The sequence below is a fragment of the Oryx dammah genome, unplaced genomic scaffold, assembly GCF_014754425.2.
Source record: "Oryx dammah isolate SB20612 unplaced genomic scaffold, SCBI_Odam_1.1 HiC_scaffold_6, whole genome shotgun sequence".
NCBI classification, from domain to species: Eukaryota; Metazoa; Chordata; class Mammalia; order Artiodactyla; family Bovidae; genus Oryx; species Oryx dammah.
In genome coordinates this window covers 32,342,926-32,485,139 of record NW_024070190.1, presented here as the reverse complement: position 1 = coordinate 32,485,139, position 142,214 = coordinate 32,342,926, and the positions used below count along the sequence as shown (strand labels likewise).

Genomic DNA, 142,214 nt, shown 5'->3' with positions numbered 1-142,214 from the left:
GGGGAGCCTGGTGGGCTGCCGTCTATGGGGTCACACAGAGTCAGACACGACTGAAGCGACTTAGCAGTAGCAGCAGCAGTATTCCAGTGTGTGTGTGTGTGTGTGTGTGTGTGTGTGTGTGTCTGTGTGTGTCTGTGTGTGTGTGTGTGTGTGTGTCTGTGTAGCACATCTTCTTTATCCATTCATCTGTTGATGGACACCTGGGTTGCTTCCGTATCTTGGCAATTATAAACAATGCTGTTATGAACACTGGGTGTGTATATCTTTTTGAATTTGTTTTTCCTTCCCCACCCCCGGCCCCCTCACTTTGGATATGTAACTGGGAGTGGGATTGCTGGTACGGTAGTTCTGTTTTCAGTTTTTTGAAGTACCTCCATACTATTTTCCGTAATGGCTGCACCAATTTACATTCCCACAACAGTGTAGGAGGGATCCCTTTTTTCCACATCCTTGCCAACATTCATTATTTGTATTCTTTTCAATGATAGCCATTTTGATAGGTGAGAGGTGGTATCTCATTGCAGTGTTTAAAAAAGAGAAGTTTAAATAACCAGAGTCCTTCAAAGTGGTTCAACTCCCAGGCCCCTCTTGGCTTCAGGCCCTGAGATTCAGCCAGCAGGGCCCCTCCCCAGACAGGCAGGCAGCCCCAGGGCAGCCCAGCTGCCCTTCCTGCCTGACCTGCCTAATGCTAGCTCCCAGCCTGGGTGAGTCCTTTGAGCCCTACCTCCAGGGACTGGCTTTCCCCTGATAAATGTCCCTGTGACGGTACAGCCAGGGAGCAAGCCAGCAGCCTTAACCAGAAGTCCCCTCCCCTGCAAGGCCTCCATCTCCTCCAACCCTCCCCAACCCCACCATTTCCCCGCTGTCAATTCTACTGCAGAAGATCTGTGAGCCACAGCCTCGCCTCATCTTTCTTTTTCATCTCTTTTCCTTTTCTTCTTTAAAATGGTGTTTTTAAACCACTACCTCCCATCAAACAACCTAGTAGCAAGCAATGCAGGTCACCTTATTTTAACGATCACCATGTTCCTCTCTCCAACCAAGATACCAAGGAAATGAGTGGAAATTAAGAAGTTTCTCTCCTCTTCATGTTTTCTTTTATACACAAATGCCTACTGAATACCTAATATGAGCCAGGCACTTCCACACATGCCATCAGCCTGAATTCTCACAAGTCCTGCCGAGCAAGAGCAGAAGGGACCCCGGCCCTGGGCGTCACCAAGCTCACAGAGCCAGGATCCCAGGACTGTGCTCTTCGCTGCAGTCTCAGAGTTCTGCCACTTTAGGACTAAGCACCACCACTGGCCTCAACATTCCCCTCCAGACAATGGGTGTGGTACGCTCTGCCCTGCCCCCATCAGGATGGTCATGAGGAGCTCAGGAGGCAGTGGTCCTAAGAGCCTCACCAGGCCTCTCTATGGCTTCATCCTGGCTCTGCACGTGGCAGGCTGTTCTCCATGGCTCTCACTTACCTCTACTCATAGAGGCAAGTTCCACTCCACGGAGTGGAACATGGACAGCCACATGCCAAAAACCTCAAACTTATTTGGGGGCAGAAGAATGTGGTAAGAGATTGAGATTTGGAACTGGACACACGGAGGTTTGAATTAGCGTTCTCACACTCACTGTCTTTCACTGTGTGACCTCAGGTGAATTGCTTACCTTCTCTGAACCTTAGTGGGCTTTTTGCTTATTTTTCCCTCCCTTGTAAATGGGGACCCTGCTTTTGCCTCACAGGATTGTTGCAAGCCTTCGATGTGATAGTGAAACAAGTCCAACAGGGAGAGGACCTGCCTTTGCTGTCATTGTCAGCAGCAGCAACTCACCGGACAATTCAGCTGTAGAGAGGTTGGCTTCCATCCAACCTGGAGGGCCTACTTACCAGAGACCAAGGAGTCCCCATACCCACATGCTCTCATTTGAGAATCACTGTGTCCAAAGAGTGACTCACGGGAGGGCTGTGGCCTACAGACCCTGGTGAAGCCCGAGGGGTATGTGGTGCCAGCTCCTCCTCTAGTCAGGGGAAGAGCCCAAGCTCCTAGCCCATCCTCAAAGTGTCTGGTCCAGGTGCTTGCCTCCACGGCAATAATGACCACCTGAGGCGTTCATCCCATCAGTCTTGGCTTGGAAAGTGCTCTCCTGCCTTTCTAAGGCAATACCATGCTGCTGCTGCTAAGTCGCTTCAGTCGTGTCCGACTCTGTGCGACCCCATAGACGGCAGCCCACCAGGCTCCCCCGTCCCTGGGATTCTCCAGGCAAGAACACTGGAGTGGGTTGCCATTTCCTTCTCCAATGCGTGAAAGTGAAAAGTCAAAGTGAAGTCGCTCAGTCGTGTCCGACTCAGCGACCCCATGGACTGCAGCCCACCAGGCTCCTCCATCCATGGGATTTTCCAGGCAAGAGTACTGGAGTGATACCTGCCTCCTAAAGCACTATGAAGTGTGATGGGGAGAAGCAGGGAGAGGGTATTAGCAGCCTCATTATTACAGGTGAGAAAACTGATTAGCAAGGGAGCTTGTGGGGTTAGATCTAAGTGAGCTGGTCACTGCCCACAGGGGTGGGCTGTGGGACACTCCCTGTCTATTTGCATATTAGAACCTAGAGGCCGGTCCTCCCTGGGAGAGACAGGGGAGCAGCCCTGAGGCCTGGCCTAACCACAGAGCTCAGAAGGGGCAACTCTGGGAGGTGGACAGAACTGACCTCCTAACCTGACACCCCCGCTCCTCTCCTTCTCGGCCAGCCCAGCTCTTCTCATGAACCACAGGGGGCTGTGGTGGGAGGAATGGTGAGCAGGCTCAGGGCCAGGACCGAGGCCTGCATACATTAGAAGAAACACAATTGTGCAGAGAGCTGTAGAACATTATTGCCTGTGCATTATTGATAGTTATCGTAGTCTGTGAGCCATAAATTATTGACAGGACCAAGAGTATGGAGAGGCAGGGGGCTGCAGCCTGGGCCAAGGGGAGGGGGCTGGGACCAGGTTGTACAGGATGCCTGCCAGGGAGGCGTGCAGTTGGTTTGGGCAGGAGGACCTGAGTTGAGAAGGGTACACCTGTGCCCATCCCTAGGCAAGAGAGTGATACCAGTGTTCCTCTCTTTCTCTCACTCCTCCTCAATCTTTCCTTGAGATCCCCCTTCCCAGAGCCAACATTTCTTCCCTCCTGCCCCTTCCTCCTCCTCCTCCTCCTCTGCTTCCTCCTCCTATTCTCTGACCTGGAAGAGGACCTCTGGTGGACTGGTTGGCATCCAAAAGAGCAATCAAGAACAACTCAAGTGCCGAACATCTAAGTGGTAGGGACACTGTGTCCCAAGACAGGGCAAGCTAGGGGACAGACATCTGGGTGGGGTGGACCCAGCCGTGCTGGTAGGCTTGAGAAAGCCATCAGGCATCTAGGTGGAGGTGGGGAGGATGTTTGTTATCACAACCATGGCTAACACTTGGTGGGCACTCTCTGTGTGCCAAGAGCTTCAGGCATATTCACACTGTCCTCACAGCAATGCTATGGGAGAAGTACAGAGAGGTTAAAGCACTCATCCAACATCACATAGCTAGTTTTCATGGCAGAATCAGGATTCAGGCCTAGGTAGTTAGGCCCCAAGCCTGGACTCTTTCTTACCCATCACACTGGGTATGAGAGTGACTGTCAATCTGTCTGAAGGGGGAGATTAGGAGGGGTCTTATTTGCTTTTTGCACTTATCTCTCTTTTCCAAATTTTCTACAATGAATATGCATTGCTTTTGTAATCAGGAAAAACACACACCACAAATGACTATTTTAATAGCATTTCCCCTCCCCCCCCCCGGTCCCTCGATGCCTCTAACCTGTCCCCTCCTGACCACTCAGCAGCCCAGCTCCCTCCTCCCAGCCCGAGGGAGCAGGAGGGAGCAAGCAGCAGACCCCACATGTCCTCCCTCCTGCAGGTATGTCCCCACCATCTACCCTGCCCATGTCCAGAGCTGTGACCACAGGCACTGGGGTACGGGGCTCCCTCCAGCCTCTTTGCTCAGCCGGCAGCTTCTCCTTTGGCTTCTCAGGGACTGAGGGTCAGCACCAACCACCCCCCCAGCAGCTCTATCTGCCCACAGCAGCCAGGCTGGCAGCTGGGCCCAGGGCCAGGTCAGCACTGCGGAAGGGAACCTTGAAGCCATTCCCAGCCCTGCCCCTGCCTCCTGGAACACTGTCTCCACCTCTTGATACCAAGTTCCCCTGGATTAATTAGTGTTCTCAGACTGGACCTGCAGGGACACTGCTTTACATTCATCCTCACGGCTTCAGGTAAGAGCTTCTCCTATGCCTCACCACTCCTGGCTCTCCAGGAGGGAGTCAGAACCCAGGATATGGGCAGAGGAAGGCTGGGGCTGCTGCCATTCTGCACACCCTGCCTGCCCACCTCACCACCTCCTACTCAGGCCCCCAGCACCCTTGAGACTTACAAAATCCATTCACAAGGCTGGTGGCAGGGACACCTAGCGCAGCTAAGAGATGACCACTCCTGTCTTGCCAGGTCAACTAGCCCACATGGTCTTGAAGTATTGCTTTTTTAAAAAATGTATTTTATTGAAGTATAGTTGATTTACAGTGCTGTGTTAATTTCTATGTATAGCAAAATGATTCAGTTATACATATATATACATTCTTTTTCATAGCCTTTCCATTATGGTTTATTACAGGATATTGAATATAGTTCCCTATGCTATACAGTAGGACTCTGTTGTTTACCCATTCTGTATGTAATACTTTGCGTCTGCTAATCACAGTCTCCCAATCCTTCCCTCCCACCTCCCCTTCTCCTTGGCAACCGCAAGTCTGGTCTCCATGTCTGTGAGTTTGTTTCTTCTTCATACATAAGTTCATGTGTGTTGTATTTTAGATTCCACATATAATTAATATCATATGGCATTTGTCTTTCTCTTTCTGACTGACTTCACTTAGTATGTTAATCTCTAGGTCTATCCATGTCACTGCAAATGGCATTATTTCATTCTTTTTACGGCTGAGTAGTATTCTATTGTGTATAAGGAATGACATCTTCTTTGTCCCTTCCTCTGCCAGTTGACATGTAGCTTGTTTCCGTGTCTTGGCTATTATAAATAGTTCTGCTATGAACATAGGGGTGTGTGTATCTTTTCAAGTTATAGTTTTCTCTGGATATATGCCCAGGAGTGGAATCGCTAAGTCATATGGCAACTCTATTTTTAGTTTTTCGAAGAACTTCCATACTGTTCTCCATAGTCGTCGTTGTTCAATCTCTCTGTTGTGTCTGACTCTTTGTGACCCCATGGACTACAGCACGCCAAGCTTCCCTGTCCTTCTCTGTCTCCTGCAGTTTGCTCAAATTCATGTTCACTGAGTTAGTGATGTCATCCAACCATCTGCCGCCCCACCCCCTTAGTGTTGGAGAGTTCCCTTTTCTCCACATCCTCTCCAGCATTTACTATTTATAGACTTCTTGATGATGGCCATTCTGACTGGTGTGAGGTGAGACCTTGCTGTGGTTTTTATTTGCATTTCTCTAATAATTAGCAATGTTGAGCATCTTTTCTTGTGCTTTTTGGTCATCTATATGTCTTATTGGAGAAGCATTGCTTATGTTCCCACACATACACACATACACACTGCTGAAAACAACTCAAGTGTCCACTGATGGATGGAAAACTGGCTGACCAAATCATGATGTATTCATTCTACAAAACACCATATAAGCATTGAAAAGAGTGATGGAGATCTTTGTCTGTTGACCTCCAATAACATCACCATAATTATGTTAAGGGGAAAGCAAGTTGCATCTCAGTGTAAAGCATATACCCATTTTTCTTTCTACAATATATTTTAACCATGTTCATATAAACTGAAACTTCTATATAATCTTAGGACTTAATTGAGGCATTCACCAGGAGACTGTTAATAGAGGTCAGGAGGTTGTTTGTCTGCAGTGACTAAGGGCAGCCAGGAGGAAATGAACACATCCTGTATACTAGTCCAAAAGGAGAAGTGATAACCTACCATAATAGATACCACTTTAAAAAAGAACTAAACGTGGTGGGCACATTCATGCCTCCAGGCTCTAACAACAACTAGCAGTCCTGTGGCTGGGGAACGTGTGCCCCAGGGTTTATGCCTCGGAGCAGGGCTCCCCTCCAGGGAGTGTCAGGCATACCTTTCTCAACTGCAGGCCACTGGCCACCATAGGTGGCTCTGGATGGCTCTGGGCTTCTTCGCAGAACTGACCTTGGCTCTGGGAAGATCCATTCACTGATTCAGTAGTCATGTCGGGCACTTCCTACGTGCCCAGCTCCCTCCCTGGATCCTTTTACCACATTTCCACCGTGTGCCCTAAAGGAGCCAGCTGATGACAGAGAGCACTGACCCACTCACAGGGGACTAAGTCTATGTATTCTTTCAACTCATCAAGCCCCTGAGAAGGGCCAGACCTCATGCTGGGTGCCTCCATTTCCCTGTCTTGACATGGCTGTGTAACTACTCCCTGGGAGAAAGAATGGGACAGAGAGAAGAACAGCCAGGGATGAGGTAAACCTGTCCAGTTTGGAAATGCATATGTAACAAAACTATTGTTTTTGTAAACCGACTACAGAAAGTTAGGTTCGAAGAGACCTTGGCTGACAGGTGTCATATGAGACAGAGAGAGTGTAAGTGCTTCCTTGAAAGGGTTGGAGACGTGCCCCATACCATGCTGGGAGCTCACAGTACACCATCCAAGTTTATGAGCCAGAATGGGGCAAACGGTCCCCCAAGGGGAAGAAATTGAGGGGTAGAGAGAGCTGGTCCATTTTTGGATGGGTGACAGACAAAGGAAGAGCTGGTGGTGATATGGGGGCCCATGTGACCTAAGGTACATGAGTTTGAGCGGACTCTTGGAGATAGTGAAGACAGGGAAGCCTGGCATGCTGCAATTTATAATGAATCAGACACGACATAGCAACTGAACAACAACAACAGTGATCTCAGGGGACCTCAGATCCCCTTTGGATTGAACGTGGCATCTATAGGAATAGGTTTGGGGCATGGCTGAGTGACGCTGAGGTGTTAACAGGGGGCAGCTGCAGGCGTGTGCTGGATCTGGTGAGCTCTGTCCCCTCAAAAGTCACTGTCTTCAAAGAATAAGCAGATCCCACTGGGCAGAGGCAAAAACTGACGCTCAGAGAGGTAGGGGGCCCAGAGTTAGAATCAAGACAGGGGCTGTCCTGAGGTAACTACGCCCTCTCTGGGTGAGCCTCAGTGCCTGCTATGGCCCCCATCCCCAACCCAAACTACCCCTCTTCCCTACTCCTGAGTTCAGCCTTCTGAAGAAGGGGAGCAGGCCTCTGTGGGTCCTCCCCCTCCCACAGGCAAAAGGGCACATCCGGGCTGTGGGACCAGGGTACAGGGCAGATCTGGGTATCAGTTCTGCTGCCGGCTTTCCACGTTGTGACAGATGGCCTTCACGGGCTATGGGGACAGGAAAGGACAGACCACGATGAGAGCCAGGGACTGTCAGGGCGAGGGGGCTCATCCCTGACACCCTCGGCTGGGGAAGGTGAACCCAGCGGTGTCTGGGGAAGGGGCGGTGTTTAGAGGTGTGGACAAGAGAAGAGGACACCTGTGTGAAGAGACAGAAGGGCAGTAACCAGGTGTGTTCAGAAGAGGTTGGAGGTAAAGGGAGCATGAGCGTGAAGCTGGAGGATAATTCAAAAGGTAGCCTATGTCTGTGTTGTCCAAAGTCGCAGCCACTGGCAGCGAGCGCCTACTGAGCACTTGATGTGTGGCTGGAGTGAGTAAGGAAATGAGATTTCAGTTTTCATTTTTAAATTGTAATTCATTTTAAAAGTTTTAATTTAATTCATTTCAATATAAAGTTAAAATTTTTAATTTTAAAACTGATACTTGATTCACTTACTGGAAACCTTTAGTATGTTTAGAACAACATGGATACTTTTCTGCCATGAATTTTATGAAACGTAAATACTGATCAAGTGTTTCTGATGAAAGTGTAGCATCCAAATTAGAGAAGCTTTAAGTATCAAATACATACCAGATTTTGAAGACTTAGTATTAAAAAAAAAGAATGTAGTGGATCATGGAAAAAGCAAGAGAGTTCCAGAAAAACATCGATTTCTGCTCTGTTGACTATGCCAAAGCCTTTGACTGTGTGGATCACAATAAACTGTGGAAAATTCTTCAAGAGATGGGAATACCAGACCACCTGACTGGCCTCTTGAGAAACCTACATGTTTCTCAAGGTCAGGAAGCAACAGTTAGAAATGGACATAGGACAACAGACTGCTTCCAAATAGGAAACAGAGTACATCAAGGCTGTACATTGTCACCCTGCTTATTTAACTTCTAGGCAGAGTACATCATGAGAAACGCTGGGCTGGAAGAAGCACAAGCTGGAATCAGGATTGCCAGGAGAAATATCAATAACCTCAGATATGCAGATGACACCACCCTTATGGCAGAAAGTGAAGAAGAACTAAAAAGCCTCTTGATGAAAGTGAAAGTGGAGAGCGAAAAAGTTGGCTTAAAGCTCAACATTCAGAAAACGAAGATCATGGCATCCGGTCCCATCACTTCATGGAAAATAGATGGGGAAACAGTGGAAAGAGTGTCAGACTTTACTTTGGGGGGGCTCCAAAATCACTGCAGATGGTGACTGCAGCCATGAAATTAAAAGACGCTTACTCCTTGGAAGGAAAGTTATGACCAACCTCGATAGCATATTGAAAAGCAGAGACATTACTTTGCCAACAAAGGTCCGTCTAGTCAAGGCTATGGTTTTTCCAGTGGTCATGTATGGATGTGAGAGTTGGACTGTGAAGAAGGCTGAGCACCGAAGAATTGATGCTTTTGAACTGTGGTGTTGGAGAAGACTCTTGAGAATCCCTTGGACTGCAAGGAGATCCAGCCAGTTCATTCTAAAGGAGATCAGTCCTGGGTGTTCATTGGAAGGAACGATGCTAAAGCTGAAACTCCAGTACTTTGGCCACCTCATGTGAAGAGTTGACTCATTGGAAAAGACTCTGATGCTGGGAGGGATTGCGGGCAGGAGGAGAAGGGGACGACAGAGGATGAGATGGCTGGATGGCATCACTGACTCGATGGACGTGTCTGAGTGAACTCCGGAAATTGGTGATGGACAGGGAGGCCTGGCGTGCTGCAATTCATGGGGTCACAAAGAGTCAGACATGACTGAGTGACTGAACTGAACTGACTGATTATTAATAAATTTTATATTGATTACAGGGTTATGTATTGAAATATCTGAGGCATATTCAGTTAAATATATCCAAATTAATTCAATTTAAAAATTTTAATGTAGCCACTAGAAAATTTTAAATTACATACGTGACTTGAGTTATATTTCAACTAGACAGAGCTGAAGGTCTTCATCACTGGCCTAAATTTAGCTTTAGAATATGCACTATCCATTAGGTGGCTCAGATGTGAGTGGCCCTGGGAAGTCTTCCTTGCTGCCCAAGAATGAGTAGGGCCCCTTCTGTGGGCTTCCAAAGCCCTCACATCCGTTTCAACATAAAGAAAGCACTATGACTCTAAGGCTTTATTAGTGTATTTTATTTAAGTCCAGAGTCTGTGACTGGGGTGAGTGAGTTGGGGTTCTGCTTCTAGGCTCTGCTGCCCCCCCAGCCCACCCAAGCTGTCAGCAGGGACAAGCCCAGTGTCCTAAATCCAGCCAGGCATGAAAAGCAGGCCTCTCCTACCCCGCCCGCCTCCCTGCCTGTAGCCTAACAGCAGCACAGACAGGCCCAGGACAGGCGCTGTCAGCCCAGGCCTCTGCAGGCTCCTGTGGCCGGCTGCTGGCAGGGGGCTCCCACAGGGAGCACACCGTGACACGTCAGACCTGTCAGCTCTGATGCTGTAGAAGGGATACACAGGCCAGTGAAATATGACCCCGGTTGCTGCCTTGCATTCTCTGGGCCTAGGCCACCAGCTCGCAAGGTGCTCCCAGGCTCCCAGGCCTGTCAGAAACTCCCTAGCCAGAGGGGACAGGGGGTTGGGGCCACATCCTCTCCAGGCAAAGGGAGGAACCAGATCAGCTGGCCTGGCCTGTTAGTTTGCTCTCTCTCCTTAGTTTCCCTGAAACTTTTTTTATAGGGCAGGTTTTCACCCAGTCCTTGAAATCAACTTTGACTTGGTCTTTGTCATAGGGAGAGAATCAGAGTCCAAAATTCTGGCCAAGGCAGTTTCTAGGGGCCTCCATACTAGACTGGAATTGCTATGCTGCTTGCAGAGGGTCACTTTGCTTCTCTGTGCTTGTTTGCCCGAGTGGGAAGACTATCCTAGAATCCCATATGATATCCCATACCTGACATCAACCAAACCTTTACAGAAGGAAAAAAAGCTAGGATGAGTTGTATATGTGTAGGCATGTAGAGATAGGCGATCCAGTCACAGAACCAATACCCAAGAAGAAGTGGCTGCCTTTACAGAAAGCTGGCTTTGCAAGTCAGTTCGTTAAGTGAAGGCTGCAAACATTGTGCTTCCCCATTTCTCTTTAAAGACTTTTCTCTCTCTGAGGACTTAGGACGTCTGCCTCCCTGTACAGAAATAGGCCCATCTTATTCATTTCTTCACTCAACAAACATCAATATAATATTGGCATTATGAACAATGCTAAAAGTCCACTAAAATATATTATTATTATCATCATCATCTTCTTCTTTTATGCCAAGGACTGAGCACACTCTTCCCCATAGACTATGTTCTTCCTGGGGGAACTATCACCTACTGAATAGTCCCTCCCTGGACCAAACTGTCCCAGGGACGATGCAGATGATGGCTCTACAGCCTTGCTGCTGCTGCTAAGTCACATCAGTCGTGTCAGACTCTGTGCAACCACACAGACGGCAGCCCACCAGGCTCCCCCGTCCCTGGGATTCTCCAGGCAAGAACACTGGAGTGGGTTGCCATTTCCTTCTCCAATGCAGGAAAGTGAAAAGTGAAAGTGAAGTTGCTCAGTCGTGTCCGACCCTTAGCGACCCCATTGACTGCAGCCTTCCAGGCTCTTCCGTCCATGGGATTTTCCAGGCAAGAGCACTGGAGTGGGGTGCCATTGCCTTCTTAGGAAGGGGCTATCCACTGCCTCTTCTATCTCTCCAAAGTCTCTGCACACTCATGCCTGTTACCCAGGATCACTGAGGTTTCCAAACGTTTTTCTTTTAGTAATTAAACCTTTTCTTTGAATAGACCCCAATGTGTAAATCAGCTACACTGAAGGAGGGGGGAGGGTTGTGGAATCCTCCTACCCAACATCCATTCTTCCCAACTCGATGCTGTGGCAGCCTCTTGAATACCTGTGCAGAACCCCAGGACTCCCTAGAACACAGACTGAAAATCACCAACGTGGAGAAAAGATTAGGAGTTAGAAGAATTGGGCTACACAGCACAAGTCATTGTCTTGCTGTGTGGCTTCAGGCAAGTTACTACCCTCTTTGGGCTTCAGGTCCATTTTAGTCAGATGAGAAGGGTGAGATGGGTGAATCTGAAAAGATGGGCAGAACCCTACATGGGGAAAAGAGGGAAGGTTACCATGAGCATAAGTGAGACAGTGTCTCACCCATCCTGACACAGGCAACCTGAGAGCAGCCACGTCTCTTCAGATGGCAGTCCACGCTCTGGATTGAGTCACTGCATATGAGAAAGTTTTGAGGTCCTGCAAAGACACTGCCACTGCTGCTAAGTCACTTCAGTCGTGTCCGACTCTGTGCAACCCCATGGATGGCAGCCTACCAGGCTCCTCTGTCCCTGGGATTCTCCAGGCAAGAATACTAGAGTGGGTGCCATTTCCTTCTCCAATGCATGCCTGCATGCTAAGTCACTTCAGTCATGTCTGACTCTGTGCGACCCTATGGACAGCAGCCCACCAGGCTCCTCTGTCCACGGGACTCTCCAGGCAAGAATATTGGAGTGGGTTGCCATTTCCTTCTCCAGCAAAGACACTGCTGCTGCTGCTGCTGCTGCTAAGTCGCTTCAGTTGTGTCCGACTCTGTGCGACCCCATAGATGGCAGCCCACCAGGCTCCCCCATCCCTGGGATTCTCCAAGCAAGAACACTGGAGTGGGTTGCCATTTCCTTCTCCAATGCATGAAAGGGAAAAGTGAAAGCAAAGACACTAACTGCCCCAAAATATGTCTCCTCAAATCTTTCACAATGTCTAAAATTCCACCGTTAGGAAATTGCATCTCTTTGGATCCCTAGGGTTTTATGTTTCATTCAGATCTATGCTTCATTCTCTCATAGAAGCTATATATGAGAGATGATTTCCCCAGGGGCTCAGTAGTAAAGAATCTGTCTAACAATGCAGGACACACAAGAGACGGGGGTTTGATCCCTGGGTCAGAATGATCCCCTGGAGAAGGAAATGGCAACCCACTCCAGTATTCTTGCCTGAGAAATCCCATGGACAGAGGAGCCTGGCAGGCTACAGTCCATGTTGTGGCAAAGAGTTGGATATGACTTAGTGACTAAAAAAACAACAATGTATATAAGAGACAGAAACAGCTCATCAGCTAAGACCTTGGAGAAGATGAACTGGCATCTGGCAGAGGTGGGCTTGGAATGACAGTCAAGGAGGTCAGCCCAAAATCAAAGACCAGCTTCACCACCACCATCATTTTCACCAACAGACATTCCAATAGACAAACTTGAGATTTTAACCAACCTCAGGGTCAACCCAGGGCAGCCAAGCCTCCCTACAAACTCACCTCCCACCCAGGCCCCATGCTGTGCTGAATTAACTCCACCAGCAGCCACTCTGAGGACCTGCCGTGCACCACACACTGTTCTCTGTGCCTGGGGTTCATCCTTGAGAGGACAGATCAGGTCCCTGCCCTCAGACGAAGGCACACAATAAACAAACCAGTCCCTAGCAGATTCTGCAAGTGGTATGATCTGGTTTATGCTTTAAAGGGTCACTGGCCACTGGATGCAAAAGGGATTTTTAGGAAGACAAGAATGGATACATTTGCCCAGGAAGCTGGAAATGGGCCTAATAGCCATCTTGTCTAACTGGGGACATCTTATCCAAAGGGGGAAGTGGCAGCAGCCTGGTGTAGTGAAGACAATCTAGGCTGACTGGTCTCATCCTAAACCCCAACCTTGACATCATTCTCTGGGTGGCCTCATTGGAGTTCCTCAGCCTCTCTGAGCCTCACCTCCCACATCTGGTAGTACAGTCCCCATTCTGCCTCAGAGGGGCCTATGAGTGTGGATGAGGTGATTTGTGCAAAAAGCCCAGAGCAGAGTTGTTGTTGTTTAGTCGCTAAGTCGTGTCCAACTCTTTTTGCCACCCCATAGACTGTAGCCTGCCAAGCTCCCCTGTCCAGGGGATTCTCCAGACAAGAATACTGGAGTGGGTTGCCATTTCCTACTTCAGGGGATCTTCCCAAACCAGGGATCGAACCTGACTATCTTGCATCTCCTGCATTGCAAATGGGTTCTTTTTTTTTTAATTTTTATTTTTACTTTATTTTGCTTTACAATACTGTATTGGTTTTGCCATACATTGACATGAATCAGCCACGGGTGTACATGAGTTCCCAATCCTGAACCCCCCCTCCCAACTCCCACTCCATATCATCTCTTTGGATCATCCCCGTGCACCAAAAATTTTTTATTATTCTCTTGGCCATACCACACAGCATGTGGGATCTTTGTTCCCTGACAAGAGATTGAACCCATTGCCCTTGAATTGGAAGCACAGAGTCTTAATTACTGGACCACCAGGGAATCCCAAATTTATAGTCTTTACAATTCTCTCTAGTGGTCTTATCACAAAAATGAAACAAACTGGCCTATTTTGACTTAAACTGTTAAACCTGTTGTTCCCTGGGTAATAGAATAGGAGTTTCATTATTTTTAGACCATGGATTGAAACTCTTTTTGTGAAGAGCCAGATGGTAAATCTTTTTGGCTTTGTGTATTATATGGTTTCTACTCAACTCTACTCTTGAACCAAAAGCAGACGTAAGACAAAATGTGGCAGGTGAGTTCTTTTTAAAATTTTGTTTTAAACTGGAGGCTAATTATGATGTAGTGATGGTTTCTTCCATACATCAACATGAATCAATCTCAAGCATACACATGTCCCCTGTCTCTTAAACCTCTGTCCCACCCCTCTAGGTTGTCACAGAGCACTGGCTTTGGGTTCTGCAGGCAGATTCTTTACCACTGGGCCACCGGAGAAGCCCTCAATATAGTAAATGCTTAGTAAACAGAGTCATCTGGGTGAGCTGACCCAGGTCACACAGGAAGGAAGCAGAGAAGCCAGGACTGGACTCCAAGCCTCCAGTGCCCTGACCGCACCCACTAAGATCCCGTCAGCTAGCAATGGAGTCTCCAGAATAGACACTGGAGACTGGACAAAAAATTAATAGCATGTTATGCAACTGACTAACATCAGGATAGTGATTTAAAAAATAAAAAGGAAAGAGCCTAAGAGGACGCACTGTCTTCACAAGCTGCTACTGCTTCCCAGCATGTTTTTGCCCTGAAGTGAGCTCAGTGGGAGACACAATAAATTACTGTTGAACAGGAAAGGCCACCCCTGCCTGGGGAAGCCCTCTGGCCCAACTAGAACCATGAGGAAGGGAGCTTGCTTGTCTAGCAAGAATCCCCCAAGACTGTAGGAGAGTCCTTCGGACTGCCCAGGCTGGGAGAGCCCCAGGGAGAACAGAGGCCCAGCTGGGGGCCAACGCACTGGCCACTGCCTCCGGCAGTGCAAAGAGGAAGGCTTTGGAGAGACCGCTGAGCCTGATTCCTGACATTCCCCTCTTGAGTCCACTTTTCCCCAGTGACTGTGAGCCTCACTGTCTTTATAAAACACAGGGCTGGCAGCATCTTTCTTGTGGGAGTAGGGCAGCAAGAATCCCAAGGGACCAAGTATCACAGAGCCCAGGAGAGCCTCAAGACTTGTTTGCCCCTCTGAGGGTCCAGGTCCCCACTTTGGAGCATGAGAGCAGAGGTGATTCCTGGAAGGTGAGGGCAGGATGGGACTGGGACAGTGGGAGCAAAAGGAGGAGGGTTGGGGGAACCACTAGTTTCTTCTCTGGGTGGGGCAGAGGCAGTAGAGCCTCAGTTAGGAGGGACTTCGAGGAAGAAATTCAGATATTAAGGGAGTGCAGAGAGGGGTGTAGCAGACATGCTTGTTGTACATTAGGGTCATTATAGTAACTCTTTATAAAGGGGCTTGTTTCATTTCCTAGGGCTGCAACAACAAAATGTCACAAACTAGGTGGCTTAAAACAGTAGACATTTAATTGTCTCACAGTCTGGAGGCTAGAAGTCTAAAATGAGGTGTTGGCAGGGCTGTGCTCCCTCTGACGCTGGGCAGAATCCCTCCTCGCCTTTTCTTAGCTTCTTGGTTGGCAGTCCTTGGAGCTTCTTGACTCACAGCTGCATCAGTCCAATCCTGTGTCTTCACGTGGCCTTCTCCCTGTGTATCTTCATGTCATCTGCTGTCTGTGTGTGTCTCTGTCCGAATGTCCCTTTCTTGTAACCACACCAGTCTTATTGGATTAGGGCCCACCCGTATCAAGCAATATTATTTTAAGTGATGGCGTGGAGGAAAGACAGAATAGCACCATGAAGGGACTAAAGCTCCTACCAGGCTCCTTTTGTTGTTGCCACTGGTAAGAGAGAGGTCTAAGTTAGCCCTTCCAGGAGAGGTGAGTACTGTGACCTCTGCCTGGAATAATAGTGCTGAAGGGGAAGGACTGGGTGTCAGGCACTGTACTAGTCAAGTCACATATCTCATCTCACTTCCTCCTCCCAGTTGCCCCATGAGAACTCTTTCCCAGGTAGGAATCATGCCTATTTCCCTGTTAGGAAACTGAGATTGAGACAAGTAAGGGGTCGTGTTCAAATGCACACAACTGTCAAGGACAGGAGCTTAGATACCAATCCAAGCAGTCTGACTCCATCACCTCTGGGTTTCACCACTAAGTTATGTTTGCTCTGAGAGAGAGAATCACGTGGTGCTTCTGCCTTCCTCAAGCCCTTGAATTCCAAGGTCCTGCCAGAACTGGATCCAAAGGTAAGCCAAAAGACCGCCTGAAGCTGCAGCCAAACCCATTCGCAGCTCAGTAACGAGACGGCAGACCTGCTCGTGGCACTTGAGGTTGCCAATAGAGCTAATTACAGGTGACTCGATCTAATTAAAGCTGAAGCCCAACACCAATCAACTCAACCCAGGAAGAATCTGATTGATCTGCTGCTTGCCACAGACAGGAAAGAGTTTATACTCTGTGTGAAAAACATAAGCAAAGAAAGCAAAATTACGTTTCAGTCCCACATTTATGTTTTTCTAGATAGTAGTCATTAGAACAATTGTACATATGAAGAAATAAAATCTGCAGTGGTGTGCTGGAGCTAGCTCTGCTCTTGAGAGCCTATTGTGCACTTTTTTTTAAATAACTCTGTGTTCAGTTATGATATGTTGGTAACTTGAACTCAGGTCTAATGGGAGTATTCACACAGTGAAAACTGGCAAACCCCACAAATAACAACTGCTGCTGCTGTGTCTTTTTTTCCACGTCCCCACCCTCCACTTCCTTCTCCTTCTTCAGAGAGCTGGTTGTTTAACATTTATACCACTGCAAATATGATCCATAATCAAGAAGAAAACAGTCACTACAAGCAGATCTACAGATGAACTAGTTATTGGAATAAGAGGAATAGGATGTTAACAGAATTGTTATAAATTCACTTTAGAGACTATGTATAGGAAAAGATGGGCATAACAGATGAATAGATGGAATATTTCAGGAAAGAAATAGTAACTCTAAAACAGAAATAATAGAAAAAAATGTATATGAAATAATTCACTTATAGACTTAAACACTGCAAAAGAAGAGATAAGTGAAACTTGAAGTTAGGTGACAATTATCCAAATAAGAACAGAGAAATAAAACTGATATAAAAATAATGAATGGAGCCTCAATAACCTGTGAGACAATATTAAGTTGTCTGATATGTGTTTGGAGTCCAAAAGGAAAAGACAGATAATGGGACAAAAAACATTTTGTTTGAAAAAATAATGATTAAATGATGAGAAATATTAACTCAGAGATCTAAGGTGCTCAATGCATCCTAATTGGAATAAGCAAATAAACAAGGAGAAAAGAACAACCAAACAAAAAGACTCACACAGCCTAGGTATATCATAGTCAAATTGATGAAAGTTAAAAATGAAAAGTATGGTAGTTTTATAACATGTCTACAAATCTTTGATGCCCTTCCCTGCAGGAAAGTGAAAGTGAAGTCACTCAGTCGTGTCCGACTCTTTGCAACTGTAGGGCTCCTCCATCCATGGGATTTTCCAGGCAAGAATACTGGAGTGGATTGCCATTTCCTTCTCCAGGAGATCTTCCCAACCCAGGGATTGAACCCAGGTCTCCTGCGTTGTAGGCCGATGCTTTACCATCTGAGCCACCAGGGAAGTCCTTCCCTGCAGGAGGTTATGCCTAATTTCTCGCCCCTTGAATGTTGACAATGAGAAAATACATGAAATATGGTTTTCAAGACACCAGACATCAAAAAAAAATGAAGAACTGGGGTTCCCTGGTGTTTCAGTGGCTAAGACTCCACACTCCTGATACAGGGGGTCCAGGTTCAATCTCTGGTCAGGGAGCTAGTTCCCACATGCCTAACTAGGAGTTTGCATGCCACAACTAAAGATTCCATGCACTGTAACTAAAAGATCCCACATGTTGCAATTAAAAACCAATACAATATTGTAAAGTAAAATAATAATAATAATAAATAATAAAAGAAAAAAATAATAAAAAAATAATTAAAAGAAGATGGACAGTGATTCTTGAGATATGGGACATAAATGAGGTATATCTGATGATTTCCTGAGCTTGCTGCTGCTAAGTCACGTCAGTCGTGTCCAACTCTGTGTGACCCCATAGACGGCAGCCCACCAGGCTACCCCGTCCCTGGGATTCTCCAGGCAAGAACACTGGAGTGGGTTGCCATTTCCTTCTCCAGGGCAGGAAAGTGAAAAGTGAAAGTGAAGCTTACTGTCTTGAAAATACTTCTAGGCTACAGTGCAAGGAGGGGTATTTCGGGTAAAGCCTGGAAGATATCCTAAGTTGAGGACACAGAGCTGTGAGTCCAGAGAGATTAAGTCATCTCGAATTCACAGGACAGAGCACTAGCACTAGAGAGAAGAAGATGGTACAGAAAAAGAACTCAAGAGATCTGAGATGTTGCCCTTTGAGTATTCAGCAGAGTACTGATCAGCAAATTCATCTGAGGAAAGTACCCGAGGCCAGGGTAGGAACCAACCAACATGATTTGAAGGAACAGTGTCTAAATGTCACATAGGACTGAGATCAGGAACAAGACGAGGGTGCCCACTCTCACCACTCTCATTCAGCATGGTAGTAAGACCCTAGCCAGAGCAATCAGGCGAAAAAAAAAAAAGAAAGAAAGACTGACTGGCTTAGTGCCCCCCTTCTAATAAATAATATGGCAGAAGGGAGAGTGTGTCTGTCATGACTAGGTCATGAGAGGTGATGCTCACTATTGGATCACTCACTCGGGGGGAAGTCAGATGCCACTCTCTGAGGAGACCTCAGCAGGCCCATGGAGAGGTCCGCATGGTGAGAAGCTGGGGCCTTCTGCCAAATAGCAGTATAGTCGCTCCTGCTTATGACATGTGGGTGAACCATCTTGGAAGTGTGTCCTCTGATCTGTCAAACCTTTAGATAAACTGTAGTTCCAGGCAACATCCTGACAGCAATCTCATGAAAAATATGAAGCAAAAAACATGAATGAAGTTGCTCCCAAATTCCTGGCCCACAGAAATTATGAAAAAAATTAATGTTCAATGTTGTAAAACAATAAGTTTGGAGGTAATTTGTTGCATAGCAATAAATAATGAATGCAAAAAGAAAGTCTTAGAGCAGATAGAGAAAAATGACACATTATATTCAAAGGAACAATAGGAACGCTGACTTCTAAAAAGAAACAATGAAAGCCAGAGGATAATGGAACAAGATTTTTACAGTGGTTGGGGGAAAAGAATCCTGTCAACCTACAAGTCACTATTCAGCAAAAGCAGTCTTCAAAAATTACAACAAAATAAAGCATTTTTCATAGTCATTTTATGCACATTAAGAGAAATAATAAGAAGATACTCTTCAGGCTAACAGGAATGATGGTAAAAAGAAAGATGATTGTATGAGAAATGCATCTGTAAAGGAAATAGAGTTGTGAGTAATAAATAAATGGTGTTAGGAAAACTAGGTAACTGGATGCAGAAGAATGAAATTGAACCCTTATTTTATACCACTCACAAAAATTAACTCAAAATGCATTAAGACTTGAACATAAGAACCCAAACTGTGAAACTCCTAGAAGGAAACACAGGGGAAGAGCTCCTCGACACAGGCCAGGCAGTGATTTTTATGGTGTGAGACCAAAAGCACAAGCAACAAAAGCAAAATAAGTGTGACTACATTAAGTACATCAAACTAAAAAGCTTCTGCACAGCAAAAGAAAAAAATCAACAGAATGAAAAGACAACTTATGAAATGTGAGAAAATATTTGAAAATCATATATCTGAGAAGAGGCTAATGGCTAAATACAAAAAGAACTCATATAACTCAATAGCAAAACACACACACACACACACACACACAGTTTAAAAATGGGCAGAGAAACTGAACAGACAGTTTTTTAAGAAGACTTGGTGGTGGGGGTGGTGATGGGTTTAGTTGTTAAATTGTGTCTGACTCTTGAGACCCCATGGACTGTAGCCCACCAAGCTCCTCTGCCCATGGTATTTCCCTAGCAAGAATATTGGAGTGGGTTGTCATGTCTTTCTCTAGGGGACCTTCCCGACCCACGAATCGAACCTGGATCTCCTGCACTACAGGCAGTCTCCAGCATTGCAGGCAGATTCTTTATGATTGATCCACCAGGGGAGCCCCTAAAGAAAGCTATAGATGGTCAATCAGTACCTAAAAAGGTGTTCAACATTACTGATTAGGAAAGAAATGTGAATCAAAATCACAGTGAGCTATCACCCCACACCTGTTAGAATGGCTATTGCCGAAAAGACAAGATAACAAGCACTGACAATGATGTGGAGAAAAGGGAGCCTTTGTACGTATATATGATGGAATGTTATTCTGTCACGAGAAAAAGGAAATCCTGCCATTTGTGACATGTGCATGCATCTTAAGGGTATTAGGCTAAGTGAAATGTCAGTCAGACAGATGTTTTATGACCTCACTTGTATGTGGAAACTAATTAAGCCAAACTCATAGAAACAAAGTAGCGTGGTGGTTGCCAGGGGATGTGGGGTGGAGAGAATGGAGAGATGTTGGTCAAAGGGTGCAATCTTCCAGTTACGAGATAAATAAGTTCTGGGGATCTAATGTCTAACATGGTAATTATAGTTCCTAATACAGTATTATATATTTAAAAATTTCTCAATAGCTCTTAAATGTTCTCACTACAAAAAGAAATGGTAACTATGTGACATGATGGAGGTGGTAATCAATACATAAAGGTATCAATCAATATGTTATACACCTTAAACGTACACAATGTTTTATATCAATGATATCTCAATAAAGCTTGGTGGAGAAAAATATTATACAGGTTCTTTCCAGTGAAATCAGGCAAGAAGAAACAAAAGGCAACCAAATCAGCAAGAAATAAATAAAACTGTTTATTTGCAAATAAGCTGATGGTCTATGTAAAAAATCTGATGGAATCTACAAAAAGTTAGAAGATTTAATGAGTTTAGCAAGGTCGCAGGAAATAGGATTTATATTTAAAAATATATTTAAAAATCAGTTATGCAGTACTTCTATATACTGACAAGAAACAATTGTAAATTGAAATTAAAAAAATATAAATTGCAATAGTGTAAAAATATAGAATACTCAGGGATAAATATGATGAAATGTGTAAATACCTGAACATCAAAAACTGTAAAACATTGCCAAGAGAAATTAAAGAAAAGCTAATATTGTTAAGATATAAATTCTCCCAAAATTGGCATGTAGATTCAATACAATTCTAATCAAAATCCCAGCAGGTTTTTAGTTGAAATTCACAAGCTGATTCTAAAATTTATACAAAAATTCCAAGGAGTTAGAATAGTCAGAATTACTTTGAAAAAGAAGAAAAAAAGTGGAGAACTAACACTACTTGATTTCAAGGCTTACTTTAAAGCTAGGGCAATCAAAACAGTGTGGTACTGATACAAAGATAGACAAATAGATAAACGGAACAGAATGAAGAATCCAGAACTAAGCCCACACATAGATGGATAAAGGATTTTTTTTACTAAAGTGCAAAGGCAAATCAACGGATACAAGTTAGTCTATTCAACAAATGGTGTTAGAAAAACTGGATGTCCATATGCAAAAAAAAAAAAACAAATGAAACAGAAAAGAAAAAAATGGAGTTGGATCACTGCTGCTGCTGCTGCTGCTAAGTCGTTTCAGTCGTGTCCGACTCTGTGCGACCCCATAGATGGCAGCCCACCAGGCTGCCGTCCCTGGGATTCTTCAGGCAAGAACACTGGAGTGGGTTGCCATTTCCTTCTCCAGTGCATGAAAGTGAAAAGTGAAAGTGTAAGTTGCTCAGTCGTGTCCGACTCTTCGCGACCCCATGGACTGCAGCCTACCAGGCTCCTCTGTCCATGGGATTTTCCATGTAAGAGTACTGGAGTGGGGTGCCATTCACTACCTTGTACCATATACAAAAAAGTATCTCAAAATGAATCATAGACAAACATAAAATATAAAACTTATAGAAGAAAACATAGAGAAAAATTTTTGTAAAAAAAGAGAAATTTCTTAGATATACCACAAGAAACAATCTATAAAAGAACAAATCAATAAACTGGATTTCATCAAAATAAAAAGCTTCTAGTCTTTAAAAGGCACTATTAAGAGACTGAAAAGACAAGCCACAGACTGGGGGAAAATATTTTCAAGTTTATACCTGATAAAGGACTTAATACCCAGAATATCAAATCTCAACAATAAAAAAAAAAGAAACCAACTGAAAAATGGACAAAAGATTTAAACAGATCTTTCATCAAAGATGATACCAAAAGTACATGAAAAGATGCTCAATATCATTAGTCATTAGAGAAATAAAAATTAAAATCACAATGACATATTAGTGCTGCTGCTGCTAAGTCGCATCAGTCGTGTCCAACTCTGTGTGACCCACAGACGGAAGCCCACCAGGCTCCTCCGTCCCCGGGACTCTCCAGGTGAGAACACTGGAGTGGGTTGCCATTTCCTTCTCCAATGCAGGAAAGTGAAAAGTGCAAGTGAAGTCGCTCAGTTGTGTCTGACTCTTAGCGGCCCCATGGACTATAGCCTACTAGGCTCCCCCGTCCGTGGGATTTCCCAGGCAAGAGTATTGGAGCGGGGTGACATATTACTACATACCTGTTAAAATGGCTAAACTTCAAAAAGCTGACCATACCAAACACTGGCAAGAATGTGAAGGAACTGGAACACTCATGCACTACTGATGGGAATGTAAAATGGTGCAACCACTTTGGAAAACTAACAGTTTGTCGATATCTTAAAAGTTTAATATACACCAATAGTATAATCCAGGTATTCCATTCCAAGATATTTACCCAAGAGAAAATGAAAGCATATATTAAATGCGAAGACTTGGACGCAAATGCTCATGGAAATTTTATTTGTAATAACCGCAAATTGGAAACAACCCAAGTGCCCATTAACAGGTGATTGGATAAATAAATTGTGGTAAATCCATACAACATAATACTACTCAGAAATAAAAAGGAATACGATTGATATATTCAACAACATGGATGAATCTCAAAATAAGTATGCAGAATGAAAGAAACCAGACAAAAGAAGAGTATATATTGTATGGTTCCATGTTCATAAAACTGTAGAAACTTCACACTAATGTGCAGTGACAGGAAACAAATTGGTGTTTGCTTGGCAGTGATAGAGAGGACAGAGTAGGGTGGACGGAGACAATTACAAAGACAGATGAAGAAACTTTCAGGAGTGATGGATAGAGTCACAATCTTGATTATAGTGTAGGCTTCACATATATATCTCCAGAATGAATACGTTTTTAAATGTCAAATATATGTAGTTTTTAAAAATGAAGTTTATTATATGTCAATCATATTTCAGTAAAGCCATCTAAAATTTTAAACTATATGCTATGATCTATATGTACAATGAATTTAAATTCACATTGATTTATTTGCCTTTTCTCTTATTGCTCAAATGTAACTATCTTTTTTATTATCAATTTTGTACTCTACCATATAAAACAAGTTTTCTTAACATGTAAGAAAAATTATTGTTGCTATGCAGATGATACCACCCTTATGGCAGAAAGTGAAGAGGAACTAAAAAGCCTCTTGATGAAAGTGAAAGAAGAGAGTGAAAAAGTTGGCTTAAAGCTCAACATTCAGAAAACGAAGATCATGGCATCTGGTCCCCTTACTTCATGGGAAATAGATGGGGAAACAATGGAAACAGTGTCAGACTTTATTTTGGGGGGCTCCAAAATCACTGTAGATGGTGATTGCAGCCATGAAATTGAAAGACGCTTACTCTTTGGAAGAAAAGTTATGACCAACCTAGATAGCATATTCAAAGCAGAGACATTACTTTGCCAACAAAGGTCCGTCTAGTCAAGGCTATGGTTTTTCCAGTGGTCATGTATGGATGTGAGAGTTGGAGTGTGAAGGCTGAGCGCCAAAGAATTGATGCTTTTGAACTGTGGTGTTGGAGAAGACTCTTGAGAGTCCCTTGGACTGCAAGGAGATCCAACCAGTCCATCCTAAAGGAGAGCAGTCCTGGGTGTTCATTGGAAGGAATGATGCTAAAGCTGAAACTCCAGTACTTTGGCCACCTCATGCGAAGAGTTGACTCATTGGAAAAGACTCTGATTCTGGGAAGGATTGTGGGCAGGAGGAGAAGGGGACGACAGAGGATGAGATGGCTGGATGGCATCACCGACTCGATGGACATGAGTTTGGGTGAACTCCAGGAGTTGGTGATGGACAGGGAGGCCTGGCATGCTGCGATTCATGGGGTCGCAAAGAGTTGGACACGACTGAGCGACTGAACTGAACTGAACTGATGTTCATTTCAGATAAATAGCCTTCCAAACAAAAACTATTATCAGCAATAAAAAGAGATATTTCATCAAGATAAATGGTCAGTCATCAAGAAGACATGATACTACTAAATGTCTAGGTTCTTAATAATAGAGCTTCAAGAGACATGAAGCAAATATTCACAAAATGAAAGGAAGAAGTAGAGAGAGTATATAAGAATATTTTAACACTATTCTTTCACCACTTGTTGGAATAATGAAATTAAAATTTTTGTAAGGATATAGATTCAAACAAAATTATCAATTTGTTAGTTGTTTTCAGCTAACACTACCTAATTGACATTTTTAGAATATTACAGTCAACAATTGCAGAATGCACATTATTTACAAATGCATATAGCATATTCATCATGATAGATCATCCGGAAAACAAGTTCTAATAAATTGTAAAGGATTGAAACCATGAAAAGTTTGCTCTGTGACCACATTTGAGTAAATTAAACATTAATGACAAAAGGTATCTGGAAAACACAGCATATTTGGAAATTAAACAGCACACATAAATAATTCATGGGTCAAAGAATAATCCCATGGGAAATTAGACAATGTTTGGAACTAAATGAAATTGATTTGAGAACCTTTTCTTTCTACCAATGTAAGTATTCAGTATGATGAATTTCCTTCTCAACGCTAAGATGCATTTCAGAAATTTTGATATTGTGTATTTTCATTATCACAGTTCTAAGTATTTTTAAAATTTATTTTGAAACTTTCTGACTGAACCACATATTATGTAATTATTTAATTTGCAAGTGTAAGGAGATTTTCCTGTTTTCTTTTTTTTTTTTCTGTTATTGATTTCCAGTTCGATTCCATTGTGGCCAGATTTCAGACTCTTTATGATTTCAATTCTTTTCATTGAGATTAATTTTATAGTCTAGGATATGGTATATTTTTGTGAATTTTCCGTGAACATTTCAAAGTATGTGTATTTTACTGTTTGAGATGGAGTGTTTTACCATCTATCTATGGTAAAACATCTATGGAGTGTTTTACAATATCTATCAGATCCTATTGGCCGATGCATTGCTCAGTTCCTCTGTAAACTTGTCCATCACACCACTTCTGCTTAACATTATACTGTAGATTTTAGCCAGTTCAATAAGACAAGAGAAATAAATACAATTCATAAATACTGGAAAGGAATGAATAAAATGTTTTTTATTCATAGATAATAAATATGATTGTGTGGGCCTCCCAGGTGGCAGTAGAGGTAAAGACCCCACCTTCCAGTGCAGGAGACATAAGAGACACGGGTTAGATCCCTGGGTTTGGAAAACCCCCTGGAGAAGCGTATGACAACCCACTACAGTATTCTTGCCTGGAGAAAGCCATGAACAGAGGAGCCTGGTGGGCTACAGTCCATAGAGTTGTAAAGAGTTGGACACGACTGAAGTGACTTAGCACGCATGCAGTATGTGTGTGTACAGAATACAAAGGAATTAAGAATAAAACAACTAGTACAAATGAGTTAATTTAGTAAGTCACAAATCAACATACAAAGTCAATGGTTGTTATTGTTCAGATGCTCAGTCGTGTCCAACTCTGCAACCCCATGGACTGCAGCATGCCAGGCTTCCCTTCGCTTCACTATCACCCTGAGTTTGCTCACTCATGTCCATTGAATCAGTGATGCCATCCAACCATCTCATCCTCTGTCATACCCTTCTCCTCCTGCCTTCAATCTTTCCCAGCATCAGGGTCTTTTCCAATGAGTTGGCTCTTCACGTAGGTGGCCAAAATATTGGAGCTTCAGCTTCAGCATCAGTCCTTCCAATGAATATTTAGGGTTGATTTCCTTCAGGATTGACTAGTTTGATCTCCTTGCTGTCCAAGGCACTCTCAAGAGTCTTCTCTAGACCACAGTTCGAAAGCATCAATTCTTCAGGGATCAGCTTTCTTTATGGTCCAATTCTCACATCTGTATAAAACTATTGGGAAAACCATAGCTTTGACTATATGGACTTTTGTTGGCAAAGTGATATCTGTGCTTTTTAATACACTGTCTAGGTTTGTCATAGTTTTTCTTCCAAGGAGCAAGTATCTTTTAATTCATGGCTGCAGTCACCATCCTTAATGATTTCAGTGCCCAAGAAAATAAAGTCTGTCACTGTTTCCTTTTTCCCCCCCACCTATTTGCCATGAAGTGATGGGACTGGATGCCATGATCTTAGTTTTTTGAATGTTGAGTTTTAAGCCAGCTTTTTCACTCTCCTCTTTTCACCTTCCTCAAGAAGCTCTTTAGTTCCCCTTCGCTTTCTGCTATTAGGGTGGTGTCACGTGTATATCTGAGGTTACTGATATTTTTCCCAGAAATCTTGATTCCAGCCTGTGATTCATCCATTCTGGCATTTCACATGATGTACTCTGCATAGAAGTTAAATAAGCATGGTGACAGTATAAAGCCTTGATGTACTTCTTTCCCAATTTTGAACCAGTCCATTGTTCCATGTCCAGTTGTAACTGTTGCTTCTTGTCCTGCATACAGGTTTCTCAAGAGACAGGTAAAGTGGTCTGGTATTTCCATCTCTTTAAGAATTTTCCACAGCTTGTTCAGATCCACACAGTCAAGGCCCTAGCATAGTCAATGAAGCAGAAGTAGATGTTTTTCTGGAATCCCCTTGCTTTTTCTATGATCCTACAGATACTGGCAATTTGATCTCTGCTTCCTCTGTCTTTTCTAAATCTAGTTTGTACATCTGGAAATCCTCAGTTCATGTACTGCTGAAACCCAGCTTGAAGGATTTTGAGCATTATCCTGCTAGCATGTGAAATGAGTACAATTGTGCAGTAGTTTGAACTTTCTTTGGCATTGCCTTTCTTTGGGATTGGAATGAAAACAGACCTTTTCCAGTCCTGTGGTCATTGCTGAATTTTCCAAACTTGCCGGCATATTGTGCGCAGCACTTTAATAGCATCATCTTTTAGGATGTGAGATAGTTCCGCTGGAATTCCATCACCTCCATTAGCTTTATTCATAGTAATGCTTCTTAAGACCCACCTGACTTCATACTCCAGGATGTCTGGCTCTAGTTGAGTGGTCACACCATTGTGGTTATCCAGTCAATGGTATTTTTAACCAAACAATTAGAAAATGAGATAAAAATGAGATTTAAAATATTTTAATAGCTGTATGCAGGTCAGGAAGCAACAGTTAGAACTGGACATGGAACAACAGACTTGTTCCAAATAGAAAAAGGAGTACGTCAAGGCTGTATATTGTCACCCTGCTTATTTAACTTATATACAGAGTACATCATGAGAAATGCTGGACTGGAAGAAACAAGAGCTGGAATCAAGATTGCCGGGAGAAATATCAATAACCTCAGATATGCAGATGACACCACCCTTATGGCAGAAAGTGAAGAGAAACTAAAAGGCCTCTTGATGAAAGTGAAAGAGGAGAGTGAAAAAGCTGGCTTAAAGCTCAACATTCAGAAAACGAAGATCATGGCATCCGGTCCCATCACTTCATGGGAAATAGATGGGGAAACAGTGGAAACAGTGTCAGACTTTATTTTGGGGGGCTCCAAAATCACTGCAGATGGTGATTGCAGCCATGAAATTAAAAGATGCTTACTCCTTGGAAGAAAAGTTATGACCAACCTAGATAGCATATTGAAAAGCAGAGACATTTCTTTGCCAACAAAGATCCGTCTAGTCAAGGCTATGGTTTTTCCAGTGGTCATGTATGGATGTGAGAGTTGGACTGTGAAGAAGGCTGAGCACCGAAGAATTGATGCTTTTGAACTGTGGTGTTGGAGAAGGCTCTTGAGAGTCCCTTGGACTGCAAGGAGATCCAACCAGTCCATTCTGAAGGAGATCAGCCCTGGGATTTCTTTGGAAAGAATGATGCTAAAGCTGAAACTCCAGTACTTTGGCCGCCTCATGTGAAGAGTTGACTCATTGGAAGAGACTCTGATTCTGGGAGGGATTGTGGGCAGGAGGAGAAGGGGACGACAGAGGATGAGATGGCTGGATGGCATCACTGATTCGATGAATGTGAATCTGAGTGAACTCCGGGAATTAGTGATGGACAAGGGGGCCTGGCGTGCTGCGATTCATGGGGTCGCAAAGAGTCAGACACGACTGAGCGACTGAACTGAACTGAATGGCCAAAAATCCATAAAATATATAGGAAGATATTTAATGAAAATGTACAAAGCCTCTATGCTGAAAACTATAAAACAATGCTGAAAGAAATTAAGAAAATGGAGAGATGCCTGTTTGTGGATTGGAAAACTCAGTATCAAGATATCAGTTCCCCTTAAATTGATCTATATAGTCAGGGCCCTAAATTGATCTATATATTCAAAATCCCAATGGCTTTGGTACAGAAGTGAGCAAGGTGACTCTAAACGAAATGCTAAAGATCTAGAAGACCAAAGTCATATTGAAAAATGTGAACAGGGCTAGAGGGCTTCAAGATTCCCTGTAAGCTTATAGAGCTAAAGATGGTGTGATATCAGGGTAAGGATAGACAAGTGGATTAATGAAACAGAATAAAGGATCTAGAAATAGATTCACACTTATACAGTCCCTTGATTTTGATAAAAGGGGCAAAGCAATTCAATGGGAAAAGAAAAGTCTTTTCAAAAGGATAGTGCTGGCACAACTGTATAATCATACAGGGAGAAAAACGTGAACCTCAACTGCTACCTCACATTATACATTTTAAAAAATTGGATATGGACAGACTTAAACAAAAAGGGATAAAACTTCTGAAAGGAAACAGAGTATCTTTATGACACAAAAGGCAGTAACCACAAAAGAAAACAAAAAGTATAAAATTTATGAATTTAAAACATTGGCTCTTTGAAACACATTTCACAAAATGAGAAAGCAGCTATAGGCTGGGAAAAAGTATTCAGAACACATATGCCTGACAAAAGATGTGTATTGAGAATGTTTAAAGAACTCCTACAAATCAGTAATAAAAAGACAAACATCTCAATAAAACCTGAGCAATCAGTTTGAGCAGATCCTTCATGAAAGGAAATATACAAAGAGTTAATAAGCACATAAAAAAGTGATTAGCATCACTAATCATCATGAAAGTGCCAGTTAAAACTAATCTGGAACGCCACTTCACACCCACTGGCTCACACTAGAAAGCCAGACAATATCAAATGCTGGTGAAGAACAGCTGGAACTCTCATCCATTGAAAGGAGGAATTTAATTTTGGAAAACTGCTTTGGCAGTTTTGTATACAACTATACATATACTTACCTGATGATCCAACAATTCCACTCCTATACATTTCCTGCTGAAAAATAAAAATATATGTCCACAAAATAATTGCTCAAGAATATTTTTAGCAGCATTATTCATACTAGACTAAAATGGGAAACAATCCAAATGTACATCATAAGTGAATGGACAAACAAATTACAGAGTATTCAAATAATTAATCCTCTTCAACAATCACAGGGAATGAACTTCCATTACCACGACACCACAGCAGCCTGGAATGAATCTCAGTCATTATGCTGTGAAAAAGAAAAGGGAAAATTCTCAAAAAGCTTAGCCATGTTGAGATAGAATATGTGTAGGCCTTCACACTGACAGCCTCAAGTCCTGCTAAAGGATGTCAGCAATGATGAAGAACCATCAGGAACCATGTTGATGTATGGCAAAACCAACACAATATTGTAAAGTAATTAGCCTCCAATTAAAATAAATAAATTTAAATGAAAAAAAATCAGGAACAGCAACTCTAGAAGCAAACAATGAAAAGCTAATAGGTCCAACTTCATAGTTTAGAGTGAAATCGATTTTATAGAAAAATGCTGAACAGAGGGGGACCAGAAGAGTTGATGGCTGATATTGCAAGAAGAGCAGAGGCTCAGAGGATCTGACAAGGATTGCTCCTCATAAGGAAAGATTTTCACTACCCCTTCCCTTTTACACACCCTCTCCTTTCCTATGGGCTTTCCTTTCTTTGCTTCTCCCTCCAATTAAGATCTTTCTTGCCAATACATTCCAGGGGACAGAGTTCACAACTCAGGTACCTCTTTTTCCCATTCCTGGGGAAGCTTGTATACTAAACCTCAAGAATCCTTTCCACTGAAGAGTTTCTTTGGTGTATGTCCCCAAAACAATAGTGAGTTATCTTCAGGCTTCAAAGGAAACTGCTCCTAAAAATTCAAAACCACAGCAAGAAACACAGGGATTTTTGTCTCTCTTCCAAGTTCATTTTGAATTCTCCCTCAGTCTTAGTTTAAGAAACTGCTATAACTTAAGTGGTCATACTTTTGCCCAAATGAAAGCTTTACAGAATTACAAGTATCAAGATCAATTCAGTTCAGTCGCTCAGTCATGTCCGACTCTTTGCGACCCTGTGAATGGCAGCATGCCAGGCCTCCCTCTCCATCACCAACTCCCAGAGTTCACTCAGACTCACGTCCATCGAGTCCATGATGCCATCCAGCCATCTCATCCTCTGTCGTCCCCTTCTCCTCCTGCCCACAATCCCTCCCAGCATCAGAGTCTTTTCCAATGAGTCAACTCTTCACATGAGGTGGCCAAAGTACTGGAGTTTCAGCTTTAGCATCATTCCTTCCAAAGAAATCCCAGGACTGATCTCCTTCAGAATGGACTGGTTGGATCTCCTTGCAGTCCAAGGGACTCTCAAGAGCCTTCTCCAACACTACAGTTCAAAAGCATCAATTTTTCGGCGCTCAGCCTTCTTCACAGTCCAACTCTCACATCTATACATGACTACAGGAAAAACCATTGCCTTGACTAGATGGACCTTTGTTGGCAAAGTAATGTCTCTGCTTTTCAATATGCTATCTAGGTTGGTCATAACTTTTCTTCCAAGGAGTAAGCGTCTTTTAATTTCATGGCTGCAATCACCATCTGCAGTGATTTTGGAGCCCCCAAAAATAAAGTCTGACACTGTTTCCACTGTTTCCCCGTCTATTTCCCATGAAGTGATGGGACCAGATGCCATGATCTTCGTTTTCTGAATGTTGAGCTTTAAGCCATCTTTTTCACTCTCCACTTTCACTTTCATCAAGAGGCTTTTTAGTTTCTCTTCACTTTCTGCCATAAGGGTGGTGTCATCTGCATATCTGAGGTTATTGATATTTCTCCCGGCAATCTTGATTTCAGCTTGTGTTTCTTCCAGTCCAGCGTTTCTCATGATGTACTCTGCATAGAAGTTAAATAAGCAGGGTGACAATATAGTGTGTTGTAAATAAAGTTGTTGTTGTTCAGTCACTAAGTCATGGCCAGCTCTTTGTGCCCCATGGACTACAGTATACCAGGCTTCCCTGTCCTTCATTATCTCCCAGAGTTTGCTCAAACTCATGTCTGTTGAGTCGGTGATGCTATCTGACCATCTCATCCTCTGCCACTCCCTTCTCCTTTTGCCTTCAATCCTTCCCTGCATTAGGGTCTTTTCCAATTAGTCAGCTCTTCACATCAAGTGGCCAAAGCATTAATATTAAAGCTTTAGCAACAGTCCTTCCAATGAATATTCAGGGTTGATTTCCTTTAGGATTGACTGGTTTGATCTCCTTGCTGCCCACAGGACTTCTCCAGCATCATACTTTGAAAGCATCAGTTCTCCAGTGTTCAGCCTTCTTTATATTGCAACTCTCACATGTGTACCAGACTACTGGGAAAACCATAGCTTTGACTATACAGACCTTTGTAAAGTGATGTCTCTGCTTTTTAATACACTGTTTAGGTTTGTCATAGCTTTTCTTCCAAAGAGCAAGTATCTTTAAATTTCATGGCTGCAGTCACCATCCACAGTGACTTTGGAGCCCAAGAAAATAAGATCTGTCACTGTTTCTGTTTTTCTCCATCTATTTGCCATGAAGTGAGGGAACCTGATGTCATGATCTTAGGTTTTTGAATGTTGAGCTTTAAGCCAGCTTTTTCACTCCCTTCTTTCACTTTCATCAAGAGGCTCTTTAGTTCCTCTTCATTTTCTGCCATTAGTGTGGTATCATCTGCATATCTGAGGTTGTTGATATTTCTCCCGGGAATCTTGATTCCAGTTTGCGATTCATCTAGCCTGGCATTTTGCATGATGTACTCTGCATGGAAGTTAAATAAGCAGGATGACAATATACAGTTCTGTTGTACTCCTTTCCCAGTGTTGAACCAGTCCATTGTTCCATGTCCAATTCTAATTGTTGCTTCTTGACCAGCATACAGGTTTCTCAGGAGCCAGGTCAGGTGGTCTGGTATTCCCATCTCTAAGGATTTTCCGCAGTTCATTGTAATTCACACAGTCAAAGGCTTTAGCGTAGTCAATGAAGTAGAAGTAGTTTTTTTTTTTTTTTTCTGGAATTCCCTTGTTTTCCCTATGATCCAATGAATGTTGGCAATTTGACCTCTGGTTCCTCTGCCTTTTCTAAATCCAGCTTGTATATCTGGAATTTCCCAGTTCATGTACTGCTGAAGCCTAACTTGAAGGATTTTCGTATGAAATGAGCACAATTGTACAGTAGTTGGAACATTCTTTGGCATTGTCTTTCTTTGGGATTGGAATAAAAACTGACCTTTTCCAGTCCTGTGGCCACTGCTGAGTTTTCCAAACTTGCTAGCATATTGAATGTAGCACTTTAACAGCATCATCTTTTAGGATTTGAAATAGCTCCACTGGAATGCTATCATCTCCACTAGCTTTGTCTGTAGTAATGCTTCTTAAGGCCCACTTGACTTTGCATTCCAGGATGTCTGGCTCTAGGTGAGTGATCACACCATCGTGGTTATCTTGGTCATTTAGACCTTTTTTGTACAGTTCTTCTGTGTATTCTTGCCATCTCTGCTTAATCTCTTCTGCTCCTCTTAGGTCCTTACCATTTCTATCCTTTATCATGCCCATCCTTTCATGAAATATTCCCTCAATATCTCCAGTTTTCTTGAAGAGATCTCTAGTCTTTCCCATTCTATTTTTTTTTCTATTTCTTTGCATTGTTCATTTAAGAAGGCCTTCTTATCTCTCCTTGCTATTCTCTGGAATATTAATCTCAGTGAGTGAATTAGTTACATTATATTATAATTTCTAGATAGTTTAAATATTGTGTTTAATTTGGTTAATTCTCCTTATTATATGAGCAATTCTGAAATTAGACTATTTGCGGTTTCTTATTTTTTTAATTTTTAGTGAAATATAGCTGATTTATAATGTGTTCATTTCTGCTGCACAGCAAAGTGATTCAGTTGTACACATTTACATTCTTTCACATATTCTTTTCCATTATGGCTTATCACAGGCTATTGAATATAGTTTCCTGTGCTATACAGTAAGACCTATTTGCTTATCCATACTGTCTGTAATAGTTTGCAGCTGCTAATCCAGACTCCAAGTCCTCCCCTCTCCCTGCCCCCTCCCCCTTGGCACCCACAAGTCTGTTCTCTATGTCTGTGAGTTTCTGTTTCATAGATGTGTTCATTTGTGTCATATTTTAGATTCCACATATAAGTGATATTATATGGTGTTTATCTTTCTCTTTCTGACTTACATCACTTAGTATTGTAAATTCTAGGTCCATCCATGTTACTGCAAACGGCATTATTTCATTCTTTTTATGGCTGCATAATATTCCATTGTATGTATTTTCCATATCCTCTTTATCCATTCATCTGTTGTTGGACCTTTATGTTGTTTCATCGTTTTGGCTATTGTAAATCGTGCGGCTATGAACAGAGGAGTGTGTGTATCTTTTAAAATTATAGTTCTGTCTGGATAAGTGTCCAGGATTAGGATTGTTGGATCATATGGTAGCTCTATTTTTGTTTTTTGAAGAACCTCCATACTGTTTTCCATAGTGGCTGCACCAGTTTACACGGCTACCAACAGTGTGGGAGGGTTCCCTTTTCTCCATACCCTTGGCAGCATTTGTTATTTGTAGACTTTTTGATGATGGCCATTTTGGCCAGTGTGAGACAGTACCTCATTGTAGTTTTGATTGGCATTTCCCTGGTAATCAGTGATGTTAGGCATCTTTTCATGTGCCTATTGGCCATCTGTATGGGAAATTAGACATCTTTGAAATGGCAAAAGGCATTTTTATATGCCAAGGGCTGTATTCCATAGTTTTAAAACAAATATGAAGTGCCTTGATGTTTTTCTTAGGCAAAGTACTTTGGTGCTTACCTGAATACATTTAAGCTGGAATGTTTATAAAAAAAACAGAGTATGAGAAAGTTTAAAAGGTCTATCTTGCTATTTTAGACTGTACCCTGTTAGACTGTACCCTCTTCCCTCTGTATGGATAATTCCCTGCTGAATTCCAGAGAAGAACTGGAAGAGGCTGGTAGCATGGCCTGGTCATAATAATGTGGGTTTAAAGATCAGAGTCAGTACTTACCAGCTGACCTTAGACATGTCCCTTTCCCTTTCAGAGCCCCAGTTTCCGTTTCATGGGCCCATGTTTAACACCTACCTCCAAGAAAAATGGAAATGAACAATGAAAAACTACGTTGTTAAGATTTAAAAACAAACAAAAAACTACATCCAGGAGATGTGTTGAGCATGCAGGCTCTGGCACCAGGCTTCCTGGGTTTGAATCTGGCCTCCATCTCTAGCTAAGCAGGAAAACCTGTCACACTTTTCCCATTAAAATGGGGATGATCATTGCATCAACCTCACTGGTTATCATGGAGATTGAAGGAACCAATTCACACAGCACCCTTGGCATGGTGTCTGGCTTGCTGCAGTTTCATTAGCTGGCTTTTTATTTTTCAATATGGCAGCCCCTCCTGTAAGGACTGGTTGGTGCTGCGGTCACAGCTCTGCACTGGCAAGTCCACAGGCACCTCTGACTCACCACATCAGCACCTGGACCCAGCTACTCCCAGTCACACCGTCCGCATTCCTGATCCTGGGCCTTGCTCGCCAGGCTCCCTCCGCCTAGAATGCAGTCATCTTTCATGTTTACTTTTTCCTCCTCACCCCCTGGTCTAATCCCCAACACGACCCCTTCAGAACACCAAGGAAACCCCCTTCACCCCTGCAGGCAGGCCCCAGGCATGGTAGTCTCAGTCAGCAGCCTGTTCCGGCTCTGTCTTCACCTGCGTTTTCTATGCCCTATAACCCACAAGCAGGACATACTGCACAATTTACTGAACCCAGTGCAAAGTTATTTGGAACAGGGCTCCTCATTCAAAAATTATTAAGAACTTCAAGATAGACAAATTCCCAACTGAGGGATATTCTGCAAAATACCTGATGAATAATACTCAAAACTGTCAAGATGATCAAAAACAAAGAAAACCTAAGAAACTCTTAGAAGAGCCCTTAGAGTCCTGACTACTATGTGTAATGTGGGATCCTAGAACAGAAAATAGACATTAGGTCAACGCTAAGGAAATCTAAATGAATTTTAATTCATAATAGTGTTTCAATATTGGTTCATTAATTATAGCAAATCCACCACACTAACATAAGTTATTAATATTAGGGGAAAGAGGGATGAAGGACTATGGGAACTTTCTGTACTATGTAATTTTTTCATAAATCTAAAACTGTTCTAAAACTTTTTTTTTTTTAAGTAACAACAGCAAATAATTTTGAGAAGGCAATAGTGGAGAAAATTGTGCAAGACAGAGCCAGGATTTGAATCCAAATCTGTCTGACCCTAAAGCTTCTGTGAATGACTGCTTACACTGCTTGAACTCCAGGGAGAAGGCCCTCTCCTAGAGGTAAGAGAAAAGATGTATATGGAGTGGGGGAGGAGGTGGAGGGTTGTCACAGTATTTAGTAGAGAGGTTAGGAGCCCAGTCTTGATGACTCAGGCCACATAGTGTGTGTGTGTGTTAGTCGCTCAGTCGTGTCTGACTCTTTGCAACCCCATGGACTGTAGCCCACCAGGCTCCTCTGTCCATGGGATTTTCCAGGCAAGAATACTGGAGTGGGGTGCCATTTCTCCAGGGGATCTTCCTGACGCAGGGATTGAACCCAGATCTCCTGCATTGCGGGCAGATTCGTTACCATTTGAACTACAGGAAAGTCCTGTATAGTGTGTGATTGCATTTATATGGAATTCCCAGAACAGGAAAATCCATAGAGACAGAAAGTCTGGTTGCCAGAAAGTCTGGTTGTCTGGTTGCCAGGAGCAGGGGAAAGGGAGGGGAGCATAGGGAGCGACTGCTTAATGGTATGTGGTTTCTTTTTGGGGTGATGCAATGGTGGTGATCGCTGCACAGCAATGTGAAGATACTAAAAGGTACTACATTGTACGCTTTAAATAGTTAAAATTGTAAATGTTATGTTACCTTGATTAAAAAAATATAGTACAAGCTTGAGATCCAGTCTGTCTGGATTTGAATCTCCAGGGTCCCGTTTACTAGCTGTCTGCTACCTCAGGCAAATTACCTCTCTGTGCCTCATTTCCCTCATCTGGTAAACGAGGTAGTAACAGTCCCTAGCTCATAAGGTTGTTGTCAGCAGGATTCAGGCGTTTGGAGTCCATCCCGGCCTTGAAGGGTCAGGGGAGGGATTATGAACTCATCCCCAAGACTTCCCACCTAAAATTTTGCAAACAGAGTGGTCTGAGAGCCGCCTCCCCGGACAACCTGGAGTGGAAACCCACTCTTGGGCGGCCCCAAGGTGGAAGCCAGAGCGCATCACCATTCCAGACCCACCGCTTTAGGAAGCAAGCCGAAGCAGCCACGGAGGAGGTATGAGCTGTAGCGCGCCGCCTAGTGGCGCCTTGGAGCACAGCGGTACCGGCCGCCTGGGGAAGCCGCCAACCAAAGCCACTAGCCACGCCTGCAGGGAACCCCGGACAGCTGCTCTTTATTATAAAATAGGTGGCGTGTATTCAGCCAGATTAGGGGCTTTCTGTATATTCTTTTTAATCCCACGAGCTAGTTATTGTCCCCATTTTACAACTGATGGAACTGATGCTTCGAAAGGCTCAGCAGCCAACCCCAGTTCTCCCAGCAGGTAAGAAGAGCAGCCCCGCGTCTGGTGTTCATCCATCGGCTCAGCTCCAGATTCCAGAACTGTCTCTGATGCTCTCTCCTGATTTGGGATAAATGAGGGTAACACAAGGAAATACTACAGACCCCACTAAGGGTCAAAGCTAGCTATGAGACAGATTTCTAATCAACTGCATTGCACAGTCTGCCCCACCTCCAACCTCAGGCCCTGTAGAACCCCCTAGGAAATGGAGGGGAGGTGGGAGGCTCCTTCCAGGGCTCATCTGGCAAAGCTGTAGGCCCTTTAACCAGCAACTCTTCCCCAGCCTCACTGATGCACCACTCAACCAATGTATGCTTATATAGGTGCAGGACAGTCTGAGGTGCTGGATATATCATGGTGAGCAAGAAAAGGGGGGCCTGGCCTCCAAGCCTCTTTTATTTATTTATTTATTGGTCATGCATGTGGGATTTTATTTCCCCAGCCAGGGGTCCAACCCAGGCCCCATGCATTGAAAGTATAGAGTCTTAACCACTGGACCACCAGGGAAGTCCCTCACCCTCTTTCTTAACTCACAGCAAGACCTCTTCACTGTGAGTCTGACGGTGTTAATCCAGATATTCCAATGTGTCATCCCAGGGCCAGAACCTTGCCCATTCTTCACCCATTCTGGGGAAAGGTGTGAGCTCAGAGTAGTGTGACTCCCTCTGAAGTCCTTTTGCTGCCCCCCAGTTTAAGGCTGGCACTTGAAGATGCCCAGGCTGGGGGGCAGCCACACCCCCAGTGGTTATTTAACTGCAAGTGTCTGGGGAATGGACAGTGGGTGCAGAGGAGTTATGGAGGAATCCCAATGTGGTAAGTCTCCTATCCTGATGCAGGAGTCCTGGAGGCAAAGAAGGGTCCAGGACCTCCAATGGGCATATTTCTAGGATCAGGGGAAATGGGATGAGGATCAACAGAATAAGAGGAATGGACTGCTCTCCTTTTGCTTGCCCAACCCCCGTCCCCGAGACCCTTTCTCTCCAGTTAGAAATTAAAGTCATGAAATCTGACACCAGGACTAGAAGGGCCTGCCTGGTGCAATTATTATCTAAACAGCAAAGTCCTGTGCACTGGAACTTTTTTGAAAAATGTCCAATATCATATTGGTCTTCTGGTTAAGAGAGAGAGCATGCCTGTCCTGTGGTCCCTGCCTGCCAAGGCTCTACTGAGGTCCCTGCTGAGTTATCTAGCAAAATGCACTTGACCTTGTGCCTGTGCCAGGGGTTGACAGTCAGATGCTGGGCCTCAGTACATGGACCTATATGTGTTGCCCTGTGGAAGTTAAGTATCTAAATATCTATTTGTCTTTAGTGTCATCTAAGGATGTATTTGTACTTTTGGATTTGCATGCCTGTGTGTGTGTCTGTGACAAGGTGTGTGTGTGTACTTTTAAAAATCCTATGTTTTAAGTATGTGGGCTTCTGTGCAGGTGGGTGCCTTTGTGATGTTTCTGGGTCATGTTTGCTTGTGTGTGTATCTTTGTAGGTGTGCCTGTAACTGTCTAGGGGTGTGTGTGTGTGCCTGTGCTTGTACTTCTGTGGTTAGGTGGGGCTGGCTGGGTGTGAGGAGCTATTGACTCCCTCACCTACTGCCCTTGCCTGGGCCAAGCTAAAAATAACCTACCTGTCTTTGCACATGGGGGCCTTTCTTAGTTGGCCTAAGTTCTTCCCAGGGAGTCCTACTCCCCCATATCCACCCTCCTGATCCTGGGTGCCTGGCCAGGAAGGGCTGGGGAGGTGAACTGATCTACAGACCCCCTTCCCTACATGTTCCAGACCCAAGCTGTGGAGGCAGTTTGTATGGACGGGAGTCCTGGGCAGTCCTGCCCTTCTCTGTTCTCTGGGGAAACAGCTGAGGCAGGCCCTTGTTTCTTCTCTACCTGCCCCCACCCAAAAAAATCCCTTTCCAACCTGTAGTTCTGGCCTCCAAGTTCTTTCGCCGCCAATCTAGGAATCGATCCTGGGAGCACTGACCATATTCCAGTCTACTCCCTACTGGCCTGGCTGGACCTCCCTCTGCCTTCCTTTACCCCTTCTTGAAGCAGCCATTGCCTCTGTATTGGAGGAGTGATTCCAGGTCCCAGCTCTGGAAAAATCCCAAGTAGTGAACAGACCAGGACTAGAGGAAGGGGCATTCCTGCTGGCTGCCAGTCCTTTCTCACCCACCAGCCCCAGAAGAGGTACGAGGGTGGAGGATCCCCGGCTCAGCACTTCTTTCTAGTCCTATATTTCTTGCTCTTTGACTCATCCACTCATTCACTCAAAGCTGTGTGATCTTAGGCAAATGCCTTCATGTCTCTGTGCCTCCATTTCTTCATAGGTAAAATGAGATTACAAATGGTGCTTACCTCCCAGACTTGTGAGAATTAACTGAAGTGATGCATATAAAGAGCTTAACCTGGTGCCTGGCACATAGAAGGACCTTGCCGGCATTAGCTGATCCACCCCTTCTAATGTCACTGGGTTTCAATCCCAAGATACTGCCTAACCCTCAAACTCCACCTGGCCCCTCATGTCCTTTGGCTCACTCTTGGGTGGTCAGGATTTTCCACCAGGAATCAGATTGACTGAGAGGAGAGACCTTGGAAAGAAAGATTGAGAGATTATTGACATTTGTACTGCAGTTTCTGTACGTTGACCTGGGAGGCACGTTGCACTGCATGTAGGGTCTTAGAACCCCAGACCAGGGATTGAACCCATGTACCCTGCAGCAGAAGCACAGAATCCTAACCATTGAACTACCAGGAAATTCCCTCCATACATATTTTAAAAATTCAATTCTGCAGAGCTGTGCCATGTCATTTCAGTGTGTCCAGCTCCTTGCGACCCCGTGGACTGTAGTCCGCCAGGCTCCTCTGTCCATGGGATTCTCCAGGCAAGAATACTGGAGTGGGTTGTCATGCCCTCCTCCAGGGGATCTTCCTGACCCAGGGATCAAACCCGTGTCTCTTTTGTTTCCTGCCTTGGCAAGTGGGTTCTTTACCACTAGCACTACCTGGGAAGCCCTACAGTTCTACACCCTCTTATTAAAATTGTTATTATCATTTTTCTCCATTTTGGAGATGATGAAGTATCAGAACGGTTAAGTAACTTGTTCAAGGTCACACAGCAGGCAAGGGGCAGAGCCCAAATTTACACCAAGACAAAAATGGCTCCCCCGTGCCTCACTGTCAGTTGGGATGGGGGTACCATCCTAGGCCCTGGGTGCTACAGGCGGGCCAGCCGGGTCTGGTCAAACAGTTCTGCCCAGGGTCATGCCAACAAGTAGGGCTAACCAGGAGATCCACAGTCAAATTCACAGAGCTGTAAGTTCCAACTCAACCCAGGACTGAAAGGTTTGAGATTTTTCTCATTTAAGGAGCGTTTTCTGGGAAAGAACCCCCACCGCCACCCCCTTCCCATGTAGAAGACATAGATTTTACGTAGTACAGACCAGGGAACCAAAAACGACAGAGTCCTGAGTTTAATCAGAGGAGAAAGCTGACACAGCCAAGCCAAATGGAAGCGCAAAAATACATTTCCTTAGTTTCTGGGAAGGAAAACTGGGCAGACTCCGCTTCCAGTTTCGATCCAGAGGCCGAGTTTTCCAATGCTCCGGGCCCAGCGTCTCTCGAGGACCTCCCTGAAGAGCCCCCAGCTTCGCTGAGGCCGCGCCCAAGAGGCCGTCAGTCACCCCCTCGAAAGGCCCCCTGCCGGCTCCGCCCCTGCCCACCCAAGGCCCCGCCCCGCCCCGCCCCGGCTGTGCTTGGTCCTCCTCAGCTCAAAGACTCACTAGGGTGAGCGAGCGGCAGCGCTCCGCGTTGTGGCAGGAGGCTGGGGCCGGCGAAGACGCCGGAGCTCCGGGTAGCGGAAGGCGCTTACTGGGGTTCGGACCGCGCGGCGTCAGCCGCTGCGAGCGCCGCTGAGCGCTCTAACCTTCAGTCGTGCAACTTCGTGGCCAGGACGTGAGAACCCGGAGAGCGCTCGAGTGCCGGAGCCGGAGGAGTGCAGAGAGGGGCGCGCCGGAGCCTGACCGGGGAGCGGACGCCAGGCACCCGTCGCGCTCCGAGCGCCCGGCAGCCCTCTGCGAAGCGTGGCTGCCTCTGCCCCAACGGAGGGCACGAGCTGGCGCGACCGGGCGCCGGGGAGGACGGCGAGGAGGAGGCGGCGGCGGCGGAGACGGCGGCGGCGAGGCTGGGGCCAGGGAGAGAGCCCCGGGGGAGAGGCGCCCGAGCCGGGCCGAGGGAGCATGTGGGCCCGGAGCGGAGCGCGGGGCGCGCTGCTGCTGGCGCTGCTGCTCTGCTGGGACCTGAGGCTGAGCCAAGCAGGTAGGGAGCGATCAGGCATGGGGGAGTGGGGCAAGGGAACCCTGGCGCCTCACTCTGCCCCGAAGTTGAGGTGGTCCATCGCTCTGTTAGTGCGCGCAGTTAGTGCTCTGTTAGTGGGTGCAAGGGCGCCCAAGTTCGAAGGTAGATTTCTCTGCCCCACCAAAGTGGGCGATTGGTGCAGCCAGCTCGCGGGGGGTGCGCAGGCCCTCCAGCTCCTGCCTGGAAAGGAGGGGTCGCTTCTTTTCCCTGGAATAGTATCTGATTCGGGGTCTGCGCCTCCTGGAGGACCGGCCTCCAGGGGACCCCTGGTTCCGCGCGTGCTTGGCAGCGGCTCGTAAACACACACACACACACACACAGTCCCTGCACAGGCCAGGTGTGCGCTCGCTCCCAGTTCGCTGGCAACTTCCTAGTCCAGGTCCCGGCTCGCCCAAGCTCCTAGCGCGGCACCGACCGGAATCCGCAGACTAGGAGGAGGGAGCGAGAAACCTGGGGAGCACGGGAAGCGCTGGTCCGCTCCACCAGCCGAATGAGACCGGCCTGCAGGGGCTTGGTTACCGATGAGAACAGGGCTGAGTCTTGCACGTACAGTTTTCCCCGAGATCTTGGGATTCGCGGGTCTAGAAGATTTTTTTTTTTTTGTGTGTGTTGGTGGTTGACGGGAGGAGTACGTAGCAATCTGCCTAATTTCTTTATAAATGAATCACTGACATTCTCCCCAGACGGGGGGTCGACTGGGTGCCTCGCCAGACTCCTACTCTGGACGCACCAAGGTGCCTTAAGGGAGTCGGTGGGCTAATAAAAATTAAAGCCCCTATTCCGCCTCTTCCGCGGTGGATGTGTACACGTCTCACTGGTCTGTAGCTGGGTCCGGCGCGGCTGACTGGGCTGAGTCTTCCTGGGGAGCAGGGTGGACGCATGGGAGCCATCCACCTCTCTCGCCCTCTCTCCGGAACCGAAGCACCGGGCTTTCGAGGTAGGGTGGGGAAGGGCCGTATCCTGCAGAGTCCTCTGAGTTGCGGCTGAGAATGGGGCAGGAAAATTGGTGCATAAAGTGGACAGATGACGCAGCCGCCCCCCCCCCCACCTTCCGCTGAGGTGTTGACGTCCGCCGCCCTCCTGTCCGCTCCCCGCCCCCGCCACCTTCCCACCCCCGCCCCCCCCCCAACTTGTAGTCAGAGATTCTTCACTCTGGAATTAATGATTCCCACGGCCCAAGCCCAAGTGAGGACTTGGTTTTAGCACATCCCGCCCCCCTCCTTTTTTCCCCTAGCCCTGTGTTGTAAAGTTACGACACAATCATTTGATCCACGTTAATTATGATTTGGGCAGACTCTGGTATTTAAAGCAGTGTTTTGAAGTTGGAAGGTAATGATGGGGGAGGGGGCAGGCTGCTGAATGACCAACTTTGTTTTAAAGAGTACAGTTGGATGTGGGAGGTGCTGGGCTGGGGTGTTGGTTTCTGATTTTGGGGTGTTTGACGGGACGTGATTGAAGGGTTGGGTGAAGTCTCTGTAAATGGCACACGGGCAGGATTGGGTCTTGGGAAGCTGTCTTTGACCAGCAGGGCAAGGATATAAGGAATAAATACCGAGATTACTGATGGTGAGGGGCTGGGTAGGCTGGAGAAAGACAAGACTGATTGGCCTGGAGTTCTCCAGAGCTGCAGAGTAGGCTCCCTTGGGAGGCTGGGGGTGGTCCGCCTTGCCTGCTTAACAAAGCATCCGGCCTCCACCTTCCCCAAAAGAAACCCCAGGCCCAGGGCTTTGATGGATTTGGGCACGATCGGTGCCCAGCCAGAAATGGCCTATAATACTGGGCTTTGATTTCTCACTAGCAGAGTAGAACTGGCGTTGGAATTGTGCTCATTACTTAGCACAGCAGGGGTTGCCTGCCCACCAGCCTGGAGAGGGGCCAGCCAGTGGGATCAGCCTGCTGCCTTCCCTTTGCCCTTAGAAGCCTGCCTTTAAGACAGAGAACATGCCCCTTCCTCCTACACAGCCCTTGTACTCTAAGTACAGAGCAACTTTCAGAATATTCATTAGGTCTTCCCAGCCGTCCCCCGTGAGCTCCATTGCACAGATGGGGGGAAAAAGACCAAGATGTTGCCTTTCCTCAAATCTTACCTTCACTTGACCACAGATTGCAGATTTGTATCCAAGAGTTCAATAGCCAGGCTGATTCAGTCCACTTTGAATTCGTGCTTATCGTCCCATCCACGGTCTTTCTTGGGAGTCTCTGAGCTCTCCTGAATGGGCAGGCACCTCTCTGTCCTTTCCCCTACTCCTATTCCCAGTGGATCTGGAAATGAGTTCCCTTTACAGCACTGAGAATTTTTTTTAAGCCATAAAATTTGATGGTGGAGAAATCAAACCCAGAACCATAAGCCCCAGACTCTTAGAAGATGTCAGCAACTGACTGGCCAGAGAGGACGCTTTAAAAGCTGAGGTTAACCCTGAGAATCCTCCCACCTATCCCTCAGCCTTTCCTAGAGCTATTAATGAGCCTTTCCTTGGCCTCTGGCTAGGATGGTTGAGAAGGAACCACGGTGTCATGATAACGCTTCTTTTTAAGGTGCAGTTAAAATCGGAGTTTTCCTAGTGTTTTTGCTCTGTGTGTGTGTGTATGTTGGTGGTGGCCTGTCCTTATCTTCCTGTTCAGCTCAGTCGTGTCTGACTCTTTGCGACCCCATGAATCGCAGCATGCCAGGCCTCCCTGTCCATCAACAGCTCCCGGAGTTCACCCAAACTCATGTCCATCAAGTCGGTGATGCCATCCAACCATCTCATCCTCTGTCATCTCCTTCTCCTCCTACCCCTAATCCCTCCCAGCATCAGGGTCTTTTCCAATGAGTCAACTCTTCGAATGAAGTGGCCAAAGTACTGGAGTTTTAGCTTTAGTATCATTCCTTCCAAAGAACACCCAGGACTGGTCTCCTTTAGAATGGACTGGTTGGATCTCCTTACAGTCCAAGGGACTCTCAAGAATCTTCTCCAACAGCACAGTACACTATACTAAATGCCAAGTTCACTTAAACAAATGGAAAATCAAGAGTGTCTTAAGTCTTTTTCTCATTAAAGTGAGAGTACCATTGCAGGGGAGGAATTCTGTATGTAATTTCTCTCCCCACCCCACAAGCTGGGAATTCCATAGGACAAATTAATTCTCCTCTCTTCCAATCCACTTATTTAACTGCTGAAGCTTTGGGACAGGCCCTGACCTGCCCAGGACTACCCTTGGACTCAGGAAGAGATCTGAGATTTGCACTCAGGCCTCATAAACCTCATTCTTGTCAGGGCTCCTTTATTCCACTTGGGCTGCAGACTGTCCGCGTGGGTCTGGGATTGAGATTTTGAAATCAAGGCCTGGCTAAGGCAGGCAGCTGAAGATGGAGTCGGTTTGGTAACTGAGTTGGACTGGGACTTGCAGGGGCAAGACTTGCAGGGAGCATGGACCTGGGAGAGGGCTGGGCCAAAGGTCAAGGTGAGACCCTGAGACCAGGCAAGTGCCCCAAATTAGCTTCATCCCTGGTCTTCCAACACTGATCCTCTCAGTAAAAGCCCCCACCTGCCCCAGAGAGATAAATCACAATCCAGGCTCCCTTGGTCTGCAGGACTACATATTAGCATTTTAAAGCTCTGCACTGATTTGTATGGAGGATTCCCTGATGGCTCAATGGTAAAGAATCTGCAATTCAGGAGCCCTCAGATCCCTGGGTGGGAAAGATCCCCTGGAGAAGGAAATGGCAACTCACTCCAGTATCCTTGCCTGGAAAATCCCATGGACAGAGGAGCCTGGCAGGCTACAGTCCATGGGGTCACAAGGTGTTGGACACTCATTTGTATAGCTGGAGGCAAAATACGTTTTTACATTTTTATTTTGAAGCTTTAGGGGCTCATCTCCTGCACCCGTTTTGTTGTTGAATTTTTCCTGGACTGAGGTACTGTGACCTGTTCCTGGCTGTCAGAGCAGGCTGGCAGGTCTGCCTCTCACTTCCTTACCAGCAGTATCTTCTAAGGAGGGTTTGGACTTTGGCGATGAGGCTGAAGGGGAGGTGGATCTCTTACATTCCAAGTGCTTGGTTGGTATTTCTGAATGCCCCATCCTAGAGCCTCCTCCCGGGTCTGCTGGCCAAACATATGGTCATTTGAACCTTATGGCTGGGATTAGGGTAGCAAGGAACTATCTTGAAGCCCCCTGAGGCCTGGAGGAAAGGGTTAAGGAGCAGGGGGTCATAGGTTGGGATTTAGGGGTTGCCTCTGGGTTGGTTGTAGGGAGAAACTACTCTCAAGGCAGGGAGAGAAGGATTCAGACACTAAGACCAGGGCTGGCGCTTCTGGCCTCTTCTTCCTCCTCCTCCCCAGTTTCCTAAACAGCTTCCACAAATGGAATCGTCAAAGCTGTGAAGGCAAAATGAAACCAAACAAGTGTGTTCTGTGCTTTTCTGTTACTTTCCTTTTTTTTTTTTAAGGAAAACCTAAAATACCGTAATTAGAATAATATGAGGAAGGGCTTTGCTCCTGAAGTTGGGGATGGGGCGCCACCTCCTGCCCCACCATGGGCCTGCGCTCAGCCGGGTGCCGCTGGAGCTTGGGGAGTTTACCCGCAACCTGACCGGGTGACCGAGGGCCAGGTGAGCCCCCCTCTGTGTTTTTTGAGAGAAGCCTGGCTTCCCTTTGGGAGTTGGGCGGGCGGCTGGATTGCGCTGGATTCGAACTCCGGCGGCCAGCACCAACCAGTCCAGTCACTGCGCCCGCTCAGGGCAGGCGAGTCCTCGCCGCGCCCCTGTCTCTCTGACCCTTCACTTCGGCGACGCTACTGGCAGCGAAACATTTGCTGAAGTGAAGGCATAAATCAGCCGCCTCCCAGCTCCCGCGACCCTACCCGCTTTGTTCCCTCTTCTTTATCTTAAGAAGCCCTCGGTTGCTGAAAGCTCCCGAATTTACCCTTGCGGACAAAGGGGCCCGATTAGCATCTCCGAGGCTGGCGCTGGCGGGGCTGATTCAGCTCGCGGGTACCTGGGGGACGCACGTATCTCGGCACCGACACCAACCGCTCCCCCTTTGCTTCCTCTCCTGCGTACCCCCTGGTCCTCCTCGGCCCCCTTACCACCGCCTCTACCCCGTCCCCTGCCGAGGAGCCGGGGCAGCTCTCGAACCACGGCTAAGGAGTGAGCTCGCGGAGCTTCCTTCTCACCTCCCAAAACAGGCTGACCCCAGCGTCTCGCAGCTTCCCCGCCTGCTGCTGCGCGGCTCTTTCCGAGAAAGGCAGGCTGCGGTGTGAAAGTGTGCGTGGAAGAGTGGGTCGGGGTGGGGGTGAGAATGTATATGAAGGAGGTGGGCGGAGGTGGGAAGGTGCAGTGGGAGGTGAGGGTAGCTGTGGTGTTGCGTTGGGTGCTGGGTGTGTGTGTGGCGTGAAGCGTGCAGGAGGGATGGGGGCGTGTCTTGCGTTGTGCCTTTTGCATTCGGGAGGGCGGTGCATGTGTTTGGGTTGGGGTGGGTAATGCAAGTGGGTGCAGCTGTGGTGTGTTTGTGTGTAAACAGGTGTGTGTAGCATGGGGACGGTGAGTCACCACCATACTAGGGAAGCTCCGGTGTTCTTAGGAGGTGGGAACCCAGGTGAGTGAGATTTGATCCATTTGGTCTGCATGCCAGGTTGTGGACTTGGAAGGGCAAGAAGCCCCCTCACTTGAGGGCAGGTGGAATGGATTGACCACAGGCCCTATAGCTAGCTAGACCAGGAGCTTGGGTGACTCCCCCCAGGAGGACAGGAGTCCGAGTCCTGGGGTCTCCTGCAGTCTGCTTTCCGAAAACAGTGGCAGGTCCTGTGGTTTGAAGGTCTGCTCTCTGCTCTGGGTCAGGTTCCTGCTTCAGCCCTCCAGGAGGAGTGGGGTCCTCGGGAATTTGCCAGGGAAGAAGCAAGCCGAGCTCGGATGAGTGGCATCGTCCATGGAGAGCAACATGGACAGGCATGGCTGGGCCTGGGACTCTCCGTGGATGTAAAAGAGCATGCAGGCACATACAGACACATACATGAGTCCTGGACTCCACAGTTCCTCGTTTCCTTGGTCACAAAGGGCTCCCCTGCCATCCTTAACTCTAGGATAAGGTGCGCTGTTGCAGACTAGAGAGACCTTTAGGAAAAGCATAGTCCCACCAATAAACTTATTGTTTAACAGATTATAAAACCCTCTCATAGGTAAGACCTCAGTTTGTCCTTATAAGAACCCCACTGGGGAGGCGGGTGCCACTTAGGATGCGCACTTAAGACCTGGCTCAGAACCAGAGCAGCCCTGGCCCCAGCCCTCAAAGCGGTTACTATGTGTGAGGGATGCTGATGTCCACTCCAAAGATTGGGAAGTGACATTCCAACAGCCTCTGTGGCAAATGAGGCCAATGACACTGCAGCTGACCTTTGAATAGTGTGGGGGTCGGGTGGCTGACTCCCCAGCAGTTGAAAATATCTTTGCTACATCAGCCTCAAAAATAAAGAAATTGACAAATGACTCACCCAAGAGCAGGAAGCTGAAATGGTTTGGATAGAATCAGGACTCAAAACAGTTCTTTTGATTCCACATATTGTAATCTCTAATCAAACATAAACTCATCCCCAAGCTTAAACATCTATAAAATGAAAATACAGGTACCACGTTCATTGAAAACATATCTACTTTTATGTGGACCCACACAGTTCAAGGCCGTGTTGTTCAGGGGTCAACTGTCTATTCTAGGAAGAGAGCCTTGGGGCTTCCTGGAGAGGGTGGTGTGAGCCAGACCTTGACTCTCTTTTTCGGGTCTTTCTAAGAGCATTGCTGAAGAGGAGACAGATGGGGACAGGGGTGCCCACCTGAGATGTCTCCAAATCTTGAGAAGTTGGCCCTGCCAGCATCTGCAAGGGCTCCATCCTGTGTGGACACCAATCCTTGCTGAGCCAGACTTCCATCCTGGCCCTCCCAGGTTCAGCTGAAGGGGTGGTGCCTCTCTCAACTACCTCTGAGTAGTTGCAGCTTGGGGCTGGCACTTGAGAGGAAAAGATTTCTTATTCTTTGATTTGCTCTCTGTGGTTCTTGAGGATGGAGTGAGCCCAGAAAACACTTTTTAAGCATTGATAGGAATTACTTTGGGGATGGAGGTGTGGGAAGGTATACTGTTTTGCCTTCTGCCAGGCCTCCACCAGAGGACACAGAGTGAATGAAGTACAAGCGAAGGACAGAATCCTCAGCCCAGCTACTGCCATGAGCTAGTTGGAGAGGACAAGCTCAATTGTCAACACCTCTAGGAATCCCCAGCCCCTCCAACCCCTCTCCTCACAGAGGACCCTCAGAACCTCAGCTGCAGGTGCATGGTGTGGCCAACTGAGGTTCTGAGGAGATTAATATTGCCAGCATTGCCACTCACTAACCCTGTGGCTTCGGGCAGCTCACCTAACTCTTCTTTGCCTTAGTTTCCTCACCTATAAAATGGGGGTAATGATAGTTTTGTCCTCACAGGGTTGTTTTGGGGCTCACGTGACCTGATGTATGATAAAGCACTTAGCCCAGGGCCTGGCACACAATGAACTCAGGGAGCACTCAGGCACAGCCCTGCGATGCCAGAGACGACCGCCTCCAGAAGGCCAGGAGGTTCAGGGCCTGGAGTCCGGGCGACTCCTGCCCTGGGAGTTGGGAGGTTCTGGCTTTTGCTCTTTCTCTGCTGTGTAACCTTAGGCAAGTGATTTCTTTCTCTGGGTCCTCTCTGTAAATTCAGGATGGGGGAAAGGCAGAAGGATAATCCATCCTTAAGGGCTCTAGGATTTTTGGTCTGGTTCCATCTGAAGAGGCCCCAGCAAGAGACAGAGGTAACCAAGGCCCAGAACCACTGTGTTTACAGAGGCCCCTCTCGAAAGTCAATGTATTGACTGGAATGCCCTTGTGAGCATTATGCGGCCCTGGGTCTCTCTCTCTCTAAAGCTATAAATCACCCTCTGGGACCTCAGTCCCTTTTTCCTGTTTCATAAGCATCTCCTGCCTCATAGATGGAGAACCCCAGATGCTAAGCAGGGCTGGGGAGACAGAGAAGGCCCCCACTGGCAAAGGCACCCTGAGCATATGAACAAAGAGGTACTTGCTCCCCTGACCCTGCCACCCCCACCAAGGCCAGGGAGGCCCTGTGTGGGGGTGTGGTAGGAAGACACTGTCCAGACCTGGCCATCCCACTCACTGTTTCATTTCCAGGGGTGGAGTGTAGTTGAACTCAGGATTGGGGGATTAAGAATCCTGTCCCCACACCAGGTATTGGAAACACAAATACACTCAGCCTTAAAACTTGGTACACATGGAGGTTCATTTGATAGGAGGAAGTACTGGGTCAGAGGTGGGCAAAGCCCTGGCCTGACCCTTGGATTGGTTTGTGTTGCTTCTTGAATCATGAGTCATGTGCCAGGCTTGTGGTGCTGGAGTGGGGTCTGGCATGATGTTTAGAGGGTGGGCTGTGCAGTCAGACTACTTGGGTTCAAATCCTGGCTATTCCAGCATTTGGCTGTGTATCCTGGAGCAAGTTACCTACCCTCTCTGAGCTTTAGTTTCTTCATTCGTAAAGGAGGAGTGGTAACAGTGCCAATCCCATCAGATCCTTGTGGGGATGAATGAAATAATGTATGCAAGTGCTTTGCACATTCTAAAGCACTCAGTAACACTCACTGTCCTCCTCCTTCTCATTGTTGTTGGTGCCAAGTATCGAGGGATACAACAGGAAGTCCTTCAGGTGTTGACAGAAGGCTCTTGTGGACCCAGGTGGTTGGTTAAGGAAGGCTTCCTGGAGGAGGGAAGGATGGTACTTAACTGGCCTTGAAGGATAAGCAGAGCTCAGGTGAACAAAAAGGGCATTCTTGGTATGGGGTGTGTATATTAAAGTGTGGGGTGGGAATGTCTGACATATCCACCCGTGAAATGGATTTTGAATTCAGCCATCTGATCATCTGACAAAACAAGACTTCGGGAGCCAGGGGTCCTTTCCTGGTGGAAAGAGCCAAGGCTTTGGAATTAGAAGGATTTGACTCTTACTGAGTGGCAGGGCTGTGTGGCTGAACCTCTGTGTACCCTAGTATCCCCATCTGTGGGGTGGGGATGACCCCCCTGCCTTCTTGGGATGGTGATGTGACGTGAGATAGACATGCGGTCCTGGCACAGAGCAGGTTCCATTGATTTCCCGTGGCCTTCCTCCTGCTTGCCTCCCCCCCACCCCCAGTCTGGTTCTCCCCCTGGCTGGGCCTGGGCCCTGCTTCTCTCCCTGTACATCTCTGGGCAGGGGTCAGAGAGCTCCTGGTGGTAGCTTCCTGGTTGACCAGAGAGTCAGGGAGAGGGGCAAGAAGGAGGCCGCCTTTTCTGTCCCTGAGGCCTACCTGGGCCTGGTGGATATCAAGAGATATACCTAAGATCTGGGAGGAACATCTGCTGAGATCACCCAGGAGCCTGCAACCCCCAGAGGCCTTGAGTAGCATTACTGGTGTCAGGAGACGGAGCTGAAGACAAGCAGCTCTGTAATGCGATCAGAGGTGCCCGCCTGCCCAGCCTGGGCCTGGGCACCCATGGAGGATGAAGAACTTACAAGAAGTTGAGCGGGCGTTCTAGGAATGCTGTTCCTGGCTCCCTCCCCATCCCACCTTTGCGCATTCTGTGATACTCTGCAGGACAGAGTGAGACTCAGAGACGGGACTCAGGTGTGACATGGGATAGAGTGGGGAATGCCTTATGGAGCAGCTTCCCACCCTTCGTTTTCCTTGTCATTCAAGCCAGGGCCCTGGGGGTGAGGAGGCAGGGTCAATGAGTGGAGGCAGGATGAGGTCGAAACAACTAGATGATGGGCAAGCCGCTGCGACTCGCCATGCCTAGGGAGACTGGGTATGATTTGGCTGATTTTGCTCAATCACGTGTCCCTGGTCCACAGCACCATCCCAGGCACAAAGAGAGAGCTTGATAAACACTTGTAGGGCAGATGAATGAGGAATTCATGCAGGCCTTCCTCACTCAGGAGGTTGCTGTGACTCACTCCCTGCCACACTTTGGACTTGCTACTGTTTTAGAAGAGTCTCACTGCTTTGCTTATAGCCCCCACCCTACCCCCGCTTTGCCTGCTTCTCTCCCTTCATTTTCTCCTGCTTTCCATCTTTGATCACTTACTGTGCATGGGGTACCATGGAAATCAGAGCCAAGTCTTCAGCGGTCAGAACCCTGAGGTAAGAAAGAATTTATTCATGAAATCCAGGGGAGCCACAAAGAATTGATCAAGGACTGCAGTCAAGTGCCCTTTGTGCCTGCGTTCAGAGGAAGCAGACTGGCAGACATTTGCTGGCTGGTAAACGTTGTACTTACCTGCAAGGTGGCCTTCACGAGGCCCATCTGGCTGGTCCAGGCCCTTTAAAGATGTTTGTTTCCAGTTTGCAGCCCCAAGCCCATTGAACATTCCCCTCTACCTTGCTGTCTAGTGGCTCAAGACAATGTCCGTTGCAGATGCACTGGTCCTGAGACCTGAGAGTAGGCAAGGGCTGAGACAGTATATCTGAAAGTTCATTGGCAGGATCCCTCCGAAGACCTCAGCCCTCCAGAACAGCTGCCACCAGCATCTTGGCAGGAGCTGGGTTTGATGCAGGGGAGCAGTTTTGGCTGCAGAGTCTGGCTAAGGCACGCTCCCCCTTCATCCAATGTTAACATTCAGAGAGCATCCCTGGGAGATTAAATATCCCCGGCGCTTAGCCGAGGCAGCAGTAGTCCGAGCCCCACTGCCACCCTCACAGCTGGGCATCTGCTGGCTCTTGCCAGGAGTCCCCAACACTGATCTGGAACTCCTGCTTGGCAGCACGAGATAGCCAGAGCTGATCCATACATCTGATCTGGATCCACTTTTTCCTGCTGGTGCACCCCACTCTGTGCAGACGCACACATACAAAAAGAACTCATAGTTGAGGATCAGGAAACCTGGATTCTAATCCTAGCCATGCAGCTAATCTGCTGTGTGTCATTGAGCTAATCCCATTCCCTCCTTGGGCTTCAGTGTCTTCACCTGTCCAGTGGAAGATGGTCTGCCCTAGAATCAGTAAACTGGGTTCAAGTCCTGGCTCCGACCACTCACTCACTCCCCGAGCCTGCATCGCCTCACTGTGAATTGGGGCCTGATTGGTTGTTGTTGGGGGGATGAAATGAGATGGGGCATGGCCAGTAAAGGTCAGCTCCTTTTTGTTTCTACCTGGGAGGAAATCAATCTGCAAACCACTGATTACACTCCTCCTTTATTTCCAATATTACCCTATTGACACATCAAGTATTCGACCTAAGGTTCGGGATGGCCCACAGGGTTGACCTGATGAGCTACCTGGGGGTTACATCAAGAGGGGAAGCCTGCATTGTCATATGCATTTGGAAAGAGCACTGGACTAGGAGTCTGGAAGCTACAGCCCTGAGACCAACTCTGTCTTTGTGTGACAACCAAATCACTCGCCCACTCTGAGCCTCAGTTTACCCATCAGTAAAAGGAATAAAAGAAGCCGAATGCTAGGCAGGGCTCAGGGAGAAAATGCCTGGACAGGTGCTTTGGAAACTTCTCCAAACCCCAGGGGCTGCTGATCTGAGTAGGAAGGAGGCCCACACAGCAAGGTCTATCCCCAGGGGCTGTTCAGTACATCCTGGGAGCTGCTCACTGTGGGGCAGGTAGGAGAGGGCCCGCGTTTCCACTTCCCTGGCTGGAACCTCCCCCTGCAGGTGGGCCCTGGCTTCTCCCTGTGGCCTGGCTGGCCCTGGCTATTGAGCTGGATGACAAGAGTTTGGGTCGCTTCCCATCCCTCTCTGCTCCATTCTCCAGAGCTGGGGAGGCTGGGGTACCACGTCAGGGAAGGTTAGTGTCAGGCTGGGTTTGATGTGTCCGAGCCAGCACGCCATCTGCCATGCCCACCAGAAGTTACGTAATCCCTCGGCCGACTGCCTGTTCTTAGAAAACAGGACAGGCAGGACCAGCAGAGAGTGGAGGTTAGTTTTCTTCCCTACACTTTGTTCCCTCACAGCCTACCACCTTCCTGGACCCATCTTCATTTTCCGAGTTGTTTCCACACTGTCCAGAGCCTGAGACATAAATGCTGGGACTGAGCCAGGCTGAGGTTGGAAGGGGACGAGGCAGTCCTTGAGGGCTGCTTGCTGCCTGGCCTGGGGGCAGCCTGCTGGAGCAGTCCTTACAGCCTTCTCACATCTTTCCTCTGCTGAGCTCAGGCGGAATGGACTGAGGAGGGCAGCTCAGGGTTCAGGAAAGTAGGGGCAGACCCTCCCTCCAGTTCCTGCAGAGGTGTTCCTCTTCTAACACCTTATCAAATATTAAGCATTTTAATTGTATCTAAATAACAGCTAAATAATGCTACCCATGTATTGCTATGGCCTTTGTAATCACTGAGACCCAAAATTCAATCCTGTCTCTTTTATTTGCTAGCTTTGTGATGTTGGTAAGGCAGCTTCACCAATGTTGGCCTCAGTTTCCTTATCTATGAAGTGGGAATGATAATGCAATTCATTCACTTATCACTGTTTGATAAAGGGGTTCACATCAGTATCCTGAGGATCAAATCAGACAATAATGCATGTAGAGGACAGAGAGCGTTCAATAAGTGGTAGCTGTCATCATTGGTATCGAATTCCAGCCTTTTTGAAGAAAATGATATATAATGACTAAATCTTTTTTATTCTAGAAAAGCAAAGTTGGTTCAAGACTAATCCATTAATATTAATAACATGTGCCAAATTAGTATCGTATACCATATTAATGAATCTAAGGAAACAAAATCATGTGATTATATCTATAAATGCTGAAAATGCCTTGGACAAAATTCAACACTTATTCATGATATAAACATTCAAGAAAATAGGAATGAAAAATAGTTTGGGCAGGAGGAGAAGGGGACGACCGAGGATGAGATGGCTGGATGGCATCACTGACTCAATGGACGCGAGTCTGAGTGAACTCCGAGAGTTGGTGATGGACAGGGAGGCCTGGTGTGCTGCGATTCATGGGGTCGCAAAGAGTCAGACACGACTGAGCGACTGAACTGAAATGAACTGAACTGAACTGATATGTTGTTGTTGTTTAGTTGCTAAGTTGTATCCTGCTCTTTTGCAGCCTCATGGACTGTGGCCTGCCAGGCTTCTGTCCATGGGATTTCCCAGGCAAGAATACTGGAGTAGGTTGCTATTCCCTTCTCCAGGGGATCTTCCCCACCCAGGGATCAAACCCACGTCTCCTGCGTTGCAGGTGGATTCTTTACCACTGAGCCACCAGGGAAAACCCATATATATATATATCCTGATCCTAAAGCCAGTATCTTGTTTAATGAGAAAATACTAAAACCATTTTGATTAAGATCAGTATAAAGCATGGACACCCACCATTTTTCTTACACTCAACACTGCTAGAAGTATTAGCCAATGTAATTAAACAAGAGAGATCAATTAGAGGCCCAAGAATGGATAAAGAAGTAAAACTATCCCTACTGATATTAAAACATACTGTAATCCCTGTATAATTAAAATAATGTGAAACTTGTTGCCTGAATTGGCAGATAAACCAGTCGCAAATAAGAGAAAGCCCAGAATTAGACCCATATGCATATGAAAATATAGTATATACAGAGGTGACATCCTAGATCACCGGGGTAAAAACAGACTTTTAAATAAATGCTGCTTGGACAACTGAGTTGCCATTTAGAAAATGATAATCTTTGATTCATATTTTACACCAAAGAGAAAAACAAACTTTAAATGGATTAGGAATCGAAATGTAAACAGAGGTATCATACAGGTAGTACTAGATGGAAATTCAGGTGAATTCTCTTTAATGTTGGGGTGTATGGATGCGTGCTTACTCAGTTGTGTCTGACTCTTTTTGACCCTGTGGACTGTAGCCCACCAGGCTCCTCTGCCCATGGGGATTCTCCAGGCAAGAATACTGGAATGGGTTGCCACACCCTCCTCCAGGGATTTTCCCCACCCAGGGATTGAAACTGCATCTCCTGTTTCGGCAGGCAGATTCTTTACTACTGAGCCACCCGGGAAGCCCAGTGTTGGGGTAGGGAAAGGCTTTCTATGACTCAAAATCCAGAGAAAATAAAATTAAAACTTGCTCATTTTTATTACATAAAATTTTTAAAAATTTACAATTAAGCACCCTAAGGAAAGTCAAATACAAATATTTGACAAATGAGGAGGAAATGTTCATAATATATGCTACAGACAAAAGACTAATATCCCTAATACATAAAACACTCTTAACTATTGAGGACCAAAAAACTTGATTATAAAGTAGAAAAAGGGGACTTCCCTGGTATTCCAGTGGCTGACTCCACACTCCCAACATTGGGGGCGCAGGTTTGATCCATGGTCAGGGAACTAGATCCCACATTCTACAACTGAAGATCCCTCAACTAAGACCAGGTGCGATAAAAATTAAAAAAAAATTTTTTTTTTAAGTGGGAAAAGACATGAACAAACAATTCACAAAATAAGATATTAACAGTGACACTCAAACACATGAAAAAAGATGTTACAACTCATTCATATTTAGAAACAAATTGAAACAACTCTGAGATACCACTTCTTACAAGACTAGAAAAAATCAAAAATTGTGACCAAACATTCCACTAGTTTGTGGGGAACAGGCACTTTTAGACACTGCTGTTGGAAATGGAAATTGGTATAATCCTTTGGAGAGCTAATACAGCAATACTTGACAAACTTCATATATGCTTTATTTTTCGGCCGAACAGTCCTACTTCTAGAACTCTACCCTTAAAGTACACTTTTATCAATATAAAAATACTTATGCTCGTGGTGAATGATTATAGCATTATTTGTAATTCCAAAATATTGGAAGTAACCTGAACACCCTGGTAGAGGAGCTGAATAAACTATGATACAACCACACATTGGAGTACTGTGCAGCTGTAAAAAATGATCCTAAAACTCTCTAAGAACTGATATGGTGAGATTCCTAGGACATACTGACAAGTAAAGGTAAAAAAAGCAAACCACGAAATAGTGTCTAAAGGCTGCTCCCTTTCATGTAAGAAAGAAGTAGATATAAGACCAGGCTGGACCCAGACCTCTTTTCTCCATCTTTTTTCATGGCTTCCTGATGGCGTTCTGTTTGCTCATCAAATGCCCAGTTCCGGTCTGCTTAAAGATCTGGGCAGTGATCCCTGCATGAGGAGACAGATTTCCTGTGCTCGAGAAAGATAGAAAGGAGAGAGGCAGGACCCACAAGTCGCCTGAATTGTGACTCCTGGCTCCATGTGGTCCTGCAGCCCCCTGGGACTCACTTTCCTCTTCTACTGAATGAGGGATAATGAATCCTACACCATTGGCTACACAGGCAGGAGGTGGGACCAACATAATTATTCATGTATGCAAAGGGCTTTGCATGATGTGGAATATGTTATTTATTATCTACTTCCATAAGGCTCTGTACCTTGCTCCTTGGGGCTCAGGTGGGTATTAGATCCTCCTTTCCAGTCCCTTGTGACATACATGTACGTGCACACACACTCCATTCTGTACTGTACACCCCCACTCAGAGCTGTGGAAGATGTGGAGGTGGTTGCTTAATTTGTTGTTTCCTTTACCTGTGAGGGTCCCATCCACATACTCTCCACTGCCCATCATGTGTGCTTCAGGCCCTCTGGGCCCCCGGCCTCCCTCCTGCTCTTGGGCCTGCTCTTTTGCCCATATTGGCCAGTTTGAACCCATTGTGCTATTTAGTTCTTAAAGATTGAAGGCAGAAGGAAAAGGGGATGACAGAGGATAAGATAGTTGGATGGCATCACCGACTCGATGGACATGAGTTTGAGCAAGCTCCAGGAGATGGTGATGGACAGGGAAGCCTGGTGTGCTGCAGTCAATGGGGTTGCAAAGAGTTGGACACAACTGAGTGACTGAACTGAATTGAATATCTCTGGGAGGAAGACCCTAGCAAAGGAGCAAAATGGGGCTTGGAGACGTGAAGTGATCCCTGCTAATCTCCCAGCTTTGGTGTCAGAGCCTAGTCTAGATCTAACCTTAGCCTCTGGACTCCAAATCTAGTGCTTCTTCCAGGATCCTTCTCTGCATCTACTCTCCAGGGCTGGGACCAGGTTTTATCCTCTGTGTACTTCCCTGGATGTCCCAGTGAGCGCTGGCTGCTTAATGATAATTCATGGAGTGATGGGTGAGTAGACAGAACTTGGAGCTCCTTTGTGAAATGCAGAATCTTCCAGCCATGTGATTCTGGCCTCACTAAAAGGGCTTTTCTCATATGTTCCTCCCCATGCACCCATATAGTCATATGTTCATGTGGGAGCATGGGGAGGAGCCTGCAGGGGGCTGTCTGTGCTCCTTAGGCCCCCTGCAGGTCCAGTGGTCTGGGGGGAAGGGGCCAAGCCAGACATCAGTCTCCGCAGAGCAGGAGGGGCTTTGGGCAGGCAGTGGAGAGTGTAATTACCAGAAGGTCATGGTCCGAGCCCTGAGAACTCTGCTTGCCAATCAATAAGTCATTTATTATGCCCTTGACAGCATGTTCCTCTGCCCCACCCTGGGTTCTTGCAGCTTGCAGAGGGAAGGGCAAGGCCAGCAGAGAGTCTGGCCTCTCCAGGGAGAGGGGCTGCTGGGAGCCAGAAGTAAACCATCCTCCCGTCTCCTCATCACAGCCCACTGGACCAGAGCGGCTGCCCAAGCCCTCAGGCACCCTGATCACTGCTGAAGAAAGCTGGCTGAACGGAAGTTCCCAGGTACTTGGGTATCTCTGTCTCACTACCCTGGACTTCCTTTCCAAGGCTCCTTTCCAGGAATTGTAGTGCTTTCAGGGAGGGTGCAGTCCTAGGAACCACAGCCTGGTAGACCTTAGAAAGGGTTTCATGAGGGCCCAGTGTCCCCTTAGCTTGAGCAGGAGCTGGTGGTGTGAATCAGGCACGTGCTATTTTTGGCTCTCCGGCCCACCACATGTCAATATGGTGTCCATTGCCCACAGGTGTGGAGTATTGCATGCAGAAAGCACCTTCACAAACGAAGCTGAGCTTCTCAACAACCTCAGAATGTCATCCGGCTGAGTGCTTGCACCCCTGGCTTACAGCTGGGGGATCTGAGGCAGAGGGAGGGGGTTGACATGCCCATGGCATCTCTGGACTGGCTTGGCTGCTGCCTGATTTTCCACCCTTACCAGCCCTTCTCCACTCTTAACGTGGCTGAGAAAGATTAACAGGCTTTCTAGATTCTTCTAGATTGTCCTTCCAGGGCAAAAACCTGTCTTACCTCCAGGTTTTAGCCCAGGAAATTCAGCAGGAGATCAAGAGGGGCTATCAGGGCTTTAGCAGCATGCCACGCTTCCCTGGTCCTTCACTATCCCCTGGAGTTTGGTCATGTCCATTGAGTCGGTGATGCTATCTAACCATTGCAGTCCATGGAGTCGCAAAGAGTCGGATATGACTTAGCAACTAAATAATATCAGTGCTCTAGCTCTCGTTGGCCCAAGAGGGTAGTGGGCACATGCTGTTCAGGAAACAGGAACTCTCCTCGCCTCACTGCATGGCCTGGGAGGGAAGCTGCTGACACAGGTCCTGGCCTTTCCAAGGTGGGAATGAGGGTTGAGCAAGAACAAGCCGTGGCTGCTTTCAGTGGTGTGTCCACAGAGTGACTCGGTGGCCCAGCTTGCCTCTCCAGGGCACAGATGTTCCAGAAACAGCCAGCCACCTTCTCTCTGCCCACACTGCCCTCCCCTCAACATCCCGCCTCTGATCCTGAGCACCTGGGCTACCCACTCCCTGCCCGGGATATACCGTATCTTCCCTTGTATGGTCACCAATGGTGGACAGCAGAGATCAGCCTTCCACATAAGGGAAATTCCAGATCCCACTAAATTCTAAATTCCAAATTCCACCGCCTTATCTGGCACCATTCTTTCTGACATTTGATGGGCTTCCTGGTGTGGGACGAAGGACCTCCCCACCCTCAGAGAGACAATGGGGGGGTCCACTTTCCTGCCACCCAAGCCCACGCCACCTACCCGACCCTCTCCCCGCCACCCCACAGTGTGTCATGACCTTGTACGCTGGCTGGAACACACAGGTTGTTGATAACAGAGAAAAAGAGCAGCAGGGAATTGGAGGGAAGGGTGGATGCTGGGCCTGACAGTGACTCATGTTGGAGTCATGGTCCTGTTTAACCCTTTGTGAACTGAGATACCACACCAATTGCTACCTGTCGCTAAAGCCAGTTTCCCCATCTGTTACCTAAGGGGGCTGGACCAGGAAACTCAGAGGACCCTGTCAGCTTTCAGGTGTACATTTTCTAAAATCTGTGCACTCCAGCCACCTGCTGAATTTCCTGAGAACCCAAGGAGGGCAGCTGTGGCATCACTAGCCTCCCCTCAGCATTTCCTGTCTGAACAGGTCATGTAAGCAGGGGTTTTGATGAGAGTGTGGCTCTGCAGCTGACAGACGCAGCTCCCACGTCAGTGAACATGCCTTTGTACAGGGTACTCTCACCACTGACATCCACGTGGTGTGCTCCTTCCTGTCATCTGGGTCCCAGCTGGGATGTCCCTGGCTCAGAGGGTCCTTCCGCACTGCCACTGCTCGGCCTCGTTTACTTTTTTCTTAGTGCTTATTACCATTGGGAATTATGTTTTGTGTATGTGCTTATGTGCTTGCTGGATCATCGTCTGGCATCCCTCCAGCATGTCAACTCCATGAGGGTAGGGCCGTGCCACTCTCCTAGTACTGTACCCTCCAGATCCGGGACAGTGCCTGGCACAGACACAGTGCCTGTGCTCAGTGAACGAATAACTGGGGTTGTACCTAAGAATCGCCTAGAGTTTTTTTTCAAAATTTACATGTGTGGCCTTTGCCCCTAGCAACTCTGGCTCAGGAAGTCTGGGCATATGAATTTAGACAGAGCACCTCAGGGGATTCAGGTGCACACCTCTTGTTTGGTTCTTAGCCTTGGCTGATCAGTGGGATCACTGCTGCCTGGTTCTCACCCAGAGATTCTGACTTAACTGGACTTAGAATCTGGCCTGGCCATTTTGTGCTTTAAAAGCAATTCCATTGGTTCTGTTGTACTGCTAATGTAAAGGCCTCAGAACCCTATTTTCTCCGAGGCCTCTCGGATCCAAAGGTCCGCGATTCTTGGAAAGCCTTGCAAGGTTAAGCCGCACTTTCTTCCCAACTTCCAATGGGGGTCAGCTCCTTGTCCTACTCTCCTGCACAGATAAAGAAAGTGATAACCCTGCTTGACCCTTGTGGATGAGTTGGGAGCATTGCCGGGGATCCCACAGTCCCTCTCCAGTGACTTCCTGGGAGTGACTGGTGGCTCTCTGCACTGTCCCACCTCCTTTTCCTGGCAAGATTTTGGCTGAGCTGTGTTGGAACCTGTCTCTTCCTCTCCCCTGATAGCACACAGTTTTAAATAAGATCTTCATTTACCAGAAGTTCACACCACAGCTTATGTGTTATATGAGAAGCAGCAATCTTGTGTTCGTGGGGGAAATGCTCTGGGACGCGATCAAGGGGGCCTGGAGGAGGAGAGCTACTGCAGAGGGGGTGCAGGAGGGAGGAGGAACCCAGGGAATCCGAGCTGGCGCCCGCCCCAGCCCTGGCAGTGCCATGCTCCTCTGGGCTCCGCGCAATGGGTGGGGGAGGTGCCACCACGCTGCAAGCTGACCTCATGGCTGCTGGGGGTGGGGGGGTGGGGAGGGAATGTCATGTCCACACCCGCTCTGCCAACTGGTGCCCACAGGTCTGTTCTGGGTCATTTATGTGTCTTCCGTTGGTTGCTCTTGCTGTTGACGTGTCAGCCGCCTCCCATCTTGCCTCAAAGACTGGGGTAAGGAAGGGGTTTGGTGGCCACGGACAGACACCACCCCTCCCCCATGGCCATCCCGCCTCCCTTCTTCTCAGCCCAGACTGTGCAGCATCTAAATCAATAAACAAATTCCAGTTGCACAGCACTTAAACATTTCCGGGGTTTTTTCCATGCAGTCTTCCCAGCTGCTCTGTGAGGTGGGTGTGATCACCTTGCTTACGCAGGGGAAGAAACTGAGGCGGGGGTGGGGGGTTTGAGTACCTCGAAAAAGCAAAGCTGTGACCTTGTGCCAGAGATTCTTCTCTGCTCTGCCTGCACCTGGAGGGGGACTGGAGAGCAGGGCAGGGAGTTGTCACATCTCAGTGGTCCGTGGTGTTTTTAATCCAGTGGCGTTTGCTTGTTCTGCTGGTGTGAAAGCTGACAGACCAAGGATCAGGTACCAGAGTGCCCTGTGCCCTTGAGCAAGGCTGCTTTTCCCTCTGGGCCTCAGTTTCCCCAAAAGTGAGCCAAAAGAATTGGGAAAGGTAGTCTCTTGGGAAGGTGCTGCCCGTCAGCTTTTCCTTGCAGGGGGGAGATGTGGGGAGAGGGTCCCGCGGTGGCCCCATCACGGGGTGCATGGTACAAGGCCAATGTGCTGGCAATAAATACTGAGTTGACAGATGCTAAGCCGCATCCCCAGCCTCTGAATAAATAAAAAGTTGCTCAGAATAACAGCCCGGAAAATGCTGGGGCTCCAGCCAGCTCTCACCTTCACCCCTCCCACTGGCTGTGCCTTTGTGCCTCCCCTCCCCCTCCCTTGTCCATCACTCACTCTAGCCCCAAAGACGGGCATTGTCCCAAACTGGCTTTAGCTCATGGCCTGCCCCCTACCTCACCCCACCCCCAGCTGCTGCAGCAGCTAATGAGGACCAGGTCCTGAAGATGACAGCTGGGGGACAGGCCAGCCAGGCCCTCATGGGGCTGGGGTCAGGAGTACACAGGGGAGCATGCCTTTAATCCCCAGTGCCAGCCAGAAGCCTTTCTTTGTGGATACTCCCTGGCATATCTGGCCCCCACCCTGGGAGATGGAGTAGCCAGAACCCAATAGGAGGCTGGTCCACTCACTACTTCTGGCTAAGGCCACCAGGATATTAGGACCAGAGTGCACTTCTGCCCTGAACCTGGGGTGTTTCCAGATAGATGGCTCACACTTGGTTTGATGTTTCTCTGATATGTGTATGAGCGTTTCCTGTCCCCCACCTGTTGGGTCAAGTGTCAAGTTACGGCATATTAGAGCAAAAAATACGTCTCCCTCATTTTACAGAGAAAGAAACTGAGGTCCCAAGGTAGTGACGGGATGGTGAGGACACCTACCCAGGGTCACACCTACCCAGACAAATGACAGAACCTGGATTTGAACCCACAGCTAGGGTCTCTGCCCTTAACCCCACTGACTGTCCTTCTCCACGGGCCTTCGTTGGGGCCCCACAAAGATGACGCCTCATCCTTGGGATTTAGCCCAGCCCCAGAGGAGAAAGTCCAGGCCAGGCTGTCAGGGCTCCTTGGTGCTATATGCTTGGTTTATGGCCTACTCTGGGAAAACATTGCATCATCAGAAAAGCTGCTTTCCACTCTAGCAGAGGGACCGCTGCATGTAGGGAGCCAGTGCTAAGAAGCAAAACCTCTTGCATGGGGTTTCTTTGGCTTCCAAGCTGTGTGAGAACCAGTGGGGAAGCCTCTTGGGTGGAGAGACCAGAGAGAACATAGCCCCCTTGCGGGTTTCCACAGACATGTCTACGGAGGGTGCCAGTAGTGCAGTGCAAGAGGCGGTGGGGCTTTTAATCCCCATTCTACAGGTGAGAGCACCGAGGCACGGCCAGTGAGGAACTTGGTGGGAGTCTTACGATCCAGCCAGTTCTGGGCTGCAGGGTCTAGGGACTCACCTCAGTGCCCCTTCCCTGTTCTCTCGGGGAGGTCCCAGGGCCAGTCTGAACAAGTAGGGCTTAAGAGCCAGGCTAGAGGGGGGAAGACTTGCTTCTAGACCTCCTCCCAGGCAAGGCCAGATTCCCACTGATTTCGTCTCTGCTGGCCCAGACCAGACCTGCACGGCCCCCTTCCTCCCCGGTGCCCAGGGCGCCCGCCGCTGCCCCTCCCACTGCAGCTGCAGGGCCCCTCTGCTGCAGGACTCCTGCCCTGCTGCTGCCGCTGCCTCTGACATTCCGCCCCAGAAGATAAGGATCCTGTCTGGCGCCTGAGTGCTTTTTTTCTCCTGCTTTCCGAATCTGTTCCCTGATTATCTGCAGACAGCCCCTCACTAGGGGGGCCACCTGGGAGGGGGCTCAGAGCAGGGAGAAAGGCATGGGGGTGGAGGGAATCAGGAGGCTTGCAGCCACCCATCTGGGGTCGTGGCAGCCGTTGACTAAGCCCCCACTGCAACCTGAGCACCCAGCTCAGTGGAGAGCTTAGGACTGCTTTCTCTGGGTGGAGTGACCCACTTGAGTGGAAAGAAGGGGTATGCGAGCTAGGGCCTGGGATGGGGACAGAGGGTGGGGTCACTGCCGTGGTCAGCGTTCCTCAGCATTGGGCCTGGACAATACCCAGAGGGGATGTGGTGGAGGCTGCAGCCAGCCAGACGGCCACATCCTGTGGGCGACGCTGGCCCTTCCCAGGCCAGACAGGGTCTAAGGACACTTAGGGACAGGAGAGGGAGCGTGCTGGAGGGCTCCCAGAGCCCAGCCTCCAGCTCCAGGGACTAGTGTCAGAGAACAGCCAGGGCTAGCATGGCCCCCTGGCCTCAGCCTGAAGAGGAAAGGCATCCCGCTTCCCTGGTGGCTCAGACAGTAAAGAATCTGCCTACAGTGAAGGAGATCCAGGTTCGATCCCTGGGTCAGGAAGATCCCCTGGAAATGGCAACCCACTCCAGTATTCCTACATAGAGGATTCTGTGGACAGAGGAGCCTGTCTAGCTATAGAACATGGGGTCGCCAAGAGTTGGACATGACTGAGCACCATCACAGAAGCCCAGCCTTCTCAGGCCAGGGCTTCCCTGGAGAGCATCCGGTTATATCAAGCAGTGTCCAGACAAGGAGACCATTCAGAAAGAGAAGGGATTGGGCTCATCTCATCCTCTAGCAAGTCAGATGCGATTCTATCTTCCAGGGGTCAGGAGTCTGCATTGCGGGCCCCACTTACTGGGATTTGGGAGCCTACACTTTACTGCTAACATACTGTGTGATCTTGGGCAAGTTCCTTTCCCTTTCTGGGTCTTAACATTCTTCCACAATAAACTGGGGAGGCAGCCTATGTGGAATGAGGACACACAGCCTATGTGGAATGAGGACACACAGCCTTCTCTCAGTGGGAACGGGAGAGGACAGCACAGGCCTGGGTTCACAGACATCGCCTCTCTAAGCCTTGTCAGACCTCCAAGGGTTCTTGTGAAGACTGAATGAGATGTAGGAGGTGGATACCCTGGCTTGGAGTAGGTGCTCCCTAAATACAAGGATGGCCAGCTGTTAGCAGCACAGGCTGGGAAACCCAGGACTGGCACAGCTGCTGCAGGAGCCTGGGCTGTGGAGTGTCAGGAGGCTGAGGGGCCAGCCCTCTCTCTTCATGAGTATTTGCTTGTGCAGGCTTTGGAAAAAGCCCCACACCTTCCCTGCCCCCCGGCCTCTACTTGTCATCCCCTCCCCCAACCCCTAAAACCATTTGGGGGAGGGGAAGCGATGCAAGATCATTTTTTATGGCTTCCTGGCCCCAGAGCCAGAGGGCTGAGGATCTGGTGGTGTGGGCTGGATTCCTGAGCCTCCCCCTCGGAGCCTTCAGCTCATAAATATGAAGCCCAGGGCTGGGAGGAGCTGGCCGTTAAGCTGTCAGCGGATTGCCCACTTAGAAAGTCGTAAAGCATTTCTCGGAGCTCCTGGGAGCTGGCCCAGGTCTCTCCCACCTCGCCCTGATGGGCAGTGGTCTCCTCTTCTGAGTGTGCTGGGCTCCCTCTGCCCAAATCCCCGTTGAAACTCACCAGTCACTCCCACCACTAGCTGTGCCTTGGTTTTTCCTCTGTGCACAGGAAGTCTGGGGAGATGGATGGGGAGGCCCAGGCTCAGGGCTCCCTGGGGGTTCTTTGAAGGTCAGTGGAGATTTCAAGAGGTTGTAGAGGGTTCTGCTCCTGCATTTCTCCTCCTGAGAACAGGGAAACCCCCATCATTTCTAATTCCCTTCTCTGTGCCTAGCCTAAGTGGACCCAGAACCTGCCCAAGGACCTCTCAAAATTGCAGTTAGGGAGAGAAGGTGGATGCCTAGGAGGGGAGAGCTCACATTTTCTGTAGCTCAGAGGAAGAGTGTCTCCAAGGCTGGGATGCAGGAAGGCTTCCTTGAGGAAGCAGGTATGTGGGGGCAAATGGGGTGGAGCACAGCTCAGAGTCAAGGCAGAGGCCAAGTAGCCAGCATCTGAACTTGGGGGCTACAGGGAGCTTTGTGAACACATCCGCTGAGGATCCCATCAACTTGTGCTTGTGTGGACGGGTTCTGGCAACAGACTAGGCTCAAATGCCACCTTCACTCCTTAGCCATGTGTCCTGGAACAGTTAGCTTATCTGAGACTCATCTTCAACCTTGAAATGGAATTAAGAGTGATCCACTCCATAATGACCATTGTCATAACATTTAAATGAGAGCTTATAGAAGAAGAATCTTGTCTCAGTGGTCAGGGGTCTTTAGAGTCTGGTAGACTGGATCCCAAACTCAGTTCTGCCTCTTACCAACCATGTAACCTTGGTGGTTAGTTCACCTCTCGAGGCCCCAGTTCTCCCCTTTGTGAAACGGGGGTGAGAGTAGTGAAGATTTGATGTCAGCTGTTAACAGGCACAGTATGCCCACAGCGGCTGGCGCAGAGTAGATTTAGGGTCAAGTGTGTGTTGGGAGCCCCTGCCTCCAGCCTCACTCAGCCTATAGGTTCAGGAAGGGACAGCTTTATTGGGAGCAGGAATGATCTTTACCAGGGCTTCTTAAGTCCTTTTTTCTTTCTTAAGAAACATTTAATGCTTACCCTAAGGCAAGTTGAAAACTGTAAAACGCCAGCCAGTCCATTTCCCTGGTTTGTGGCAAGGGGGCTGGGGGAGGAGGGATGGTAACCTGAGCTGGTTAGGCTGGGGAAGGTGGGGAGAGGCCCCTGTCGGGCAGGTAATTGGGGATGGAGGGGCCTCCTGTCTTTTCCCACAGGGGGCTGGGAGAGACCTGGCTTCCACTGCTTCCTCGCCTCATTAACTTCACCACAAATAGCCCAACTGCCCTGTAACTCCCTCAGGCAGAAATCAGGGGCTGTTCAGAAACTAAATAAATAGGAGAGTGATCATTAAAAATAAGACGGCACTTGTGACCCCCACCCCAGGTGGAAAACCTGCTTCCTGCTAGAAACCCCAGTCTTGGGGCCATTTGGAGTCCTGGGAAGGGACTGCTCAGGAAGCTGAGGGGTAGACTGTTGTGGAGAAAGGTGCAGACACCCTCCTCGTCCCTGCCTGGAGAGCAGGGGGGCCAAAACTGTTGGTGGGTCACTTCCAAGCTGCTTTTGTCTTCCCTGGGCCTCCAGTGACGCCAGGCTTTGCATCTCCACTCTTTCCCTACCACCCCTCCCTACCCACCTTGACCTTGCCAGCTCCACCTCTCTCCTCCCCAGCATCTTCAGTCTCCAGCTGGGCCTCCTCCAGCTCAGACTTAGAAACTGAGACCTGCCCTTGAGCTGCCTGGGATGGTCGCTGGTAGGGGAGAGGGGGGGTTCAAATTTGAGTGGACTGTCCGCCAGGCACCCCAAACCCCACTCTCTGTTCCCAGGGTGGCTATAATCCAGGAGGAGCTTCCTCTCACCTTGCAGACACCTAGCAGTCCGGGGTTCACAGGGCAGTGATGACTTCAGGAGGAGGAGAGTAGGCTCTGGGCTTCTCTGGTGGCCCAGTCAGTAAAGACTCTGCCTGCAGTGCAGGAGACCTGGGTTTGATCCCTGGTTGGGAAAATCCGCTGGAGAAGGGAATGGCAGCCCACTCCAGTATTCTTCTCTGGGAAATCCCATGGACATAGGAACCTGGTGAGTCCATGGGGTTGCAAAGAGGCATACATGCCTGAGTGACTAAACCACCACCACCAGGGTGGGTTTTACTGCAGCTTGGGGTGGGAAACCATCTTCCATAACGTAGGGTCAACAGAGACCCTCCCCCCAGCTGAGCCTAGTCATGGGGGAGGGGTGCTGAAGCAGCAGCAGCTTGACTGAGGCTGACTGTAGCCGTCTTGTCAGCAGGGTGGTGGGACAAGGGACAGCAGACCGAGAGTCCCCATCCTGCTGAGCAGTGAGGAGCTCCTCCCTCCATCCACTGTGAGTCACCAGGCTGCCCGATCACTTCACTTGCACCCCCACTGTCCTTGTTGCTACCACATAGGAGCCTGAGGCTGACTGAGGATCCCTGAGAAGTGTCCAGCTCAGGGCTGGTAAATTAATTGTTAGTGCTCAGAAGTGCACGCCGTGCCTCTGTTGGTGCTAATACTAGTATTTGGTGCTAAGCTGGACTCCACCCCATCCCACCCCGTTCTCTGTTCAGCAGCACAAGAGCAGGGCTCCTCAGATGGGTGGTGGGCAGCAGGCTTCTGGGCTATGCGTGGTCTCGAGTGCCAGACGGTTCCTGGGTGAGCCCAAAGCCCAGATTTCTCAGGTCAGCTTCACAGGGTTCTGCCCTGTTTTCACAGGCGCACCCTGTACATAGGGCTGCCCTCCAGGGGTTGCCTGCTTCGAGGGGGGAGACCGACCTTGGACTCCTAAAGAAATGAACAGCTGTCCCATGTGAGCTGCTTGGAGGTGGGAGCAGCTGGGCTCCGGGGACTTCAGACAGGGCGAGAAGGTGGCACATGAGATTCTGTCCCTTATGAGCCTGCGGCCCTACCCCTTCACCTGTCCTCCCTGGCAGAGGCTCTGGCCCCTGTCCCACCCCCGACCCCCTGCAAAGAGCCCCAGAGTTATGAACAGTACTTCTCACGTGCCAACCTCTGTTTCTCACCCCGAGTAACACTGTTGCTCTCCTGCCGGTGCCCTGCTACATTTGGGGATGGCTTGAACAGCTGTTGATATCAAGCCTAAATCTGCCTCCTTTGGCTTCCACTCTCTGGCCCTGGGCCAGCCACTTGCCACTAAGGAAGCAATAGTTCCTCTGCTGATGTAACCTCCTGAGTCCCTGAGTCTTACCTTCCCCCAGGACCCCTGTAACCCTAGAAAGGAATGAAGGCTCTCAGGATGTGGGCAGTGCCCACAAGAACCAGTGTCCCAGCCGTGGAGGTGATGGTAATACCTGTGGTCCTCCTCTGCTAGGCTCCAGCATGGGAGCAGGGCTGGCACAGTGGGGGCTGGAAGGTCCAGCCTCCGTCCCTTGTCCTGCATTTTGTGTCCTCAGACTCCAGCCTTCCGAGGGGCCCACACCATCACTTCCTGTTAGGGTCACGGCCAAGCAGAGACCAGCAGCAGTGATTTCCTCCCTGCCTGGTGGACAGCTGTCTCCTCTCTGACCAAGACAAAGACCCCCCCTCTGTGCCCCTGCCTGCCCTGTACGTCCCCCAGTGCCCCTCCAGCGGCAGGAGAAAGCAGAAGGCATATTTGATATTTCTGGCTGCTCTTCCATCCTGAGGACACCTGTGGCTGAGGAAACGGAAGCAGGGTCCTTGGACAGCCCTTAGAAGTAAGGGGAGCAGCTCCTTGGAACCAGGCCCCAAGGGTCAGGGAAGCCTTTGGCAGAATTCCTGCTGGGAGCAGAGTTCAGGATGGCCTGCTTGGCTTCTTTTCACTTAGCAGCCTGGGAGTGTGGGATTCTATGACTCTTTTTTTTTTTTTTCCCGCTTCAAGGCTTGATGTTTCTAAGAGTCCATCATCTTGGTAGCTTCCATGTGTGGCAGTAACAGTTCTGTGCTCTCTGTGTACAATGACCCCATTGCTTCTGAAAGCCTCCTTAGGTGGGAACTGTCTCCATCTTCAGAGAAGCAGAGCATCTCATACTCTGGCAGCACACCTGCAGACCCCATCCCCATAATCACCACACTCCCGCCATTGCCTCCACTCTGCCTGGCTGCCTTTTACAGCTCTCAAAGCCTATGTCTTGGAGCTCTGGGGAGAGGTTTCCCGGGCCTCCCCAAGAAGCCTGAGGGGTCACAGATGCCCAAGGGACCCCCTAGAGAGACTTACCAACTGCATGGAGGCAGCGAGAGGTCCCCCCATGTATCCTCCACGTTGCCTTGGCTAGTTGCAAAGGCTTTTGAAGCCTTCCTCAAAGCCTTCCTTAGACATTCCACATCTGTAGTACAGCTCAGCCCTTTCGAGTCAGAGAACCAGGAGTGGCATGGAACCTGGTGGCTGACCATGGCCAAGGTTCGTGCTGGCCCGGGTGACCTGATCTGCGCAGGAAATGAGCCAGAGGCCACACGGAGCATGTGAGCCCTAGAGGTGCCCTTGAGGGTGGCCTTGTTGTCCTTCCCCACCCTGACTGCCTCCTGCTGAGCACTTTGCAGGGAGCCCCGTATTATCTGAGTAGGGGGAAGGCCGGGAGAGAGGGGAAGTATACTTATTGGGTATATCTGGCTTTGTCCCTAGAGCATGGGCCGGACCTGAACAGTAACAGTAGTAACTGGCACCAAGCCAGAGGCCCATCTTCTTCTTAGCCTGGCACCTCCCCGGGAGATCTCTATCTTTAAATCACAGGCTGTCAGAGCTGGAAGGAACCTCCCATTACCATTGCCCAAGTCCAGGCCCAGAGCCTTCAAGTGCCGACCAAGGACGCAACATCATCATGGTGCTCCTGGGCCATTAGAGTGGGTTAAAGCCAGGTTAGTCTTAATAGCAAACTTCTAACAATGGGCGTAATCAGAGCCCAGGGCACTGCCCTGTTATCCTGTACCTCACCTCCAGTGAGATTATAGCCCAGAGAGGATGTGGGGCTGGCCTGGGTTACAGCCCAGAGAGGAGTGCCTGGGAGTCCCTGGCACTAGTGGAATGCTCACATGCAGTCCGGTGCTCCAGGAGGCTGCAGAGTAGCCCATCAGGCTTATCTGCTTTGCTGAGGTCTCAAGCACCTTCTTCCTGGACTAACCACAGCCAGCACCATCCCCGTAGAATAGAGTGGGGAGGGCCCAGAGAAGGGGGCCAGTTTGGTCTTGTGCCTCCCTGTCTCCCGTCCCACGTGGCCTCCCTGACCATGTGCCAGGCCCTGTGCTTGGTGCTTACTCACAGGAGCTCATCTGATCCTGCTATAGGCGAGATGATCACCTTGGTGCCCAAGAGGGCACAGAGGCTCAGGGTGCCCCATGTGACAAGGCCAGAGACAAGTGAAAGTGACGCAGAGGTGCTGCGAGGCCCCCGAGTTACTGGCCCCTCAAGAGGAAGCCTGCTGAGGGAGAGGGGAGACCACCCTGGGCTTCTGAGGGGCAATAGTATCTTCATCTGGTTCCTGCATCATCCGGTCAGGAGACCCCCTCTTCTGCCTGGGGTGCTAGGGGTGAGTGCAGAGGGCCTGCTATCTGCCCGGCCTGCCCCCTGAGAGTGACAGATGAAACGTGCGGGCACCAGCTTTGCTGCTGGGACATGGCGAGAATGCCTCTCAGGCCCTTGTATATCCATTGTCTCCCATGAGACCTCTGCCCCCAGAAGAGGGCTGGGGCTTTAGCCTACAGGTCGCGAGTGCCCACGGCCTCCTCCTGCCATGTCTGTTCCCTGCAGACCCCTGGGTCTGAGCTCTTAGGGGCTCCCAGAACCACGCCCCCCCCTTTACACACAGACACACACAGCACCTCAGGGAGGCCTGGGGGAGGGAGAGCTGGCCCTGTGTGCTAACTGCTCTGTCCTGGGCTTGGCCCTACCAGCAGCAGAGCAGCAGATGGGACTGTGGAGCACCTCACGAGGATACAGCCCTTCCACTGAGGAGCCTGGGGAGACAGCCCTTGGCCGAGCAGGAAGGGCCTGGGCTTCGGGCTGGGCTTCCCTGTCTGTGCAGGGCACCCTCACACCCTCGTCTAGAGCAGCGCTGTCCAGCGGGCCTTCCTGCAGGGTGGGGATGTTCTCTACCATCCAGGACGGTAGCACAGCTGCAGGTGGCTGTTGAGCACTGGAATTATGGCTGTGCAACTTAGGAACTGGATTTTTCATTTTAATTAATTGAAGATTAAATAGCCACATGAGGCAGCCGTGTTGGAGAGCACAGCTCTGAAGGTTCTGGGGAGATCCATTTGTCCAGTAGGCACTCAGTCAGGGCTGGTCCCCTTCCCTGCTCCCCCGAGGGCTCATCACAGACCACCCGACCTGAATGGCCAAGGCAAGAGGACCAGAGTCTGGGGTGGACTGGAAGGCTCCCTGCTTATCTCAGAGCTTTCTGCAACAGAGAGGGAAATAATAACCATGGCAATGCTGATCACGTGGGGCAGCTTCTCCTGTGCCTTATAATAATAACATTTGTTGGGTGCAAATCAAGCACCAGATACCGTGTCAATTGCTGGACATGAAATGCTGCTTAGCCCTTGGAGCTAAGCATTGCTCTTCCCAATTTGTAGTTGAGGACACGGAGGCCCAGAGAGGTGAAGCAGCTTGCCCAAGGTCACACAGCTAGTGTGATCAGGATCTGCCCTTGGGTGTGTCTGTCTCCAGAGTCTGTGTTCCTTTCACAATTTCATGTTTGTTTACCCTCCGCTATTCTGCTGTGGCCAGCACTAGGCCAGGCATCTTTGGGGATAAGAAATTGCACGGGCAAAGTCCCTGCCCTCCAAGTCTCCTTCACACATCTCTCTCTGTACAGAAACAGTAAAGGGGGTGCCCAGTGCCCCATCAGCAGGAGTGTCTGAGCCCAGCCTTCACAGAGTGTGCCGGGTCCGTCCCTGTAGCCTGGCTTCCTGCCCTGGGACCACTCAGGCATTATGGCTACGCCCTAAACCTGGATGCTGAAGTTTGAATCTTAACCTCTTAAAATGATACCCAGCACCGGACAGTTTTCTGGCTCAAAGTAAATAGCTGGTTGGATGTTCTCTAATGTTCTCTCTCCAGTGAGCCAGGTGGGAGAATCACATCTCTCATTTTCCAGGGGAAACTGAGACCTGGAGGAGCCTCGAGGGTCACCCCTGTTCATAACCCTGCTCAAAGCAGAGCAGGGTGGCCTCCCACTCTCCTGACGCCATCTCCAGGCTCTGTCTGACTCCTGCGGCTGCTTTTCTAGGATAACCAGGGAGCAGGTGGAAGGAAAACACTCAGCTTACATACTCAGAGGGGCAAGTCATCAATATAATAACATCCCAGAGTGGGGAGGAGGGCAGCCGGATGCTGAGAGCAAGGATGTCCGCTTCCGAGAGTGTGTATTCTCAGTCCCGCTGTGACTCAGGATCCTGCGGGTCACTGGGACTGCCCCGCCTGCGCGTGCGTGTGACGCTCCACGTTGGCCAGCTGACTTGGGGCTTGCTGCCGTGGCAGCGTGTGCCTGTGGGTGACCGCGGCACACACGCTGTCTCCAGCTCCCTCTTGCCCTCCCCGGCCCTCCTCCCTGGGCTCCAGGAGACAGATGTCTCCCAGATGTTTCTCACTTCCTGCCTGGCTCCGTGCAGTGCCTGTGTGTTTATTTTGGACAGCCCACTAAATAATAACCATTTTAAGAAAAGCTTTTCATAACCCCGTTCCCACGAGGAGTCAGAGTTCAGGAAACAATCCCAACTCTATTCACTATTGTCCCCAGGCTCTCTTCTTTTTGACCTCTACTCCCCCCTCCACCGGCCCCCCACTCTGGGACCACTTTTGAAAAGATTTCTTTTTATTCTACATGACGTATCTCCTCTCTGTGATGCTGGTTCTCTGGGAAGCTGGGGCTGGATGAAGAGTGAGGGGAAGCTGGAGCAGAGAGGGAACCTGTTAGAACTCTGCTACTCAAAGCGTGGTCCCTGGACCCGCGTCCCCTGGGAGCTTGTTAGAAAAGAGAAGTCTCAGCCCTACCCCAGATCTCCTGCATCAGAGTCTACATTTCCACAAGGTCTCAGCTGATTCATACCTACTTCAAGTTCAAGAAGTGGTGATCTGGGCCCAGGCCTTATTGATGAGGAATGGGGGCTGACTCTCGGGGTGGAGGGCCCTGACATCAGGCCTTCCTTAGCACAACCCACTTAAGGTCTGATGGTACAGACTAATAGGCTCTGAGCCCCCAGCAGTTGGGCCAAGGGCAGAGGCAGCCCAGGGAGCCTCTGGTCGGGGGAGCCAGGCAGGCAGATTCTTCACCCAAATGTCATCCCAGCCCTGGCAGCCAGGAGGGCAGCAGGCTAAATGCTGCTCTGGCCATGCAGCATGGAGGAGTGGTTTTCGGCCAGCCCTGCCCTCTGTTTATTGGGCTCTGTTTGTCCCTGCTCTGTCCCCAAGTGACCTGTGGGATCACCCCCCCATCTCAGGTGGGATGCCACAGGATTTGTATTCTCCTGTCCCTATGTGGCCTGGCTTGTGGTCCTGCCTCCTGCGAAAACAGAGAGAGTAAGGTCAGCTCCGAGCTTCCCAGGTGGCGCAGTGTTTAAGAACCCATCTGCCAGTGCAAGAGACACAGGATACACAGGTTCTATCCCTGGGTTGGGAACATCCCCTGGAGGAGGAAATGGCAACCTATTCTTGCCTAGAAAAGTCCAGACAGAGGAGCCTGCAGGTTACAGTCCATAGGGTCACAGAGAGTTGGACATGACTGAGTGACTGAGCACGCATGCATGGTAGACTCCACTTGCCTCACGGGGACCTGAGGAACTTGTGTCTGTGACTGCCCCGTGAACTGTCAGACCTGACACCTGCCCTGTGCTTCTGTCTCCCCTCCTCTCCATCTCTCAGGAAGGGTTTGCAGAGGCATGGCATGACTGGGTCAGGATGGACACAGGAGATGTTCGGAGAGGCCTGAGACCCAGGCTTGGGCTTGACCTCAGCTGGTTAAGCTGGTAGCTTAACCAGGGAAACAAGACTCTTACCTTTGGAAGATTAAGGAAAAATGAGAACCCCAGTGCAGGAGACTCCCAGAGAGCAAAGGCTGTGCCCTCAAGCAAGGATAGAGCTGACAGGAGTTCCTTCATGGATAAGGTGGGAAGGGGTTGCTGCAGGCTGGAAGGGGTGAGATTCTGAGGGGAGCGAGGGATGTGGTGAGCTCTCAGAAAGGTGGAGACCCCGGAGGGAGAGGATCCCAGAGGGCTTCTTCCAGAGTGATGGCTTTGTGGTTCTCCAAGCCCAGGAAGGTGAGGTCCTCATGGGGTGGGGGTCAGGATAGTCGAGGAGTCCTCGCTTGACGGTAGTGGAGTCCAGACAGGGAATGCCCTTGTATGCACTCTGAGATCCTTCACTACAGAAGGTGACCAAGTCACATGTCAGAGTAGGCACACAGTAAATATTTCTTCATTGATAATCGGAAGATAAATGAGTAGGTGAGTGACAGGAGGGAGAGAGGGAGGAATGGATGGACGAATGGGTGGGAGGGAGGCAGGAGGCAGGAAGGGAGGGAGGGAAGAGAAGGCTGGCCATCCTAACCTTCCGCATTTATCACAGCCCTTTCACATCCGCCATCCTTTTGACCCCACACTTGCCCTCTGAGGGAGAACAAGCCACCGTATTTCCCCACAAACAGGATCAATGAGACTAAGACCCGGACCCAGGAAGGGGGAGCCGGCAGCCACCTGACCAGCAGCAGCCTCCCGTGAAGAGTTTCCTTGTGCCCCCCTCTGCAAGGCGGGCTTGGCATTGACTCGTCCACACTCCCTTGCCTGTTCCCTGTACGACCAGGGCCCCAGCCTGCAGGCCATCCACAGCCCGTCTGTCTGGTCCTGTTCCTGCTGCTTGGAGTGTGCTGATACCAGCCTTTCCCCAGATGCCAGTGCAAACCCAGTGAGAAAGTCCATGGCCCTGACTGTCCACCTGAGGCAGGTCAGGGTCCAGCAGGGCTATCCAGGAAGCTCATCACTGAACATTTATTGAGCACCAGCTGTTTGGTGGTGGTTCCTTGAGACAGGAAGGACAGTAAAGGTCTGTTCCTGCGGCAAAGGGGCATATGGTATGTGGGAACAGAGAGGTCACACAGAGGTGTGCCGACAGCAGCTCGGGCTGTGGCGTGAAGGTCCCTGGCATGTAGGAAAGGCTTTGGGGGCAGATGCCATTGGAGCTGAGCCCGGGGAGGATATGGAGAAGGTGCTGTCCCATCTGGCCAGCCTGGCCAGCAGTTCCCCACCGCCTTGGCTGGGTATCATGCCGGAGAAGAGAGAAGAGGTCAGTCAGCAGGCCTGTCTTGTTTCTGTTGTGTCCACTGAGGGCTCTGCTCTTGGATGAGCTCCCATACATTGCAGATACTGTCAGCTGGGGACCTTGCCCTCTGTGAGCTTCCTATCCCTGATCTTTGCATGTCTAACATGATACTCACTCCCCAGCCCAGTGTAAGTGTTTCAGAGACCCAAGTCCAGGCCTCTCTCTGCATCCCTAGCTCCCCTGCCCTGGTAATTGTGAGCAGTACCTACATTCCCCAAACTGGAACCCATGGAAGCTTGGGAGTTTTGTGCCACCAGGGTCTATGAGAAGCCAGGCAGCAAGTTCCGTAGGCATTAGACAGAGGGCCTGAAGAAAATCATGCTTCCTTTGGTTTGCCTTGGGGTCTGCTACCAGAGGAAGTAAGGCTCCCCTTAGTGATTTGGAGACCAGCTTGTTTCTGGGAGACCTCTCTTGAGACCTCCAAGAATAGGCTAAGAGATGGGGAATATCACACATGCCATTAGCTTGCTGTGATCGCCTTCCTCCTGTATGCCTTTGTCCTCCTCTAGGAGATGACAGGTGGACTCAGCGGCCCCTAAACCCCTCTTCCAGGATTGGCTTGCTGCATGTGTGATGTCTCAGGGATAAAGATCCGGCTCCACCCTGAGGACTTCTCTGTGAGCCCTGGGCCCCTGCACAAGCTCACAGCTCTTCGTAACAGAGACTTTAAGAAGCAGAAGACAGTTAGGTTTCCCCAACCACCCCCCTGGGTGGGCAGCCTTGCCTCTGGCCTCAGCAGTGCTTACCCAAGCAGGAATGCCCTGGGAGGCTACAGCCTAAGGGGAGGAAGGAACAAAGGGAGGCAGACAATACAGATAGAGCCCAGGGAGAGGAGTCCTGGAGCAGGAGCGGCCCTCCCCTCTCTTAGCTCCACTAGGAGCCAGTACATCCTCACCCCATCCCAGAAAAATGAACCAGTGGGGAGGCCCACCCTCCCCTTCTTCGCCTGAGTTGGCAGTTTTTCCTCTGGGTGTTAAACTCAGGCTCTTCCTCCCTTTTTCCTCCCATTCCTGACTGCCTGTTAAATATTTGGGCCTAAAGGGCTTCAATTATCCTTTAATTTACATTAGTAATTTATGTATTAGGCAGAATGGACACGCGGTTAGTCTAACAGCCCCCAGTAGACCGGCTAGTATCTGCTGTACTCGCTGTTCTTAAGAATCTCATCATTTTCCTTTGCAGCCCGGGGTCTTTGTTTTAAAAGCGGCTCCTATGCATGCACGTGTTCACAGGTGCACACAGGAGGAGGCCCGAACTCACAGCCAGTATGAACATACACCCTCTTGCACACACACACACACACACACACACTGACGCAGAGGATACAGGTTTTATACACACACACACACACAAAGAAATAAAACACAGAACCCAATGCCCTGCCATCTCCACTCCACCTGTACATTCTTCCTTTCTCCTCCAGGGAGTGATGTACACATAGGCCTGGATATCCATCAGTTGAGTTGGCCAGGTGGTCCCAAACATAGCTCCTTCTGGCAAAGAGGCTGGGGGGTGGGGGGGTGGCAGTGCCCAGATGGCGTTCAGGTGGGCCATTCTATATGCTGGTTTTCCATCCCTCCTTGAGTGACCCCAGGGCAGGAAGCACAGGTAAGAACACGATCGTGGCCATGTCCCCAGCCTGCTCACATGTCGTGGGCTGGCACGAGCTCCAAACTCCCCCTGGGCATCTGAGGCATGCTGCCCACCTGGCCTTGGCAGCAGAGCCTTGCAGCCTGGGCTCCGGCAGCCTGAGCTCTTGCCCTGACACAGCCAAGCTGCCAAGGGGAGTGCTTTCAGGATTGCCAGCTCCCAGCTGCCCTCAAGGCCCGGCCTGGCTGCCCCAGTGCCAGCGTGCAAGGGCTGGGGGCTCCTCAGGGAGTGATGACAGCAGTGACAGAGAGTAACGTCCCTTATGTGTGTGCGCGCGCACGCGTGAGTATGTGTGTGTGTATTTCCCAGCTCGGTGGCTACTGAGGTGGGCCCTGAGCCCTGTGGGAGGGCACTTGTACCTCTGCTGAGACCATGCTCTCCAGGCCAGGCTCTTAGGATCCAGAGCTGTCCTCGAGGTTGGCTTCCCAGCTCTCATCCCTAACTTCAGGAGAGCCCCCCCGGTGTGGCTCCTGGCCCCTCCCTCACATCATCCCCCATGCCTCCCCCACGATCCCCAAAGCACAAGATGGCAAGGAGCCAGGTAGCTCAGTGGGCATTTCACACATACAATTGGTGAGATGACCCATTATACAGAAGGAAAAACCAAGCTAGGAGGTGAGACCACAGGACAGAGTACTTAGAGAGGCCCCTCGAAAGGTCCCTTTTAGGATTCTGGCCACATATCCCAGTGTCAGTGGGGCCTTTTGGAGCCCAGATTTCTTTCTTCTCATACTGGTACTCAGGCTGTGGCCCTGCTGCTTGGGATGGGGTAGGGATGTCGTTCCTTCCCAAGCACCTGTCCAGGCCCAGGAGAGCAGCCCAAGGGAGCAAGGTGGAAAAATGTGTGGGCCAGAGGTGCCCATCTCCTTGCCCCCGTCCAGTTCTATCAAGGCAAAAGCTCCTGGCACTTCTAAGCAGGGCAGGGCCGCTGGGAATCTGTGGGCCTGCTGGACCTGGGCTTCCTGGCTGCTGAAGGCCCTTTACCCTGTGGGGACCCCAGGCCCTGCTCCCCAGAATGTCTTTAGTCAGGGGGCAGTGCCAGTGGGGCAGACTTCAGAGCCCGTTTTACCTGGTCCCCAGGAATGACCCTGACCCTGCAGCGGTTCTGTTGGATCCAAACAGGATGCCCTTCCTTGATTGGCATGCCCTCAGGTCTTCCTGGGAATCCCTGCCACGGCCCCGCCCTAGTCCCAGCCTTCCTCTCTCTCATCCCCCTAGTCTTGCTTGGGTGTTTGGGTGCTTCCTCAAGTCCCAGTTTAATTCCTGCCTCTCCCAAGAAGTCTTTCTTGATAACCCCAGCTTCCCTGAACCTGTTTAGCCCATTTCTCAAAATCTAGGGCAGCAATGGCCCCCCAAAAATGGTGCATCTCAGATGGCTGTTTTGAAAACCTTAGGGTGACTATGTGGTGTGTTATACTGAGGCGAATTCCAAGATCACATCCAAACTTATTTGTAAAGGTCATCATCAGTTGGTAATGTCTGCTGTGGGCCCAGGATTGGAATGTGGTGGTACTAATGCCAGGTATTTGCCATCACTGATCAGGGGTAAATCCCAAAGTCTCATTATTACTCTAGTGAGGGTTATGAGGTTCATGAAGGGTTATCCTATCTCCCTCCTGACTCCCAGCACCCCAATGTAGAGGATAACTTTTCATGTGAGCAGAGCATACATCTCTGTTTCCCACAGATTCTAACACAGGTCCAGATACACGAAGAAACTAAAGACAGCAATACCTATAACATTCTAGAGGTGGAAGAACTCCAGAGACAATCGAGTTCAGGGATATCAAATAGGTTTCCTCTTGCCTACCAACTGTGAACAAGCAATAACGATTTCCAGGAGCTGGGCTTGTTCTGAGGCTAAGATCAGGCTCCATCAGAAAGTGTCACAGTTGATTAGTGATGTCTGCCATGGGCTCAGCCATGACAGCAGTAGTACTACAGTATTGCTGTGCTGTGCTGTGCTAAGTCGCTCAGTCATGTCTGACTCTTTGCAACCCCATGGACTGTAGCCCACCAGGCTCCTCTGTCCATAGGATTCTCTCGGCAAGAATACTGGAGTGGATAGCCATGCCCTCCTCCAGGGGATCTTGCTAACCCAGGGACTGAACTGAGGACTCCTGGATTGCAGGTGGATTCTTTACCTTCTGAGCCACCAGGGAACCCAAGAATATTGGAGTGGGCAGCCTCTCCTTTCTCCAGGGAATCTTCCTGACCCAGGAATCAAACTGGGGTCTCCTGCATTACAGGCAGATTCTTTACCAGCTGAGCTACCAGGGAAGCCCACAGTATTGCTGTCTCTGTTTTATTTCAGTCTTCTGAATATGCTGATGAGGAAACTAGGACCCAGGAAGGGGTAATCTGTCAGAAGTCATCCCTTTGTTTGGCTGAATGATTAGAGAATCCTGGCTCCTGCTAAGGGAGTCAAGGGAAGGAAAGGAACTTTTCCAGCACATGCTCATAAATTTCCACTTGTGCTTACATACTCACCTTCTCCCAGAAACACATACACTCATGTATGCGCTACTCCCAAATGTTTCCACGTACATTAACATATACCTTACATACACATAGCATACACATATACATTAACACATACAAACACACACACATTCTGCCTTATCACCTGGCAAACCTCATCCTTTCTCAGCTGGTGAGCAGGACACAGCAACAGCCCAAGGAAGCCAGGACAGACACATCGACAATGTGTGTCTGAGGCTGGTCCCGACAGCTGCAGTCTTTGTAAGACTTCTTGTAGTTTTTACACTTTTCCCTTTTTCCCTTTGATATCGTGGGTGGTTGGTATGATGGAAACACTCTGTGAACAGCATTTAAAGATGAATTGAATTTTTCTTCTGGCCTCTGTCCTGGACTTCAGACTCGCAGGCCACAGAGCCCCTCCTTATGTGCAAGAGCGATTTTCCATTTGCCCGTCAATGGGAAACGAGAATCCATCGTGTGCTGGCGCATGGTGAGGGTGGCCTGCACTTCAATAAGTTCGCTTTTAAATACTGTCTCTCCAGATTCTTTCACTTGTACCCACCAAGTGATGGAGGTTGCATGGTCCCCGTATCAGCTCCATCCCTCTCTCAACCTCCTGCCGCACCGTCAGTCCTGGGCAAAAAAAGGAATGAATGAACCAAGGAATAACTCCTGTCCTGGGAGAATCTCACAGTTGCAGAGTGGTTCACAGGTGGGGAAGAAGTGGGGATTATTTATATTTCTTCAAGTTTTTAATTTCTTTTTTTGAAAAAATCCATAGGCTGGGAATAGATATTTCAAGCCAGTCATTTCATTTGCCCTCATATTGACCTTACTTTTCTGGGGCTTTGCATCTTCAGGTATATCAGATATGCCAGTTTTTATAAGTAAAGGAAGTGAGATATAGTGCTTTTTTTTTTTTCCTCCCTCAACAACAACAACAAAAAGTGACTTGAGATCTGGGTTAAAATAATTACCATGTATATTACAATATTCCCCTAATGTCTGTACTCTCTGTCTGATGTTGTCTCCAGCAGGTCTGAATCTTGAGTTCCATCTCTCTGGGTCTGGTTCCTTCAGAGTTGCTTACTCACTCTGCTGTGTGACTGTAGGCTGGTCTGTTGCCCTCTCTGTTGTTGTTGAGTCATATCCGACTCTTTGAGATGCCATGGACTGCAGCACACCAGGCCTCCCCGTTCCCCACCACCTCCCAGAGTTTCATGGGAGAAAGTTTCAAGTTCAGAGTTTCAAGTTCATGTCCACTGAATCAGTGATGCTATCCAGCCATCTCATCCTCTGTCACCCTGTTCTCCTGCCCTCAATCTTTCCCAGCATCAGGGTCTTTTGCAGTGAGTCGGCTGTTCACATCAGTTGGCCAAAGTATTGGAGCTTCAGCTTCAACATCAGTCCTTGCAATTAGTATTTAGGGTTGATTTGCTTTAAGATTGACTAGTTTGATCTCCTTGCTCTCCAAAGGACTCTCAAGAGTCTTCTCTGGTCCTCAGTTTTTCACCCATCAAATGGGATGACTTTGGGCCGTCAATGACAGAATAACAGGCCTCAGCAGGCAGCTCCCTTCGGTGGCTGTGTATCAGGCCAGGGCAGGGTTTGACCTGCTGCCTATAAGGGGCCCAGCATCAGTCCCAGAGCACTGATAACAGCAACCTCACGCCCGCAGCCTCACCTGCTTGTGTTTACAGAGTGCGTTCACCTCTCTCATCTCTTCCTAATCTCACAGTCACCCTGTGAAGGTGGGACTTGTGTCACATTGTAGTAAAGAGGAAACCAAGGCTCCAAGAAGTTGCTAATAATAAAAGCCACTAGTAGTTTTCTAGCTTTTATTATGTGCCTGGCAGTGTGCTAAGCTTGTATTAAATTGCCTCCATTTAGTCCTCAGAACAATGCAAGAGGTAGGCGTCATGTTTCCCGTTTTGCAGTGGAGGAAATGGGTTCAGAGTGGTGAAGTGATTTGCCCAAGGCCAGACCATTTCATGGGATTTGCCTCAATAGACAGCACCAAATCCCATGGACGGAGGAGCTGCAGTCCACGGGGTCGCTGAGAGCTGGACACGACTGAGCGACTTCCCTTTCACTTTTCACGTTCCTGCATTGGAGAAGAAAATGGCAACCCACTCCAGTGTTCTTGCCTGGAGAATCCCAGGGACAGGGAAGCCTGGTGGGCTTCCGTCTGTGGGGTCACACAGAGTCGGACACGACTGAAGCGACTTAGTAGCAGCAGCAGCAGTGGTGCTTGAGGCATTAAAGTAACACCCAGAGACGGGGGAGGAAGTGGCGGGGAAGGCAGTGGGGGTCAAGGGAGCAGAGAAGGCTTTCCTGGAGAAGTTAAAGAGTAGGAGGATAGCAAGGCATTAGCGCCAGGGCCCCAGGGTCTAAGCTCAGCCCACCCTGTCCCTCTTAGTTCTTTGCCTCTTGGAGGCTCAGACCTTTAACTCCTCATCCTGTCCTGCCGCCCCCGATCTCTCATCAACTATGGGCTCTGAACCTGTGCCCTCTGTCCCCAACACTTGCTCACTGTAGACTCCAGCCTTGTGCTAAATGCTATGTCACTTTAGTTGTGTCCAACTCTGTGTGACCCTGTGGACTGTAGCCTGCCAGGCTCTTCCATCCATGGGATTCTCCAGCCAAGAATACTGGAGTGGGATGCCGTGCCCTCCTCCAGAAGACCTTCCCAACCCAGGGATTGAACCCGCATCTCTTACAGCTCCTCCAGCCTTAGGGGACCCTCCCCAAAAGGCCCAGCCCTCCCCAGCATTGAGTATCAGAAGGGCCACACCCCCAATGCGGCCATACTAGGCACCCCATCAGCAAGGCACAAGTGCCAGAATAGACAGTTCCCTGAGTGTTGGCATTCTGCCTGCCCTTTCTCCAACACCATGCCCCAGAGATCCTGATGCAAGGTGAAGCAATGGCTGAGCTTCCCAGGAATGAGGTTTTCCTTCCACCACCTGCTTTTCCATTTCCCCTGCAACAGGTGGGCAGGCTTGTGGGGAAGGCCAAGGTGGCATGTGTCAGGAGTGGCACTGTTTGAGTCTTTCCCTGGACAACCTGGGGCTTGCCTCCCTCTTGCTGGGGCCCTGCCAATCTCCCTGGCACCTGGCTCAAAGCATTTCTAGGGTGTCGGAGCTGTTGGGTTCCCAAAGGCTGCCAAGGGGAGGAGGGGCAGGAGAGCTGGGCAGGGCCATGAGCACTCCCCCTCCCCAGGGACATCTCAGTCTGGGGATTCTCCAGGGGTGGCCCAGGTGGCCAGAGTGATGGCTCGGGGATGTCTTTCAGGAGGTGTTCAGGGAGCACCTGTCCTAGGTAGGGGTCTCTGGCTGGGAGGGGCGGTCCCTGGGACCTCCTCCCTACACCATGTGGGTCCTTCCTGCCCACTCTACAGTGCCATCTGCAGTTCAGCAGATGGGAGACTAGTGCCAAAGAGGACAGGATTTGCTCAAGGTCACATTGAGTAAGCAGTGGTGTTGGGACTAGACTTCAGGGTTTCTGACTCTTCAGTTCAATGTTCTTTCCACTATAGCAGGTGGTTATGCAAATCAGTGTAAATAGCTGTGGCTCTCTACACCTAGGAGCAGGGGTGGGGGTGCACTTCCTGGGGGTGATGGGGGTCTTCTCCCTTCATAGACTGTCAGATCTGATAAGGCAAGTGGATCATCCTACTCAACCCCAAGGCCAGGGTCCCAGCAGACTGGTGATAGGAGAGGAGTACAAGTCAGCTCTAGCTCTGGGACTGGCATTCTCTGGCTGTGAGTCCAGCGACGCCAGGAAACAGCCAGAGGAAGCCTCCAGGATGGGCCCCCAGAGTCTGCAAGACGCCGTGGGCTCAGCACAGGGAAGTTTTCTCACGTATCCTGGGAAGGCAGCTCCGCTCTCCCCAGGCCCCCTGGGTCCCCATCAATAAGCCAGCCTGAATGGAGAGGCTGGGTTGCGGGAGAAGATTTATTTCCTGGCTTTGGAACCAGCCATTCTCCCTGCCCCCACCTTCCTAGCCAGAGAACAATGGGGCATGCCTAAGAGGCCTTCCTGGGGAGACAGGTGCAGAGGGTAGGGAGAATGACCACTGGCCTCCACAAGCTCCCAGCCCCTTGGCTTTTAGGTATTTGATGATCCTAGTTCTGCTTCCAGAATGCAGCCTGAAGGTCACTTGCTAGAATCCCTGGGGCCCTTTGAAAGAACACCAGGGGCTCTCTGGCCCTCTCTCCAGTACCTCTGGTTCTGAGAGGCATTTGTTTGTTTATAAGTCCAAATAGTGTTGCCTATTGCCCCAGATAATGGGAAACAAAGTTCTGAAAAATAATCTGGCATAATACCACCACCCAGACTCAACTGCTGTTTGCACGTTAGTATGTTTCCTTTTAGGCTCAGGCCCAGGCTTCTCCAGGTTTGTTTCATGGTATAATACAAGTTAATGCTTCCCTTCACACCTGGCCTCCTTATTTAGCATGGTTCCATGGATCTTGTGCCGTTACAGACTTCACACATAGCATTGTGATGCCTGAGAATCATTCACACTGCTGATGTACTTTGTTCACCCCTCCCATCTTTAATTTATTCACATCCCTCCCCCTCTGTTGAATATTTTAGCCTGGTAAATAACACTGCAGTGAACATCTCTATGCATCCCAGAAGTGGAATTTGTATTGGCCAGTAGATGTGGAGCAAGCTTATCCTCAGTTTGACCTAAAAGTCCCGGCAGATGTGCATGGGCACAGGAGGTGGTAACAGGTGTTTCCCAGACAGCACAGACTCCCAGACTTCACCAGGTGCTCCTAGTTATGGGGGCAGGGAATGTGAATCGGAGACACCAGAAGTTCAGGCTCCCGCTTCCAGAGTCCCTGACTTAGAAACACAGGGCCCCCAGGGACCTGTCTTACGGAGCGGGCCACTCCTTGTTGGTAATTAACGCCATCCATCTGCAGTCAGATCTGCAGTGAGCGGAAACCCTTTAAAGTAATTTGCTCTTTTAATATCACCCCTGTGATCTCATTTAATTTTCTCAACCAAACTTTGTTCACCGGATGCCAGAGGCTCCTGTGCTCTCCCAGCCTGGGCTGGGTTCTCACCCTTTCCAAACAGTGGGTCTGATTCCAGCAGCTCTGCAAAACATTGTTTTGCCTCTGACAGACTAGATTTCAAGCAAAAGCGCTGTCCCTGTCCAGCTACAAGAGGGAAGAGTACAGTGTTAAAGATGTTGGCTCTAAAGGTGGGCTGCTGCTGCTGCTGCTTAATCACTTCAGTCGTGTCCGACTGTGTGTGACCCCGTAGATGGCAGCCCACCAGGCTCCCCTGTCCCTGGGATTCTCCAGGCAAGAACACTGGAGCGGGTTGCCTTTTCCTTCTCCAATGCGTGAAAGTGAAAAGTGAAAGGGAAGTCACTCAGTCGTGTCTGACTATTTGCGACCCCGTAGACTGCAGCCTACCAGGCTCCTCCGTCCATGGGATTTTCCAGGCAAGAGTACTGGAGTGGGGTGCCATCGCCTTCTCCGCTAAAGGTGGGCAAGCGCTCCCAACTCTGAGCCCCCATAGAGGGAAGGCAGGTGATTATTTACTGAGTCATACTCTGTGGCATTTTTGCGTTATGTGTGGGTGGGTCTCAGGTAACGGGTCTCAGGTAATCCTCCCATGAAGTCTGTGGGGTTGGTATATTATTACCGCATTTTACAGACCAAGAAACTGAGGCTCAGGGTTACAGTGACTTGCCGAGGTCCCTACCATGTCCCTTTCCTTGAGAGATCCCCAGATGACACTCTGTGCAGGCGCCTGTGGTTCCTGCTCACAGTGTCATGCCTCAGAGGGGACAGCGTGAACGGCTGTGTGATGGCCACACCCGGTGCCACTACCCCTCACACAGCCCCTCCGGGCCTGGCCCCAGCCCCTCTAGGAAGGGAGACTCAGCTGAGCCAGCAGAGCTTCCAGGTTGTCAGCAGCCAGGCCAGGAGAGAGGGAGCCACGGTAATTTACAGCCACCTCATCCCCCAGTGCCCCGCTGGACCGGTGTACTTACGGACTAATGGAAGCCCAGCCCAGAAGGAAATAATTCTGCCAGGAGCTGAGTCCAGTGACAGGGGCAACCACCATTGCCATGGGGTGAGGACTGGTCAGGGAACAGAGGAAACTCAGGCAGAGGCCAGAGACAGAGGCACATTGAAGACTCTGAGAAAACAAATGGAGCCAGACAGGGACTCGGGGATGCAGAGGGTGGTACTGTCTGGCAGCCCAGTCCCTGGACCAGCTTCTCCAAGGGGGGAGCCAAGAGGTGATCCAGGAGCCCCAGGTCCCAGATGCCCACCAGCACATCAGTCTGAACATTTGGTGGGTTTTGATATTCATAGAGCATCAGCACTTCTCACCTAACCTCTCAGTGACAGAGGGACAAGCAGAGCCCCAGAGAGGGTCAGGGCAGCAGTCGATTCCTGAGCTGAGACAAGAACCCAGGCTCCCAGCCTCCTTGGGATGTCACAAGAACACTCCAGCCAGTGTGGAGCCTAGTGGGGTAGAAAGGAAGACCATGAAGAAGGCAGAGAGGGTGAGGCGAAGCAGAGATTGTGGAGTTGGTAGGGGGCAGTCAGGGCCCAGGGAGAAGGAGGGACATGTGGACTGAGCGAGTTTACTAAGAAGGACGATTGGGACAGCCGCATCAGTGGGAGGGGACGGGGGGCTAGTGTCCTCCATCCTGGCAGGGGCAAGTCTAAGGAGGGACCCTGGAAAGCCACACCCTGATGGACCCCTCTGTTAATTAGCAAGTGTCCCTGAGGTTCTTTGCCTAGCACAGAGGGCGAGAGGCAGTGGTACCCCTAGATCTTGCCTTGTTTCTGCTGGCATCTGCCAGCCAATGTGCTTGCCCTCCTGGTGGGCAGAGAAAAGCCCTGAGGTGGAGCCCGAGCTTTGCCACCAGCTCAGCCTGTGAGCCAGGCCCACCGTTCACCTCTCTTGAGCTTCTGTTTCCTTATCTGTTAAATGGGACCATTCTGCCCAAGGAGAGAGTGAATTGGGCAGTTTAGGCTAAGAGGAAGTCTAAGCGAAAAGAAAGTGCTGGCCTTATGTCAGGGGTCTAAGGACCCTCAGTGCCCCCTCGGACCCCATCCCCTTCCAGGCTCACCCAGACCAGTCTCCTAGTGGCGAGTGACTCTGTGAAATGGGTCCCATCTGTGAAATGGGCAGAATGAAGCCACCTACCTGGGCTCCCGGCTCCCCTCCAGCCCCTGGCAGGAAAGCATCCTGAGAGGTGAGCTCCCGCCTCCTCACACCAGGTGCTTCACAGAGGGGTGCGTGGGTTTGGAAGGTGTTGCCCCTGGCTGGGGGCCCAGCAGCCATCTGGGTCTTGACAACCAAGGCTGAGAAAACAACCCATGCCTGTTGCGGGGCTGGGATGAGGTTTGGTCCCCTCCCTGGAACTAGGATGGGCTGTGTGGCCAGGTGTCTGGGAGAGTCTGCCAGATCACCCGGCTATGGCAGCTTTCACCAGACACCTAACAAGCCTACTGTGCACCAGGCCTCTGCTAGAGCCTCTCATACGTGTGATCCATCGAAGGCTGGCAAGATCCTGATACCTAATTTACAGACCAAAAAGCAGAGGCATGGGGACTTGAAGCGACATGTCCAAGGACTGCTTCACTGGAAGCTGTTAAGCTAAGTATTCCACATGTGGCCCCACTCATTCCTCCCAGTTATCCTCTAGGCTAGGGCTGACACAGATGAAGAAATCAAGGCCCAGAGAGGTAAAGTCTCGTGCCTAAAATCCCACAGCTGCTGATGCTGAGTCTCTCCTGAGTGTGTCTGGCTCTTTCCACTCACCTTCCAACCCAAGAGCAGCAGGACAAGCCGTGTACTTGACAGGTCTCCTTTCAGAGGAAGTAATTCCAGAAAGAGGAGGAACTTGTCCAGGGTTACACAGCAGGGGCATTCCAGGGAATCTTTCTGAAGCTCCCTCAGAGAAAGGGCAGGAGGAACCAAGGATGGGCTTTGCCCAGCAGGCTCCCACCCATGCCCGTCTGCCCCGAGGGTCCCCACCCCAGTCCGGGCCCAACATTGCCTTTTCTCTTGGAGTTGATGCCCAGCTGGGCAGAGGATTCACCTGATGGTTGAAGACTTCTTCCCCTGAGAACCGAGCATCCAAAGCCTCTATCCATCCTCCCTGCCCAGGACCCCCCGGTCACCTCCCTGTCCAAGAGGCCGCTGGCAGATAAGAAAAACAGCCCGAGCCTCAGGGCAGGTGGCTGCGTGGGGCCAGGTGAGCCAGATGTCACCAGATTCGCACAGGCGAGCTGGGTTAGAAATAGGCTAGCCTTACCTTGTGGGCAGGGTGGAGGGAGGGTAAGTGTAGCTGTTTGTTAGAAAAATCACAATGAGTAATCTTAGCCTTGGACAGCCTTTTATAGGTTATAAAGTACTTCTCATATCTCTAAGCAGAATGCACTGTTCACCCTATCTGAAGATTAAGAAACCGAGGCCCAGAGAGGTGAATTTAGTATATGGACAGGACTTCAACGTAAACCAAATTGGACATGAGTTTTCTGAGCAGCCCAGCCAGATCCTGTGCTGATTTCTTTCACATTCATGACTGTTTACCTGAACTATGGGCCTAGGTGATTCCTGTGGCTCGCCCCATTTTATAGAGAAAGAACTTAGGGCATGTAAGAAAACCTGTGGGCACAGGGCCTCAGCCACAGCCAAACTCAGCCAGGGCAGTGGGCCTGGGCCCTCTGTCCCACTCCTGACCTTTAGGGGCAGACAGCCCTGGGCAGCTCCAAGGCTGCCCACCTTTGATGTGGGAGAACACTGTCTGCTGGGGAGGACGCCTGGAACAGCATGGTTTGGGTTTAAGCCAGAGCCGCTAGGAGACAGACAGACCTTTGTCACTGTCTGTACTGGTAGAGAGAAGTAAGGGCACGGAGGGCCAGGGGTGGGCTCTCCCGTGCTCAGTCCTTTTTGTGGCCCAGCATAGGGGCGGTCACTGCTCCCTCTTCCTGCCTGAGGATGGCTTCTCCAGTCATGCCAGTCTTCACTGCCCTTGTTTTCATGCCTGAGACCCGAACCTCAGCTCAAGAAGCCACCCCTGACACATCCAGTGTTCCTTTCTCGGGGGCCCACCATGGGGGCAGCAACAGGGGTGTTCAGGGCTCTCCCCTCCCATAGTCCGGGGAGGAGGTGGCAATAGATGGAGGCTGGAGCAGAAGGCTGGGCCTGGGAGTTGAGAGGCCTCGGACGGCTCCGGGTGTGGCCTATAATCCCGCTGGCTGGCCGCCCTGTTCCCTAATTAAAGTGTCCTTTTGAAAATGCCCTCCGGTCCAGGCCTGGAACTGCTGGGTGAGGCAGAGGCACCTCCCAGAAAGCTCAGCGGCTTTCACACCTTCCCTGGAGGGCCCCTGAGCTCAGGGCCTTTGGCCACCCTAGTGAGGCTCGGGATGGGGTCACGTGAAAGCGAGGACCTCCCGGTGGTGCCTTCCTGTCATGGTCCCTGTCCTCCCAGAACCACCTCTTCCCAATACCCCTTGCTGAAGGCTGCAGGCCATCCTTGTTTAAGAGGCCGGAGAGCCTGGATCAAAGGCGCTATTGAAGAGGCTTGTCAGAGCGGGGCCGCCGAGGGCAGAAGACGTGGGGAGAAGGGGGTGCGTAATGAAGAGACTGAGTCACCACAGGCCAGTTGTGGTGAGTGGGCAGCGGGTGGCTGGAGCCAGCTTTTGGGGTTGGGAGGCGAGCCCAGCCAAGAGGCCCAGGAAGGGGCATGTGAGCAGCTGGGGGTCGTGTGGGGAGGTTGCTGCTGCTGGGGCCCCTCCTCCAGTGAGCAAGCCTGCTTCCCCACAGCCCCTTATGAAACCCTCCTTCTGGTTAGGGCTGCAGATCAGCCAGCTGGGTCAATACTGCAGGGCCTGCAGGGAGCCTTAAGGAAGTCTTTTCCACACAGGAAGCCCCGAGTTAACAGGGCTGGGCTGAGGGTGCAGTGGGAATGGTGTGTTGGCATCCACAAAGGCTGGGCCATTGAGGATTAAGAGCCACTCCATTACTGGGACAAGTCACCCCAGCTCTCTGGGCTTCATTTTCCCCTTGGGTAAGTGAGAGTGAGTGGAAATTAATCAGATCAGGGACGATGGCATCATCTTCATTGCTTGATTGGTAATGGCTGTGTGGTCCTGGGCTGAGAAGGAATCTGAGGCCTCGTCCAGACCTGCCATGATTGATGATCAATTAGTGATATCTGCCACAGCCTTGAGGTGGGCCAGGCTGCTGTGTGTTTGCCCCTGAACGAGATTTTCTCTAGAGGCCTCACTGGCTAATCTGAGACTAATAAGGCCACCGACATCCTGGCTCTGCCTCTGGATCCTGAGATGCCAGTGAAAATCAGAATCCCGATTTCTCCATCTCTAAAAGGGAGAAGAGGACTCAGCTGGACCTCTCACGCCTTGATCTGAAAAACACATCGTTCTCAGGATTCGCTGAGCCCTTCTTTGTCCTCTACCCTGTGCCCAGTGCAGTGAGGGGCACAAGATGGAATGTACCCACACTCCAGAACCTTCTCCCTGTGTGGGCCTGGCTCAAGCCTGGGTCTGCCTGTTACTGGCTGTACGATCTGGGGCAGTTAGTTGAGCACCAAACCTCGGTTAGTAACACAGGGTTGATGTTGGCTATGCCCATGAAATACGACTGTGCAAAGCCATTAGCTGGGCCTGGCAGAGAGCTCAGCACTGAGATGGGGTTGCTGATGAAAGGACTGCAGAAGCAACCTTAGCTGGTTTCTTTGCCCATTCCTGACCTTGGCTTTGGATGGGCATTTCTGATGAGGGTGGGGCCAGGGGAGGTTTGAGGACAGTTTCAAAGCAGCACAGGCCAGACTTTCGGCTCTCCTCGTCTCTCCACTCTTCTGAAACCGCAGCTCCAGCGCGAGCTGGCTTCTCTGTAAACTCCCAGTCCCTCCCTGTAACCAGCCCCATAAAAAGGGAGCAGGGCAGGAGGGAGTCCGGCTGCAGACTTTGTAATTTGGCTTGGGGGCGGCTCCTGTTCGTTTTAACCAGGCTGTAATTACAGCTGGCACCCAACACCCCTCATTACTGGAGCCTGGAAGGAGGACTCTAATTATAGCATGCTGGGTCCCGGCTGGGGCGGTGGGGGGCTGTGCAGAGCTGGGGGCTGCAAGACCAACAAACAGCCCTTGTGGGTGGAGCCACCCTGGGCCCTGGGTGCCTTCCCTAAGTCTCCTCATTTCTCTTGCTTCCAGAGCCGTCTATGGGAAGGGTGGGGCATAGGTTGAATCTGGGGTCCTCTTTCAGGGAGAAGAGGAACCAAAGGAGCCCACAAGGTTCATTCATTCATGTAAGAAGCATTTATTGACCATCTGCTGTGTGCCTGGCTGGTACTGGGGGTCATCAGTGGGTGCACAGATGCCGTCCAGCCAGGGATGGCATCCAGCAGAAAGTGCTGTCCTGCTGCTGAGAACAGCTGAATATACTACCTATCCTGAGCCTTGAATGCCCCTAGTCACTCCCCTGGGACCCCCAGCCTCCCTTAGTACAGCAGAAGCTCCAAGACCCTGGCCCAGGGCCCACAAAGGTGGTTATACGTGTCTGCCCCTGAGACCCCAGAGTCTGGTGGGGACCTGGCATTAAATAAGGAAATATAACTTAAAAATGAGTATATAACTTAAAATGAGTATGTAACTTTAAAAGGTGATGAGGGCAATAAGGAAAAGAAATACCAGATGAAGAGCCAGGGCCCCAGTGTGGTTGGGAGGGTGCAGACAGGGGCGGGCTCTCTGAGGAGGTGACCTTCAATGTAAGACCTGAGGATGGAGGGATTCAGCCACTGGGGGTGGAGGAGAGGGTAAGTGTGTCCACTGGAGGCCAGGAGCATGGAGGCCTGCAGTCTGGGACCTCATCCTTTGAGGTGCACCCATGCTGGGGTTGCAGCCTGGACAGAGCAGGGATTTTCCCTGCACGTGGTACTGAGAGCACTGGACTCTGTGTCTGTAGACTTGCAGTCCAGGCCTCGATCTGCCAGAGTGCTGTATGACTTTAGGCCCGTCACACCCTCTTTGTGCCTTGACTTCCCCATCTGTCCACACGAGGCCCCTAAATCAGACCACAAGTCCTCTCTGCCTCCACCCCTGAGGAGGTGGTCCTATTTCAGTGCTATGTTTTGGGATGCCCTGATGGTGAAGCCAGGGGCCCTGCAGCCTGGGTGGGGGTGGGGGCTTGAGAGCTCCAGGCTGTCCCCACGAGTTATTAAGAGCCACCCGGAAGCAGACACAAAGGGCATTGTCCTGAGCTGGAGTCAGCCCCTAGCCCCCCAGCCGAGAACAATTGGGGAGGAAAACCTAGGCCATTTGTCCAGCACAGAGTGCGGCAGTGACGGCAGCTGGGAAAATGCCGAGTATTTTTCAGCTAAAATTAGCCACCTACTGAACCTTTACATCAAGGGAACCCTGAAGCCTCCATTGTTTTGAACTGGGGATCCCAGGGGGTGTGGGGGCAGGGAGTCTCCAGATAAGCAAGTAAGTGTCTCCTCTCCCAGGATCTGGACTAGCCAAGACCCGGCCAGCCCTCACACCTCGAGGGTGCCCAGTAAGGAGGAGCAGGCAGGGGGTAGATGGACAGACATAGGGGGCAGGAGTCTGGCCATCCAAGGTCACCAAGTGTGGGTGGCTGACAGCCTCTGCTCCCCTGCTGGTGACCTGATGGAACCCTGAGCTAAGCTCAGGGGTATAGAAGAAAGCACAGGAAACATAAGAAAATAACTCTTCATACTTTCTGGAAGGAAAGCAGCCAGAGTAGGCTTCTGTCTTTGCTCGTGGTAGACAGTTTCTACCACTCAAGTCCCAAACCTGGCTTAGAATCTTCCCTCTGCCACTTAGCGACTATGTGAGTTGGGCCAGTTACTTATCCCCCGAGCGACTGTGTGTAAACAGTGGAGGTGGATAGGGTTGTTGGAAATATAACATAGATGAAGTAGATAGTAACAATGGTAATTAAAAAGAAAAACTATAATACAGCCTGTACTCAATAAACCCTTTGGATGTGCCAGGCACTAAGCAACTTGCATGGATAGTGTATTTCCTAGAAGTATTATTACTCCCATTTTGCAGATAAAGAAACTGAGGCCCAGAGAGGCTAAATAATTTGCAAGAACAGAAGAGCAGGTGATGGCTATCGTCGTCTTGATTACCACACGCTGGGGCCTGATTCAAGCAAAAGCAGCTGGCACCAGGCTGCCATGTAATTCCACTGTTCCTCTTGAAAGGTCTCCAGCTGAATTGCAGACGTGCTCCGGGGAAGGAGCTGACCCGCATTAAGCAGCATTATGTGTGCTGGTGTTGTATGTCTTTGTCGGGAGGCTCGGGAGCAATGAGAAGCGGACCAGCGGCGGCACCTAGGAACTTGTTAGACGGGATACATCCTCAAGACCTGCTGAGTGCAAACCTCCGGGTGGAGGCAGAGGTTTTTACCAAGCCTCCAGCTAATCCTGGGACATGCTGCAGTTTCAGAACCACTGGCACAGAGGTTAACAAGTATGGTCTTAGGGTCAGGGAGATCCAGGTTGAAGTGCTGACAATCCCGTTCTGTGACCTTGGGCAAGTTACTTAACCTCTCTCTCTTGGAGTCTCCTTACCCGCAATCTGGGGATCAGATTTAGAGTACCTGCCTTGATGGTTCTTGGAAGGATTCAGGTAGGTGATGTACGCACACCAAGTGATTTGTGCAGTGCCTGGGAGTGGGTTAGTCTGAAAACAGTAGCTGTCTCTGGTCAAAGAGAAGGTGGGTCTCTGTGGCCAGGGAAGTGCGTGAATTCCAGCTGGAGTGCAGCTCCCCTGTCCAGCGCAATCAGGCAGAACTGAGGGCCCAGTTAGGAAAGGTAATCCTCTCCCAGACTGAGGAGGTAGGCACGGCTGAGATGGATGTCTCCTCCCCAGCTGGCTGGTCCCTGTCTTTTTGCCTCAGTGTCAACCAAAAAGACTTGCGAACTATGTGTGGCTCTTTCCTCCCTTACCCAGCCTCTGGGCACCCCAGGCTCCTGGCAAGAACCTCCCTCAACTATCCCCAGCCCCCTACCACCACCGAGCTATCCACAGACTTTTGTGTCATCTCACACTTTCATGCCTTTGGCCCCAGCTGTCTCTGTGAGGTGGCCCACAGAGATGTTGTGCCCATTTTACAGATCAACAAGCTTGAGGCCCCAGGAAATGAGCTGGTGGCCAGTCCTGGACTGTTCTAGTGTTTTCATTCAACAGAGCCATGCTTCCATCCTTTCTCTTTTCCCTTCTCAGACTTCTTCATCCCCCTTGAGACATCCCTGGAAAAAAGTGACAAATTGAGTGCCTGTCCAGACTCAGAGACATGAGACCCCTCCCTCCCTTGAAGTGACACAGTAACAAAGTTGGGTTGACCCAGATCCTGTTTACCTCTGGACCATGCTCTTTTTCATGCTGTTCTTCTAGCTCTTTCCTCACCCTCCCCTCTCTGGGGCACAGCCACCCCTCCCTAGAGAAGGGCCCTTTCGTGGTGCACGCGGCTGTGACCTTACACCCTTCCTCTGGCTCCGAAAGCTGAGGTGAGCAGGCCGAGCCCTGAGCCAAGGAGGCCCAGCAATTACATCAGCAGGTGCAAACAAGCAGGCAGGGGCCGGGCCCAGCATCCCATGGGGCTGGGGGTGGAGCCCTATCCGCCCCACTCAAGTCTGTTTCATTCCCTCCTTCCAGCTTGCATCAGCCTTTTGCAGCTCCGTGTCATCACTGAGTGGGCTGGGCAGCAGCTGGGAGGGCAAGCAAGGTAGGGGGTGGGGAGTAGGACACCTGGCCAGCGCCTGGAAGGTAAAGGAAGACCCTGGAGCTGTTGTTCAAGATGTCAGCCAGTGCCCCTGCCAGCCCTGAGAAGGCTATTGTTTTTCACTACACAGAGAAATCAGAAAAATTAGCAAACAAGGCAGCCCAGCTAGTAAAACAGAGTCACACTTCTGACCTTGATGTTCCCAACAACCCTGAAGGGTAAAGCAAGTCAAAGTGGCCCCATTTCCCAGAAGGAGAGATTATGGTCTAGAGGGAAGTGGTTTACCCAATATCACCTCATGAGCCAGTGGAAGCACCTGTGTGCTTCAGCCCAAGAAATAGAAAGGATTTTAGGAGCCTGGAGGATGAGAAATCCCTATAGTCACCAAGGCAGAAGTCAAAGCCTACTTCCTGGAGGAGGGGGACTGACTCCTTTATAGAAGGAGAGAGCTACAGACAAAGCTGTAGATTTACTTCTGCACTGATGGTGGGTCAGCAGGCAGAAGGGCCATCACATGACTGGGCGGCTAGGCTGGAAGTGGACTGAGCAGAAGCCTGAGTCAGGGTGTCTGGGTCCTTAACCTTGACCCTTTATTGTGAGCTCCCTGTTGGCGGAGGTAAAGCTTGGTCATTGCTCTCCACACCCTGTGATAGGCATGATGGAGGGGAAGCACTCAGGAAATATTTGGTGCATGAATGAAAGAATGGAGGTGAGTACCTGTTGCCTCGCCCGCCTCAAAGTGCACCTGCACGGCCATCTAGGCCTTCCTCTGGGCCAGTGGCACACATCTTCCCACGTCTCCACCCCTGACAGCTCAGCTGCTCACCCCAGCCCAGGGCTAGAGTGTCGGAACCAGAGGGAGGCCAGGGCAATAGCTTTTGGCTGAGTGCCCGGGTACCCACATTCCAGTCCTAGCTTTGCTTTCAACCCTCTGTGTGACCTGAGACCAGAAGCTCCCCATGTCTGGTCCACAGGGAATTTCCAGGAGCCTAGTCCGTAAGGGGTGCCTCCCCTGGGGCCCGTGGAGCCTTAGCTCAGTGCCAGCCTTGTGGAAGAGGCAGAGCAGAGTGTGGTGGAAGGCTGGAGATGGGTAGCCACCTTCCTCCCTTGCCCCTGGGGCCCAAGTAGGAGTCCAAGCGGATTCCAGGTTCAGAAAAGTACAAGAAGCCCCCACAGAGCCTCTCCCACCCCCACCCCCAGCTGCTGGGTGCTCTCAAACTTCTCTCTCTCTGTCCCTCTCACTGTGACTCCATCTCTACCTCTCTCTCCACCTCGCCCGGCTTGTCCAACACCCCATCTCACAGACTGACAAAGGCCAGAATCCAGGCAACCCTCTTTGTCTCTCCTGGTTGCAATTCTCTTTATGCCAGTGTGATGCCAAGGTACCAGTCGTGCTACAGCCACCGTCGGGCCTTTTGCACTGGGACAAGCCATAGCTCCCCTCTGGCCTCAGGCCCCCCTCTGGAAGTGAAGGGCTTGGACTTCCAAGCCCTTGGAAGTTCTAAGGGCCCCACAGCCCAGGGGTCTGAGCCACCTCCTAGTACCGCCTGGGTGCCCACAGCCAGCCCTGGAGTGGGGTCTGGCCAGGCGTGGTGACGGTGCTGACGGCAGCGGGCGACAGTTCCACAGTTTTTCCACTTTGCAATGTTTTGGCAGCCTAGAGCAAGATGCTGGGAAGGCAGGGGAACTTTGTGCCTTGGGGCACTCCAAGAACAGTCCCGACTCTGAGCTTTCCAGGGTGGCATGGGGACACTTTGCCTGGAAGGGCAACATGGACATAACCCATCAGGCAGCCCCAGGGCCAGAAGCTACATGCCTGGGCATTTTGACTTTTCTGGGACATGGGTACAGGATACTGGCGTCTTTCTTCCCAGTGCCCAAGCATGCAAAGAGATCCTGATGTCGACTGTCCAGCGGCTGCCTGCATCAGCTCTGCGTCCCGCGGCTCCTCCAGCTACCTGGAATGCCGCGCAGGGGCAGTCAGCCTAGCTGGCAAGCACCCCGTGTGATGTATGTGACTGGGAGAGGGAGAGAGGGATGCCTCGTGCACTTTGCTTGTTTAAAAGGTTTTAAAAGTCTTCAGTTAACAGCCTTGAAAGAAAGTGTAGGATACAGACTGTGTGTGGTGAGACCCTGCAGGTCACAAAACATGTGCACATCTAAGAAAACATGTTAAGACCAATGTCCAGTGTTAACTGTGCTCAGCTGGAGCTGGGAATGGGTGATTTTTATCGTCATCATCATTTTTTCCTAAATTGTCAGAAAAGACCAAGAAAAGTACTTTCATCAAGAAAAAAAAAAGAGCATTTTTAAAATAGAGTCCTACTCCCTCAGGAATCTAGAGCCCAGTTTCTTTGACTAGTTCTGCTGCTCAGATGCTGTGTGATCGAAGACTAGCACATGCCTCTCTGGTTTCCGTGCTCAGTTCAGTCCAGTCGCTCAGTCGTGTCTGACTCTTTGCGACCCCATGAATCGCAGCACACCAGGCCTCCCTGTCCATCACCAACTCCCGGAGTTCACTCAGACTCACGTCCATCGAGTCAGTGATGCGATCCAGCCATCTCATCCTCTGTCGTCCCCTTTTCCTCCTGCCCCCAATCCCTCCCAGCATCAGAGTCTTTTCCAATGAGTCAACTCTTTGCATGAGGTGGCCAAAGTACTGGATTTCAGCTTCAGCATCATTCCCTCCAAAGAAATCCCAGGGCTGATCTCCTTCAGAATGGACTGGTTGGATCTCCTTGCAGTCCAAGGGACTCTCAAATGTCTTCTCCAACACCACAGTTCAAAAGCATCAATTCTTCGGCACTCAGCTTTCTTCATGGTCCAACTCTCACATCCATACATGACCAGTGGAAAAACCATAGCCTTGACTAGATGGACCTTTGTTGGCAAAGTAATGTCTCTGCTTTTGAATATGCTATCTAGGTTGGTCATAACTTTTCTTCCAAGGAGTAAGCGTCTTTTAATTTCATGGCTGCAGTCACCATCCTAGAGAACAGTAATTAGATGGTCTCTGAGGTTCTATCAGTTGGTGGCATCCTACAGGATGGAGTTTCCAGAGGTACTGGCTCCCATGGCCCAGGTTAGCCCAGCCTGTGTCCACCACCTCTGGCTGCTCCCTCCCACCCCCACCTGCCACTGTAGGTATCTCCGGAGAGGCTGGGCAGCGTAGCTGGAGAAAATCTTGTATCCTCAGCGAACCCCGCTAAACAAGCAAACAGGATTTCCAGGCTCTCAAGAAGCTTGCCTTTCAGAGAGTAGACCTGTCCAGACAGACATCAAACAATCAAATACACAGAGAAGGTAATTCCAGAGAGAGATGAGTACTGTCAAGAAAAACAAACAGGACAGTGTGGAGATAGCATCAGGGAGGGTGGAGAATGAATTTGCGTTGGGTGATCAAAGAAGGCCTCACTGGGGAGGTGGCCTGAACTGAGATGTCAGTGACAGGAGTCAGCCCCAGGAATATCGGGAGACAGGAGCGGAGGGGTGCTTTGCAGAAGGAGAGAGCAGCGAAGGTCCTGCCATGACAGTAAATCAGGCCTGTTCAATGGCAGGAAGCACCCTTGGGTGGCCTGGAACCTTTGAAGTCTGGGGGTTTGGTAGGGGTTCAGACTTCATTCCAGGTGCAAATGGAAGCCATTGGAGGGTGTGAGCAGGGGAGTGATCTGTTTGCATTTTGTAAGATTGCCCCAGCTGTTGTGAGGAGAGTGTATTTGAGGGAGCAAGAGGGGAAAAGGGGGAACACAGTGAGGCAGGGTCTGGGCTGGAAGATGTGGGCTTGGAGACTGTAGGAGGTTGGTCATGCAGTTTGAAGCAAATCTTTTTCTTTTTTTAAAAAAAGCAAACTTTATTTTGTGTTGGGATATAGCTGATTAACAATGTTGTGGTTGTTTCAAGTGAATAGTGGAGGGACTTAGCTGTACATATACATGTATGCATTCTCCCCTAAACCCCCTTCCTATCCAGCCTGCCGTGTAACATTGAGCAGAACGCCCTGTGCTATGGTCCTTGTTGACTGCCCATTTAAAATATAGCAGTGTGTACATATCCATCCCAGAGAAGGAGGGGACTCCCTATGTGGGACCCAAGCTATTGGGTGTTTGATGGCATAACCTGGTATTGCAACTCAAACTCAGAGCATCTAACTCTGGATGGGGGAGAGATGAGCAAATAAAATAGGAGGTTCCTCACAGGCCAAAGTCACTGTCATTGACTTAAAGTAGATGTCAGCAGCCCTGAGAAAGGAGCCACAGTCCCAGCCTGGCTGGGGCTCTCTGGGTGTCCAGGGGAGATGGTTGAGGCTTGTGACCCTGGGCGAGGCATGGGTGGTTCTCCTGGTGTGAGCATGTGTGTCTGAGTGTGACATCCTGGGGGCTGGCACCAGGCTATCAGCGGGCCCTTCCCAGGCTAGGCTAAATGTCTGGTTGGGGCACCTCATACAAGTCCAAATCTTGTCAGGCCCAGATAGGAAAGGGGGCCAAGTGCTGGAGTTAGGAAGTTGAGGCCCTCTTCCCTTCCAGCAAGCTCGTGGACTCAGCTGCTGCCCAAGGATCCCTCAGGGGGTATTGTCAGCCAGAGGACGCCTGTGATTTAATGGGAAGAACTTTTGTTTCTTGGTAGCTGAGAGCCTGAGCTTGCCTTTTCACTTCTCACTGATGAGAAGTGATGAGCCTCAGTTTCTTCTGTGAAATGGAATGCCTGCTTCACAGGATTATTATATTGATGGTGTTTATTATCCCATTGTGTACTGGATAAGTGGTTATTATCTGGAGGGTGATGGATGAGAGAGTTTTGCGTTCCTTGTCTAAGAGAGGAAGTGGAAGCAGAATGCCCCCTGCTCAGGGCCCAGACCTCTAGGCACAGTGACTGGGACTTGGAAGTGAAAGTGAAGTCGCGCAGTCGTGCCCGACTCTTTGTGACCCCATGGACAGTAGCCTGCACCAAGCTCCTCCGTCCATGGGATTTTCAAGGCAAGAGTACTGGAGTGGGTTGCCACTTCCTTCTCCAGGGAATCTTCCCGACCCTGGGATCGAACCCAGGTTTCTCGCATTGTAGACAGACGCTTTACCATCTGAGCCACCAGGGAAGTCTGGGACTTGGAAGGGGAACTGAAAATTAGCCCCAGAGGGACCAAGGCTCAGGCCAGGGGAGCCCAGAAGCCAGAGGAAGGGTCTGGGAGAGGGGAGGGGTTCTGAGCCCATGGGTGTGAGGACAGCTTCCCAGGCACCACTGAGAGTCTAGGGCAGACCAGCAGCCCGGGAGCTGAAGTGTCCTCTCTCTGTTTTGGAAGCTGTGTGGCCCTTGGCTTCATGCCAGGAGTCTGTGCCTGCCCTGGGGCTTGTCCCCAGCCTCCCATGAGATCCTTTACTTGCCCCAAGTCCTTCCAGGGGAAAGATTTCTCAGGATCAGCCAGACACCCCTTTAGGATGCAGGCTCCTGCCCCAACTGGCCGTCTTAGTGAGGCTATTTCCTGTAGCCAGCAGAGGAAATGATGTCATGGGCACAGGCAGGTCTGCAGAGGGTATGGGAAAAGGACTGCGCAAGTGGCCTCCTTTGTTAGGAAGAACTTGGCGCCCCCCAAGCCCACCAGCCCCCATCCGTCATCAGTAACAGCCATTGTAGCCACCTCTGAGGGGAGCCCCGGCCTGAACCCCACAGCCGCCAGAGACCAGGGCCAGAGGGAAGAAGGGCTTTGTGTCCAGGGAGGGGTCCTTGCATATGGGGTCTGTGTGTTTTAAAACATAATACTAAGCGGGCTCCTCTCCCCCCACAACTCTCCCCACACCCCACTGAGCGCATCTACCTCGCACTGAACGGAAGAGATTTTCCATGCAGTGGGAGGTCAAGTCTGGCGAGAATTAGCCGGTGTCCAGGGGCTGGAGAAAGACTGTGACTGCTGATGATAAATGTGCCCAGCATGGAGTGTTTCTTTCTCCTTCACCTCCCGCCTGCCCCCGATTCTCCTTCCCAGTCCTGGCCCTCATTGTGGGCACCATCCCACACCAGCCAGCGCTGCTCAGCTACAGGTGCCTGTCCCCTGCAGTTGAGCCTGAGGGACCCAGGCCAGACCTTGTCACCCATATGGGCACAGAAACCAGGGGACGGAGGCATCAAGGCCCCCTATACTAAATCACTGCCGCCTCTGAGGTCTCAGTCCTATTGGGCAGGGATGGACCTGGCTAAGACGGACATAGTGAGTTTCCATCCCAGGCATGGGACATACAGAACCCGAACTTTTACCCATAGCCATGCCATGCTGTGCTGTCTCCCTCAGCCCTGAATCAGAAATGGGGCTCTGGTCCAGCTTGGCTGTTAATTTGCTGCGTGATGTGGCATTGGTCACTTCCCCTCTCTGAGCTGGTAGAACAGGTTTCAGGACTCCCCGTACAGGACTTAGCTGGAGAATCCTTCCTGCCTGGCACTTCTCCATGTGGCTGGCATGAGCTCTTCCCAGTTAATACGGCACATTTGCATCTGTATGCTCAGCTGACCTTCCCCACCACACCTCAGAACTGACAGGGCAGCACTTGTTGGCCCCTTTCTCATCGATGGAGAAACAGGCCTTCCCAAGGTCTCAGTGGCAGAGGGAGTGTTTGAACTGGTCTGCTGGCTGTCAGGCCAACCCATTCCACTGTGTGCCCATCCAAGCTGGACCCCGTGCTCAGGGTCACTGTAAGGGAAGCGCAACCCCTCTGGTCTCCCCTAGCAACTGGTGGCAGTCTCCTCTCCAGGGATGTCTGAGCACTGGTTTTAGTCCCTTCCCCCTCCTCCCAGGTGTAGCTCTGGTAAATATGGTTTCTTTGTTATTGTTCAGTCACTAAGTCACGTCCGACGCCACGTCCGACGCTTTGCAACCCCATGGACTCCAGCATGCCAGGCCTCCCTGTCCTTCACTATCTCCTGGAGTTTGCGCAAACTCATGTCCATTGAGTTGGTGATGCCATCCAACCATCTCATCCTGTTACCTTCTTCTCCTCCTGCCCTCGATCTTTTCCGGCATCAGGGTCTTTAATTTACCTTTGTCCTAAAGTACCTTCCTTCATCTTTAAGGCCCCCGGACTCTGTTTATTCTAATGGCTTAGATTCTGGTACCTCTTAAATAAGCCCAGCGCCTTGACTTCCACCCCATCAGACCTCCCACTTGCCAGGTGTGTCTCCACACTGGGCACTGCCCAAGCCCAGCCCTGGGCAGGAGCATGCAGTCTGGCATGGATCCTGCTGGTAGGCAGAGACCAAGCTTAGACTCCCTGTGTCCTGCAAGCTCCACTCCCCTCCCAGGGCATAGGTACCCTGTCCTGAACATCATGGGGACCCCAAGAACAGTGTGACGTGCTCCCTGCTTTCTAGAAGCAGCCATCCAGCTCTACCAAGGAACCTTCGAGCTGCCCAAAGGAAGCAGGCGCCACCAGACCCCCATCCTCGTCACCTCCTCTCCCTACGTTTTAAGCGGATTGTGAGCAAAAAAGAACTTGCCCACAAGGAAGCCAGATTGGTAACGAGGGCATGCAGAATGGTGCCTCGTGAATATTTGCGAGAAAGACAAGGCTAGGGCACGTAGGCAGAGGCTGGGACGCCATCATGGGAAAGAGGAAGTGCACTGTTTTGCGTGACCTCAGAGGTCGAAATTATAGCAATGGCTGGAACCTCCAACAGCAAATTTCAGGTGAAAGTAAGGAAGCCTTTTCTGTTAGATCTGTCTAAAGGAGAACCTGGCTGAGAAAGGCGTGGTGAGGTCTCCGTCCCTGGAGGTATGTGAGTCAAGGTTGGATACAGAATTGATGGGGGCAGGGTGGGTGTTGTGCAAGACAGCCCTTGGAGTAACCTCTATCCCTGTGAATCCGTGCATCCAAGTGAGACTAACTGACAGGAGATCCCATACAGGCAGGAACAGGTAAATGAGAAGTGAGGGTTTGAATGGTACCCACCACCAACAAATAGTTCCTCCTCCTCCCTCCCCGGCCTCCCCCAACATTGTGCCTTAGGGCCCCGGTAGGTGCTGGGTCTTTGAGCCAGAGTAACAACAGCAAGAAAATTGACCCCACTTTAAGCGAATTTGCTTCATGAGAAAAACTTTTCCCAATGGGGCCATGTCCTCCATTAACAGATCCCCCAGCAGGCCATCTTCAAATATCAAAATGTGGGAACCAGAGTGCCACTCAGGAAGTTGACTCAACCAACTTCCTGATTTTGCAGACGGGGTTCCTGAGGCCTGAGAAGAAAGCCACATGGCAGTGCCAGTCCCCAGCTAGGCTGCAAACCCAGGGCTCCTGACTTCAGTGGTTTTTCTTTTCCTGTGTTTGACTGTCTTTGGTTACATCTGTGTAAGGATGCTTCCTCTTTCATACCTTCGTTTTGGATTAGCTGGGCCATTTGTGGATGCAGCTGTAAAGGCAGGTTGCATTTTTGCAACTATAGGTTCAAATGCATTCTGCTACTGGAAAACTACACTTTATGTGAGTCGTTTTCCCCCCAGGAGGAAATCCAGATCTGGCCTGGCAGTGGCAAAGCCTCCTCCTCAGGGACCTCCTCTTAAAGGTATTTTACTCTCCCCTGTGAAGATGGGGCAGTGGGGAGAGCGGTAGTGAAGCCAGGGAGATGGTGACCAAGGGCTACAGCTCTGAGCCTGCAGAAGTGGCTTCCTCCCACTGACCAGGTGACTCAGGTAAGTCCCTTGATGCCCCGTGTCTTCATCTGTAACACAGGAAGATAATGCTCACCTAGGCGAACTATTTGCAACATCCCCCAAACTGGACATGAATGCCAGTTCCCAGTGTAGAAGTCAGATTCAGGTATCCAGCTGTCTGAATGTGCTTCCCAACTCTGCTATATAGTTTTTCAGCCCTGTGCCGGTTACTTATAAACTTTCTTGGTCTCAGTTTCCTCATCTGTAGTATGGGGATAATAATAGTACCTATCTGATAGAGATGTTGTTACCAGAGGGATATGGTTCTCAAATTGTGTGCTTAGGCACCTTAGGATGGTATAGCAAATTCACAGGGGTACTGTGGGCTATTTTTAATCTTCAAAGAAACACAGCGATACTGGACAGCTGCCAGATACTGCAACAACTACTAGCTCAAGATAGCTTACAATTTTAGCATCACATCACACTTCTTTCCTTTACATGGCACCATGCCTTTGCAAAGCTGGGAATTTTGGCATTTGGGAGTACCCCAAGACAAATTATGAGGTAGCAGTGTCTGCTATGATTCTAAGATTTGAGGTATTGTGCCATGTCCAACAGGCACACACACATCCTCATTATAAGTCAGTGTGGCCATTTAGAAATGGAATACTAATATTATTTTTTCTTTTAATTTATGAGCATTATTTTTTCTAATAGGCTTCCCAGGTCGCACTAGTGGTAACGAATCCACCTGCCAATGCTACTGAGTTATTAGGAGATCACACCCTCACACAGACACATAAGCTGGTTGGATTTAACTACTTAATAAACAGAACCATTAGGAATTTCTTTTGGCTTTGGAGTAAAATTACTGGGTAAAAATGACCAAAACACTGAAGACCAAAAAAGTTTGGGAAGTTCAGTCTAGGATTGTTGAGGGGCTCGGTGAGTTAATTGAAAAAACCTTCTAAAAGCCTCTGGTAGAGGAAGCACCCAGGAGCTCCAAGAGTTTATTCTTCTTTCCCCTCTTAAGCTGGAGAGGGCAGGCTCAGGTGGCCCTCCCAAGGACCCCTGAGGAGCCTTCCTCAGCCACTAAGGGCCAACAAGCCCTTGGCCCAAGCCAGGGCCAAGGAGGGGGTGATATGTCCACTGGTCAGGACTGGGACCCAATTCAACCGCTACCCGGGGCTGGCAGCACACCCCCCCACACCCCTTTCATTTCTGTTCACTGAGCACCTGCTGAGTGCCGGCCAGTGCCTAGTCTGCTGATGGGGCCCTGGGGATAGGAACCTCAGGTCGCCCTTGGTTCTTCTTCTTTGTCTCCTGCAGGACACCTGGGGGCTAGGGAGCTTGACAAGTGGGCAGCAGCTGCGTCGAGAGCCACTGGCACTGCCCAGAATGACGGGGAGGCAGTGACGAGAAAACCCAGGCATCCTCCAGCCGAGACTAGAGCAGAGTCTTTGAGCCAGGGTTGAGAGGAGGGGTGGGGCAGGCAGGGCGGGGGGCCCCGGGGCCACCAGACTCAGGCCTGCTGCCCTAATGGATCTCTCATGTTTACTTTCCTCAGTCGAGTCTGCACCTGCTTTACAAATGAGCTGCATTAGGGTTATAAGACAAAGTCATAAACGCACCCCCCAGTGCCACATAGAGCCAGGGCTCTGTCACCTGGCGGCTGGGGGCTGCATGGTTAGGAGGCAGGGCAAGTCTGCAACTGTACCCATGAGCTGCCCTTGTGGCCACCATCCCCAGAGGGAGGCCCATTCCCCCCATTTCACAGATGATGCACCTGAGGCCAGTAAGGACTGGTTGAGACCAAGGGGTGTCTGGGTCTGAAGCCTGAGCCCAGCACTCCTCAGTCCCAAGACTGATGCAGGATGCTGTGGCGGGAGGTGGGTGTGGAGTCCTCTTGGCTCCACCCTGCTCTCCCTAAAACTGCCTGGCCTGGCGGGAGGGCCACAGTGAGCAGCTCTCAGGCCACGATGTCCAGCTCCCTGGGCACGGTGTCATCTCGCCATCAACTGCCCACACTCCTAGACCCTAGACTGCCAGTTTACCTACAGAGAAGGTGTCTCCGTGTCTGGCAGAGGGAAGCAGGTGTGGGGGAGTCCTGGCCTGGCCTTAGGAATCCACAGCTTAGATGCCCACTCACCAAGTGACCGTGCATTAGTTTGGATGGACTTCAATTTCCCCAGCTTTGAGACAAGAAAAACAGTTCCTAGCCTTGCTAGGCCTTTGGTGGGCATGTGTGCATGCCCAGTTGCGTCCGACTCTGTGCAACCTTATGGACTGTCGCCCACAAGGCTCCTCTGTCCGTGGGTTTCTCCAGGCAAGAATACTGGAGCAGGTTGCCATGCCTTCCTCCAGGGGATCTTCCCAACCCAGGGATTGAACCCAGATCTCCTGCATTGCAGGTGGATTCTTTACCGCTGAGCCACTGGAGAAGCCCAGGCTTTCTGTGAGAGAGTCCCATAATTGTAGAGACCTGGCCAGTGTCGGGGTCTATTAGGATTCTCAGGTGTGGGGACACTCACAGTGTTATGAAGCTACTCCAGGGATAGGCAGTGTGGAGTCCTGTTTGGAATAGGCAGCATCCCAAACACTGAAGTCTGATTTCCTGGGTTCAGACCTTGGCTCTGCCTCTCACTAGCTGTGTGACCTTGGGCAGGTTGTTTAACTGCTCTGAACCTCAGCTTCCCCCATCAATAAACTGGGGACCAAATATGTCCTACCTTACAAAGTTGTTGCAAGAATTCGGTAAGTTAACTGTGTAACTGAAAACATAGCAGCTAATTCCAGGGAAGCATCCATTGCTATTTTGATGCAGCAACTTGTACCTATGGTGCTAGACCTCTTCTCCTAGGCACTCATGCTCATTTATCTCGCCTGATCCTCAAAAGAGCCCAGAGAGAGGAAGTGTGTTCATTTGTCCGTTCACTTCAGAGACAGAGGAATAAGGTCAGAGTAATGAGACAGAGGAATACGGGCTCTCCTTGGGTCACACAGAACATGCCAGATGGAGCTGGATTCCTCCTCCTCGTTGCTGGCTTCCCCTTTGCTCCCCCAGGCCGTGCACACACACCCTACCCAGGCCCCAGAGCTGAGAGCCAGTAACAACCTTTGTGTTTTCTCAGAGCCCACATCTTAGCAGGAGCTCATGGTCCCCCAGGAGATGACATGGCTTAGACATGGCGGGCACATGTTGTTCATTCTGCTCTTGAAGAACTAGGTGTCCCTTTGGCAGCTCTACCCACAGGGGGACTCCCTAGAGTGTGTCCCACCCTTGGCCTCCTGGGACCCCAGCTGCACTTGAGGGACAGAGCGCTGGGACAGGGACAGGCGTGCGGAAGGCTGGCAAGGGGCTAGGCAGACACGCACCCTTGCAGCTTAATTTGCTGTTTCCTCGGGAGCAGTTAGCAGAGGAGGACAAGCCCCCCACCGCTTGTCCCCAGCCAACTGATTGTTTGGCACTTGGCACTGGAAAGTCAATTTTCCTAAGTGGATTGTAAACTAGTCGCCTGGCCCGGCCTGGTTTTCCTCCCTCCCCACGCTGGTGGTGGCCAGGCCCCTCTCCCTTCCTGTTTGTCTCACCTCCCGAGGTGCTGTTCTTTCCAGGGACGCGGGCAGGGCCAGGGTTTCCATTTGGCCCCTTTGGGGGAGGAGATGGCTGCCGGCACAGCCTCACTGACTTCCCAGCCTCCCCGTGTCCTCATCCATAGGCCAAGGGTGTGGATTTGGCTGAAGCGGGTGGATCAGAGCCACAGACCAGAGGAGGGGAGGGGGTGGGGGGGAGGCTGCAAGGAACGTGGTCTGCCCCTCCACGTTGCTGCCGGCCTTGGACTTCTGGGAAGAGGAGGCACTCTGGGAATGAGCACTGGGGAGCCCAGCCTGGTGCTGCCACCTCACCTCAACCCTCCCCTCACCCCTGCAGGACTTGACTCATCTTCCCATGTCCATCAGCCTGCCTGGCTAGGGCTGCAAAGGGCAGCTGTGGCCTCGGGGCAAAGCTGGCTGGGTTTGTGCTCCAGCCTCAGGCCCATTTCCAGCTTTTCACATGCTGTGGCGTCACCATGGGAAACTGGAGGAAGGCCCTGGAAAGCCAGTGCAGGGGATCCTGGAGAGGACCGGAGAGGGGTGTCCTTGCCCTGATGGATTGCCTCACCTCCCTGGGCTCCCCTGCCTCCTCCATCTGTAAAGAAGTAGACTCACATAGCATCATAGAGCTGGGACTGGCTCCAAAATACAAAATCCTAAAAGCAGGGCACAGTGGGGAAACTGAGGCCCCAGAAGTGCCAGACCTTGCCTAGGTCACAGCGGGCATCCTGGCAGGTCTCCTCCGGCTACCCACCCCTCTGCCTCCCCCCAGCTCCTCTCTCTATCGCAGCCCCCAGGGGATGGAAGGGACCTGGGAACTCGCACCTGTGGCCTCACAGAGCCCTCCACTCTCCGCAGGCACTGACTCGGGCAGGGAAGAGCTCCCCGACTCCTTCCCATCGGCGCCAGCAGAGACGCTGCCCCACTTCCTGCAGGAGCCACAGGACGCCTACATCGTGAAGAACAAGCCCGTGGAGCTGGGCTGCCGTGCCTTCCCTGCCACACAGATCTACTTCAAGTGCAACGGCGAGTGGGTCAGCCAGAGTGACCACACCACCCAAGAGGGCCTGGACGAGGCCACCGGTGAGCCCGCGCCAGCCACCCCCCCCACCGGCACCCCCCGGTCACTCCGAGCCCAGAGGGCTCTGGGCCTGGCTCCACACTGGCTCCGTGTGAGCCCTCACACAGCCACGGTCCCCCCAGGGCCTCGGTTTCCCCTCGGGTTCACCCTGGATCAGTGTCTGACGTTGGGTGACCAGCTGAAACAGCACCACATCGCTTGCTGAGTGCTCGCTCCCTTCTCCAGTTTCTTTCCAGCCTCCGCTTGCATCAGAGAGCAGGTCCAGTCCGGCACTAGGGCTCTTCCCCCCTCTCCCCGGCACCTGCTCTGCTCCCTGTTGAGAGAGAGGAGCTGGTCCTGTCTCACAGCCCTGCCCCCAGCCCCAACCAGAATTCTCGACCAGGTCCTCTGGGTTTGTGAGAAGTGATACTGCTTTCTGTTCATGATACTGAGGCAACACTTCATTCATAGGAATTAATTGGTTTAGGTTTTTTTTTTTAAAAAAAAAAGAAAAAAAAAAGGTGAGGCGCAGAGAGATCTGGCAAGGGCAGTGGTGCAGGTGTTCTTGGGTAAGGGTAGCAGGAAGCGAAAGAGGAGGAGAAGAGAATATTAAGAAGGAGATCAAGCCCTGAGCCTTTGGAGTGGGAGCACTGCCTCCAAGACCCTAGACTACCAGAGAACTAACCCTAGGGAGTATCAAATAGAGAGAACTCACACAAAGGAAACCACTTGAATACAAGACCATGCATCACCCAACCAGCAGGGGCACCCTGTGCAGGATGCCAGGATGCTAAACCACAAAAAAACACAAAGCCAACCATCAGCAGACAGGATCACCACCTCACTCAGCCTTGCCCATCAGAGGAAAAACAAACAAAAACTCAGCACAAATCTCACCCTAAGCTTACACAAACCACTGGACCAACCTTAGGAGGGCAGAAACCAAAAGGAAGAAAGAATTCAACCTTGAAGCCCGGGAGAAGGAGACCTCAAACACAATGAGTTAAAAAAAAATAATGAAAAGGCAGAGAAATACTGCACAAAAGAAGGAACAAACTAGAAACACAGAAGTGCAAATAAATGAAGGGGAAACAGGCAAAACTACAGTCATCAAGACAGTACGGTACTGGCACAAAAACAGAAATATAGACCAATGGAACAAGATAGAAAGCCCAGAAATGAACCCATGCATCCATGGGTACCTTATTTTCGACAAAGGAGGCAAGAATATACAATGGGGCAAAAGGAGCCTCTTCAATAAATGGTGCTGGGAAAACTGGACAGGTACATGTAAAAGAACAAAATTAGAACACTTCCTAACACCATACACAAAGATAAACTCAAAATGGATTAAAGACCTAAATGGAAGACCAGGAACTATAAAACTCTTAGAGGAAAACATAGGCAGAATGCTCAATGACATAAAGCAAGAGCCTCTATGACCCACCTCCTAGAGTAACGGAAATAAAAGTAAACAAGTGGGACCTGATTAAACCTAAAAGCTTTTGCACAGCAAAGGAAACTATAAGCAAGGTGAAAAGACAGCCCTCAGAATGGGAGAAAATAATAGCAAACGAAACAACTGACAAAGGATTAATTTCCAAAATATACAAGCAGCTCGTACAACTCAATGAGGAAATAGACAAAACTACAGTCATCAAGACAGTATGGTGCTGGCCAAAAAAAAAAACAAAAAAACACAGAAATATAGACAAATGGAACAAGACAGAAAGCCCAGAAATGAACCCATGCACCTATGGGTACCTTATTTTCGACAAAGGAGGCAAGAATATACAATGGCGTAATTGTATATTGCCCCATTCAAAACAACCCAATCAAAAAGTGGGGAAAAGACCTAAACAGACATTTCTCCAAAGAAGACATACAGATGGCTAACAAACGCATGAAAAGATGCTCAACATCCCTCATTATTAGAGAAATGCAAATCAAAACCACAATGAGATATCACCTCCCACTGGTCAGAATGGCCATCATCAAAAAGTCTACAAACAATAAATGCTGGAGAGGGTGTGGAGAAAAGGGAACGCTCTTGCACTTTTGGTGGGAATGTAAATTGATACAGTCACTATGGAAGACGGTATGGAGATTCCTTAAAAAAGACTAGGAATAAAACCACCATATGACTCAGCAATTCCACTCCTAGGCATGTACCTGAGGAAACCAAAATTGAAAAAAACACATGTAACCCACTGTTCATTGCAGCACTATTTACAATAGCTAGAACATGGAAGCAACCTAGATGTCCATCGACAGATGAATGGATAAAGAAGTTGTGGTACACATACACAATGGAATATTACTCAGTCATACAAAGGAACACATTTGAGTCAGTTCTGATGAGGTGGATGAACCTAGAACTTATTATAAAGAGTGAAGTGAGTCAGAAAGAGAAAGATAAATGTCGTATTCTAATACATATAAATGGAATCTAGAAAAATGGTACTGAAGAATTTATTTACAGGGCAGCAGTGGAGAAACAGACATAGAGAATAGACTTATGGAATTGGGAAGAGGGGAGGAGAGAGTGAGATGTATGGAAAGAGTAACATGGAAATTTACATTACCATATGTAAAATAGATGGCCACAGGAATTTGCTGTAAGGCTCAGCAAACTCAAACAGGGGCTCTGTATCAATCTAGAAGGGTGAGATGGGACGGGAGATGGGAGGGAGCTTCAAAAAAGAGGGGATATACGTATACCTATGGCTGATTCATGTTGAGGTTCGACAGAAAAGAACAAAATTCTGTAAAGCAATATCCTTCAATAAACAAATTAAAAAAAAAAAACCAGCTTAATAATACTACGTAAATAACCATAGAGGTGGTGCTAGGATGTCACCTGAGTCCTGCAGGAAAGGAGGGTGACAGAAGCATGGGAAACGAGGAGGAAGAGTGAGGTGTGTGCGGCTCCCCGGGCAACCCCCCACTCTGGGCAGGAGACAGAGCCCCAGGCTCCTCTCATCTCACGAGCCCAGCCCCTGTTTACAGTACAGGACCCTTGGGGGTGGAAAGCCTTTCCCGGACTCAGGCCAGCAAGGGGGGCTCTCCACTCTGGTTGCCTGTGGGCGGCCAGCTTTATGCAATGCCAGCCAACCCCAGACTCCAGGTGGTTCCTTCACCCCAGAGCCTGCCTTGTCTTTGGTTTCATTTTTAACCTCTCTTCCCTGATCTTTTCTTTCTCCTCCTTATTCATCCCTTCCCTCCTTCCTTCTGTCTCTCTGCCTCTCCCTTCTCATCCCTGTCTCCTTTTTGTGTCTGCCTTTTCTCCTTTTTTCTTTTAATTAACTTTTATTGGCGTATAGCTGCTTTATAATGTCATGTTAGTTTCTACTGTATAGCAAAGTGAATAGTTACTATAATAGTTAATATATCCCCTCTTTTTTGGATTTTCTTCCCATTTAGGTCATCACAGAACACTGAGTAGAGTTCCCTGAGCTATGCTGTAGATTCTCATCAGTTCTATATTTTATACATTGTCTTTTTTCTTTATGTCTCTCTTTCTTTGTGTCTCTCTCTTTTCCATTCTAGTGTCTCTCCCCTGACATACTCTCTTTCATTCTCTCTCCTTCTTCAACTTCTATTTGTCTATGAAAAGCTGACAGATTTCAGAACCATTCAGGTTTAAAATCATACCCCAGAATGTACTTCATGCCACTCAACATTATATCCTAAAAACTGGTTAAAATGGTAAGTTGTAGGTTATGTATATTTTACCAAAATTTTTTAAAGAATCTCAAGAATTTAAAAAGTTAGATTTGGAATCCTGTTCTCACCCAAAATCTTAAAATTAAAAGAATTTTTAAAAGGGAAAAATAACCTGTATCCCACCTGCCTCCATGCTCTGCCTGTGTGACCCTGAGGAGGTCGTTCAACCTCTCTATGCCTCAGTTCCTCTCCTTATAAACTGGGATATTAACAGAAGGCCCTAGTGAGGCTGGAGCAAGGTGGTGCCTGCACAGCACTGAGCACACTGCCGGGACTCGGCAGGTGCTTAATAAATGCCCACTTCCTCCATCTTCCTTCTGGGTTTTTATTTGCATCTTTCCTCTGGAAACTTGTTGTTCCTTCTCTGTCCCCCTGACCCCCTCTGGCCCTGAAGGCCCCTCACAGACCCTGTGACTACTGGCAACAGGGTGGCTGTTAGTCCTCTGCTACCAGGCACACAAGCCCTGCCCATCCTAGAAATCAAGGCACCGTTGTCCCCATTAGCTACAAAGAATGGACAATGGTCCAGCAGGCCACACCCTTGGCAGCACCGTGGCTGGTTCCTCCTGCTCCCACCCCTGGCCCTCCCTGGCCCTCTCTGAAGCCCTGGAAACACAGAGGATGACAGAGGGGGCCAACAGAGGCAGGGCAAGCCCACCCAGTAGCTCATGCCAGATCGAGGCAGGCAGCCCAACCCTGGGTGTCTGGTCAGGCATTGCCTGTCGTGCTGGGGGACACCTCGTCTGGGGCCCAAGTCCAGAAGACTGAAGGCCCCTGGCCTCCTGTCTTGCGGCTGGTGACCACTGCCAAGGTGTCCAGCCCTACTGCGTGGTGGTTTGTCTGTCCAATTCTTGGGTGCTCCTGAAACCTTCTGGATGGATGGCCTCCTTGAGAGAGGCCATTCCTCCAGGCTCCCAGCCTGGTAAGTAAAGGGCGGGGCCCCACTCTCCTACCCCAGACCATGCAGCATCTCTTGGGAGCAAGCACTCCAGGCAGCCGCTGCTGCCTGTGGGCCAGGCACCGCCCCACCCCCACCCCCCACAAAACCTTCTGCAAGAAGCCTCTTCCCTCCTGGTGCTCCCTGCTAGCAAACTCCCAGCCCCCTCCCCCAATTTAGATCCTCTGCCATCAGGAGGGGATTCCTTACTGCCTCAGCTCCCAGTGTAAGGGGGCCCCTCCCTTAGGATACAGGAGAGTTAAGGCAATGATTTCATTGGGAGAGGTCCAGAGAGGTGTCATTTATTACCAGGCAGAGCTCTAACTGGGGCAAGATGCCTAGTAGCTGATCTCAGCTTTGCTGGCAACTTGCTGTGGGACTTTGGGCCTGCCACCTACCATCTCTGCGTTTCAATTTCTCCCTAGAATTGAATGAGATCCGTATGAGCTGCCAGAGTAGATGTGTGTTCAGCCTGGTCTGGGTGCTGTAATTGCCATGACTCATTTAGAATTTACCTTGAGTGTTTTACTCTGATGAGGGAACCAAGGTTCAGAGAGGCTAAGTATCCATAATTTAGCTAAGGTCACACAGATGGGGAGTGAGGGTGGGGCTAGGCTTCAAACCTGTCAAGAACCCGTCCAGTCCTCTACCTAACCAGCATGCCATAGTTCCACAAGGTGTACACTCAACATTCCTGCCCTCGAGGGGCTTATCAGAACCCACGTGCAACCAGGAGAGGATGGACTGAGATACCTGATGTCAAGGAGGAGAGACAGGGCAGTCAGGGAGGGCTTCCTGGAGGAGGCAGTCTCAGTTCTTTCACAAGCTTTGGGAGGAGGTTCAGATGGACACCCTCATCCAGGAGGCTTCATCCCTTACTTGAACGTAGAGCATTTTGTCATTGAGGGAGCGATGGCAAAAGAGTAAATGATTCCTTTTGTGTGTGCTGGTGGATCCAGTATCCAGGGAACCCCTCAGGCCCCAACAAGGAGCCTTTGAGAGGTTGGAGGGTTCCCAGGAAAAGGGGCCTCCTCTTAGCTTCAGCCCTTCAGCCTCCTGAGCAATGAATGACCAGAGATCACACGCTTACCTCATATTGGTTGAGCTCGCTGACTGTCTCAGACCCTGGGCCACAGCAGTGAACAGGGCAAAGCCCCACCTCATTCTCCTGCAGGAGATACAGTTAATGCCTGAACATGGCAATAAATAATACAGTTTCAGACCGTGGCAGTGCCATGAGGGAGTCGGGCTGGGTGGGGAATGGTAACTGCACAGACCAGTGTCCAGGGCACCCATGGGAGTGCTGAGTGGGTCTCTGAGAGCTGGTGGGGGTGGGCCAGCATTGAGGGGCTTCCCTCCAAAGTGAGACCTAGCCCAAAGCAAATGCTCACTGGGAGTTCACTAGACATAGAAAGGACAGAAGAAGAGTCCCAGGCAAGGGACTGGATGTGCAAAGGCCCTGTGACTAGAGAGGCTGGGGGAGCATGAGGGCCTCAAAGACGCCCAGTGAGGCTGCAGTGGATAGATCCTACAGGGCCTGGAGGCCACGTGGAGGGTCTGGGTCTTCACACTGGGATGGCAGGGACATAGCAGGGAGCAGCATGCCACTTTGACCTTTCAGAGAGCACACACTGTCTGCAGGGTGGAAAGTGGATTGAATGAGGGCAGAGGGCTTGGGTTAGCCATTATTGAGTTTCCAGGTGAGCTGTGGTGGTGGCTTTGGCCAGGCTCGAAGCAGAAGAGATGAGAAAAAGGGAAACAGAAGGCAGTGGGAGAGGAACCCCCAGGACTGGAGGGTGCGGAGGGGTGAAAATGAGTGAGATATCATGGTCCCATATCCTGTGTCTCCTGCCCTCAGACCTTCCCCCCCCCGACCCACCGCATCTCTCTCCTCCCCCCAGGCCTGCAGGTGCGAGAGGTGCAGATCGAGGTGTCACGGCAGCAGGTAGAGGAGCTGTTCGGGCTGGAGGATTACTGGTGCCAGTGTGTAGCCTGGAGCTCTGCGGGCACCACCAAGAGTCGCCGGGCCTATGTCCGCATTGCATGTACGCTGCCCAGACGCCCCAACCCCATTCCCTTGGGCCCTCTCCCGTTTCCCCATGGATCCTGGAGGGAGAGTTCTACACACAGACATGAGGGCACAGGGGCCACCAGCTCAGAAGAAGACTCCAAGCCCCAGAGCCTGTGCCACCTTTGGTCAGAATTTCCAATGGCCCTTTTTTGTCTACTTATTTATATAACAAAGCCATCAGCTTCCCTAGTCATCATGTGCATAGGATCCTAGAGTTAGGGCGGGAACTTTGTTCCCCTCATTCCACCTGGTAAGGCCCCTATCTTGGAGAAGAGATTCCCCTGGTAAAGGCCAGGAGTCCTGGTGAAATTTCCTTGGTGTGTACTGCCACCTCGTGGCTAGAAGGGGGCACTTCAGGATCCAGCTCTGCCTGACTGGCCTCCTCCCCGCCCTGGCCTGACGGTGCCTTGGAACCCTTTCCCTTCTCCCAGACCTGCGCAAGAACTTTGATCAGGAGCCTCTGGGCAAGGAAGTGCCCCTGGACCATGAAGTTCTCCTGCAGTGCCGCCCACCGGAGGGGGTGCCTGTGGCTGAGGTGAGTGAGGACATGGGAAATACTGGGCATGGCAGAGGCCCAGTGTGGTGTTTACCACCAGCCACAGTAACTCAGCCTCCCAGAGCCCTCCCGTTTTACAGAGGAAAGAACTGCCATCTCTTTGGAACTCAGCACATCCCAGATCCCAGCTGGGCCCCCTACAGGCATAATCTAACCTCATGGATGGGACAGAACTGGGGAAGGAACACCCAGGACCCCTTGGGCTGACCCCAGGCTCGGCCTCCTGCAAGGGAAGTGGCTGCACACACCGTCTCCCAGAAGCCAAGAACCCAGCTTTATGGACACCAAAGAGTCTCACAATGCGTGTGTCTGAGTTCATCACACCTTCTGGTACCACACGTGCATCCCTGGGTGAAGCCCACCTGTCCCCTCACTGCCCTGCTTGTATTCCAGACCTGCTTCCTCTCTTCCACTGCCCTCACTGGTGGTCCTGGAGTCAGAGCAGGGCATGGGGAAACAGCTTTGCTCCCAGGGACCTTAGTAGCACAGGGTTGGGGAAGATGGACCCCTGGGCTTCCAGCTCCAAATCAGACATCAGAATCTTGGCTCTAGTCACTCCCCCCAGCCCAGGCCACCATCTGGAAATGAACTCAGACTCCCTTCATGACAGGTACCCTCGTGGGGCTCCCACATGTGCCCAGCACTTGGCACAGTGGTCCTCATAGCAACCCACGTCATCCCATCTTATGGCTAGGAACACAGCACTGGGACGGGAGAAGCGGTCAACCAGGGTCACCCAGCTAGTAAGTGGTGGAGCTGGGATTTGCACACCCAGAGCTGCTAAAATGGGGACCCTGTTTTTAATCACCTGCCAGGCCTCTTACCCTGACTAAGGGAGTCGGTTTACAGAGTTAATGATGAAGACACGCATTTATTTAGTACTTACTGTGAGCCAGGCATGTGCTTCACACTTTCTATATATGGATTCATTTCATCCTCACAGTAGCCCTTTGGATAGTGCTACTGAATATCAACTTATAGCTGATGAAACTGGGGCTGAGCGGAAGTCCCTTCCCAAGGCCACCAGCTGGTGGCTGGTCGTCTTAACCACTGTGTTCTGCAGTGTCCAGCACAGTGCCTGGCCTGTAGAGGCCCTGCTTCCTGGGTCACCACCAAGGTTGGACAGGGATAGAACTGCTGTACTATTTAGTTCGGCCTTCCCCACCTACCCCCTGCAGAGAGGGCCCACTCTCCGGGGTGCAGGGATCAGGCACTGGCCCTCATACCCCCAACCCCTCCCCTGCAGGTGGAATGGCTCAAGAACGAGGATGTCATCGACCCCACCCAGGACACCAACTTCCTGCTCACCATCGACCACAACCTCATTATCCGCCAGGCCCGCCTGTCGGACACGGCCAACTACACCTGCGTGGCCAAGAACATCGTGGCAAAGCGCCGCAGTACCACGGCCACCATCATAGTCTACGGTGTGGCCCAGAGTGGGCGGTGGGGAGGGGGCACGTGGTGGAGGTGGGCGGGAACCTGGGGCTATATAGCCCACCTGACCCTGTTCTACGCAAAAGCCAGCAGGACCCTGGTGAACAGGTGGGGAGGAGGGGGCCCAAGAGAGGAGAGGTACCTTCTCCAAGCTCACACAGCAAATTTATTGGTGAGGCCAGGCACTCCTGGGCCCCCAGCCAGGATCACCCTCCCCTTCTGAAGCCCTTTGCTTATCCCTGAAGAAGACCCAGTTCCCTGGGAGTCGGGGCTGAGGCAGGGCCCATTTGGGATCCCCATCCCCAAGCGCAGAGTTCGGGACTGCTGCTTGGGGCCCTCAGTAATTCCTTGCTGTCCCCTGGGGTGGGAGGGTGGAGCCATGGCTGAGATGAGTGTTTTAGATAGAACCCTGTACTGCGTTCCAATTACAGACCCCCCAGTTCCTCAAGGGGAGACCTTGGGTGCCAGCCCTCTCTGGACCTCTACTTGCCATTGTACAGAAAGGCAGGGAGTCATTGGTTCCCCTCTGGTGCTGAATGCAACCTGGGTCTGCCCGCTGGTGTCTGAGTCCCCAGCCTTGATGGCAGAAGGGTCCAACTCCAGAAGGCCAGTCTTCAGCAGAGGGGCCTCCTCGGGGCTGTGGGATGGGGCCTGGGGGCCCCACAGGGTGAAGAGCCAGGCCAGCTGGGTGACACCTACTACCCTCGCAGTGAACGGTGGCTGGTCCAGCTGGGCAGAGTGGTCGCCCTGCTCTAACCGCTGTGGCCGCGGCTGGCAGAAGCGCACACGGACCTGCACCAACCCTGCCCCGCTCAACGGAGGTGCCTTCTGCGAGGGCCAGGCCTTCCAGAAGACTGCCTGCACCACCGTGTGCCCAGGTAAGGCCGCAAGCCAGGTGGCACCGCACTCGCCCCCGGCCCTGCCTTCTGTGCTCTGTGTGTGTGTGCACTGCTGCTGTGCACATGTGGCCGTGTGTGCAGGCACCTGTGCGTGCCCATGTCCCCATGGACCACATGCTGTGTCCCCACAGTCGACGGCGGGTGGACAGAGTGGAGCAAGTGGTCAGCCTGTAGCACTGAGTGTGCGCACTGGCGCAGCCGCGAGTGCATGGCGCCCCCACCCCAGAACGGAGGCCGGGACTGCAGCGGGACCCTGCTCGACTCCAAGAACTGCACTGATGGGCTGTGCGTGCAAAGTGAGTCTTCAGAGGGCGGGGCCCAGGGTGGCGGCTCTGGAGCCAGATAAGCCCCCCACCCAGCCCCCACCGCCTGGCCTGCAGTGAAGCAGCCCCTTGGGGCCCTGCCCGCCCGCCAGGCTGTCATCTCATCCACACGTCTCCCCATCACCCTCTCTACCACCCTCTCCCTGTCATCTGTGTCATTGTCTTTCTTTCCCTTTATTTCCCTCGACAGATAAGAAAACTCTAAGTGACCCCAAAAGCCACCGTAAGTCCCGTTTCATGGCTGTCCTCTTTCCTCTGGGGGGAACCCGGGGTTTCCTTGGCTGACTTGTTCAAGGGGTGGAGTGCAGGGCAGGGCAAGGGGCAGGGAGAGTTGAGGGTGCCCCCTACAAGCTCTGTGGGGCTCCCAGCGCCCAGCACTGCACGTGGCATGGTCTCCATCACCGTCAGACGGGCAGACCCTCGGGTGAAAAGAGGGCCCCCAGGCACTATCTTGCCCTTCTCATTATAGGAGAGGAAACTGAGTCTCAGAGAGAAGGGACTTACCCAAGGATCCAGTTACGATTGGAACCTAAATCTTTGGCCAGAGCTGCTCCTAGCCCCACCCCTCGGTTTTCCTCTGCAGGGTGGGGCCGGCAGGCAGGCCCACACCTACCCCTCCCAATATCTCTCACTGTTCCCCCTAGCAGCCGACGGACACCTCCTAGGTCCCTGGGACACCCGCTGCCCTACGTCAGCCCCCAGGGGCTGTGCTGCAGCTTGGGCAGATTGGCCTGCGGTAATTAAGCCACAATTTCCAGATAATTCCAGAATTGTAAAATCAGTAGTGAGGCCCTGAATGCAGCTCACAGCGGGGGCAGACGGGTGACTGATTAGATATTATACATCACCAGGCAAGTGACCACCCCCCATGATAGCGATGACGTGATGAGGCAGAGCCCCCAGAGAGATGGGAGCCCAGACTTGGGGACCGTCTCTGGCAGCTCTCCCTGGGAGCCCAAGAATGAGGAGAGATGGAGGTCCAGCAGGTGGTGGAATCAGCCAAACCTCAGGGCTGAGGGCCCTGCCCGACCTTGCTGAAGCTCAGGCCTCCCCCCAGTTCGGGCAGGAAAGCTGGCCTCCCTCTCTGAGGGCCCTGGGGGTTGGCGGAGAGTAGACAGGGGCTTCCCAGAGCTCCCAAAGGAAATGGGGCGGAGTGGGGGCAGCCGTCTTGGCTCTGCTGCGCTGTCCAGTGTAGTAGCCGCTAGACGTGTGCGGCTTGAAAATTCTATTTATCTTAGCTGAAAATAAATATGTCTAAAAACTCTTTTCCTCAGCCAAGCCAGCCACATTTTAGTTGTTTAATAACCGCACGTGGCTGGCAGCTGTCATGGGAAACAGCATAGACATGGGATATGCCATCATCCTAGAAAGTTCTGTTGGACAGAACACCTCTCTGCCTGGCTGTGTGGAGCTGATTCTAGCTGTGCAGCAGCCTGCCCTGCCCACTGTCCAGACCAGGATGTCCTCCAGCCTAGCAGCCTGTCTAGGGTGGGGAGTATAAGCTGGGGTTGCCTCCCTGAGCCCCTTCCTTCCCTTCCAGCTCTCCCTTCCCTTCCCTCCTCTCCATCCATCACCATGCATCTCATTCTCCTCCTCCTGCTTCCCCACCCCCACCCCCCCACAGCCCAGAATGGAAATGAGCTCAGAGTGGCTACTTGCAGAGATTTCTGGGAACCAGGACCTTGGGTCCTACGGAGATTGCTGCAGGCTGCAAGTGAGGCCCTGGGTTTACTCCCACCTTGGACGGGACACTCTGTGGCCCCCCTGATTTTGAGCCACAGGCCCTGTCACCTCCTGAGCAGAGAGCAGTGACTTCACTCTCGAGAGTGTCCACTCTAAGAGTGCCTGTGCCTCTCCTTACTACACTGGGAAGGAAGCAGAGCATGGGGGCAGAGGCATTTAGACCGGTAAACTTATACAGACTGATGCTCAGAGAGGTTCAAGGCTTGCCTGAGGTCACCAGCCTGTCTGGCAGGGCTCAGATTTAAACCTAAGACAACACCAGTCTGTCCCAGGCCCTGCCTCTCCCCGGGGACCAAGGGAATATCTGGCTCCCCCAAGACCTGGGTCTCTGCCCCCTGCCCCTCACTCAGCCCTCCTGTCCCCACAGTCCTGGAGACCTCGGGGGACATGGCACTGTATGCAGGCCTTGTGGTGTCCATCTTCGTGGTGGTGGCTGTCCTCATAGTGGTGGCGGTGGTGGTGTACCGCCGCAACTGCCGGGACTTTGACACTGACATCACCGACTCATCCGCCGCCCTCACCGGCGGCTTCCACCCAGTCAACTTCAAGACTGCAAGGCCCAGTAAGGACCTGGGAACACTTGGGGTGGTGGGTGAGGGCAGGGTCCCCAGGGGGCTTGGCAGCCAGGCCAGCCAGACCAGAGCAGGGGCGCCTGACTCCCTCCTGAAGTTTCTCTAGAGTTTTTTTAATAAAGATCACTGGACAAGTATGGATGAGAGCGATGCAGGAAAGAGAAGAAATAACTCAGGTGGCAAGTCCCTAAGCTTCCTGCCTCAGTTGACAGTGGAACCTTTCAGAGCTGGAATTTGGGAGGGATTTTGTGAAAGAAGGGCCCCCAGCAGTAGCAGAGGGTGGGATGGGGCCAGGGAGGCACCGCAGGCTGAGTCTGACTGCAGCCTCGTCCTGCAGACAACCCACAGCTCCTACACCCATCCGTGCCTCCTGACCTCACTGCCAGCGCCAGCATCTACCGTGGGCCAAAGTACGCCCTGCAGGACTCAGCTGACAAGATCCCCATGACCAACTCGCCGCTGCTGGACCCGCTGCCCAACCTCAAGATCAAGGTCTATAGCTCCAGCACCACCGGCTCTGGGCCAGGCCTGGCAGACGGGGCCGACCTGCTGGGAGTCCTGCCGCCTGGCACGTACCCTGGTGACTTTGCCCGGGACACCCACTTCCTGCACCTACGCAGTGCCAGCCTCGGCTCCCAGCAAGTCCTGGGCCTGCCCCGTGACCCGGGGAGCAGTGTCAGCGGCACCTTTGGCTGCCTGGGCGGGAGGCTCAGCATCCCCGGCACAGGTGGGTCCCTGCTCTGCTTGCCCGTCAGCCTGGCCTCGGCATGTTCCCCTCTAGACAATCCAACACTCACCCAGCCAAAAATAGGACTTCCTGGTCCCATTTCACAGACATGAGAAGTGAGGCCCAAGGGGATAAAGTGATGATAAATGAAGACCTGAGGTCCAGGCCTGCCTCTGCCTCGCTAGGGGAGGCGAACTTGCTAAACCTCAATTTCACTATCGAGTAAGTGGGAAAGTATACTGCCATGTAGTCAAGAAACCACAGGATGCTGTTAAAAAGACAGGGCCGCCCAGCTCAGGTTGCATAGCCAGCAGTTGACAGTTCCCCCATGTCATACCCTGAGCTAGGATGGGGCTGGAACCACCCCTTCGGCCTCCAGGACTTTGGCCTATCTCTACATCCCATTGCAATGCCTCCTCTGTGTGGTCCCTCTGGACAGCCCCACTGTGGTCAGTGAAAGGCCAGGGGCCTTTCCTGGCACCCAACCACTCTCCCCATGCCTTGCTGGTAACCACCAGGATCTCAGAAGATGTCTTTCTCTCTCTATTCCAAGCTGGAGGCCAACCCCCCATCCCCTGTGCTAAGGTCCTGGACTCCTTCTAGCCCCTCCCTACTGACCTCTCTTTCCCCCTAGGGGTCAGCCTGCTGGTGCCCAATGGAGCCATCCCCCAGGGCAAGTTCTATGAGATGTACCTCCTCATCAACAAGGCAGAAAACACCCTGTGAGTAGAGAGACCCAGCCCCAGCCTGGCTGCCCCCTGCTTAGCCTGTCTCCCTGCTGCTTGCCCACCTTGGGCTCAAGTATATCCCCTTCTAAACCCAGTGCCAAGACCAGAGATAGTTCTCCAAGGAAGACATTGCTCTATATTTGTTCCCATTTAAGTCATGCAAAACCAGCTCAACAAATCATAAAACTGAAAGCCAGATGACCAGCTGGCTACAATATGACAAAGAGTTAATATATTAACTGTATGAAGAGGTTTGGGAGACCAGTAAGAAAAACTGAACATCTCAGTACAAAAATGGGCAAAGGATATGAACGAGTGATTCACACACACACTGTCATACATACAGATGCATGCACGCATACACACAGTGGCCAGTAGGTTATGAGAAAATGTTCGAGTTAATTTGAAATCAAAGAAATAGTAAAAGAAAGAGCTATGAGGTGCTGGAAGTTTCCCTGCTCATGAATTCGCAAAGATATTTTCAAATGTCATAGTACCTTCATGCTGGCAAGAGTGTGGGAACACAGCCCTCCCATGGCACGTTGGTGGGAGTGTGGATGAGTACCAGTTTTCCAGAGGGCTTTTTAGCAGTACCTGTCCACAGCATCTGCAGAGTGCAGAACCTTTGAAAATAGGAGCAAAGATTTGGCTATGAGAATGTTGCAATGTAATAGCAAAAATCTAGAAACAATTTCAAGGCCTGTGCCATTTTTCCTTAACTCTGGGAGCCCCAGGGGTACAGAACTGCCTTCTCTCACCCCAGCAGCCAGGGCAGGGGGCAGCCCAGCCCCGCTTCCTCACTGCCTCCCTCTCACCCTCCACCCTGCCCCAGCCCACTTTCAGAAGGGACCCAGACAGTATTGAGCCCCGCAGTGACCTGCGGGCCCACGGGCCTCCTGCTGTGCCGCCCCGTCATCCTCACGGTGCCCCACTGTGCAGAAGTCAGTGCTGGCAACTGGATTTTCCAGCTCAAGACCCAGGCCCACCAGGGCCACTGGGAGGTGAGGAGGCAAGGCTAGGGGGCCTTGGGATCTGAAAGCCCCTTTCATCCTGGCCCAGCCTGGATAGACCCCTTCCAGGGCCTTGGCTGGAGGGGGCCCGGCCACTTCACCCCCACCCGCTTTGCCCGTACAGGAAGTGGTGACCCTGGATGAGGAGACCCTGAATACTCCCTGCTACTGCCAGCTGGAGGCCAGGTCCTGCCACATCCTGCTGGACCAGCTGGGCACCTACGTGTTTACGGGTGAGTCTTACTCCCGCTCGGCAGTCAAGCGGCTCCAGCTGGCCATCTTTGCCCCGGCCCTCTGCACCTCCCTGGAGTACAGCCTCAGAGTCTACTGCCTGGACGACACGCCTGTAGGACTGAAGGTAAGGCCAGACCACGGACGCCCGCACAGGCCCGCACACCAGACCACGGACGCAGGCCCGCACACCAGACCACGGACGCCCGCACAGGCCCGCACACTGGGGGTGCCTTGCCCACAGCCAGTCCACTGCATGGTACCCTCCAGTACTCCCTCCCCAGGATCATGGCACCTGCCAGGCACCCTCTGCCACCATGAGCCTCATCCAGTCATTCCTTCATTCCTCAAACATTGAAATGGCATCAGACCCTCGTGATACAGAGATGAGTCGGGCAGAGTTTGGCCCTCACCAATCTGCAGGCTAGAGGTGGAGCCAGACCTGAGGATCACTGATGCGGAGCTGTGAGAGCGTCAGCCTGGGGATGCGGGCTGGCGGGGCTTGGTTGCTGGGGAGGGGGTCTGCCCAACAGCCTTCTCAGAGCTGACCTTAGCCCTAAGCTCGCAAGGACAGGTGGGAGCTCCAGGCAGAGAAGGGAGAAGGACATTCCGGGAGACAGAGCAGTTTAAGCAAAGGCAGGTGTGGTGTCCTGTGTGCCAAAGCGTGCTGGGGTATGAGAGCCGGAGCTCGAGAGATGGCAGGGCTCAGCCTCCCAACAGCCTTGGGTCATGCCAAGGAATTTGGAAGCCATCCAGTGGGTGGGGGCAGAAACCTGGTGGACACTTATTCACAGGTGCTCTCTTGAAAGCTTACACTGTGGGGATGGATAGACAAAAGACTGGGAGGCTGCAGCCAGACCTTCAGCTGGACCCTGGACAACAGGCAGGCAAGGGGGCTGAACTCTGTTTAGTTAGTAGAGTGGACAGAAGCAGTGACCAATGGAGAGAGTAAGGGGAGGTAAGGAAGGGTCAGGACTGACAGCCAAGCTCCTAGTGTGTGCAGAACAGTGGATAGTGCCCCTAAGTGAGGGGGGCCATGGCAGATGAGGAGGGGTTCAGGGCAGGTAGAGAGAGAAGGATTTTAGCACCTGCAACCTGATAACAGCAGGTCTTAGTACCTCCCTGTCTCCCTAGCCTCTAAGACCCTGTCCATTCTCTGCTCACCCTCCCAGCGGTTCCCAGGGCCTCAGTCTCATCCTGCCACAGTGGGAGAGCACAGACCCTTGGCCCTGTTTAAACCCCTTTTCCTTTTCCATCTTTCTGTCTCCCGGCTCTGTGAAGCCTCCTCCATTCCTGGGGCTCCAGGGAAGAGCTCCTGTGGCTTCTTCCACCCATGGTCTGTGAGCTCTTCTAGCTCCTTTGCTTCCCGGTCTCATGTGACTTGTCTCAGACTCCAAGTTGCTGACTGATGCAACACAGGTGAAAAGGCCTCATGGGAGAGTCTCCTCCTGAGACCAGGCTGACCTGAAATTCCAGGAGGCCCATAATGGGTTAGAGGCCCTGGGGAACTGTTCTTGCAGCCTGGATCTCTTGGTACTAGGGCACTGGCTAACATCCAGTTATGGTCAGAGAATGGAATGGAGATCAAGAGGGAAGTTGCCACATGTTGGTTTGATGTCATTCTTTGTTTATTCAATCTCTGTCCATCCATCCAGTCATCCAGCCATCACTCACCAATCCATTTATCTTTTCTTCCTTCTTCTGTTTACACACCCATCCATTTGTATTTTAATCTACACATCATTTTGTCTGTATCTATCCACCCATCTATTTGTCAGCCTGTCTATTGAGCCATCCATGTATCTATTTGGTCATCTATAAATCCATTCATCCATCCATTTTTCTGTCTATTCACCCATGCATCCACCCACACAGTAAGTTTTCTTTGAGTACTTACCAAATGTCCAGTCCTGTGCCTCAGATAGACCCTGCTCTCAATGTTACAGTCTGGTTCCCTCTGCCCACATGTGTCCCCAAGTCTCACACCTGCAGCAAGAAAGAGCCTGTTGGCCCAATGTGATGGGTTCCCCTTTCTCATCGCTCCCTGGCCCACAGGAGGTTCTGGAGCTGGAACGGACGCTGGGTGGCTACCTAGTGGAGGAGCCAAAACCCTTGCTGTTTAAGGACAGTTACCATAACCTGCGCCTCTCCCTCCACGACATCCCCCATGCTCACTGGAGGAGCAAGCTGCTGGCCAAGTACCAGGTGAGGGCTGGGCCTAAGGAGGGGGAGGGGTGGAGCTGGGGAGGGGGCTACCCAGAGAAGACCAATCCCTCCTCCCACCTTCCCTCTCTGTCCTGCAGCCTTGGTCCCCACACCCACCCTTGTGTCTCCCTCTTTCTCCCCCGGTACCCGGGTCATATACTCCCACGCACAGTCTGTATACATCATCTGTAAAGGTCTTACCGTCTCTAAGAGCATTCATGCCTGCCAGATTGTCCAGACTAATCTCTGATGGTCACACCCCTCTGCCCATGCCCATCTGTGTGAAGCTATTGAGTCCACAAGGCTTCCCAGTCCCACAGTCTCACACACACATAAGTACACACACACACACACACACACACACACACACAGAGTCATATATTCAGACTCATGCCTTCTTGCCCATATACTCCCTTTCTCAGTTGGAAGGCCCTTGCCCAGCTCTTCTTCCTCTGCCTACCTGGATGGGAAGGTCCTAGCCTTCCCTGAGGCTGGCCCCCTTCCCTGCCCACGCCTCCATTTCCTGAGGGCAGGGCCAGCTGGCCTCACCTCCTCAACCCTGCCTGCCTCCCCCAGGAGATCCCCTTCTACCACATTTGGAGTGGTAGCCAGAAGGCCCTGCACTGCACCTTCACGCTGGAGAGGCACAGCCTGGCCTCCACGGAGCTCACCTGCAAGATCTGCGTGCGGCAGGTGGAGGGGGAGGGCCAGATATTCCAGCTTCATACCACGCTGGCAGAGGTGAGGGCCAGGGTGCGGACACCCAGGGTGGGCTGGGTGCAGCAGGGCGCAGACCCGAGACTCCCCCTCATCTGGGGGAAGGGCCACCTCCCACAGAACTGTGCCCTCAGCCCCCATGTCTGAGCTGGGACGTGCTCACTCTTGGCCAACGTGCATGCTAAGTCGCTTCAGTCATGTCTGACTCTTTGTGACCCCATGGACTGTAGCCCGCCAGGCTCCTCTGTCCATGGGATTCTCCAGGCAAGAATACTGGAGTGGGTTGTCATGCCCTCCTCCAGGGGATCTTCCTGACCCAGGGATCGAACCCACATCTCTTATGCCTCCTGCATTGGCAGTGGGTTCTTTCCCACTGGCAGCACCTGGGAAACCCCTCACCTCCCATGTCTGAGCTGGGACGTGCTCACTCTTGGCCAACAGCTGTGACTTACTGAGTGCAAGCCTGGGCCTGACCTGCACCAAATCTCACCACATCTTCACAACCACCAGGGAGACAGATACGAGGATCCCCACCTGGGAGATGAGAAAAAAAGATTTAATGGCAGGCAGGGATCGTGGCTCTTGTATCTCCACAATAACCCAGATTGCAGTTCTCCAGCACTATAACCCAGACTGAGGCTTATAAAACCTGAGGCACCCGGGGGACAGTGCCGGGCCCTCCCTGCAGTGCAGTGGAGAGAGTGCTGGAAGCAGTCTAGACCCAGCCCTGTCACTGACTCACCATGTGACCATGGTCACTTCCCCTTTCTAGACTTCATTTCTGCTTGGGTAAAAGTGGGTGCACGTGGATGAGACTGTGGCTGAGGCCCTCGTGGCTTTGTAATCACGAGACAGCATCAGCACTGGCCGGGGGCCGTGTGTTAGCATGTGCCCTGAGGCTGGGGAAGGGTGTGCCGCCCCAGTCCTGGAGAGCTCACCTTCTAGGGAACGAGGCCTTTGAGCAGCTGGAGCCCACCCAGAGCACAGAGAGATGCCAGAGACTCCCCGAGCTCACAGTCCCTGGGCAGGGAGGCTGGAGGGACAGATGCCCAGTGGCATTGCACACAGGGAGCCCTCTCCCCATCCACCCTTGCTCCCTGTCCTTCCAGACGCCCGCTGGCTCCCTAGATGCCCTTTGCTCCGCCCCCAGCAGTGTGGTCACCACCCAACTGGGACCCTACGCCTTCAAGATCCCCCTGTCCATTCGCCAGAAGATATGCAACAGCCTGGATGCCCCCAACTCACGTGGCAACGACTGGCGGCTGTTGGCACAGAAGCTCTCCATGGACCGGTGAGTGTGAAGATGGTCTGCTGGGCTGGGTCCACAGCCGCCCCTCTCCCGGTGTCCACACGGGGTAAGCAGCCTGATAGTGGTTCCTTAAAGAGCATCATGCTTGGAGTGCCAGCCCGTGAGAATCAGGTCAAGCCAGGATACCAGCCAGGTGTGATCAGCAGCAGCAGCCCTGTGCCCAGAACATCAGGTGTTCTGGAAATGCTTGCTGGGTTGGCAGAATCCATCGAGGTGTCAGAACTCTTCTGGAGAGCTTAAAATGCTGGACAAATATAATGGCAATAGTCATCCTCAAAGAGGAGCTCAAAGAGGAGCAGTGTATGGCCTGGGGCCGTACAGCCTGCAAGCAGAGGGGCGGGGACTCAGACCCCAGGACTCTGGGGGTCCAGAGCCCAGGTTGAGCATCTGGGGAGCCCAGGGTCCTTCTCCTTCCCTCCATCAGGTACCTGAACTACTTTGCCACCAAAGCAAGCCCCACGGGTGTGATCCTGGACCTCTGGGAAGCTCTGCAGCAGGACGATGGGGACCTCAACAGCCTGGCGAGTGCCTTGGAGGAGATGGGCAAGAGCGAGATGCTGGTGGCTATGGCCACCGATGGGGAGTGCTGAGCTGGCCTGCACCTGTGGGCTGGGAGGGACCAGCGGGAGGCGGGCACAGGCAGGCCCGGGGCAGCCTCCTGGGGGGCAGCTGGGCCTCCTCTGCCCCCGAGCTCACAGCCAGAATCGCCCCTCCTCCTCCTCCGCCACCTTGCCCCACCCGCAGACCACAACCAGCCTTAGGAGATCCATGGACTTCGTTGTTGGGAGGACTCAGCGGTCCTTCTCCACCCCATGCTGTCTCTCCTGACCTCAGACTTCTGTGCAGGAAGCAGGAGGGGCCAGGCCCTCTGGAGGCAGCTAGGGGAACAGGAGGTGGCCCTCCTACCCTCAGACCCGGGAACTCTCGGGGCACCTGTTTCAGTTGTGTTCTTTATTCTCTTCCTTGGTTATTGATTCTCCCTCCTCCCTCTCCGTTCACACCGTTTTCCTCTTTGAAGAGTCAAGTACAATTCACAGAAACTGCTTTCTCCTGTCCATACGTGAAAAGGAAGAGGAAAGAAAGAAAGCTTCCAACCACTAGTAAGGCTCAAAAAAAAAAAGAAAAACACCAAAACCACAAGGGAAAAGAAAACTCAGTTTCTTAGGAAACGCAAATGATTTATTATCCAGATATTTGGATAAGTTCTTTTTAAGAAAAAAAAAAGAAAATGAAAAAACAACACACAAAAATAGAAAACGCTTTTCTTGAGTGTGGGTGTGGGCGTGCTTGTGATTCTGGCCAGCAGCCTGTGTGTGTGTATGTGTGTAAGAGAGAGAGAAAATCAGGGAGAGAGACTGAATAGGAACCCTTTGCTGCTAATGATTCCATCTTAGACTAAATTCTAACAAGCCCTCAGCTTCCGCACTTCTGCAGGGTCAGATGAGGTCTGAGCCGTGGTCCCGTGTTTCTGAAATCTTAAACAGATGCTGAATCAGTAAAGCCAAGGAGGCCTGAGGTCTGGTGTGGGGTGGGGTCCTGCCTCCCTCTCACGGCCCCAGGCAGGTGCCCCCATGGCTCCTCCGGGTTCCCAGGAATCCAGATTAAAAGGATCTGGGATGGAAAATGTGGGTGGGCCAGCCCAGCCAGGGAGTACTATGGTCTGGGGGCTCCTGGAGAAGGGGCGTGGCCCAGAAAGGGTCCTCACAGAGAAAGGAGTCAGGGATGAGAATCCCCTGTGGACACCTCTCTTCCCCCACCCCAAGGCGGGTCCAGCTGGGACACCCCAGCCTCTAGACCAGGTGGGCTGGAGCAGGTGGGCCTTCTCATGCCCAGGAATCCAGGGTCTGCCCTTCCCTAGCCGATTCCCTTCCATTTCTCCTTCTGTAAAACAGAAAGGGAGGGTAGTAAGGGCTCTCCTGCTTCAGAAACCTGAGCTCCTGGGGGTAGTGTGGCTTTGAGGATCGTGTGAGCAGCCAGCCCTGTGGGCGGCGTGGGAGGCAGGGAGGCGGCTGGTCTGGCTGTGCTTTGCACACCTGCCCGGAGTGGAGGAGGAGGGTGGAGGGCTATTTTCCCAGCTCTGATCTCCCCAGGCACCTCCCTGCAACCCTCTTCTCACTCTGCTTCTGCTGTCTGGGAGAATTTGAAGGAAGCTTTGACCAGCAGGGTGGGGGCGGGTGTGGCACCCCCTCTCCAGCCTGCCTGTTCCAGGAGGTTCCGAGGGACCATCAAGGTCCCTTTCCAGCCGTCTAGTGATAGCTGGAACCAGACTCATGAGCTGGCACAGAGGCCACATCAAAGACCTCTCCGCCTTGGCACCCAGGCCAAAGCAAATGCCAGCTCTGGGCACTTACCCCAGGGCTTGCCCCAGCAGGTCCAGGAGCAGCTGCTGGGACCAGCCTGGGCGTATCCTGGCCTTTGAAAGTCTGATCTCCTGGGAGAAGAGCAGGTTAGGGGGCTGTAGTCCCAGCCAGGGTCCGAACCCTGGCGTCCCAGCCATGTATTTGGGGGCATGTGGAGACGGTGAGATTTTCACCACCCCCCAGCCCCCTGGGGAACGGGCTGCCAGCCGGCCATCGAGGGCCTACTGGGTTTGAGAGAGGTTCCTTTTTATCAAGGCTGCTCAAGGGGCCAGGCCTGCATCAGGCTTGAGCCCCTGAGCCTGAGACCACAGCCTTTTACTTTTACCCCAGTGCCTGTGTGGACGTTGCCTCAACAAAAGCAGCGAGCCTTCCCTGCCAAAGGTGCCGTCTGCCTCGGGCTCCGTCTCCCTGCCCGCTCCTAGTCTGAGCTGTGTGGACCTGTGTGGTCACATAAGGGCAGTCTGAAGTCCAAGGACCAGCGTTCAAGCTCCAGCTTTGCTATGAGGCCTCTGTGTGACTCTGTGTGACTGCCTTCTCAAGGCCTCTTTTCCTTTTTAGACCTAGAAGGCTCCACAGCTGCTGTCTGAGGCCCTTTGGTCTCTGATACATCATTCTAGGCTTCTGAGGTGAATCCTGGTGGGTTGAAGTTGACTGTGGTCTGCCATGGCCCTCCTCCCTGCCCCTCCTCCCTCCCTTCCTCTCCTCCCTCCCTGTCCCTCCTCCCAGCCCCTCCTTCCCTGCCCCTCCTCCCTTCCCTCCTCTCCTCTCTGCCCCTCCTCCCTGCCCCTCCTCCCTTCCTTCCCTCCTCTCCTCCCCTCCCCCCCTCCCTCCCTTCCCTCCTCTCTTCCCTGCCCCTCCTCCCTCCCTTCCCTCCTCTCCTCCCTGCCCCACCCTGAGAAACATGCTTCCTTAGCTCCCAGTATGGAGCTCTTGTTGGATGAGGCCAGGCCAGCCACCCAGGTGCCATTTCTGACCTGATTTCCAGAAATTGTGTACTAGGGCCTAGAGCACAGAACCAATTGGCTAAAGCCTCCTGGGAGGGCTCAAACTGTCCAGCTTTATAAGAAAGCCTGGAAAGGATTTGCTGGCTCCATCAGTCTGCTTGGGCTACTGTGACTGTGTCTGCACACTGCCCGCCTCAGGGTGGCATGGAGGTTTCTTGGCTTATTCAGGCCTGAGAGGCAGCCCCACGCAGCCCGAGTACCTTGAGAGGCACAGATTAAGACTCGCTGCAGGGCCTACGTGCTGTGTTGACGTCTCTCTCGTCTCTGGGGTGTGCTTGCACATCTGTGCGTGTATGCATGTGCTTTTATCTGTGGGCACATCTGCGTGCCTCTCCGGGAACGTGCCCCCACCCGTGTGTGCGTGTGTGCCCTCCTCGAGTCCGCTGGGCCGCCTGGAGGTCGCCCTCTCTGAGTACACAGGGTCAGTAGGTGTCTCTTCTACGTGCCTCTCCCTCTGCCTTCTCTCGTAGGGTTCTGGGCTCCAGAGGGGCTCTCCCCTCTCCTGGATGCTCCAAGGCCCTCTGGTCTCCTTTCCCCAGCAACCAGGCAGCTGAGCCAGTTCCCTTAACAGGCCCTCTGGGGAGAGGTGACCAGGAGCCTGGGTACAGGGAGCAGCTCTCCTGCGGGCCAAGGGCTGTACCACCCGCCTGGGCAGTGGACATGGTTATATGCCCGAGGGCTGCCAGGCTGGCCCCAGTCCCACCTCTGTTTATTCTGTACTACAACCTGTAAATAACATTTAGCATTCCTATTGTAACAAAATTAATTTTTATGAAATAAATTATATTTCCTAGTCTAATAAAAAATTCAGGTTGTCGTCTGCTGTCTTTTTGACTGCCTTTCTGTCAGCAGTTGGGAATGATCTTCCGGCTTTTCTCAAAATTCCATGAGTTTGGGGTCAAGGGGTCATTGCCAGAGCTCTCTGAGCTCCTGGAAATGATCAAGTGCAACTGCCTAATTTTATGCAAGGGAAAAGTGGCCCAGAGAGGACTGAGAACTTCCACGTGGTCACGCAGCAAGCTAGAGCCCATGCTGGCTCTGATCGCAGTCCCTGCTCCCCTGCCAGGGCTCTCAGTGTGTAAGCATTTGTGGGACGTGTTCAGGGGGTCAGTCTTTTGAGCCTGTCATGGGCTAGGTGATGAGTGGGAGGAACAACAGAGGTGAAGCCCTCAGCGTCCTTGTCTGCCTGTAAGACATTCAGAAGCGTGTTTCCCAACTGGGGCCGAGGCTGAGGTCAGTTGAGAGCACTCACCTGAGACAAAATCATGCCAGCAGAAAGGGAATGGTGGGCAGGCTGGGCTTGTGTGACTTTGCACCCGTGGCTGCCGTGATGGTTGGGCAGGTTACACACTGAACAAGAAAGCCATATCTAAGAGGGAAGGTGGTGCCTTTCCCAGTCAGACTGAAGATTTATGTATTTATTATACTATGAGATAGTTCCAGCAGAGGGCAGTAAAGAGCACTGTTCTAATAACATCAGTATGTTGGTATTAATTTTCCTATAGATGAAAATGTCTCAAGGGAATGTTTTTTCTAATTTGCACAAAGGTGCCATACAACCACAGCAGCCCCGATCCCCACTGCCCTGTAGACTTCAGGTCTCCCTGTGTGAGTTGAGTCTGGTCCCAGCATTTTCCAGCATGCATTGCCTATTCTGCAGATGAATTCTGCGATCTCTGAACTCTGGGGTGAGAGCACCCTCTGGCTTTGTGGTAGAGAGTCATAACACATTAAAGGCTCTGAGAAGGCTTGTGTCAAGATGCTGGTCTTATAGGGTGTACCACATGTATTTGGCCATGGGGTACTTTTTATGTTTATATTTAAATTTTCTATTGTAGTATAGTTGATTTACAATGTTGTGTTAGTTTCAGGTATACAGCAAAGTAAATAAGTTATACGTTTATCCGTTCTTTTTCAGAATCTTTTCCTGTACAGGCCATTATAGAGTACTGAGTGGAGTTCCCTGTGCTATACAGTAGGTCTTTATTTATTATCTGTTATGGGACCCTTTTCCTAACCTTTCATGCCCTGAAGGGTCCTGACAGTTGTGACTTGCAGGGACCTGTGGCTCTGGGTGGTGTGCCAAGGATGGCCTGGCTGTCCCCCTGGCGGTTGGGAGCACCTGTGGGCTGGGTCCTCTGGGAGCTTATGGCCTAGTGGAGAAGGCGGGATAAACAAGGCACGTATGCATACATGCACATAGACCTACGACTCAGACTGTCATCCTTTCCTGGAGTCCAGGAGTACTTAGAGCCATCATATTTGTGTGTCTGTCTGTCTGTGTGTACAAAGGGAAAGAGGGTATAGCCTGAGGTGGGCAGCAGCCCAGGGAGGGGGTGGGAAGTAGCCCCCATAGGCAGGTAGGTTATCTGCAGTCCCCCAGGAGTCACCCATTTAAAACCCCTAAATCTATCCCATCACCTAAGCAGGAAGGCCTTGATGGCCACCTGCTCCTTGGTGGGGTGCAAAGAGTTCCAACCTGGGAGGCAGGGGACCTGGATTCTGGTCCTGATATTGTGGGGGTCAGTTTTCCTTCCCACAAGCCTCAGTTTCCCCATGAATGAAATGGCAGCCTTAGACCTGCTGCTCTGTAAGTTTTCTCTGGCTGGTGTGATTCTGTAATTGGGGGAAGGGAGGTGACAGCCCCACCCCTTGGACCCTCCTCTATCACTGTCCCAGGGTGGATGATGGAAAACAAGGAGCAGGCAGAAGATGGGCCAGTTCTGCCCTTGTAACCGGGTGGCTCCAGTGAGATGCTCTAGAGCAGAGTAGCAAGGTGACAAGGCTGCCACACATGCCAGCCAACCCGGCACAGCCACGATCAGGCCACCTGGTTGCCCTGGAAGGGCTGCTGGGTTCAGGTTTCACCAGCTGCCCCTTCCTTCACTGGGGGCCAGAAGGAGAGAAAGTCCATTGCAACCCCAGCTGACAGCTTAAGATCAGACTCAGGAAGACTTCATTCATTTCTGTTTGGCAAATTTTTGAAACTTTGCCCATTTTAATTCAAAATGCTATAATGCCTATGGTTTAAAAATTAAAGTACAAAAGAATAGGTGAAAAGTAGATACCCCACCTCCTCCTGTCTCACCCCTCCCCTGCCACCCTCCCCATTCCCAGTCCTCCCCTCATAGAGGCAATTGTTACTTTTCTTATATATCCCCTCAGGAAGATCTATGCATATGCACGCATATATTTGTACATGTAAATATTTAAATATAATGGGTTGGATCCAAGAGTCTCAACCCCTCAAGGTATAGACATGAACTAGTTTTATTTTTCCAATAACTGCTCAGATATTCATTCTGTTGACACCATCTTTCCCGCTGGATAGCAAACTCCCTTAACGATGTCTCCACGGAGGTCCCTAGCTTTTCTCTCCCTTGCAGTTATTAAGACATATTCATTTTGGTTGCTAAGGCTCAACCCATCCATCTTAGAACTCCAACCACGTTCAACTAAATCCCTGGGAGCGCCCTCTACAGGCCACTGGGGGCTGTACTGCCAGCTCTCTGCGCCACCCTCTTGCTCTCCCCTCTCTACAGCCTCTGCCAACCACTCCCAGCTTCCAACTTCCGGATATCTTCCTTCCTCTCAACTTCCACCCTTGTCACTTCATCCGAAAAGCTGCCATCAAACCAGCTGCCGCCTCCTGCAGCAGGTACCCGAGTCTCACGGCAAAACCCCAGCCTTCTCCAAATGGACGCGGGGGCGGGTCTAGCGACCGTTCTCGACAGGTTGCCGTTTCTAACCATAATCCCTGCCCTGGACCATCGTTACAGGGACAGGAGGCGCTCGAGATTAGGAACGGCCAGGACCTGGTATTTCAAAACACAAGCTGGTGGGGCAGGGAGTGGCCCCATGCAGCTGCACGTCTCACTGGGCACAGGGGCCATCACTGCTGGGTACCAGTCCGGGCAGCACACACTACCCCCAGAGCCATGCCGAGACGGAGACAGGGAAACAGACGGGCAAGGGGGCCACAGAAGCTCCAACTCAGCCTGGAGCTTCCACAAAGACTTTATGGAATGATGATGCTTTAGAATGCTAGGGTTGGTGTCTCTGAATCAGTTTCTTGATTATATATTTTGTGGAAGATGCTTTTATGCAAAAGTCGGCAGCAACTTTTTTTTTTTTTTAATGAAACTTCTTACAAAGAGAAGGTGCCTGATGTCCTTTTAGCAGGTGATGGGCCAGATGTGAAGGCTGCTGTCTGCCAGAGGTGCTGGGATGGCCTCAGGGCCGTGTGTGTGTGTGTGTGTGTGTGTGTGTGTGTGTGTGAGTGTGAGGGGTGTGGGTAGGCTGGTGTCCCCTTAAGGATCCTAACCTGGGAGAGGGAGGCGGGGGAGAGTCCATGGGAGGGGGAACCAGCGAGTCCCCTATTCCTGCAGTGGTGAAGGGCTCGCCCAGCCCAGGCCACACTACAGAGGATTTGAATCTGCCCGTCCCAGTTCTTCAGCCCAAGAAGCTTCCTCAAGGAGAAGGTCTGGATATTTGGAAATTCAATCAATATTTATTGGTCTGACCCATAGACTGACACAGCACAGGGAGTACACAGGGGTGAATCAGACCTGGACTCGGCCCTCAAACAGCTCAACAGAATGAAAAGCAAATTCTTACAGTGGGTACACCAGGAGTGGGCAGAAGCCAGGCTGAGAGGGGCACCCAGGACGTGCTCCTGAGCCCCTGGTCCTCTCTGCAGACCGCCAGAGGCCCTGCCTGGGCACTGCTTTCCTCAGGTTGTGTCAGAGGGACAGTGGCCCCTGTCCCAGCCCCCCTCCTGCATCCCTGCACCGGATGGCGGCCTCAGCTGCTCCTCTTCCCAGGAAGGGCAGGGCTAAGCTGCCAGCCCTCAGGTCCCAGCAATGCCCCCCTGACCAGGAACTCAGGCACAGATGCCCTGCACTCACACCAGGAAATACCGTGACTACCCAAGGGGGTTACACTGGGCAGAGGCAGTCCCTGCGGACTGCAGGGGTTCGTTGGGATGCATTTCACAGACATCTAGGATAGCAGACTTGGGGTTCTTGACCATTCGCTAATCTACCCTCACCCGATGCCAGCATTCCCTTCACTGGGGCCTACACATGGGCTTGACCAATCCCTGCTTGAATGCTTTCAGAGTTGGGGAACTCATCACTTACTAACAGTAATAATGGCTGGCATTTGAGTGCTGACTTACTTTCACTGTAAGGGGCTGATTTTATCCTCAGGAACCAATAAGAAAAAGTCTAAAGTCTTCTAGTCCCTAAAAACTTCTCAAACATTTGAAAACAGCCCTCGTGGTCCACCCTGGAGCCATTTCTCCCCAACCAAATGCTCCCAGGCCCTCACGTGATGTGGCTCAGCGTTCCCATCTGGCTTGTGCTCCCTAGGTTCCTGCTCACCTGCCTCCGCTACTTTGACTCCCACAAGGGGGTGACGATGGTGCCCGCATCTAGGGTGTGGGAGGCATAAAAGCCACCAACTGGGAGGTGCCAAGCATCGCACTGAGGAGGCTCAGGAAATAGAAGTTAATTTTACCCATAGCCCCATCTCAGCTGTGGCTTTAAGGGGACAAGTTCAGGGCTCTGCTTGTCCTAGGTTTGAACCCAGACTCCATCATCTGCTTTCCAAGTGACCTTGAGCCAATTGCTTAAACCAAATTCCTGACCCACAGAATCTGTAATATAATAAACAGTTGTTTTATAACAACATTTTGGGGTCGTTCATTTTGCAGCCATAGTAACTGGAACACAGGAGCTTCCCGGATGCCAGTGTTCCTGACCTGGGTTCTTAGACTCTTTGTTGGTGGTGTTTAGTCGCTAAACTGTGTCTACTCTTTGAGACCTTTGGACTCTTTGTGCTGTGTGCTGTGCTTAGTAGCTCAGTTGTGTCCGACTCTTTGCAGTCCGATGGGCTGCAGTCCACCAGGCTCCTCTGTCATGGGGATTCTCCAGGCAAGAATACTGGAGTGGGTTGCCATGCCCTCCTCCAGGGGATCTTCCCAACCTAGGGGTCAAACCCAGGTGTCCTGCATTGCAGGCAGATTCTTTACCAGCTGAGCCACAAGGGAAGCCCAAGAATAATGGAGTGGGTAGCCTATCCCTTCTCCAGGGGATCTTCCCAATGCAGGAATCGAACTGGGGTCTCGACTCTTTACCAGCTGAGTTACCAGGGAAGCTGGACTCTTTAAACAATAGCAATTGATGAGACCAGGTGAGGAATTCCAGTGAGGCTTTAGTGGGACTCATGCGAGCATGAAAGAGCAAGAACAAGTAACAGGCACCCTTGCTCATTCTCCATGGAGGGCAAACTGGTTCCTTCAGTGGGATGAAGGCAGGGGTGTATCAATAGGTGGGGCCCAAGAGGTGGCTTAGGTGTTCCGTCTGGCCCCTTGGAGCTGCTGTGTGCACCTCAGAAGTGGCAGTTGGGTTTTGGCCTTTTTGTATCTTGTTGCTCTTAATTTGCCCCAACTGTGCGTGCATGCAATTACTTTTTAGCCCCTTGTAGTTTCTCGGTATTCCGTTGCTTGAGGAGACAAGAAGACATTTGGCCAGGTGCAAGCACTGCAGCAAAGGGTCCCAGGTTCCAGCCTGTGTCACTCACTAATGTTCCATTTCTTGATCCAGGTGCTGATGGCATAAATACATCATTGTGTGGTCATTCATGGACCCTACACTTACAGTTTGTAGGTTATACTTCCATCGGAAAACGTCAAACAAGGAAACAAAAGAAGCAGTGGAAAGAATGCATTAATGTTAGACTAAAGGTGTAAGAAAAAGAAGGGTTGATGGACCCTGAAAGGCTCCTGAGCTGGTGGGAGGGGAGGGTTTAGGATCTGGAGCCATAGAGGGCAGACCTAGGATAGAGAGGAGAACTTTCCTGTTGTAACTGGAAAGAGAAAACCAGGAGCAGATGGGGGGCATATTTGGTGCTGAGAAATGAGGAAGTTTCTCCCTGATGGTTTCTGTTGTATCTGCCAGGTAGGAGGCAGGAGGCAAGGCCGTCTCAGGGTGGGACGTGTTCAGATGTTTGAGATGAGTGGAGAAGGAAGATAGCAGCCGTTTCTATGGAGAGCAGGAGCTAGGACTGCCATGGGACTACCAGAATCCTGGATGCCCAGCCCAGATGGTAACTTGAATTCAGAGTGGAGCCACTGGCCTGCTGGGGACTTTCTGCAGGAAGGCTCATCCACTCAGGCGTAAGGAGTGCCACTGGGAGTCGAGGGCTGTGAGAATTGAGAGTATTATCAAGATGTTACTGAGATGATGAGCCATGTAATCTAAGCTGGCTCCAGGAGGAAGGAAGATGCCCAATGCACGGAGGGAAGACAGATGGGTCAGGGCTGGAGTCTCCCGCAGGTCCAGAACGTTCCTCAGCGGGAGCAGTTAGGCAAAGCAAAGGAGAGGTGGTTCATGTCAGAGAGATGCTTAGGACTTGAGCTAGTGATGTGGGCGCAGAGAGTTATGGGTCAGCAGTTATGGATAATTATCTCCCAGGAGCCACATGCCCTGCTTGGGGGCCCAGGAAATCCTAGAAAGCAGGAAATGCGCTGAGGCAGCCCAGCTCGCGAGAACAGCAGTGACACGGAAGGGCCACAAGATGGCAGCATCAGCCCGATGAGGCTTCCGCCTCCAGTGGTGGCCCGCCTTCTGTGCAGGCTCTTATTGCTTAATTGCCTACAGGTTTGCAGGCTTTGGAGCAATGAGTTTATGTGAACCTCCCCCGCCCCGACTCCAAACCACCTTGGATGGAACCCCTGACTGGGCTCAGGAGGCAGAAAGGTGACGATTTGAATCTTGGCTCTGTGGTTTATCAGCTGTGTGTCTCTGGAAAGGTCTCTCTCAGCACCCCAGGTTCCTCACATGTGAAGGTGAAAGTCGCTCAGTCGCGTCTGACTCTTTTCAACCCCATGGACTATAACTCTATGGAATTCTCCAGGCCAGAATACTGGACTGGGTAGCCTTTCCCTTCTCCAGGGGATCTTCCCAACCCAGGGATCAAGCCCAGGTCTCCTGCATTGCAGGCGGATTCTTTTACCAGCTGAGCCACAAGGGAAGCCCCAGAATATTGGAGTTGGTCCTCGTATGTAAAAGAAGCTAACGAGAGTACCAGCCTCAAAGGAGATGGTTGTTGGGGATGGGGGAAGGCAGCCAGAGCGTCCTTGAGAGCTATCAATATTACTTTTGAACCCCCCAATCCCCTGCCCCAGGCCTCATAGAAGGCTATTAGCTTGGGCTGATATGAGTAGGGAAACCAGGCTTGACTTCATAGGGATACCTAGACAGCATCTAAGCCTAAGCCCAGGTTCATATGGCCGCAGTTTGTCCACCACACCAGGAGATGTCCCCAGCCAGTCCTTGTCATGCCATTGCAGCTCCCCGGGGCCAGGAGCAAGTCCGTTTGTAATACTGAGACAGCTTCTGTTCAATTTTCAGAACTTTCAGAGTATTTGCAAGCCCAGGTGTGGCAGGATGCTTTACTCTGAGAATTACAAATTATCAACCCAGTGAAGAGCGCTTGGGATGTTTTGAATTTTCATTTGTTCTTTCTTCTTTCTTCCTCTCTCTCTCCCTTCTCTTCCCTTGCTCTCCTCCTTCTCTTTCTTATTCTCCCTCTCTTCCTCGTTCTCTCTGCACTTCTCTTTCTTCTTCATGTGCATTTCAGAACAATGGTGATGCCCAGTAGCTCTGCAGCACTGTACCATTTACAAATATTTCTCTGACATTCTCTGCCTGCCTGCAAACAGGCATCAACTCCGCCCAGTTGAAAAGCCTGAACTCATCTCCACCCCGGACACAGAGTAAATGGCCCTCAGGCAGGAAAGTGTTGCTTCCATTCCCGTGCATGCCTGCTAAGTCACTTCAGTCATGTCCGACTCTTTGCGACCCTATGGACCGCAGTCCACCAGGCTCCTCTGTCCACTAAATTCTTCAGGCAAGAATACTGGAATGAGTCGCCATGCCCTCCTCCAGGGGATCTTCCCAACCCAGGGCTCGAACCCGAGTCTCCTGCATTGGCAGGCGGGTTCTTACCTCTAGCACCACCTATCAAAAGGGGCCTCCATAGCCAGTCCACAACATCCGGCCAAACCAATCACCGTGGCCTGCCCACATATTCCCATCCCCTTGGTCCTGAAATCGGTCTGCTCTCAAGTCGGCTGTAGGTTGCAGGGCTTCTGACGTCCTCTGCCCCTTCTGGCCTGTCCCCCTGGGAGAGTGCAAGCTCCTCCCAAGCAAGACCCCAGCCCTTTCCTCCCTTGGATCTTTGCACTGTTTTTACTCTCTCAACACTTCTGACAACAGATGTGGTGGGTTTCTTTTTTACATGTATACTCCAACAAATTCTCCAACTCTCTGGACACCAGCTGGGGCCCAACAATTCAATTCTGACACTATCTGGAGCTACAGATCCCACACATTGAAGGGTCCCACAAGGCTGCCCCTACTTCAACTTCAGACTCCAGCCATAGGTATAGAGTACCCAGGGTGCCCAAACTTTTGTCCAACTTGGTGACAAAATCAGGGGTCCCCACACATTTCCTCCAGTTTCAATAATTTGCTAGGATGGCCTACAGAATTCAGGACAAAACTTACTATCATTGGTTTATTTTATATAAAGGGTACAAAATGAACAAGGTACCAGGTCCCATGTTTCTGTCCCCATGGAGTTGGGGTGTGCCACCCTCCCTGAAGGTAGATGTGTTTGCCAACCCAGAAGCTCTCTGAACCGGATCATTTAGGGGTTTTATGGAGGTTCATTATGTAGGCATGGTTAATTAACTCATTGGTCATGGGTGGTTAGGTCATCACTAGCTCCTCTCCCCTCCCTGGAGGCAGGGCATGGAGCTGAAAGTTCCAACCTTCTAATCCCCAGGGTGGGTTCCACCAGCCCTCAACCAGAAGCTATCTGGGGCCCACCAAGCCCACCTCATTAGCACAAATTCAGTTGTGGCTTAAATGGGCTTGAATAACAAAAAAAAAAATCACCCCCATCACTCAGGAAATTCTATGGGTTTTAGAAATAGTCTATCAGGAACCAGGGACCAGATCAAATGTATTTCTGATCCTAACACACCACAGGCCCCACTGCAGGGCCTGGCACATGGTAGGTCTGCTTAATGAAGGACGCACAGTATTCTGCCAGCCTCACCATGAAACAAGGCTGCCTCCTCCCCGTGGTCCTGAGAGCACCCAGCGCTGACCCACTGCTGTGGGGTCAGGGGACTCTCAACAGTTTTAGAACCAGACAGAGCTAGCGTTACATCACACCTCCGTCGGGGCTTCCCACAAGCCCAGCTTTCTCAGGTCCCTGAGAGGGGCACAGGGCAACTCCGGCCCCTCCGGGCATGTGACAATAATGAGCGTGGACGTCAGGTCAGAGCAGAGAGACGGTGACTGCCTTGGGCGGTAATTTAGACAGGAAGTTCTGGCCGCCGGTGGGAGGGCCTGATAGGGTCTGAGTGGTCCTGAGGAGTAGCTACTCCTCTGCCTCGACTAGTGAGCTTCTGGAAGGCGCTGGCTCCCTGGAGGGTCCCCGCGGGTGTGGGGAACAGTAGGGGATCAGAGAGGTGCAGGTGAGACTCCGCAGGTGCCTGGGCGGGGTCGGGTGGGGAGCTCTTAGGGTCAGGCGGAGCAGGGCTCTGGGAGCTGACGGGGTGGTCGGGCTCCACGGTGGGGGAGCAGCGGCGGAAGCGCCGGGAGCCGACTCACTGCGCACTCGCGCGCTAGCCTGGGCGGTGCACCTGGCGGCCGGCGCCTCCCTCCCTCCACCTGTGAAATGGGCGCGTGCCCACAGCCTGCCGCCCGCGTAACTGCGCGCAGAGCCGCGAAAGGAGACCTGTTTGCAAACCCGGAAGCGCCGGCGGGGTGGCAGGGGGCGGGGCCTGGAGGCGGAGCCCGGCCTCAGGGCCGGCAGAGCCCCGAGTTGCAGTGGCCGCGGCAGCCGGGGAGGCAGCGGCGTTGGCGGCGAGCGACGGCGACAGTAAGTGCGGGCCGGCGGTCGGGCGCGGGCCTGGCCCCCGCCCAGCTCTTCAGGCTCCTGGTGGCTCCCCGGGCTCTCGCTGGGGGCGGCCTCCCCCCTCCCCAATCCCGCGGCCCTCCCGGGGGTGCTCCCCTGGAGCCTCAGAACCCCGACCCAGCCTCCAGCTCGGTGCGACGCCTCTAGCTGTGACCCCCCTTCCCCGGCGTCCATTCTCTTCCTCCCTTGCTCTCGCCTCTCACTTTCCTTTCACGTTCCCTCCTCCTGGGTCTGCGTTCTCCTCCAGATTCTCTTCCCGCCCCCTCATGAACTTCCTGAGATCGGACCTCACCGGTTGGATGTGGGGGGCCTGGGTATGGACAAGTTAGCCCAAAGTATCCAGAAGGTGGGTGAGAGCCCAAATTGGGGCGCCTGAGTCTGGGGGTGTCCCCGACCCCAAGGCAGATTCTGCCGTGGCCTCTGCGTGGCACCCTGTGTTTCCCACAGTGCTTTCCCATAGGGTAGCCTCCCCAGCCCCTTGCCCCCATTTCACAGGTGAGGAAATCGAGGCACAAAGGCGAAACTGACTTAAGAGTCAGTCAAAAACTTCCTGGGAACCAGCGCCGAGACCTGGAAGATGGACTGTGGTGGCCCCAGGCCCCACGAGTTTCTGCTGCATTGAGCAGGGTCTACCCCTTGCCCCAAGTCAACCAGGACAGGAGCAGGGCTGAGCCCTGCAGATTCCTACAGGTGCCTGAGGAACACACCCCAGGGCATCACCACCCTGGCCCCGGGGATGCCAGGACTCTTCCTTGCCTTTCTTCTTTTTTAATCCAAAGCCAGCAGCTAGCTTTCATAAAGAGTAATAAGACTGCTCACTCCAGTGCGCCAGCCTGTGACCTGAGTGAGAGAAAATTCCTGGCTCTTTCAGAAGCTTGGTCAAGGCCGAATGGTCCTGGACAAATAGGCCCCTGGAGCTGAGAATGGACTCCAGCCGAGT

The 142,214-nt window shown here is 51.0% G+C and overlaps 2 protein-coding genes across 3 annotated transcripts in view; both read left to right on the top strand.

The window, feature by feature from the left end:
- Window positions 1–40,884: 40,884 nt before the first annotated feature.
- UNC5B (unc-5 netrin receptor B) lies at window positions 40,885–128,002 on the top strand. 2 transcript variants are annotated; one of them, XM_040242536.1, is made up of 17 exons: window positions 40,885–41,418; window positions 107,520–107,744; window positions 114,286–114,429; window positions 114,887–114,990; window positions 116,258–116,438; window positions 117,159–117,326; window positions 117,479–117,643; window positions 117,861–117,893; window positions 119,781–119,975; window positions 120,323–120,712; window positions 121,347–121,434; window positions 122,273–122,441; window positions 122,575–122,808; window positions 124,737–124,886; window positions 125,463–125,627; window positions 126,713–126,894; window positions 127,337–128,002. In XM_040242536.1, the coding sequence occupies exons 1-17, from the start codon at window positions 41,340–41,342 to the stop codon at window positions 127,500–127,502; spliced, it is 2,838 nt and encodes a 945-aa protein (XP_040098470.1). In that variant the 5' UTR covers window positions 40,885–41,339; the 3' UTR covers window positions 127,503–128,002. The 2 variants fall into 2 exon arrangements, with proteins under 2 accessions (XP_040098470.1, XP_040098471.1); XM_040242537.1 differs by lacking the exon at window positions 117,861–117,893 and having other exon boundaries at window positions 40,950–41,418.
- A 13,167-nt stretch (window positions 128,003–141,169) lies between these two features.
- The window catches only part of SLC29A3 (solute carrier family 29 member 3), a 44,733-nt gene continuing 43,688 nt past the window's right edge, over window positions 141,170–142,214 (top strand). Inside the window, exon 1 of the mRNA XM_040242535.1 lies at window positions 141,170–141,238. Within this exon, the coding sequence (XP_040098469.1) occupies window position 141,238 (1 nt within the window). The 5' untranslated portion in view covers window positions 141,170–141,237. The remainder of the gene's footprint in view (window positions 141,239–142,214) is intronic.

Excerpts from the sequence above, each read along its gene's own strand:
- UNC5B (XM_040242536.1), top strand. The coding sequence starts at position 41,340 with ATGTGGGCCCGGAGCGGAGCGCGGGGCGCGCTGCTGCTGGCGCTGCTG. Across the intron at positions 121,435-122,272 it reads AACAAGGCAGAAAACACCCT|CCCACTTTCAGAAGGGACCC; the intron begins GTGAGTAGAGAG and ends ACCCTGCCCCAG. Across the intron at positions 125,628-126,712 it reads TTCATACCACGCTGGCAGAG|ACGCCCGCTGGCTCCCTAGA; the intron begins GTGAGGGCCAGG and ends CTGTCCTTCCAG.